The sequence below is a fragment of the Halichoerus grypus genome, chromosome 8, assembly GCF_964656455.1.
Source record: "Halichoerus grypus chromosome 8, mHalGry1.hap1.1, whole genome shotgun sequence".
In the NCBI taxonomy this organism is placed as follows: domain Eukaryota; kingdom Metazoa; phylum Chordata; class Mammalia; order Carnivora; family Phocidae; genus Halichoerus; species Halichoerus grypus.
Window position 1 is genome coordinate 6106054 of NC_135719.1, and position 138472 is coordinate 6244525.

The 138472-nt window shown below is 47.5% G+C and overlaps 3 protein-coding genes and 1 non-coding gene across 12 annotated transcripts; 3 read left to right on the forward strand and 1 right to left on the reverse strand.

The window, feature by feature from the left end:
* The first annotated feature begins 2115 nt into the window (after positions 1-2115).
* PLIN1 (perilipin 1) lies at positions 2116-14932 on the forward strand. 5 transcript variants are annotated; one of them, XM_036069905.2, is made up of 9 exons: positions 2116-2436; positions 2974-3032; positions 5762-5966; positions 7721-7803; positions 9135-9399; positions 9726-9898; positions 11669-11860; positions 12235-12480; positions 13382-14932. In XM_036069905.2, the coding sequence occupies exons 2-9, from the start codon at positions 2985-2987 to the stop codon at positions 13727-13729; spliced, it is 1560 nt and encodes a 519-aa protein (XP_035925798.1). In that variant the 5' UTR covers positions 2116-2436; positions 2974-2984; the 3' UTR covers positions 13730-14932. The 5 variants fall into 5 exon arrangements, with proteins under 5 accessions (XP_035925798.1, XP_035925800.1, XP_035925799.1 ...); XM_036069907.2 differs by having other exon boundaries at positions 2116-2361; XM_036069906.2 differs by having other exon boundaries at positions 2116-2289.
* Positions 14933-21260: 6328 nt separating this feature from the next.
* Positions 21261-45183, forward strand: KIF7 (kinesin family member 7). 4 transcript variants are annotated; one of them, XM_036069898.2, is made up of 19 exons: positions 21261-21347; positions 22889-23243; positions 24510-24710; positions 25055-25448; positions 25644-26184; positions 26687-26803; positions 27322-27549; positions 28265-28386; positions 28772-28887; positions 29058-29210; positions 30465-30667; positions 41030-41227; positions 41476-41601; positions 41721-41897; positions 42030-42245; positions 42873-43079; positions 43713-43911; positions 44027-44173; positions 44351-45183. In XM_036069898.2, the coding sequence occupies exons 2-19, from the start codon at positions 22916-22918 to the stop codon at positions 44722-44724; spliced, it is 4047 nt and encodes a 1348-aa protein (XP_035925791.2). In that variant the 5' UTR covers positions 21261-21347; positions 22889-22915; the 3' UTR covers positions 44725-45183. The 4 variants fall into 4 exon arrangements, with proteins under 4 accessions (XP_035925791.2, XP_077935013.1, XP_077935014.1 ...); XM_078078887.1 differs by lacking the exon at positions 44027-44173; XM_078078888.1 differs by lacking the exons at positions 44027-44173; positions 44351-45183 and having other exon boundaries at positions 43335-43766.
* Positions 45184-45435: 252 nt separating this feature from the next.
* On the reverse strand, positions 45436-90464 carry TICRR (TOPBP1 interacting checkpoint and replication regulator). Of its 2 annotated transcripts, none has more exons than XM_078078886.1 (22): positions 89760-90464; positions 84915-85191; positions 83744-83982; positions 82391-82625; positions 81320-81449; positions 77159-77298; positions 75941-76159; positions 73016-73167; positions 71760-71857; positions 71320-71413; positions 71147-71226; positions 70744-70983; positions 70158-70254; positions 67799-67856; positions 66283-66426; positions 54162-54252; positions 53039-53100; positions 51697-51831; positions 50953-51110; positions 47121-49224; positions 46910-47035; positions 45436-46152 (listed from the first exon to the last, which is right to left on the reverse strand). In XM_078078886.1, the coding sequence occupies exons 1-22, from the start codon at positions 90420-90422 to the stop codon at positions 46040-46042; spliced, it is 5655 nt and encodes a 1884-aa protein (XP_077935012.1). In that variant the 5' UTR covers positions 90423-90464; the 3' UTR covers positions 45436-46039. The 2 variants fall into 2 exon arrangements, with proteins under 2 accessions (XP_077935012.1, XP_035925790.1); XM_036069897.2 differs by having other exon boundaries at positions 66283-66429.
* An 8755-nt stretch (positions 90465-99219) lies between these two features.
* Positions 99220-99325, forward strand: LOC118521414 (U6 spliceosomal RNA). The gene has a single exon (XR_004910132.1). It is a non-coding gene; the product is annotated as a U6 spliceosomal RNA (small nuclear RNA).
* The last annotated feature ends 39147 nt before the right edge of the window (positions 99326-138472 follow it).

Here is a 138472-nt window from a genome sequence, read left to right on the forward strand (position 1 = left end):
ACAGGGTCTTCTGTATCAGCTCTGTCAGGTGGAGCTTTGGCTTCTGCCTGGAGAAGTTGGCCTTGAATCTGTGGCGGCATGTCATGGTGGCATCCATCTTGGTACTTTTGTCCTCTGCGATTTAGGGTGGGTGATGGGGAATTTGGGGAACACTACTTCTTCTAGAGTTTGTGAAAACCTTAATGGTACCCTGGTACCTCCCTCCCTGTACATCTTTCTCGTTTCCAACGAACCCTCCCCACCTCCGAGCCTCCACATTTCATGAGGGATTTTAAAAACCAAAGACGTTCCTAAGAGATGTACAGCCCAGCACATTCACAACTGAACATTGTTCCCGGAGAATTTATTCAGCAACAAATGTTTGAATGCCATGCTTAGCGGTGGGATCCACTTGTGCGCAGGAGGACCAAGGTCCCTATGCTCATGTGGGAAGGGAGGGGGCGGGGGGGGTGGTGAGGGGAGGAAAGAAGATAACTCTGTGTCCTTCAAGCTGTGGCTAGAAGACAGACTGCTCCCAGGGGACTGCCCTAGGCCCTTTCACTGCTTCTCACCCCTCACCCACATTCCAGACTCCCAGCCGAAGCTGCCAAAGGACCGGCTTTGTCAGCAGAACTTTCAGGCACAGAGCCCTATACACTCTCTGGCCCAGAGCCGTTACTCCAAAGGCTTGGAACAGGCCTTTGGCCCAGTTTGCTCTCCAGCCTCATGGATAATTTGTCCTGAACCTTGAAGTGAGGGCAGAGGCTCCTTTTTTAGATGCTTCCTTTCCTTTCCATTACTGTCTTGTATTTTAAAAGTCCGGGTTGGATCAATAAGTATTAAATGTATCACATACTTATAACTCCTTTTGGAGGCTCCCTGTTTGACTCTCCCTTTTCTGACCCCTCATTCCCTGCCTTATTATATCACAAATACAGGATTACCAAGAATCCATCAGAAATCTCCCCATCTCTTGCCTCTTTCTCCTATTGCCCACAGCATACAACTTAGCAGAGAGTCAACAATAGAGGTAATTCTACCAACAACAAGAAAAATAAGTTTTGTCCCCTCATTATCCATTTTATCATGAATAAACCCCAACACGGGGCTTGAACTCCCAACCCTGAGATCAGGAGTTGCATGCTCTACCGACTGAGCCAGGCTGGTGCCCCCTCATACCCATTATCCATTTTAAAAGACCCTTCTTAGATATCTGAAAACTATGGCTTACACTACAGTCCTCCATCATCTTTGAAGCCAGGAACTAGAACTTGGGCTCCTGCCTGATTTGTTGCTAAGGAAGGGATGTGAGCTGATAGTTCTTGGTTGTCTGGATGCTGTTGATCAGTAAGAGGATCCTGGTCAACACAAACACTTTTCCAGACTCAGCAAAACCCAGTTGGCTCTCCCACAGCATGTTCTGGTGGCACCTTAGACCAGGTAGAGTTCAATAAACTTCCTTGAAATCTAGGAATTTACAGAGGTTGAAATTGCTCCCTCAAAGGCTAGAATGTCAGGAAGTCAACCCCTAGCTCTGGTCCTCTTCTTCATTGAGAGTAATTTATCTTTTTTTTTTTTTTTTTTAAGATTTTATTTATTTGAGAGAGTGCACACAAGTGGGGGGCGGAGGGCAGAGGGAGAGGGAGAAGCAGTCTCCCCACTGAGCAGGGAGCCCAACGCAGGGGTCGATCCCAGGACCCTGAGATCATGATCCGAGCTGAAGGCAGACGCTTAACTAACTGAACCACCCAGGTGCCCCAAGAGCAATTTATCTTAATAATCGAAGAGTAGCACATTCAGGTGAACTCTGTTCCTGTGTGGGTTCAAATCTTACTGTTCAAAATTCGCTCTTAACAGTAAATAATAAGGGATGAGGGAAATGGGTTAAAAACAGTCCACAGGACACTCTGTGAAAAAGGAGCCAAAGATTATAGAACTTGAGAATTTTTTGAGTTTTATGACCTATATTCCCACACCTTCCTTCTGGAAGACAGTTTTTTGGAGAACTAGGGGCCAGAAACATGTTACAGAACTGATATTTCATGGCTCTGGAATAATAACTCCTCTGGGGCTGGATCTCTGTCAGCTCTGCAGTCCTCCTCCTAGTTGCTCAAATCTCCTTGCCAAAGCTAGGATATGTTCAGGGGACCCCGGCTCAAATAACCCAACGTTCTCTTCCTCTCTGCCCTCCTCCAACTGGGAGGTGTTAGTAGTATTGCCCAAGGCTTCCCTGGAGCGGCTGGAATTGTTTCTGCTGGGGGAGACACTCAGCAGCCTGGGCTCTGGGGGACTGAGGCAGCGTCAGCTAGCGTGAGTGCGGGGGGCCCGGGAACATCTGCCTTACCTGGTTTGTTTTCGAGAGTTAAAGGAAAGAAGCTGAGGGTAAGGGTCTCCTGAGAATTTCACTGAAGAGGAAGAGGCCACAGGGAAACCACTGAGGGGGAGAGATTATTCAAGGTGAATAACCAAGACTGTAGGGTAGATATTCTGGGGCACTAGCTTTTCCAGAACACAGCCGAAATAGCTGGTTTTAAGTGATGACTTTCTTCCTAGTTGAACATTCAGGGAAGGACTGGCAGGTACGCTTGCCTAAAAAGAGAGGAATTGTTGCAGAACTTTTGCATCAAAAAAAAAAAAAAAAAGACTAAAGCTGAAATTTATTCTTTTAGTCTCTTTTGGATCCTCATCTGGGAGCCCCTTAACTTCATCTAAAACCTCTTATCTCTTAAAGCTACCCTTATTTGTCATTTCTTACCCTGAACCCTTGTCAGAAACATCAGTCTTGACAAGTAGGCTGTGGGGCACCTCCTCCCAATGGGGCTCTAGGGAGTGACCGCTTGTCTGTGACATTCATGCTCCAGCCTAATGCCTTCTGTTGAGGGAGCTGGAGCTCCCCGGCAGCCTGGGCCTCATCGGGGCCATGAGAGGTTGGGAACTGACCCTGCGGGCCTCAAGCTGAGGGCTTTCTGATGGACCTGTGACTCTGCTTTGCAGCTTGAAGAGCTATGACGGCGGTCAACAAGGACCCAACCTTGGTGGATGGAGACCTCCCTGTAAGTAACTTGAGAAGTGGGGGGACCACTGAGCGGGGGAGGAAGGAGCAGGGAGGAGAGGTTCAGGGGACTCAGAACAAGTTATGTCTAGATTATATTCCTCTTTCATTGGCCATTATGTCTTTCATTATTCTTGCCCTCAGTACCTTTTGCAGGGTGCTCTTGGGGTGGGGGGGTGCCTACTGAAAACTGAGCACCTCGGAAGAAAAGAACAGAAATATTGGCTGAGTTGGTAAGGAGAGGAAGGGAACTACTGTGTTCTAAACCCTGATGCAAACGCCCACGCTTTGTCCGCCCAGGCGGGATGTAGATTCAAATGCCAAGCCACTGCATTCTGTAACTCCGGGGTGTCGTGCATGTTCTAGAGTATGAGAATGGCACCTCTCGGGGTTACACGACATACAGCCTGTGCTGCATATGGGAAAGGGTTAGAGGAACATTATTTCCGGGGTTCTGTGTCTAGCCTGGTTTTCACTGTGACTTGGAGCAGTGTGATACCTTTAGGGGTACTTGACCCTTCCAGGCAAGGCCTCTCTGATTTAGGCACAGTTCAGATAGTGGGTGAAACTTAAAAACTGTGAGCCCATATAATGCCCATCTTGTCCCAAGTTAGGCTTTAGCTAACTTTTGCACTTGGAATCACCACCAAGTTTTATATTAAATCATAGAACACAGAGGCATAAAATGAACCAGTGCATAGTTAACCCATCCAAACGGTTGGTGGTTTATTCCCTTCCCAGGACCTCTCTGTCCCTCTTTGGCTTTGCTTACAACAACCCCCGAAGGCTCTGTCCAAATGTTAAAGAAAATATTCTCTTGTTTACAGTCAGATTCTTTTTCTAGTTCAAATTTCAAACTCACCTGCAAAATGAAAGCTAAAAAATTGTAGCCTGCTGTTACAAGTCTCCTTGATGGGTCTCCTAACTCAGCCTACAAATGGAAGAGGCTAGGTCCTCACCTCCAGAGCAGAGCCCTGTAACAGGGACATAGTCAAACTGCAGAGAGCTCCAGCGTCTGAGTCAGGACCTGGGGAGCTTTCTCTCTTTACTTTTCACGTGGAGAATTCTTAGCCTTCCTAAGAGTGGACAGAAGAATATTAATACCCTTCACTAGCCGCAACAGCCATTAATCAATCCTGTGGCCAATCCTGCCTCACCTGTGCTCTCCTTTATCCCCAGACCTTGCGATATTTTGAAGTGAATCTTGCAGATAGGCCATTTCAGGCCTGAGTCGGAATCTTGACTCTGTCATTTACTAGCTGTGTGATCTTGGATAAGTCACCTCACATCTCTGGGTCTTTGTGTCCTCACCGGCAAAGTGCTAGTGCTGACCGTCAGAGGGTCACTGTTAGAATTCAGTGAGGTCTTGTCACCCAAGCCCCCCAGTCAGTGCCTGGAGTAAATATTTCCTCGTGCAGGACTAGAACCCACATTCTTTACTCAAAGACCAGTGTGTGTTCACTGAAATTCCTGGGTGACCTTAAGTTTCATTGTATGGCTGCATTAATAAGAGCACAGCACCCCAAAAATGAGAAGCAACAAGTTCACTGTACCCCACATGCTTAGACCACACCTGGAATGCTGTCTTCAAGTTGGAGTGCTATACGTTTAAGAAAGACAACACTAAACTGTAGCCTAGCCAGAGGGGCCACCAGACCAGGGCGGTAAGCTGAGCCAGGATCTGGAGCTATTTAGCACGGAGGAAGGACCACTAAAGGCAGGCATATTGCCTTCAAGTATGTGAAGGGCCAGCCCATGAATGATGAAATAAATGTGCTCAGTGTTGTTCCAGAGGGCAGAGGGTGGAGCAGCGGGTGAAGGCACATTGCAGCTCAGCAGCGCTGTCCAACGAGGGCCACAGGCCACTCTATGAGGGCCAAGGTCCATCCAAGGAGGCGTGTCAATACAAGCCTGCCGTGGAGGGGAGGAACGTGGGGGGATGGGGTCACTAGGTGATGGACATTAAGGGGACACGTGATGTAATGAGCCCTGGGTATTATGTAAGATTGATGAATCACTGACCTCTACCTCTGAAACTAATATTATATATTAATTAATTGAATTTAAATTAAAGAAAATGAAGAACTTGAGAAAAATTTTTAATTAAAAAAATTAAAAAAAAAAAATACAAGCCCGCCAGAAAGACTATGGGAAGCTCTTTTGCTGCAAAGGCTCCTGGAGGCCTAAACTTCTGTGATTCTGTGCAGTTGGGCAGATCTCAACTTACCCCTCCTAGGTGCAGCCCCGACCCATTCGTTTATTCAGCCAGCATTGCTGCCCTGGAGCTAGGCACTGGGAGAGGGACGAGTACACACACGATCACAGCACCCTGTGATGGAGGCGAGCCAGGGAAGAAGTGGTGGCTGCTGTTGTGAGGAGAAGGGTCAGGAAGCTTCCCAGAAGCAGTGATGCTCAAGCTGTGTCTTGAGGAAGCAGCATTCTGCCAGATAGATGGGTATGGGAGGCAAGGGGGAGCATGCACAGGCAGGGGACCAGCCTACGCAGGCAGGGAGGCCGTGTCCCAGTATCTCAGCAGAGCCCGGACTGAGCCAGGAGAGCATAGCAGGCTGGCTCTGGTTTTTCCTGTGAGCCATCCAGAGACCTCTGTGGCCTGGGTTCCTCCTAGGTGACAGCCTCCCCAGTGGGCTCCATGACCCGGGGCTGCCTTCCCGTGAGGCAGGAGCGTGCAGGGAACACCTTGATTGCCTGCCTTCCTTCCTTCCGCTCCAGGAGCAGGAGAACGTGTTGCAGAGGGTCCTGCAGCTGCCGGTGGTGAGCGGCACCTGTGAGTGTTTCCAGAAGACCTACACCAGCACCAAGGAAGCCCACCCGCTGGTGGCCTCTGTATGCAATGCCTACGAGAAGGGTGTGCAGGGCGCCAGCAGCCTGGCGGCCTGGAGCATGGAGCCGGTGGTCCGCAGGCTGTCCACCCAGTGTGAGTCCTCCGGGCACTGGCAGGCCACCACCTGTCTGTCTGTCTGTCTGTCTGGTAGCTTGCTTGTCTGTCTGCCGATATGTCTGTGTGCCTTTTTGGCTGTCCGACGGCCTTTCTAACCACCTACATCCCGTTACGTGATCTTCTCCTCTACAGCTGTAGATGATACAGTGAGAGACGGCTGTAGATCCAGGTACAGATAGGGAGGTACATCTCTCCTCCTCTGTAGATGTCCCATCTACAGCCCAGTTGGCATTTTCCTGGGATGACAATGATGGGCCAAAGAATTGGCAGGGCAAGGGATGGGCAGAGCTGTGTGGGCAGTGGTGGGAGTGAGGCTCGTGGTAGACCAGATGCCCACTTTGGCCCCAAATCCAGCAGCAACAGTAGGAGCTAGCAGAGTCTGATACAGAAGCAGGGGCAGGAGACTCTAGGTCTGGCCCAGCAGAGCCTGGGGGGGCAGGGGGGGACGGGAAGGTGTCCAGGCCCAGCAGCAGAGAGCTAGCAGCCTGGGCCATGGAGGTGGAGAGCAACTGTCCATACGGGCCCTACTACCTGACCCAGCCCTACTCAAATTGTTCTGCCCCATTTGAAAATATGGTCTCCAAGGAAAGGCTCTCTCTCTCTCTCTTTTTTTAAATCCCAGTATAGTTAACATACAGTGTTATGTTAGTTTCAGCCATACAACATAGTGATTCAACACTTCCACACATCACCCAGTGCTCATCACGACAAGTGCATCTAAGGCAAGGCTCTTGACAGGGCTGAGGGAAATTCCAGCAGCACCAAGAAGTCTAGGACCTTCTACCATCCTGATTAGAGAATTATGGGTGTGTGAGGATTCTGCCTTGGGCCAGCCTCCTTGCCTCCAAACTCCTTCAAAAACTTCCCTGGGTCTCATTTTGCCCAGTCAGAAGATGGCCCAAGTCATCTGGGCTCTCTGCTGCTTGAGAATTTTGTGAAGAAATGTAAGCTATCTAGAGAGAGAATATATGAAAGCATAGAGAACTGATCTCCATGATCATGACTGCAGAGCTCTGTCTTCAGCAGCCCGTACCTCCCAGAAGCATCTACATACTCTGGCACTTGCCCCCCTCTCTGGGGGCAACTCCTTTCTCTTCCCTGCCACCCTCTTCTCACCGTTGATCATCTTACTCCTAGAAGGTAGAAGGAAGGACATGGACAGTCCGGGGCCTGGGCCAGCTGCGGCTTGGACTTGGTCACCTCTAGGATGAAGCAGTACCGGCCCTACCCCCAACAGGGCCCACCCAAGGGCCCTGTTGCCCCTCCTCTCACACCTTGTCTTCATGCCCACCCAAACCTCACCCAGACAGGGGAGGGAGGACAGGGAAGGAGACACCAGTATTTGTTGGTGATTCACAGAGTTCCTGTCACTCCCTCCTCACCACAACCCCGCACGTTAGGCACCATTAGTCCACATCTGACAAACGGGGAACCTGAGGCTCAGGCACGCTGTGACTTACCCAAAGCCACACTCTGCAGACGCACGCACTGGGCTCTGCGTGCAGATCTGCCTGACTCCAGAGTTCCTACACAGAGGGAAGACACCGGCCTGGCCTCCCGGAATGGGGAGCTAAGAGGGGCTGGGGAACGGGGTGGGGGGGGGACTCAGGTTCCAAGATGCTTCCGATGCAGCAGGGCTGGGGGGCTTTGAGGGCTCTGAGGTGCCTTCCTTGACACAGAGGCCACTGCTAGGTCTTTGTGGCTCACCCCACTGTGGCCTTTGCTTCTAGTCATAGCTGCCAACGAGCTGGCCTGCCGTGGCCTGGACCACCTGGAGGAAAAGATCCCAGCCCTCCAGTACCCTCCTGAAAAGGTGAGCCCCTTTCCTCTTCTCTAATGTGCCCCGTACTCTGTTGTCCCACCTCTCAGGAGGAGAGGGCACAGGCTGACGATGCAATGACTGTCAGCCTTTCATTTCTATGGCAAGTGCCCTCCAAGCTTGGGGGTGGCCGCCTGCCCCTAAGGCCACAAGTGGGCTTAGTACTCTCCCTGTGGTGCCAAATGGAGGCAGGCTTTCTGGAAAGCAGGCACAGCCCAGGGGCTAACTCAAACAGGGGCTTGGGGTGGGTCCCACTGCTTCTAATCCCATGATCCCCCTTCCCCACCCCAGGATACCTAGTGGGCCGGCACTGGGCCACTTGGTAACTATAGTCACCTAAGGTCATGGGCCACACTCATCGGAGCTCAGGATTGCAGTCCCATGTCCTCAAGATCCAGCCCTTTATGGACCAGGAGACTGAAAAAGTCCCTTTACCTAGCTGTATATTCATTGGGTATTTGCTAGATAAGGGCCATGTCAGGTGCTTTTGGGGAATAAGCTTCATCTCACTGACTATCTACTCATCCCACAAACATTTACTGAGCCCTACCCTATGCCAGGGGCCACAATGCGATTTATGGAGCCCTCCCATTTAATCCTCTTGTCAACCCTCTGGTACGGGGTGGGTATCCCCATTTTACAGATGAGAAAACTAGTGACTTCGCCCTGGGCACACAGCCTTCAGTGGAGGCCACATGCGAGCAGGTCTGTTTGGCTCCGAGGCCTGTGCTCTTCACATTTTTCCAGATGAAGGGCATCTTTGTCACAAAAGAGCTCCCAGACTACTAGGAGAGAAAGATAAATTATTCCAATACAGAACTGGTAGGAAGATCAGCCACATCTCTGACTCAGTCTAGATGCAGATGGGAATGGGACCATGTTCTGAGGGAAGGACAGACAAGACATTCGAGGAATTTGGGAGTGGAGATGCCTTGTGAGCATGAGAATATCGAGACAGGTGTCATCAAGGAGGTGGCCTTTGGGGGGTAAAGTTGGTTAGGATGTTGCCAGGCAGAAGTGGGGTGCAAATAGGCCAGGAGATCCATGCACAGGGAGGACTGGAGCCCTTTCCCTTTAAAGCTCAGCTTAATCAAGGGGTCCAGATATTGGTGCCCCTCCCCTGGGCCTTTATTTTATTTTATTTTTAAGTAAGCTCTATGCCCAGTGTAGGGCTGGAACTCATGACCCTGAGATCAAGAGTCACACGCTCTACAGACTGAGACAGCCACATGCCTCTCTCCTGAGCCTTTAAATGAGGCCTTCCTGGAAGCTGGGCTCAGGGCTACCAGACCCACAGGCCTGACTCCCCTCCCCATCTCCCCCAGATCGCCTCTGAGCTGAAGGACACCATCTCTACCCGCCTTCGCAGTGCCCGCAATAGCATCAGCGTGCCCATCACCAGCACTTCGGACAAGGTCCTGGGGGCCGCTCTGGCCAGCTATGAGCTCGCCTGGGGGGTAGCCAAAGACACTGCCGAGTATGCCGCGAACACCCGAGCCGGCCGGCTGGCCTCCGGAGGGGCTGACTTGGCCCTGGGTAGTGTTGAGAAGATGGTAGAGTTCCTCCTCCCTTCAGCCAAGGAAGAGTCAGGTATCTACCATTATGGGGGGCTGGCAGACCCTTCTTGGGAAGTGAGTTGGCTGCCCATGCTGCCTGGGAATTAGTAAGAGGCAGCCAGGGCTCAGCCGGCCACGGCTCTGGGACAGGGAAGGCCCAGCAAGATTTCCAGAGGGATCTATCCTAATTTAGCCTCCTCTCCCCATTTGTGAGTGGGGAAAGTGAGTGACCCAAGTCACCGGCTCCACTTGTGGTGGAGCTCGGGTAACCACTTTCCAACCCTAGACACAACCTCAGCTTCCCCAGCACCCCTCTCTCTCTGATCAGCTTTCCTTGCTTTCCCCCCAAATCCCATCCAGCCCCTGCTCCAGGACAGCAGCAGGCCCAGAAGCCCTCCAAAGCCAAGCCGAGCCTCATGCACAGGGTTGGGGCCCTGGCCAGCACCCTCTCTCAGCACACCTTCCAGACCACAGCCCGGGCACTGAAGCAGGGCCACGCCCTGGCCATGTGGATCCCAGGTGTGGCACCCCTGGTGAGTGTCTGCCCTGAGCTCTGGCTGACCCCTAGCCTGGGTCCCTCCCATCCCACCCAACTCCACCTCTGGTCCTAGGAACATTCTCTCCTCCAGCTTGGGCTGGGACTTTTGGTTTAAGGACAGGAGGCCTTAAGGGGGTGGAGGGCCAGTCCTCTGGGCTTCAAGGAGAGGGGAAAGGACAGGCTGTGAGCCGAGGGCACTTCTGTCTCTCTCCCTCTCCCTCGGAGTCCTACCCTCCGGCATTCATCCTCACAAGGGAGCTTCTTGCGGTGGGCCCTCCCACCTATGAGGGAGCAGAGACCCCTAGCTGCTATCCAGGGACCAGGAAGTGTCACCTGTAAGTAAGCAAGGTCCCAAACCCCTTCTGCTGGGGAGAGAATGCTGGCTGGGCTGCATCCCTGACTCTGACTGCCCCCAGGTTGTAAAATTTCCCCTTTAGAGGCTTCTAATTTGCATCTTACTTGCACCTAAGGTAAAGCTGACTTTTCTAGGCCCAAGCAGGGCTAACTGCCCGCCATACCCCACCCCCACTGTGTATTTTAGCAGATAGAAACTGGAATTTTTTCATAAGAACCTTTATAAGAAACAAAGGCCAAATAAAGGAAAACAAAGGAAATAAAAATTAAAGCATAAAGGTCAGCAAACAAAACAACCACTTCTCAGCCATCATTTGAATAACACTTTTGAAAGCATCATCAGGCCTGACTCATTCATTCAAACAAATGTTTGCTGAGAACCTACTATGCGCCAGGTTCTGTGGCTCCAGTAGGGATACGGGAGTAGTGGTTCTCTTCTGTCCCCTGCCCTGGGGGATCATTTACCCGTGGGGGCTGCGACTGACCCATGTCCCAGCCTTACGTGTAGTAGGAGGGCCTGCTGTACTGTGCGACCTGTTCACACAGAACATAATGGTGTCCCCTGAAGCTGTATGAGAAAGAGGCCCTGTTCGGGGAGTTCCCTAGGGCTAGGAATGAGCCAGGCTGTGCCTCAAGGGGGCACCAGCCCACCTGCCCAGGTCTGTTTCCACCCATGGGACACTGGGGTCCTCTGGATTTTTTCACTCTTTAAAGATCTCCAAGTCTCCAAGGAGAATCTACTAAAGCTAAACACGCCTCCCCCCCGCCCCAAGACCCAGCAATTCAACCCAACAGAAATGAGAGCTTACGTCCCCCCATAAGACACGTCAAAATGTTCCTATCAGGCTTTATCCTTAGCCAAGAACTGGAGACAGCACAGATGTCCACCAACAGCAGGGTGTGTAAATTGTGGTGGATCTACATGGACTATGACACAGAAGTGACAAGGAAGGAGCTACCTTGACGTGCAATAGCACGGATGAGTCTCACAACACCATGTTGAACAGAAGAAGCTATTTGTGAAAGAAGACCCATTGCATGAGTCCATTTATATGAAGTTTAAAAATGGGCAAAACCACCCCTCTGTTGGCAGAGGTCAACATGTGGTCCCTCGGCGGGGGGGGGTACTGGCAGGGTGGGGGCACCCCCACGGGAGACTTCTGCGGGGTTGAAAGCGGCCTCTATCTTGATCTGTGGTAGTTACATGCGTGTGTGCTTACAAAACGTCACAGAGCTGCACGCTTCCGATGTGCGCGCCCCAGGTGTGTGAGTGATCACTCGGGGACAAGTCTGGGGGACAGTCCGCTGGGGCCCGGCCCCTGGTGAGGGCTTTTGCGCGCTGGGGCTGCCCGGCCCTCTGCAGGCGTGGGAGGCCAGCAGCTCACGGGCCACCCCCCCACCCCCCCTGCAGAGCAGTCTGGCCCAGTGGGGCGCGGAGGCCGCCATGCAGGTGGTGTCCCGGCGACAGAGTGAGGTGCGAGTGCCCTGGCTGCACAACCTCGCCGCCGCCCAGGACGAGGACCACGACGACCGGACGGACACGGAGGGGGAGGAGACGGAGGAGGAGGAGGAATCTGACACCGAGGAGAACAAGCTCAGCGAGGTAAGGCGGCGAGCAGAGGCCGAGTGGGGACGTGGACGCCTCACGGTCCCACAGCCCACTGAGGCAGGGGGTGGGCCTCGGCCCCCAGACCCAGAGCCGCACCCCCAGACGGCCGGCTAACAAAGTCCGTCCGTGCCCTTCTCTCGGCTGACCCTCCCAACAGCCCCAGCCCCAGAAAGTAGGCAGGGCGGAGACTGTCATCCCCGTGGTGCAGGTGAGGAAGCAGGTCCAGAGAGGGGAAGTGACCTGCCCAAGGCCACACAGCTCGGAAGAAACCGGCGGCCGCGTCCTTTCCCTCCAGCTCTGCGGGCGGTGGGGAGGACAAGGGCGGGGGGCGCGCCGCCGCAGGTGCTGACCTAGCTCTGGCCCCCCAGGTGGCAGCCCTGCCCAGCCCGCAAGGCGTCCTGGGCAGCGTGGCGCACGTGCTGCAGAAGGCCGCGTGGAGCACCGTCTCAGCCGTCACGTGGGCGCCGATGGCTGTGCTGGGCTCGGCGGCGAGGATGCTGGGCCTCAGCCCGGCCCGCGCCGCCTCCCCCACCAAGGGGAGGGCCATGTCCCTGTCAGACGCCCTGAAGGGCGTCACTGACAACGTGGTAGACACGGTGGTCCACTACGTGCCGGTGAGTCCCACCCACCCCAGGGGCCCGGGAAGGACGGGTAAAGCAGATTGGACCCAAGGGGCTGCAGTGGGCCTCCTTTCCCCAATCTCCTGGGCGCCCCAGAAACATTTTGACGAACTACGGCCTTGATGGGGGGCCCTTGCCAGCCCCAAGAGTGTAGAGACGCTGGCGGTGGCCTGGGACCCTTTCCCACAGCCCCCCCTTCCGACCATCAGTCTGGGGGTCCCCAGTTGGGCCAGCCCTCACCTCAGGGGGGAGGCTTCCAGGGCGCAGCCGCTGCCCCATCCCGGTCCTATCACCTGTTAGCAACAGGAAAAACCCAAGAGACACCAATACTGTCCCTCTGGCAGTCCCCGGGCCCCTGCCCAGAGCGAGGCACGGGTTGCGCAGGCTCCGAAGGCGCAGTCAGGCGCCCACCCTTTAGAGTGAGCAAGGGTTGGGGGCGGGGGTTACTCAGTCCCTCGCTTCCAAGAGGCACGCAGGGGTCTTGGCTGCCAGCCTGCTCACCTCGGGCTCCACACGGGGCCAGGCAGGGGTCCCCTGCCCCTGGCTGGGACCGCGGGTGGGCTGAGCTGCTGAGCGCACAGCTCAGGCCCAAGGGCCGGTGGGAAAGCCGCTGACTTTCCACGGAGCGACCCCTGAGGGAGACCCGAGGGGTCCAGGCACTTTGGGAGGGGGGCTGCCTGCCTTGCCTTGGGGGTCTGGGCCGAGGAGACCATCGGAGAGGGCAAGGCGTCAGCGGTCTCCCCTGCTCCCCCGCGCGCGTCCCACACCCCAGGCTGTGCGCTCCGGAAGGCCGCTCCCGGGAGGGGTGCATGCGAGGGGCCCGGAGAAGCGGTGGGTGGGAGGCGCAGGGACGAGGGGCCAGGCCGGGGCCCTAACACGGCTGCCGGGCCCTCAGCTCCCCAGGCTGTCGCTGATGGAGCCCGAGAGCGAATTCCGGGACATCGAAGAGGCCGAGCGCCGGGAGGCGGAGCGCAGGGCGTCTGGGGCGCCGCCCGCCGGCCCCGAGCCCGCGCCGCGCCCCCCGCAGCCCCGCGGCAGCCTGCGGCCCGCGCGCAGCCCCGCGGCGCCCCCCGGCCCGGGGCCGGAGGACAGGGTGGACGCGCCCGCCGCAACGCGCCCGGCCTTCCCGGCGGTGGCCCGCGAGAAGCCGAGGCGCAGGGTCAGCGACAGCTTCTTCCGGCCCAGCGTCATGGAGCCCATCCTGGGCCGCGCGCAGTACAGCCAGCTGCGCAAGAAGAGCTGAGCCCCGCGCCTCCGCCCGGCCGCCCGGCCGCCGTCCCGCCCGCCGCCCCGACGGCGAGGCCGGGCCCGGCTCTCCGCACAGAAGCAGAACCTGCACTTCCGAGGGAGCGGTGCCTTCTTCCAAGTAGTCCCCTGGGAACCCGAGCCTCATTCCCGCGGCGCTGCCCAGGCACGCATTATCTTTTTAGCACCGTTTTGGGGCTTCGCTGTCCGAACCTATTTTTAAGAAGCGTCGGAGCAGCAGCTTGCTTTGATTCTATGCCTTGTTGTTTTGTTTTGTTTCTTAGCCAAAGGATTAAGCGCCTGACTTGAGCTCTCACTTCTTTAACCAACGTGTGGCCAAATGACATTTGACTTGTTTCCAAAACTTAGATCCATCCTCTGTAGACAAAGATTAAGCAGGAGTCTCTGACATATGTTTAAGGCCTGAGCTCAGAGATTCCTCTGAGTATCCAGGCTCTCGACAGACTACTTTGAAGAGAGCGACAATTAGGTGCAGAAGCTGTTGGATGTTTATAGAAATATTAGCCTCCCTTTCCGAGTACCCAGTACTCCTCGCAGGGTGATTCGCGGCCTGTGCTCTGTAGCGCCACCTCCTGGCTCACAGCCACACTTCCATTTGCTTCCTTCCTGACTTCATCTGTACGTTCACTCTTCCACCATTGCTGGCGCCCCCAGGGCCGGGGGACGACAATGGTGACCCGTACACCTTATAAAGAACTACATAGACCATATGTATGGACTCTGTAGTAGCCACAATTCATTCCAAGTCCTATTTCTGAAAATGTCAATATTTGGTAAATCTAGGGAATGCATACATATAATTGAAAAATTCAAATATTGCAAAAGGGTGTGTGTCTTCCTCACTGAGTTCCCCAGTTCCCCTTTGAAGAGAGCGACAAAAACCACCGTGCCGTCAGTCTCTCGGGTATCCTTCCAGGTACAGGTTGTCCATGTGCAAGCCCACTTTGTGCACACAGCTGTGGGATGTGATCCTCTTTCTTCATGTAACAATAAATCTTAGAGATCTTTTTGTATCAGCACCATAAATCCTCCTTGCTCTTTTTAATGGCCATGTAGTAAGTGCTTCATAATGTAGATATGCTCTTTGATTTAACTGGTTCCCTAGTGATGGACTTTCAGGTTGTTTCCTTTTTTTTTTTGGTCCTGCAAACAGTCCTACAATAAATGTCTGTATACAAAATGTTTTGTGCAGATGTGTAAGTATATCTACAGGAGAAATTTATAACTTGGAATCGTGACATGTGCATTTTATTTATTTATTTTTAAGATTTTATTTATTAGAGAGAGAGCACAAGCGGGGGGAGGGGTAGAGGGAGAAACAGACTTCCCGCTGAGTGGGGAGCCTGATGTGGGGCTCGATCCCAACACCTGGGATCATGACCTAGGCTGAAGGCAGACCCTTAACTGACTGAGCCACCCAGGCACCCCAAGAGTATGTGCATTTTAAATACTGTTAGATAAGGCCAAGTAGCCTTCCAAAACAAACTCAGTTTTTCTTGTTATTGTCATCTGCAGCTGCACAGGAAATTACTACATCTCTGTCAGTCCTTTTAGATGTCCATATATACAACCCCCATAGGCCCCTCTCAGACCTGTGAGCTCCCTCTTGGCCCCCACTCTGTTGCATACCTGAAAGCCCAGCTTTCTGAAACTGACTCTGGATCCTGGCAGATCTTTGGTATAATGAGTCCTTGGCCTTGATGCTTGGGTTTGGAATCTGAGGATGGACATGCACAGGTGGACACGGCCAGGACTCAGAGCTAGCCTTGGCACCCCACCCCACCTCTACAATCCACACCACCCCCAGCAGTTTCCTGGGGAGGGAGTGTGATCTGACAAGAGGGGCCCTTATAAACTGATATGACAGGGGCTACAAAGATAGAGTCCAGCCTAGCCCTGGCAGGGCTCCTGTGGGCAGCTGCTGGTGCAGTGACGTCAGGCAGAAACAGCCAGCTGTCTGGACTCACCTGCCCACACTGCTTTCTTCCTGGAGCTTGCGAAACCACACTCCTGACAATCCACTCCTCCATTGTCCTGTGGCTCTTCCTTCTAGACCATACCCCAGTTGGCACAAAAACTGCCCTCTCGGCAACCCAGAAGAGCTGGGGCCTCGACAGGGCTGTAGCAGTCAACACACTTGCTGGCCAGGCCCATACCCCTCACCTCTCAGGGCGCTGGGGGCCAGCGTATGGAATAGCACAGCGCAGGAAATAAACAGCTGAAGTTGTAAAAGATTCTATCATTAAAAATCTCTTGATTATGTAGCACAGTGCTCTGAGCCTGGCCCTTGGGGCTTCTGAACACTTTTTGGAGAGAAATGAGAGCAAAGTATCTCCTCTAAATGACAGAAATGTGCCTCGTTGTCTGGTGTGGGACTTTTCACTGTTCCGAGAGACATCACTTTGGCAAGTCTCCTTGCTCACGTGGATGCGAAGGCTCATCTACACTCATCTTTGGACGCTCACGACCTCGTGAAACCCTCCATGTCACACTGGGATGTCGGGGCCCCTCTCCAGAGAAACACCTTACCCCCTCTCTTCTAGTCCAGCTCAGAAAATGCACCTCCAACTCAATCACAACTTTTGGAGATGGAAAAAGAACCATTACCAACCACGAAATACATTTATCCATGCAGTTATTTACCACCTTTTTCTTCCATAATTATTTAGGATCTTAATATCTGAAGGACTTCTGTGTCTAGAGACAGCCCTGTGACTTGGGCTTTCTTGCTCATTGTATGAAGCAGAATTTTCCTAAACATTTAAACACTTCATGCTTAATCAAAACTTGTAAGATGCATAAATCAAATTATTTTAAATCTTGAAATGTTGGTTACAAACAGAAGTCAAATTCTCTTACATATTCCTATAAACCCTGAGTCGGTGGAAACTTCTACATGTCTCATCGGATCTCACTATAGTTAGCAGGCATCCAAGGGTCCCCTGTCTGCAAAGAGGGGACTAAGCCTGCATGTCCTGCTGGGTGGACCCTTCTTCTACCCACCACTCAACGTAAGAGACAGAATGTGAGCGGTACCGTTAGAACGTCCTGTCTGGCTTCTCCATTCCCACCCTGGCCCTGCCCCCAGGAACCATAATCTGGAATTTTGTATTTACTGTACCTTTGCTTTGCCTTATAGATTCCTTTCCTATCCATATACCTCATTCCAATACTATTTCGTTTTGCAGGCTTTGAACTTTAAGCGGAATTATATGTATTCTTCTGAGACTTACTTTTTTTCACTCAAAATGAAGTTCCTGAGAGTCACTCATTTTCACTAGAGATTTTTTTTATTATACAAATATTGCTGTGATCTGATTGTATCCCCCCAAATTCATATGTTGAAATCCTATCCCCAAAGATGATAGGATAAGGAGGTAGGGCTTTGGGGAGGTGATGAGGTCATGGGATTAGTGTCTTTATAAAAGAGGCCCCAGAGAGCTCCCTTGCCCCTTCCACCATGTGAGGACCCAGCAAGAGGCACCAGCTATGAACCAAGAAGAGGGCCATCACTGGAACATGACCATGCTGGCGCTATGATCTTGGACTTCCCAGCCTTCAGAACTGTAAGAAATAAATTCCATTGTGTATAAGCTACCCAGTCTGTGGTATTTGGTGATAGCAGCCCAAATGGACTAAGACAAATATGTTTTATATTTAATACGTATGTAAAATTAGTATATTAATATCAAATATATTAACTTAGTCATTTGTATTAGAATTGATTCTGTTTTGAGAGATAGAAAGCCCTAAATAACAATGTGTATTAGTCAGCCTTTGCCATAATATTGCTGCATAACAAATATCCTACAGATTGTGGCTACGACAACATACATTTATTCTTACGTTTGTGGGTCAGCAGGTCGATTGCGGTTCAGCTCACCCCTGTGGCACTCCAAGTGGCTCTGCTCTGGCCTGTGGATCATCTGAACTTGGCTTCAGGCTGTGCATGAGTTCAGATCTGCTCCAGGTGTACTATTTCAGGGATCCAGGGTAAGTAAGGGTCAGTGGCTCTCTGGGGCATGCTCTCCCACAACAAATCACAGCCCCCTGCTTGCATCCTGTCTCCTCAGATTCCATTGGCCAAAGCGTGTCAAGTTCCCACCAATGGGGAGAGTGATCTGCTTTACTCAAAGTTCACCAATTTATACGTTAATCTCACCCTAAAAACGCCCTCACAGAGACATCTAAAGTAATGTTTGACCAAATATCTGGGCAGTCCCTGGCCCAGTCAAGTGGATACATAAAATGAACCATCACATTTGCCAACACCATGCAGACCTGTCTCATGTTCATATTCTAAGCCGTCATAGTCATTCTGGAAGTCAAACATTACAGTGGTTACTTCCCGGGCAGCAGCCCTAAGCCATGCGGTACAAGAGATGTGAGGGAAAGCCGCTCTTAGGGCTCCCAGGAAAAGTTCCTTCGATCTGAAGAGTGCAGCATGATACGGTGCTCTCTTCCTCCTCCGGATGTTTTATGGTGGAAGGTGATGGCTGGGGAGAGAGACAAGCCAGGTCCTCTGTCACACTGCCACTGACCCAACCTGCCCCAGAGCCTCCTCCCTCTTGTCTTTCAGCTGAGATAACACACAGCCTTATTGTTCAAGCCACATCGAGTTATGGTTGTGTTCCTTGAAGCTGAGGGCTTCCTAATATAGATCTATCCAGAGAGACTTGGTAACTTCTACAGCCTTTAATTGCATTGCCTGTCTATGACAGGCAATCTTCTGTATACATAATAAATTTCTCTACTACAGTGGAGTTCAATTTTTCTTTTTCTTTTCTTTTTTTTTAAGATTTTATTTATTTGCCAGAGAGAGACACAGCAAGAGAGGGAACACAAGCAAGGGGAGTGGGAGAGGGAGAAGCAGGCTTCCCGCTGAGCAGGAAGCCCGATGTGGGGCTCGATCCTAGGACCCTGGGACCATGACCTGCTTAATGACTGAGCCACCCAGGCGCCCCCGGAGTTCAATTTTTCTAATGACATTTAACGTGACAAATATGTTTTTAGATTTTAATTAAAATTCAACCACACGTGGTGCTCCCAGTGCAACCAGTCCATCAGAGGTCACGGAGGTGAAGACACCATCTCCTTGAGGTGGCCGGTGGACGTCCCCATCACCTCTCCTGGTGCCACGTTTCCCCGGGGAATAACTACAAGATGCAACTCCATTTCACAAATGTGACAATGTGAGAAAATGGGAGTCTTAGAAATGAGGAAGCATTTTTTTTGATGTGGGGAGATAGACATTTCTACTGTTTTTTTTGCGGGGGGGGGGTTCAGGACTGAGAGTACAAAACAGAGGTGACTGAAGACGGGACTCTGAGCTGAGGACAGGATGGCCTCCAGATGTGGGCCTTGACTTCTAAAGCATAAAATGCCATCAAGAGGATGCTTCTTTATTCTCCAGATGTGTCCTAAGTGCCCTTCTGTCACTTTGTGCCTACGATATGAAAACATGAGCCATAGTGATCCATATCCATATTTCTGCTAATGCAAAAAGGTTTTCCTTCCTTTCTTCAATAACTTTTACTGAAAACCTCTATGGAGTGACGGTGCCAGACCATGGGCCAAGGGAAAGAGACACAGGGGTAAATAAGGCACACTCCTTTCAAGGACCTCTCAGTAGGTCAATGGACCTACTAATGGCTTAGTAGGTACAATGGCTAAGTGACAATATGTGTATTATACGTGTGTAATATGTATGTATGTGATTGTATATCGTAGGGCCGTAGTCTGAATGTTTGTGTCCCCCTGCAGGTTCATATGTTGAAATCCTGACCCTCAAGGTGGGGCCTTTGGGAGGTGATTAGGTCATGAGAGTGGAGCCCTCATGGTTGGGGTCGATGTCCATATAGAAGAGGCCTCAGAGAGTTAGCTTGTCTCTTCTGCCACATGAGCACACTGTGACCTGGACCCTCTGGGACATCCAGGAAGTGCGCCCTCATCTGACACTGAATCTTCCAGTGCCATGATCTTGGACTTCCCAGCGCCCAAAACTTGAGAAATAAATGTCTGCTGTTTATAAGCTGTCCAGTCTGGGCATGTGACATTTTGTTATATCAGCCTGAATGGACTAAGACACAAAGAGAATAAGAGTTGGAAGACATTGACCTCCAAGACATTGATTGTTCTTACCTGCCTCCTTCATACGTTGTGCTCTTTATTAGTATTATTATTGTTTTAACTGGCATGTGTTACGGGACAGGGGGGAGACCAGTGAAGAGGCTCTCCAGTGGCCCAGATGGTGGCTTGGGTGGCCAGGGTGTAGAGGACAAAGAGCTTTGCCTGGACTGGAAGCTATGGGGGAGGGGCAGTCAGGATGAGAGGAGGAGACAAGGATGGCTGGAGTGCTGGGGTGGACGGTGGGGGACACACTGGAAGTGATGTGTGGGGCAGTCCCTTGGGCAGCACCTGCCCAGGTAAATGCAGGATGAATACCTCTGCAAGGCTCCCCTAGCTGTTCACCCAGAATAACCTCCCTAACTAGAGAGGTTGGCTGAGAACTCTACAACCTCACCTCCCGGTGGCCTCTTTCTGGGGCACTTGTCCCTCCAGGAACCCGAGGCTGGGTAGCCGTGCAGTCTACCAATAGACCAGTGGTTCCCCTGCTCATTTTAAACTGGGGGCTTCCAAGTCAGGGCTGTGGAGCCACGCCTTGTCAGGGCCTGCCCTGGTGAGGCTCCCCCAGGGGCAGCCTCCATCCTGCGCTGTCTGGCTTGCCGGCTTCCTGGTGGCATCCACCACCCCACCACCCCACCCGGGTCTTGGCGGAGAAGGGGCACGGCGACGACTCCGGTGTGAGTGCAGAGGGTGCATCCAGGGCCCATTCACACAGGGTGGGGTGGGCCTCCAGCCCAATCTCGAAAATCTCCTGGGGGATGGATCATTCTCAGCTTTAGAGCGAAAAGGAGGGTGGAGGCTTCCTGGGGATGGGGAAGGGAGAGCTTTGCTGAGCTTTGAAGGGGCGTAGGGAGTGCTGCGAAGAGATACAGGGGTAACAATGGCGGGAGGAGAGAAGGTGTGCACCTGAACGAATGAATTAATGAACAAACAGTAGCTTATCTTTCGTCCACTGTTACTCAGAGTCTAGGGTTGGAAAATCCAACCTCCCCTCGCGGAGCGAAGTCTCCTTGTTAGTTTTCGTCTTCTCACCTGTTGCAACTTGCATTGTAAGATATAGGTGCCCCGCTCCCTGGGCAGGTGGGCTTCTCCAGCTCGGAGCATCAGGCGGGCCTTGGTGGTCGCCGTGTCCCCAGAATTCCGCAAGTCTGCGCGGGAATCAGAGAGCAGCGTCTGCAGCCCCGGACCGCGCTGGGCCCCCCACCCCTTGGGACGTATGACCCCGCCCCTCTGACGAGGCCCCGTCCAAACCCCGCCCCTTCAGCCCTGGCCCCGCCCCGTCTGCGGACAGACTCTGCGGCGCCGCCCGGCTCGCGCCTCCGCCCCCGAGAGCCCAGGCAGGCGGAGTTGCGGGTGAGGGGCGGGATGTTTTGGGGGGCGGGGGTCCCGATGACGGCATCGGAGCGCGCCGCGCGGAGGCTCGGAGGCTGACTGCACCGCGGGGGGGGACTGTGCTCCCACCCAAGCAGGTGGGTGTGGGCCCGGGAGGGGTGGAGGTCGAAGACGCGGTGGGGGGGGAGGCGCGCGCTCGCCCCCTCCCCGCGCAGGCCTGGGCCGGGTGGCGGGGGGGGGGGGCGGCACCTGGGGAGCTCTGACCGAGCACGAGGAACCCCCATCCTTGCGTACCAGCCTCCTGGAGGCCCTTTCCTGGGCGGGCGGGAGCACCCCCTTCCCTAAGTCGGGGGCCTGAGGCCAGCATCCCGGGCCTGGGCGGGAGGAGCGAGCGCCGACGCTGCGAGGGTCGGGTCCGCATTTGTAATCACTTTTCCACACTCCGGGAGCTCCTGTCCGGTGCCCGCCTCCTCCAGCGCCCGACCGCACCGGTGGAGTCGTCCGGGCGCCCTCGGCGCGCGGCGCTGGAGGAGCTCAGGGTGCGGGGCGCGCGCTGTGTCCCCAGGGCCCGGCACCCGGGAGGGACTGGATGAGTGAGGGAACGAACGAACTGTTACATGTGTTGAGAGTTAGTGACAAATTGAGGGCTGTGGGCCCGGGGGTAGGGGGCGGTGTGGATGCGATAAGAGGAGAATGGGGACGGGGAAAGTTTTTTGGATGCAGTTTCATCATCACTGTTGGGCAGCTACTAAGCGACCGACCTTGTGCTGGGCGCTGATGATACAGCGCGAAACGGGACAGCAGGGTCCCTGCCTCCCAGGTCCGTCTGCAGCAGAGCAGCCAGTGCTGGTGGGAGCACCACTGGGAGCTGTGTGTGTGTGTGTGTAAGCCTGGGAGCGATGGGAGTGTGTTGCAAGCAGAGAAAGGTGGGCAAAGGTGGGGTGCAGGAGGTTAGTAGACAAGGTAGGCAGGGCTGTTAGACTTTTGAATATCAAGGGCAGTGGGGAGCCTCTTTTGGGAGAGTTTAAGCAGGAGAGTAACAGGATTGCTTTTGCAATTTTGAAAGATGCCCCTGGTTGTCCTGGCGGAGGGCACAGGGAGGCGGAGAGCAGTGAGGAAGCTGGTCAAGAGGTCAGTGGCCAGGACCCGGGCTTTGGCCATAGGATGCGGAGAAGCAGGTGAACCTGAGAGATATTTAGGAGACGGAATTGGCAGATCTGGTGGCGGGAACGTGGTCTCGAAGGATCTGACTGTTTTGAAGAAGGTGGGGCGGGGATGTGAGGTGACAAAGGCAGAGATTATGGAGACCCCAGTGGGTATTGGGGAAAGGAGTTCCCTGGTGTGGTGGTGGTGGTAGTGGGGGGGGGTGTGTGTCCTAGGAGATGGGGTTCCAGGGGAAGGGTACAGCTAGAACACGGGAGTCCATGGGACTCAGGTGGTGGAGTTAGGGCCTATTTTGCCAGTGATGGGAGCCATGAAGTGTTACCTGTAGGACTGAGTCGGCCCTTGCAGTATTTGGGCGCCAGGCTGGTGCAGAGGACGCTCTGAACTTTAATCACCCTCCCTCCCTGCTCTCCAAGGTCAGGAGCCCCAGGATCTGGCTCCAGGTCACCTGCGGGGTGGGTCCAGCCCCTGGAGTACAGGTGCTGATGGGAGGGGCCTCCTCCTCTCTCTCTAGGGCCAGGGGGAGCCCCCCCTCCCCAACATGGGGCTGGAGAGCCAGAGGCTGCCAGGGGCTGAGGAGGCCCCGGTGAGGGTGGCCCTGAGAGTCCGTCCGCTGCTGCCCAAGGAGCTGCTGCACGGCCACCAGAGCTGCGTGAGGGCGGAGCCTCAGCACAGCCGCGTCACCCTTGGGCGAGACCGCCACTTTGGCTTCCACGTGGTGCTGGATGAGGACACCGGGCAGGAGGCCGTGTACCAGGCCTGTGTGCAGCCCCTCCTCGAGGCCTTCTTTGAGGGCTTCAATGCCACGGTCTTTGCGTACGGTCAGACAGGCTCCGGGAAGACATACACCATGGGGGAGGCCAGTGTGGGTGAGTGACCCTGCTTGAGGCCCCGGGCCTCGTGCTGGGGGGCCTCGCTGTCGCCGAAACTTCTGCCTTTGCCATTCCCTGTCGAAGGTGGGAGCGCTGGGGGAAGGAGAGCAGGTTTCCTCCTCAGATCTGCAGCCCACTGGGGGGACCAGCCATGGCAGTAGGCTGACCAGCGGAGGAAGGGAGAGTCCTTGGAGGTGGGGGGCCTTTCAACTCCAGAAACGAGGTCACACTATGTGGTTCTGGTGATCTCAGCGGGAGGGAAGGGGAGAGAAGTCGGCTTGTCTCTGGAGGTTGTCGGGATGCCTGCCAAGGGTCAGGAATCCGTGTTCGAGTCAGAGTCAGAGTAGTTGGAATGGGGACGGTCCTGGGAGAGCCGTGCTTTGGCTGCCGCCTGGTGAGGCAGCAGGCAGTTCAGTGGGGCTCGGGAGCAGACTCTTGGGAGAGATGCTCTGGGCCAGTTGAAGGAACTGCCCCCATTTTCACTGCCCCCATTTCTCTTAGGTTATAAAAGTATCCATGTTTGTCATGCAAAATTAGGAAAATACAGAAGAACACAAGCACAAAAGAAAACTTACTTGATAATTGCTTTTCAGCCCTGTTAGCATTCCAATTTCTTTCTCTGAAGAAATTATTTTACCTTTAAAAACTGGGATTATATTATACCCATTCTTTTATATCCTGTTTATTTTTCTTAACAATCTATCATAAACATTTCTCTATATCATTATTCTTCAAGCTAATTTTTTATTTATTTATTTTTCAAGCTAATTTTTTAATGGTGGCTTGGCATTCTATGGTATATATGAGATAATTTATTTAACCAGATCCCCTATTGGATCTTAGGACTTTTGAATTTTTTTGAAGTTATGAAGAGTGCTGCTCTGAATAGCCTCTTACTACTCCCTTGGGATAAATTTAGGAGGTCCTTTAGATAACTGAGCCTAGACTATAGTAATGAGCTCCCTGTCCTGGGGAGTAATCAACTCAGGGGTATCTGCTGATCTAGCAGGGATGTAGTGGAAGGGATGCTTACATCATGAAAGGGGTTGGTGGGACCTTGAGAGGTTGCTTCCAACTCTGAAATTCTATAATTCTGCCTGACCACCCTGGAGCATGCGCTGGCTCAGGCTACCCAGCCATCCTGGCCTCTGCTGTTGCCTTCATGCTGGAGCCCCAGCGTCCAGTTGCTGGCAGGGGCCTTGCGGCCTTGAGCCCTGTCCAGCTGAAGGCATGGTGGCAGGAGGCTCTGTGGTGTGTCCCCAGCGTCCCTTCACGAGGACGAGCAGGGCATCATCCCACGGGCCATGGCTGAAGCCTTCAAGCTCATCGATGAGAATGACCTGCTGGACTGCCTGGTGCATGTGTCCTACCTGGAAGTGTATAAGGAGGAGTTCCGGGACCTGCTGGAGGTGGGCACGGCCGGCCGTGACATCCAGCTTCGGGAGGACGATCGGGGAAATGTTGGTGAGGAACTCCCAGGGCCTCCACTGGCTGGGAGTGGGGCTTCACCTGCTGAGGGGTGCTTCACCCGTCTGGGAGGGGTACCTCCTAACTGGGGAACCCAAGCTCTGGAAGGTTGTGCCTTCCTGTCTCCTGTCTCCCCTGAGTTCAGTATATACTTCTGTACCCAGAGTGCAAGGCATTGAGGTGGGCTTGGGACAAGCTGGAGCCCCGAGGCCCACGCCACCCCCTCCCCCCCGGGTGTCCCGGGCATGGGGAAGGGGCACCTGGGTCAGGAGGAGCCGTAGAGGGCCAGCCCTGCTCTGCCCGCCCCCCTGGCCCGGGCTCACCGCCTTCCGTGCCCGCAGTGCTGTGTGGCGTGAAGGAGGTGGACGTGGAAGGCCTGGACGAGGTGCTGAGCCTCCTGGAGATGGGCAACGCGGCGCGGCACACGGGGGCCACACACCTCAACCGCCTGTCCAGCCGCTCACACACCGTCTTCACCGTGACCCTGGAGCAGCGGGGGCGCGCCCCCAGCCGCCTGCCCCGACCCGCCGCGGGCCAGCTGCTGGTGTCCAAGTTCCACTTCGTGGACCTGGCGGGCTCGGAGAGGGTGCTCAAGACGGGCAGCACGGGCGAGCGGCTCAAGGAGAGCATCCAGATCAACAGCAGCCTCCTGGCGCTGGGCAACGTCATCAGCGCCCTGGGCGACCCCCAGCGCCGCGGCAGCCACATCCCCTACCGGGACTCCAAGATCACCCGGTGAGGGCCCTGCGGCCGGCGGCCCACGGGAGCAGGGGCCCCTCTCGGGCTGCCGAGCGGGAGGAGGCGAGTAAGGGATGGGTCCCCTCTGGCTTCGGGGCGCGCCGCCCACCAGTCCGAGGTGCCGGCCCGCGGGGTACGATTCGGGGTCCGGGCGCGCTGGGGCCCCTGACGCGCCCCACCTGGCGTCCTCAGGATCCTCAAAGACTCGCTGGGCGGGAACGCCAAGACGGTGATGATCGCCTGCGTCAGCCCCTCCTCCTCCGACTTCGACGAGACCCTCAACACCCTCAACTACGCCAGCCGCGCGCAGAACATCCGCAACCGCGCCACCGTCAACTGGCGGCCCGAAACGGAGCGCGCGCCCGAGGAGGCCGCGGCCGGCGCGCGGGGGCCCCCGCGCCACCGCTCGGAGACGCGCATCATCCACCGCGGCCGGCGCGCCCCCGGCCCCGCCAACGCCCCCGCGGCCGCCGCCGCCGCCGCCCGCCTGGGCGCCGAGTGCGCGCGCTACCGGGCCCGCACCGACGCCGCCTACAGCCTCCTGCGCGAGCTGCAGGCCGAGCCCGGGCTGCCCGGCGCCGCCGCCCGCAAGGTGCGCGACTGGCTGTGCGCCGTCGAGGGCGAGCGCAGCGCCCTGAGCTCCGCCTCCGGGCCCGACAGCGGCATCGAGAGCGCTTCCGCCGAGGAGCAGGCCACGCGGGGGCCCGGCGGGCCGACGGTGGCCAAGGGCCAGGTGTGGCCCCGCGGAGGGAGGGAACGGGGAAGGAAGAGGCCTTCATGTAGCCGGCCGTGCCCCTGCCCCTTGTCCATCGGCAGAGCGCATTGCCGATTCAGCGGCAGCACTGCTGAACCTCGATCACATTCCTTACCCTCCCCGAGCCTCAGGGTCTCTATCTGTGAAATGGGGCTAACATTGGTATCTACCTCTGCGCATGTTCTAAGGGCCCAAGGGGTACCAAGTGCCCAGCCCAGCGTGCTGTGGAGCCTCAGTAGGTGGTTCCTAATAATAGTGGTGAGTTATTATTAATAAAAGTATGATTAATAATGACAAGAGATGGCGCAAATAGCTTGCAGAGGGGACCACTGGCAGGGTGGGCTCTGGAGCCCCGATTGCTGCCAGGGCTTGCAGCAGAGTAGCCAGCTGGGCTAGGGGAACCCCTGGCAGGGCACAGGGAGGGCTGGGGTGTCCCAGAGACAGGCGGGCTTGTCCTGAAGTCTCTCTCGTTGCCCCTTAGGACGAGGAAGGGGCAGTGCAGCTGCTTGCCCTGCAGAGCCAGGTGGCCCGGCTGGAGGAGGAGAACCGAGACTTTCTGGCTGCCCTGGAGGACGCCATGGAGCAGTACAAACTGCAGGTGGGGGGCAGGCTTCCTTGAGGTGAAATTCAGAGAAGAGGGAGTTAGCCAGGGCGGGCTTCTGACAGGGTGGAAAGAGATGGGGGAGGAACAAGTGAGCAGGTGTGGAGGTGAGGAACAGAATGGTGCGGGTGGGTGTGCGGGATGGCGATGAGCGGGATGAGAGGTGGGACTGGAGGGGCAGCGGGTCTGGTCCCTGGAGTCAGGCCCTTTTGTCCCAAGGTAACTGGGTCAGCATTGATCCTGGCGCCCTCTGGCGGCTGTGATTGGCATGGAAGTGGCGGACTGACGGAGGGAGGGATAGGACCTAACTGGGTGGGGTGAGCTTGACCCTGAACTAGTGCGGGGGGGGGGGGGGCGGGTGCGAGGGCCCAAGAGGTGGTCAGAGGTATTTGGCCCTTCTCAGTTTTAGCCCAGAGAGGGTGGGGTGGCCTCAGACCCGTTCTTCAGTTTTCTGTCTGCACCCCTGCGCCCTCCCCACCCGCGCCCCGCATCAGCACCAGGCACCTGTCTTCCAGAGCGACCGGCTGCGGGAGCAGCAGGAGGAGATGGCAGAGCTGCGGCTGCGCCTAGAACTGGTGCGGCCCGGCTGGGGGGCCCCAGGGCTCCTGCAGGGCCTGCCTCCCGGGTCCTTCGTGCCCCGGCCTCACACAGCCCCCCTGGGGGGTGCCCACAGCCACGCGCTGGGCATGGTGCCCCCTGCCTGCCTTCCTGGAGATGAAGTTGGCCCCGAGAACTGGGGAGAGGTGAGGAGGTGCTGAGGCTGGGTGTCTGTTGAACTGGACAGCCTTGGGCAGAGGAATGTGCCCCTCACCCCAGGCTTTCCTGGGACCAGCTGGGAGACGCCCCTTTCCAGTGCCCCTAGAGGAAGGGCCAAAATTTGGGTGACCCTGTAGGGCCGCTCAGAAGGATCTGCTGACATTGGGCATCCCTGGGCTGGCTGCAGATTGTGGAGGTTACAGAGGGGATTCTGGCTTCCGGCACTGGATGGGAAGCTTGCATACCTCCAGAGATGGGGAGCTTATCACCTCTGAGGTTACCCCTTCTGTCTTTGCAAGTTTACTTTCCCATGAGCCCTAATCGCCCTGAGCTTGGCCTCCTACTTGGGACCTTTTGGACAAAGCCTGCTCCTGCATCTTCCTGAAAGCTCGGGGTCATCTCAGCTGTAAAAGCACAGAGGAGAGGGAGGGCGTGAGTTTGGCAGGAGTCTGTTATACACCCACCACTCGGGCAGAGTGTTGTTGGTGAGATAAAGACTTGGGTGCAGATGGCCTGTATACAAAGATAGGGCAGACTGTCACCTGAGGAGTCCCAGGTGCTGGGTGGGGGAGGGAGGGAGCTCCTGCTCCAACTTGGGATGGGCAGGGCGGGGCATGGGGGGCACCAAGACTGGTGATGGGAAATGCCTGGTGGAGGGCGCCCTGGAGCCTTCCTGTCCTGAAGCCCTTGGCACTCCCCTAGGAGGTGACAGATGGCAGAGAGGCTAGAGCCACGGCGGAGGCAGACAGGCCCGGAAGCGGCTCTTCAGCTGCCTCGGACGAGGAGGAGGAGGAGCCCCCCCAGCGGACCCTGCACCTGCGCAGGTGAGTGGGACCAGCTGCCACCCGACAGAAACCACCTCAGGGCCCGGGCTGGGCAGGGGGAGGACCCCGCTGTGGTCTCAGGGTGCCCTCACCTCCATTCCCCCGTGCGGTTGGGAAGAACAGATGGGGGCGGGGGGCTTGGGACCCAGAGTTCTCACTGGGGTGAATGTGCTGCAGGGTGGGCCGAGGCTTCCCGGTTCTCAGCCTTCAAGGCGGCCCTCCGTGCCCGGAACAGCCCAGCGCCCCCTAAGCTCAGCCCCCCTGGCCTCAGTTCTTCCAGACTAACACCCTGGGGTTCCATTGGCCCTGAGGGGATAGAAGGCCCAATGGCTTCTCTTCCTTCCTCTGGCTGGGAAGGGTGCAGACTCCTGCTTCTGTCTTCCAGAAACGGGATCAGCAAGTGGAGCCAGAGGGTGGGGGCCTGCCCAGGGAGTCCACTCGACAGGAAGGGCCCAGAGCTTCACCTGGAGGAACTGGGTGCAGCCATCCCGGGGCCCAGAGGTGAGCTGGGTCTGGGGCGGAGAGGGCTCTGAACCTCCCCTCCGTGGTCCTGCACTAGCCATCCTGGACAGTCCACACCTCATCCCTGGCTGCCCCTGCCCAGGGCGTGCTTCTTCCCTCCCCCGCCACCCCCTGTTGGGGCAGCGGCCTTGACCGTGGGCTTGTTACAGTCGTTGGTGGGAGCAAGGCCCTGGCTCGACCCCGTCAGACCCCCGCTGCCATGGCCTCTGAGTGGCGGCTGGCCCAAGCCCAACAGAAGATCCGAGAACTGGCCATCAACATCCGCATGAAGGAGGAGCTCATTGGCGAGCTGGTCCGCACAGGTGAGGTGGTGGGCTTTCGGGTGGGCCTCCCACCTGAGGGTGGTTAGGAGCAGGGGCCAGATGGTTTAAGTTTGGTAACCAGCTAGCCTCTTCCAGCTGTAGGACCTTGAGCAAGTAGGATAGCGCCTCTGTGACTCAGTTTTCTCATCTCTAAAGTGGGGATAGTAATTGTCCCTGTTTTACGGGTTGTTGAAGTGAGTTAATTCAGCTGACGTAATTAGGCTGGTTCTCAGGAAGCATTACCTATGAGGAGGAGTTGTATTTACTAGTTGTCTGCTGTGTGAGGCAGTGTGGTGCACTCAGACCTCTTGGTCTTAGGGAGCAAACAGTGTCCCCAAATCATGCTCTGTCTACCACTGGTGATGTGTGTAAAGGGACTGGGAACGGTTTGAGGTAGTGACCAGCTGAGACTTTTTATTTTAATAGTTACATGTTTGTTACAAAATGCCTGATGAAGAATTTCAAACACATGAGGAGAGACTGGACCAGTGGGGCCCTCACCCCATCACCCAGATTTAGTGTTACGAGGTTTTCCCCACATTGATCTCTCCCTTTTCTCTTTGCTGAGTGTTTTGAAGCAAATCCCCAGCATCTTGTCATTTGGCCCCCACACATTTCGGTATGCTTCTTTTTGGACATTTTAACCAAAATGCCGTGAGCACATCTAACAAAACTTCCTGTCACCTGGATGCCCAGGGCACGGCCATCCCCGAAGTTCCTCGGCAGGGTCTGTGGACCGCTGGTTTGCTGGAACCCAGCTCCACACGTGTCCCACATGCTGTGTGTGCTTGTTAGGCATCTGAAGTCTCCCTTCTAGCTCCTTCTCAGAGTCCTGCAGAATGTCTCAACCCCCACCCCCTCAACCCCATGTTCTCGGTTTGCCTATTTGCTTCTTTATGGTGTTATTTAACTTGTTCCTCTGTCCTCAGATTTCCTGCAAATGGAAGTTAGTTCTAGAGGCTTAGTAATATGCAGGCCCAAGCTCTATATTTGTTAGTATGTATTAGGTAAAACTAAAGCCAATTTAACCCATTAATATCCCTGGATTGCTGTTACTGATAAGGCCCATTTAAAAAGCGAGTGATTTAAAAGACAGTAGATTAAGTAACTCATGGTAGCGGTGGTACCACGGCCTGGCAAAGCCCGTGCAGGTGCCCCTGGCTGGCGGGTGACTGGAACCCCTCCCAGGGGTGTGAAGGGATGGTCCTCCTGGGGGAGAGGGGCGGCCTGTGATGAGCCCCCCCCTTCTTCCAGGGAAGGCGGCCCAGGCCCTGAACCGCCAACACAGCCGGCATATTCGGGAGCTGGAGCGGGATGCAGAACAGGTGCGGGCGGAGCTGAGTGAGAGCCAGAGACAGCTGCGGGAGCTCGAGGGCAAGGAGCCTCAGGACGCCGGAGAGCGGTCCCAGCTCCAGGAGTTCCGCAAGAGGGTCGCTGCCGCCCAGAGCCAAGTGCAGGTCAGTGTTGGGACCTCGGGGTGGTGGCTGGAGTCCTGGGATCGAGACACCTGGGTCCCAGGGCCCACGTTCACTGGAACCTGTGGATGTTCAGGCCCTTGTGCCCCCAGCTTCGAGCTGGTTTGGCCTCCCGGGGTGAGGCTGGTGTTACACAGAAGTTGGCAGCCTGGGGGCGGCTCAGCTTTAAACACGGCAGAGGCAGGGAGGCCAGTCCTGCCTGGAGACCAGTAAGAGGGGAAGGGTGGGCATTGAAAGCAAGGTACCCATTCCTCATGCGACCCTCGCCTCCCAGTTCCCCAGGCACTTACCTCTCCATTCCATCTTCCGTCTGTCTTTCTACCCATCCATCCATATGTCTGTCTCATCCATACACCTGTTTATCATTTTGTTGGTTCGTAACCCCCTCTGGAGCTTCCCAGGTATAACCTGAAATGGGTCCCCACACTCGGAGGGAGAAATGGAAGAAAGAGACAGCCACTCCAAGTGGGAAGGTGGCGGGTTTACTGAGCAAGGGAACTTGTCTTGGGTGCCCCTCTTTCTGCAGTGGGCTCTGAGCCATCGGCAGGGGGTCTGATTCACTTGGAAGTGGCCCCTTTGGTGGCTCTCTGGCTACACTGGAGGCAGATGCCCCAGCAACAGCATAGGCACGTGTAAGAGAGAATGCAGAATAAGACACTGATTCCAAAATCAGTGACAGCTTTTTCTAAGAGCCCCATGATTCGAACCACTGATTTAATAAGTTCCCGAGGCTGGGGGTTGGATCACTCAGGGCGTTCACTTATGTCCTTATGTGATTTAATAAAGATCATACATTAGCAGACTCATCAGCTGTGAACACACCACATTCTGTTTGGATAATGGCACCCAGGTGCCTCCTTGTGGAGTAATAATGTCTCAGGCCATCCTCTTTTGGAGAATGGCTATTCTCATCAGAGACATTTCAGTGTTCAGTAACAACAGACTTTGTTGGCTATCATCTAAGGCTTGCTGGATGAATTCAGTAAGGGCTTCTATGTGTGCTGTAACCTCCAGGCCAGTGAAGGGAACCAAGATGGCAGCCACATCTTGGGTGGCTCAATTAAGCATCTACCTCAGCTCAGGTCATGGTCATGGGTTCTGGAATCGAGCCCTGCGTCAGGCTCTCTGTTCAGCGGGGAGTTTGCTTCTCCCTCTCCCTCTCCCCTCTGCTTGTGCTCTTTCTTGCTCACTGTCTCTCAAATAAATAAAGTCTTTGAGAAAAATAATAATACTGCAATAAACATAGGGGTGCTTGTATCCTTTCGAATTAGTGTTTCCATTTTCTTTGGGTAAATACCGATTACTGGATCATCATACGGTATTTCTATTTTTAATTTTTTGTGGACCCTCCATACTGTGTTCCATAGTGGCTGCACTGATTTGCATTCCCAGCAACAGTTCATGAGGTTTCCTTCCCCAACCCCCCATCCTCACCAACACTTGTTATTTCTTGTCTTTTTAATTCTAGCCAGTCTAACAAGCATGAGGTGATATCTCATTGTGGTTTTGATTTGCATTTCCCTGATGATGAGTGACGTTGAGTATCTTTTCGTGTGTGTTGGCCATCTGGAAGTCTTCTCTGAAGGAATGTCTGTTCATGTCTTCTGCCCATTTTTAATTGGATTATCTTTTTGGGGTTGAGTTGTGTAAGTTCTTCATATATTTTGGATACTCACCCCTTATTGGATATGTCATTTGCAAATATCTTCTCCCATTCCGTAGGTTACCTTTTAGTGTTGTTGATTGTTTCATTTGCTGGGCTTTTTTTATTTTTGATGTAGTCCCAACAGTTTATTTCTCTTTCTAGTTCCCTTGCCTCAGGAGACCTATCTAGAAAAAAGTTGCTCCCGCCGATGTCAGAGAAGTAACTGCCTGTGCTCCCTTCTAGGATTTTTATGGTTTCAGGCCTCACATTTAGGTCCTTAACCCATTTATTTCTGTGTATGGTATAAGTGAGTGGTCCAGTTTCATTCTTTTGCATGTAGCTGTCCAGTTCTCCCAACACCAATTGTTGAAGAGACTATCTTTTTCCCATTGGATATTCTTCCCTCCTTTGTCAAAAATTAACCCTATAAGCATAGTTTATTTCTGGGCTTTCTATTCTGTTTTGTTGATCTATGTGTCTTTTTTTTTTTTTTTTAAGATTTATTTATTTGAGAGAGAGAGAGTGCATGCCCAAGTGGAAGGGGCAGAGGGAGAGGGAGAGAAATCCTCAAGCAGACTCCTCACTGAGTGCAGAGCCTGTCACGGGGCTTGATCCCAGGACCCTGAGATCATGACCTGAGCCAAAATCAAGAGTAGGACACTCAACCCACCGAGCCACCCAGACGCCCTATGTGTCTATGTTTCTGCCAGCACCGTGCTGTTTTGATTACTACAGCTTCGTAACATAACATGGAATCTGGGATTGTGATACCGCCAGCTTTTTCATTTTCAAGATTGTTTTGGCTATTTGGGGTCTTTTGGGGTTCCATACACATTTTAGGATTGTTTGTTCTAGCTCTGTGAAAAATTCGGTTGGTATTTTGATAGGGATTGCATTAAATCTATAGATTGCTTTGGGTGGTATGGACATTTTAACAATATTTGTTCCTCCAATCCATGAGCATGGACTGTCTTTCCATTTGTGTCATCTTCAATGTCTTTCATCAGTGTTTTATAGTTTTCAGAGTACAAGCCTTTTACCTCTTTTGTTAGGTTTATCCCTAGATATTTTATTATTTTTGGTGCAATTGTAAATGGAATTGTTTTCTTAATTTCTCTTTCTGCTGCTTCATTATGAGGGTGAAGAACTGCAACAGATTTCTGTACACTGATTTTGGATCCCACAACTTTACTGAATTCATTTATCAGTTCTAGCAAGGTTTTTTTGGTGGCATCTTTAGGGTTTTCTATATATAGTATGGGTATGTCATCTGCATACAGTGACAGTTTTACTTCTTTCTTGCCAATCTGGATATCTTTTATTTCTTTATGTTGTCAGATTGCTGCGGTTAGGACTTCCAGTACTATGTTGAATAAAAGTGGTGACAGTGGACATCCTTGTCTCGTTCCTGACTGTAGGGGGAAAAGCTCTCAGTTTTTCACCGTTGAGTATGACGTTAGCTGTGGGTTTATCATATATGGCCTTGACTATGTTGAGGTTTGTTCCCTCTGAACCTACTTTGTTGAGGGTTTTTATCATGAATGGATGTTGTTAGTCACATGCTTTTTCTGCATCTATTGAAATGATCATATAGTTTTTATCCTTTCTCTTATTGATGTGATGTAGCACATTGACTGATATGCAAATATGGAACCACCCCTGCATCCTGGGAATAGATTCCACTTGATCGTGGTGAATGATTTTTTCAATGTTATTGTTGGATTTGGTTTGCTAGTATTTTGTTGAGGATTTTTGCGTCTGTGTTCATCAGAGATACTGGCCTGTAGTTCTCTTTTTTGGTAGTGTCTTTATCTGGTTTTAGTATCATGGTAGTGCCGGCTTCATAGAATGGATTTTCCTTCTATTTTTTGGAATAGTTTGAGAACAATGGGTATTAACTCTTCTTTAAATGTTTGGTAGAGGGGTGCCTGGGTGGCTCAGTCAGTTAAGTGTCTGACTTTTGATTTTTGGCTCAGGTCATGATCTCGGGGTTCTGGGATCAGGCCCTGTGTTGGGCTCCCCACTCGGTGGGGCTTCTGCTTGACTCCCTCTCCCTCTGCCCCTCACCCTGCTCGTGCTCTCTCTCTCTAAAATAAAATCTTTAGGGGCGCCTGGGTGGCTCAGTTGGTTAAGCGACTGCCTTCGGCTCAGGTCATGATCCTGGAGTCCCGGGATCGAGTCTCTCATCGGGCTCCCTGCTCGGCAGGGAGTCTGCTTCTCCCTCTGACCCTCCCCCTTCTCATGTGCTCTCTCTCTCTCTCTCTCTCATTCTCGCTCTCTCAAATTAATAAATAAAATCTTTAAAAAAAATGTTAAAAAAAATAAAATCTTTAAAAATAAATAAATAAACATCTGGTCCTGGACTTTTGTTGGTTGGGAGTTTTTTTTGTTACCAATGCAATTTCATTGCTGATAATCGGTCTGTTCAAATTTTCTATTCCCAGTTCAGTTTTGGGAGGTTATGTTTCTAGGAATTTATCCATTTCTTCTAGGTTGTTCGATCTGTTGGCATATTATTTTTCATAATATTCTCTTACAATCCTTTGTATTTCTGTGCTGTTGGTTATTTCACTTTCATTTCTGATGTTGAGTCCCCCCCCCCTTTTTTTTTAATAGGTTTGGCTAAAGGTTTATCAATTTTGTTGATATTTTCAAGGAACCAGCTCCTGGTTTCATTGATCTGTTCTACTGTTTATTTAGTTTCTATATCACTTATTTCTGCTCTAATCTTTATTATTTCCTCCCTTCTGCTAGATTTGGGTTTTGTTTGTTCTTTTTCTAGCTCCTTTAGGTGTAAGGTTAGGTTGTTTGAGATTTTCCTTGCTTCTTGAGGTAGGCTTGTATTGCTACAAATTTCCCTCTTAGAACTGCTTTTGCTGCATCCCGGAGATTTTGGACCACTGTGTTTTCATTTTCATTTGTCTCTGTGTATGTTTTGATTTCCTCTTTGATTTCTTGGTTGACCCATTCATTGTCTAGTAGCATATTTAACCTTCATGTATTTGTGCTCTTTCCAGATTTTTTCTTGTGGTTGATTTCTAGTTTCATAGCGTTGTGGTCAGAAACGGTACACGGTGTATGACTTTTATCTTTTTGAATTTGTTGAGATTTGTGTCCTAATATGTGGTCTGTCCTGGAGAATGTTCCATGTGCACTTGAATGTGTATCCTGCTGTTTTAGGATGGAATGTTCTGAATGCATCTGTTGAGCCCATTCTGGTCCAGTGTGCCATTCAGAGCCACTGTTTATCTTCTGTTTGATCTGTCCATTGATGTAAATGGAGGGGGGGGGTAAAGTCCCCTACTATTATTGTATTACTATCGATGACTTCCTTTATGTTGGTTATTATGTGCTTTATGGATTTGGGTGCTCCCATATTGGGTGCATAAATATTTACAATTGTTATATCTACTTGTTGGATTGTCCCCTTAATGATTATATAGTGTCCTTCCTTGTTCTTGTTACCGTCTTTGTTTTAAAGTCTATTTTGTCCCATTATCAGTATTGCTACCCTGGCTGTCTTTTCACATCCATTTGCGTGATAAATGGTCTCCATCCCCTCACTTTGGATCTGTAGTTGTCTTTTCGTCTGAAATGAGTCTCTTGTAGGCAGCATATAGATGGGTCTTATTTTTTTATCCTGTCACCCTATGTCTTTTGATTGGAGCAGTTAGTCCATTTACGTTCAAAGTAATTATTGATAGGTATGTACTTATTGCCATTTTGTTACTTGTTTGATGGTTGTTTTTTGTAGTTCCTCTTGGTTCCTTTATTCTCTTGCTTCTTCTCTCATGGTTTGCTGGCTTTCTTTAATGATATATTTGGATTCCTTCCTCTTTATTTTTAGCGTATCTATTACTGGTTTTTGATTTGCGGTTACCAATACATTTGTGTATAATATTTTCTGCATGTAGCGGGCTATCTTCAGTTGTTGGTGGGTTGAGTTTGAACCCATTCTTTACTCCTCTTCCCTCCACGTTTTAGGTATATGGTTTCATACTTTACATCCTTTTGAGAGTCCCTTCACTGATTTTTACAGATAAAGTTATTTTTACTGCTTTTGTGTTTGTTACTTTTCTTACTCTTACTTATGGTCTTTCGTTTCCACTCAGAGTCACCTTCAGCATTTCTTGCAAGGCTGGTTTAGTGGTCATGAACTCCTTTAGCTTTTGTTTGAGAAATTCTTTATGTCTCCTATTTTAGGAGGCCACTTTCTTCTGATCTGCAAAGTTTCTGCTGAAAAATCTGTTGATGGCCTTATGGGGTTTCCCTTGTATGTAACTATTTTAACTGCTTTTATTTTTGTTTTATTTTATTTTTTTAAGATTTTATTTATTTGAGAGAGAGAGCGAGCAAGTGAGAGCGAGAGAGAACACGAGTGCGGGGAGAGGCAGAGGGAGAAGCAGGCTCTCCACTGAGCAGGGAGCCAGATGCGGGGCTTGATCCTAGGACTCAGGGACCACGACCTGAGCTGAAGGCGGACGCTTAACTGACTGAGCCACCTAGGTGCTCCTCTTAACTGCTTTTAAAATTCTCTCTTTATCACTACTTTTTGCCATTTTAATTACTAGGTGTCTTGGTGTGGGCCTCCTTGGGTTGATTTTGTTGGGGGGGGTCTCTATGCCTCCTGGATCTGGATATCTGTTTCCTCACCCAGAACAAGGATGTTTTCAGCTGTTATTTCTTGAAATAAAATTTTTGCCCTCTCTTCTCCATCTTATTCTAGGATCCTTATAAGGCAAATGTTACTACACTGGATGGAGTTGCTGAGTTCCCTGAGCCTATTCTCATTTTGCATTTTTTTTTTCTCTCACCCGCTCACCTTGATTACTTTCCATTACTCTGTCCTCATCCATTCTTCTTCTTCTAGTTTATTTATTCCCTCTAGTGTCTTTTCAATTTCATTTAATCTGTTCTTCTCTGACTGGTTCTTTTTTAATCTCTTTGTTAAGGGTCTCACTGATGTCCTTCAGTCTTTTCTCAAGTCCAGTGAGTATCTTTATGACCATTATTTTAAATTCTCTATCAGGCAGATTACTTATCTCTGTTTCACTTTGGTCTTTTGCTGTGATTTTGTCCTGTTCTTACATTTGGGACATATTCCTCTGTCTCCTCATTTTGTCTAACTCTGTGTCCGTTCCTGTGTCTTCAGAAAGTCAGCTACAGCTCCCACTCTTGAAAGTAGTGGTCTTACGAGGAAGAGGTCCTATAGTGCCCTGCAGCGCAGGGTCCCCTTTTCCCCAGAACCTGGCGTTTCCAAAATCTCTCGTGTGTGTGTTGCAGGCACCCTAGTGTTGTGGCTGAGCCACTTCTGCCACCAGGCCAGTCGTCTGCAGTGGCTCTCTTTGCCCGTCATGGGCAGGGTTTGGTGCTGGTGCTGTAGGGGGCCATTCTGGGACTGCCCTGGGCTTGAGCTGAGTCAGACCAGGCATTTGCCAGAGCTGTGGCAGCACCAAACTGCAGGGCCCTTTCCCTTTGTTTTCCTCCGAGAAGCTTTCGTTGGTGCGTGCAGCTTGTAGTCAAACCAGATGTCTGCCCGCAGCCCACCGCTGGGTCCGCAGTCTGACTGGTGTGTGTGGTTATATGTCCCTCTCCCTGGGGCAAGAGTCACTTTGGAGCAGTGCTGGCTCCTCTCAGGGCTGTTTGCACACCGCCATGCCCGTGGCCCGCGTTTGGATGGGCTCCCGCCAAGAGTGGATTGGAGGGGGCCGAGATGCAACACGCACAGGGGCCGGGCATCCAGTTTTAGCAAGGCTTGTGGGCTGGTCCTCTTGTGAGAGGGAACCTGCCGCCACGTCTGGGACTGACCACGGGGTGGGAGGAGGCAGATCTGTAACGCATGGGGCACAGAGTGTTTGCAAGGGTTGCGCCCTTCTCCCGGGGGAGGAATCCTGTCTCGCCGGGACTCAGGCAGGCCTGACTGCAGGGCGCAGATCCGCTTGAGCACGGTGGGATGGGACGGGGCTCAGTGTACGGAAGTTAAGTAGTGAGTGTTGGTGCGGCCTGGTTCCCGCAAGTGGCCGAGGATTGATGCTCGGGGACAGAAGAGGGAGAGGGTGCCTTCCAGCTCCTTTGTTCCTGGAGGAGTCTCCCAGTGACATCTGTTCCTCCAGAACGCCTGAGGTTAGTGACTTACTCTCCCTCCCGTATGCGCCAGGCATTTTTCAAACTCTGGCTTCTGTGCTGTATCTCCTTGGCTCATGTGTCGTGCCATCTCCTTAAGGGTGGGGACTCGGCTTCCTGTCGTCCTCAGGGCTCTCCCGGAGCTGAGCCTCCTGAATTTTATAGTTCCAGGCTTTAAATCCCCCTAGTTGCTGGTTGTAAGAACTCTGGAAATTTGGCCCCTCTGGTTTTTAAAGCCAAATGCTATGGTGATCGTCTCCCGTGCAGGCTCCCTGGTGTGAGAGTCTGTTTCTCTCCCTTCTCCACTTCCTTGGCATCCGTCCTCCTGCGGACAGACCTGTGGTCCAGTTAGCTCCCCACGGCTCTGCCCTCCCCACCCTCTTCAATGCGCCTCTTCTCTACGTTTCGTTGTAGAGTTTGTTCTGCCATTCTTGGACCGTTTTCTGGGTTGTTTGCACCGATGTGAGTGTTATCTCCTTGTACCCTGGGATGAGGTGAACCTGGCGTCCTCCTACTCCCCCGTCTTCCCCCATCCCTCCTGCAACTTTCTGTATCCATTCAGCTTTCGTTGTAGCGCTCTCGCCACGAATCACTGCCCACTCACATGGCTGAAGCTTCCCCTGATACTCTTCATCTTCTGGAGTTTGTGGCCTGGACTTGGGGCAAGGAAACTGCGACAGCAATTTGCAAAAGGACTCCCCCCACTTTTTTCTTTAGTCTCTGTGGGCAGCGCTTTGGTTATCTCCCTGGGTGTTTGTATTTGGAAGACATGATGAGATTTACAAACTTAAGGGACAGAGAAAGCATGCAAGTTTTCTTCTTGAAGTTTTGGGGTAGCTGCTCTTTAAATTTTTCCTTTGTGGGGGCGCCTGGGTGGCTCAGTCAGTGAAGCTCTGCCTTCAGCTCTGGTCACGATCCTGGGGTCCTGGGATCGAGCCCCGTAGGGAGCCTGCTTCTCCCTCTCCCTCTGCCTGCCGCTCCCCCTGCTTGTACGCTTTCTCTGTCAAATAGATAAATAAAATCTTTAAAAAAAAAATAAATTTTTCCTTTGTGTCAGGGGTCAGAGTCATGGGCCACTTTATCTGCTTCCTCATCAATTACCACAACACCCTCCTCTTCGTTCTGATCGCCTTCTTAGAGATTCCATCTCTTAGCGTCTGAACCAGGCTTCGTTGATCGGAGGTGTCTTGTGCCCTCATCCTCATACCTTGCTTCTTACTCTGCCTTCCCACCTTGTCCGCCAGCCCGGAAGGCAGCAGACTGGGGGACATTCCCACGTCCATCTCTAATCTCAGCTCTTTAACTCAAGCCACGGCCTCTAGCTGGGCCTCGGTGGCCACATGAACTGCCCACAGTCGAGGCCAGCCCAGCGCGTACCCTTGCCTTCCGCTTCTTTGCCGCAGCCCACAGTCCCCTAAATGAGTCAGCATTTTCAGGGCGCCCCCATACTCACGCGGCCATCCATAAGCATCTGAGCTAGGGACCGCCCCTCTACACACAGAGGTCGGTGGCCTGCTCAGGATTTCCCCTGATGCCTTTTGCCCCGAGGCCCATTTCTTCAGTGGTCATCTCCTTGGGAGCTTCCCGGATGTGATCTTAAATCGGTCCCCGCACGTGGAGGGTGGGGAGAGACCAAAGAGGCAGCCACTCCAGGTTGGAAGGTGGCAGGTTTAATAAGCAAAGGGAATTTATTGACAAAGCTTGTCTTGGGCAGAGCCCTGTGCCCACCTGCTACATCTTAAAAGTTTACCAAGAGGCCTTAACTGGGTTCAGTCTTAGGAACCATGCACTGTTCTCAGCTCCATATCACTGTCTCAAGGTCGTGTCCTTGGAGCCCCTTCTGGGAGTGGGAAAGGCAAGCGGAACCCACATTCCGAGGACGGGGGAGGGGGGCAGGCGCCTCTGATTATCCGGGTCCAGCTCATGGGTCAACCAGTGATCACATCTTTCGATGACCTTCCCCAACACATTTGGTCACAGTTGATGTGACCCACTGTTCATCCATCCATCCATTTGTCTTTCTATTGCCTTTTATTGATCCATGCATTCATTATCTGTTCATCCTGTTTTTTTACCCTTCTATGATCCCATCCATCCGTCTGTCCACCCACCCTTCCGTCCATCCATCTTTACAGCTGTCCATCCCTCATTCCTTCCTTTTCTCCGTTCAGGTGTCCGAGAGACATTTCAGTAGAATGATCGAGACTGTGGGCTCTGCAACCCAACTGGGCGTGAATCCCAGCCCTGCCGTTTACTAGCTGTGTGTCCTTGGTCAAGTTTCCCGACCTGTCGGTGCCTCAGTTTCCTAATCTGTAAAGTGGGGATGACGATAACCCTGTTTTTCTGTAGGAAGGTCAGGATCACTTGATACCGAGCACTTGCTGGGTGCCTGGTACGTAGTAACTGTCAGACTGGCCTCCGCCACGAGTCTTCTGAGGTCATTGGTCCATGACCCCCTGGACTTCTGTGTCCCCCTCTGTCCGCCCCTCTGTCCACTCCCCGTCCTTTGGTCCTGCCCCCGCTGGTTGGCTGTCACGCATGCTGGCGGCGTCCCAGCGGAGGCTGTGTCGGTCCAGGTGCTGAAGGAGAAGAAGCAGGCGACCGAGCGGCTGGCGTCGCTGTCGGCCCAGAGCGAGAAGCGGCTGCGGGAGCTCGAGCGGCACGTGCAGCTCATGCGACAGCAGCAGGGGCAGCTGCAGAGGCGGCTTCGGGAGGAGACGGAGCAGAAGCGGCGCCTGGAGACGGAGATGAACAAGCGGCAGCACCGCGTCCAGGTCGGGCTTGGGGGGGGGCGGGGGGGAGGCGCGGGCGCCGGGGAGGGGGATGGCTTTGGGGGGGGGGCAGCAGGCTGCATCTCGGTCCCCCCCGCCCCGGGGCTGTGTGACCGCCTAGGCCGGTCACTTGGCCTGGAAGGGAGGAGGGCCGTGGGCACCGCGAGGCTCGGGGGGCGGCCCGGGCAGCTCCTGGACAGACCCGGCACCCCCCGCGGCCCCGCTGAGCCGCTCGCCTGCTGCGCCCCCAGGAGCTGGAGCGGAGGCACGAGCAGCAGCAGAAGATCCTGAAGATCAAGACGGAGGAGATCGCGGCGTTCCAGAGGAAGCGGCGCAGCGGCAGCAACGGCTCAGTGGTCAGCCTGGAGCAGCAGCAGGTGCGCCCCCCCCCACCGTTGGGCCGCCCTTCTCCCCCCCCCCACCGGCCCTGGGCGGCGGCCCCTTCGGCCCCGGGGGCGGGAGCTGAGTTCCCTCCCCGCCTCCCCCCCTCCGCTAGAAGATCGAGGAGCAGAAGAAGTGGCTGGATCAGGAGATGGAGAAGGTCCTGCAGCAGCGGCGGGCCCTGGAGGAGCTGGGGGAGGAGCTGCACAAGCGGGAGGCCATCCTGGCCAAGAAGGAGGCCCTGATGCAGGAGAAGACGGGGCTGGAGAGCAAGCGCCTGCGGTCCAGCCAGGTGAGCCCCCCGCACGCGGGAGGGGGACCCCGCCAGGTGGCCTCTTGAGGGACGGGCCCGCAGCCTCCTCAGCGCCAGCCCTGTGCGGCCGGGGCCTGCTCCCTCCCCGACCCCTGGCGCTGCCGCCCGCAGGCCCTCAGCGAGGACATCGTGCGAGTGTCCAGCCGGCTGGAGCACCTGGAGAAGGAGCTGTCGGAGAAGAGCGGGCAGCTGCGGCAGGGCAGCGCCCAGAGCCAGCAGCGGCTGCGCGGGGAGATCGACGCGCTGCGCCAGGAGAAGGACTCGCTGCTCAAGCAGCGCCTGGACATCGACGGCAAGCTGAGGCGGGGCAGCCTGCTGTCGCCCGAGGTAAGCCCTGCTGCTTCCCGAGTGTGACCCAGAGAAGGGGGTGGCGGCCAGGGACATGCTGGCCTGGCCCTGCCGCCGGCTCTGGCCCCCGTGGCTGGGACACCCGGGCTGGGGCCACGAGGTTCCTGCCCAGGGGGAGCCTGGGTGCCCCCCGCCGCGTCCTGCATGGTGTCAGCCCGCGTGTCCCACACCTGGGCCCCCCAGGTGGGAATGAGTGTCAGCAGCACATCCCCGCACCCCGTGGCCAGTCCCAAGCAGCAGGGAGAGCCTCGTTGCAGTCACCTCACCCCCGCAGACCCTCCGTGGCCTCCGTGGCAGTCCCGCTATGCCTTCCCCTTGGCATAGAGTGTTCTGTGCTCCCTGCCGTAGATCACGGGAGAGACGCTGCCGAAAGCAGCCTCTCAGAGGCCTGGCCTCCCCCTGGGATCGGGGCTGTAATGGAAACTGCCTGTCCCCTGTCACAGCGGGCAGGGACCCTGCTCCTGACGTGCTGACTGCCTGCTCAGGACGAGGGGACACGATGTCTCCCTCATGGCCGGGGGCTGGCCCTGTCTGCCCGGGGCTGTCGTTCCGGGAGTGGGCGCGGGAAGCCGGGCCTCCCCGTCCACATGTGCCCGTGGCCCGCAGGAGGAGCGGACGCTGTTCCAGCTGGACGAGGCCATCGAGGCCCTGGATGCGGCCATCGAGTACAAGAACGAGGCCATCACGTGCCGCCAGCGGGTGCTGCGGGCTTCGGCCTCCTTGCTGTCCCAGTGTGAGATGAACCTCATGGCCAAGCTCAGCTACCTCTCGTCCTCAGAGACCAGAGCCCTACTGTGCAAGTATTTTGACAAGGTGGGTCACTGGCTCCCAGGCCCCCCGCCGCCGCCTTCTGGCGCTTGCCGGGGGCGGGGGTCCTTTTGGCAGCTGCAGAGAAGGCCCTGTTTCCCCCCAGGTGCGGGGACGGAATCGGGGCTAACTCCAGTCTCCAGGGCTGCCCCAGACTCTCCTTTTTTAAAACCTGTCTTAGTGACAGTAAGCCCCAGTCCTCTCCCCGCCCCTTCGGTGTACCCGGGTCAGTGGTTCTCAACAGGAGGGTTTTGCCCCCAGGGGACATGGGGCCATGTCTGGAGCCGCTTCTGGTCCTCACCGCGGCGGGGGTGGAGGCCAGGGACGCCGCTAGGCCTCCTACAACACACCGGACAGGCCCCCCCCCCCCCCATTCTCTGCCTGCAATGTCCGTAGCGCCAGGGCTGAGAAGTCCTGCCCGCGGTGACACCCCGCCGCTCGAGGCAGGGACAGGACGGAAGCTTCGTCTTGAGAGCGTGCTCTGTCACTGGGAAATCACTGCCCAGCACGCCGTCGGGAGTCTGAGGCCCAGTCTCGGCTCAGCAGGGCCCCTGGTGATTTCCCAGTGACACGGGCCGCGGGGCAGCGGTGGCCCGGTCGGGGACGAGCGGGGGCGCTGAGCGTGTGGCTCCGGGACAGGCCGTGGCGCTCCGGGAGGAGCAGCACCAGCAGCAGGTCGCCTTCTCCGAGCTGGAGATGCAGCTGGAGGAGCAGCAGAGGTTGGTGTGCTGGCTGGAGGCGGCGCTGGAGCGGCAGCGCCTGGACACCGACCGCCAGCTCACGCTGCAGCAGAAGGAGCACGAGCAGAGCGTGCAGCTGCTGCTCCAGCAGAGCCGGGGTGAGCGCCGCGCCCCGCCCCGCCCCCGCCGCGCGCCCCGCCCCCGCCCCGCGCCCCGCCCCGCCGCGCCCCGCCCGCGGCCCCTCACCCCCGGCCCTGGGTCTGTCCCCTCCAGATCACCTCGGTGAGGGCTTAGCAGACAGCAAGAGGCAGTATGAGAGCCGGATCCAAGCTCTGGAGAAGGAGCTGGGCCGCCACATGTGGCTGAACCAGGAACTGAAGCAGAAGCTCAGTAGTTGGAGCGCTGCCGGCCCGGGCAGGGGTAATTCTCCCCCAGACCAGCGAGCCGGCCCCGGGTTCCCCGCTTTGCAGTGTCAGGCTTCGGCCGTGGGGGAGGCTTAGGAACCACGCTAACCAGCTCTTCCCGGGGCGGCTCACACGCGGCCCACGGTGCGGGGGCGCTGGGAAGCCTCCGTGTCTGACCACAGGGCCCTTTCAGTGCCAGGTGCGGAGAAGAGGACCCTGTGCCTGGAGAACAGGCCGCCCTCGGGAAACGAAGAGGAGCCCCCCGCCGCACCCGAGCTTCTCTGGCAGCAGGCCCTCCCGGACGGCGCCCCCCGCGCCCGGGACGAGGTGCGGGACTTGGTCCGGGCCCCGCTCCCGCTGACGTGGAAACGCTCAAGCCTGTGCGGTGAGGAGCAGGGCCCGGCCGAGGAGGCGCGGCTGCGGGAGGCCGCGGAGCCCCTGGCAGGGCGGGTGCAACCCGGAGCTGAGGTGGGTCTGCCCTGGAACTTCGGGCCCCTGGCCAAGGCCCGGCGGGACCCGCGCAGAGCCAGCCCGGGGATGATTGACGTCAGGAAAAACCCCCTGTAGGCTCGCGGGCAGAGCCTGTCCTGGGGGGACCCTCCGAGCCCGCTGCACGGTCCAGCCGCTGCCTTCGCTTCTGGGAAGGACAGTCTGTACTTTCCCACCGCAGATCCAGGTCCTGATCTTTACCCAATTGGAGTCAACAAATTCGGGCTACAGCCCAAATGAAGTGGGACTCAATTTTTTTTAAATATGCAGCCTCCCGCTCCTCATTTCTTTTGAGCCATGGTACCACCCGCCGTCTTTTGGCTTGAGGGTTTGCAAAAGGCAGTTCTGGTTTCAAGCCTGCGTGTGTGCCCGGCGTTCTGGGGTTCAGCCAGTGCTGGACCCAGAACACTCAGTGGCAACAGGGTTGGGTTTTAAATGGTCTTATGTTTATGGTGGGAACGGGGAAGTTTTGCCTATTTTTAGAATTTTGTAAAACCATTTTATAATAAATGAGACTCTCTGAAGGGAGAAATAGGAGTTCTGACTTGGTTTGATCTACAAGATAAGAGAATTCCATCTGAGAACAGGACAGGCTTGCAAGCTTTTCAGGCTCCCAGTAGGCCACTCTGCGTGCCCCCCCCCCCAAACAGCTGCATCTCCCCGAGCACAGTGAGGACAGGGCCGGGCCAGGTTTCAGGGCTGAGTCGGAGACGCAGAACCAGGAACCACTAGAGCTCGGCCAGAGTGAGTCAGCGTGAGGCCTCCAGGTTTAAACAGAAAGGCACCGAATGCTACGCAGCCCGAGAGGATTTTATTATGACGTGGGGAAGGTAAGAAATTCTGCTGTTGGCCGCAGCCTTCAGCTTTGTGAGGGGCCCCTGAGGAGCCCTTTCTCCCACTTGGACTGGCCTTGGTCTCTCAGAGGCGGGGGCCGAAGGGGAGCCTGCTCTTACAATTCCTTGTCTGCCTCCCCAGCTGAGTCAGAGCACCCGCCGCACCACCTCCCTAACAAGGGGCAGGGCCGGGAGGAAGGCACCCCGGAGGGGGACTAAACCCCCTAAGGGACTCTTGTGGGAATCGGAGCGCTGACACAGTAGAGGACTGGGACCAGGCCCCCAGTACCTGTAAGCCCACGGGGACCGGGCTGACTTATCTTTTGAGCCTCCTTGGTTTCCAGGCAGCCCTCCAGGGTGACGTAGGACAGCTTAGTCAGGCCCTGGCTCAGATGAGCTGAGTTTCTGGGGTCAGAAGTCCTCTGTGCCAGGAGCCTGGAATTCCTGACACATCCAGAGGAAACTGCTCTCCGAGCACTCGTCCGGCCTGGGAAGCCAGTGGCTCTGGCCAAGCTCAGTAGTGTGTGGAGGTTTAGGTCCCCCGACCAGGGCCAGCCTGACTAGCTCAGGAGTTTCTTCCGTGTGTACGTCCTGCTGATGGGGCGTCTCCTGGAGAATGCTCGGCTGAAAGGAGATTCTTCGGCCGTGGGGGGGACGACCTCCATCTCCTCATCTAGAAGAAGGCAGAGGGGGCATGCAGGAGGTGAGGACGGGACAGAAGAGCAGGGGCTTGAACGGGCCAGAGGTCCCCACGCAGGCAGTGCCTGCCAGTCCGCGTGCTGCCTTCCTTCCAGGCTCCCCACTCTGTCAGGAGCGCAGGGCTGGCGGCGGTCTGGAAAAGCCAAGTCCTGCGGGCTGAATTCCCTCAGCTGGACTGTGCATTCTGCTGTTCTGCCTGATTTATATCCTGGTCTCGGGGGAAGGGAATCACCAGAGGCTCCGGCCTCCTGGATTCCCCTTCAGTTCTAGATGTTTCTAACCCAGTGCACTGAGCACCCGCAAGCCGGTCCCTTTCCCGGGTGGGTCGAGGAAAGGGACTCCTCAAGTCTGAAGGCCGATCCCAGCAGCCAGTCCCTAATCCTAACGCGTGTATGGAAGCACAGGGGTGTAACCCCCCCCCCGGGGGAGGGGGGGCGGGCTGCCACCGTGCCGCCGGACACACGCTCCTCAGGTACCAGTGACTACACCACACGGTAGGTCCCCTCTGTCACTGCTTCCAGAAGCTGCTTCATGACACAGGGGAGTGCTAGTGTGGTTTCTCTGGGAAGAGCACAGGACACCGCAGGGACAAAGTCCACTGTCCCGAATCGGGCACGCCCTCCGACTCCACCATCCCACCGCCTGGCCACCCTGAGCGAGCTCTGGGGAGTCACCCAAAGGACCCAAGTTTGGTCCGCCTAAGTCTCCAGGACCTTCGCTCAACAAATTACCTCTGGCCTCGGGACACCGCGAGGAAGGCGTCTTCCCCTGGAACAGCAGCGGGGACTGGGTGAGAGCCTGCAGGCCGCTAGCCGACAGGCAGCTCCACGGCGCAGGGCCCGGCGGGGGCGTGGAACCTACGGGAGGGTCCAGGGTGAGCACGGCCCCGCGGCGCCCCCGCCAAACGAACCGCCGGCCGCCACCCCAGGGCCGCGGACTCACCCGGCACGAACACGTCGTCGGCCCCCGGGGAGGGGACGTGCCGCCCACTGGCACGTGGAGACCACCCCTCGCTCCTGCGCAGCTCTGCGTCTCCTCTCTGCTCCTCACACGCCCTCTTGGCTGGACACTCCGCTTCCTCCTTGGTGGGAAGGAGCCTCTTCCTGGAACCCCACCCGAACTGGCCCCAGGAGAAGGCTTCCTCAGCCTGGGGCGCACTGTCCCTGGGAGGCGACTGGTCTGGCAGCTGGCACACCCCCTCAAGCTCAAAATCCCCCAGGAGGGGAGTCCTGCTGCTGCCGAGGTCAAGGCCTCCTCGCTCCCTTCGCTCCGGCTCGAGCAGGAACACGCCTGCAGGGAGGTCCAGGCCGATGTCGCCCCTCCCGGCAGAGCTGCCGCCCCCCGCCCTCTTCCTCCGCGGCCAGTCCTGAATGGTGTCAGGGGTGGTCTTCCCACTGTGTTTGGGAGATGGGGTCCAGGGAACACCGTCTGTTTGAAACGGAGAGGGGGTGCTAGAGGGGCAGCGGGTGGGGGTACAGGACTGGCAGATGTAGGTCTGTCCCCCGCTCTTGCCGGGGGTGCTGTGCGAGGGACGAAGGCAGGGGGGTGACACGTAGGTGGCTTCAGGTTTCCCTGAGGACTTGCTGGCCCCGGGCATGCTGAGTCCAGGGAGGGAGCTCTCCTCCCTTCTCGGGGGCTCGGCTTCCGCCAGGCAGCTGGTGTCTACCTTTTTAATGCGAAGCTTGGGCAGGCCCGAAGCTTGCATCTCCAGCTCCACCTCGTAGGTCTGGGGGCTGGCCGAGGCTTTAGAGGGCCGAGTCGGAGCCTGCAGCTTCTCTGGCGGCGTGGCCGCCTGGCGCTGCCTTCTGTCGGCCGTGCGGCACAGGGCATAGGACGGGGCCCGGGGGGAGCGGGGCCCGCGGGCAGGAGAGGATGGTGGGCTCCCGGGGGCCGACGGAGAAGGCTTCTCCCGCGCCACCACCGGCCTTGACGCCTCACCTTCCGCTGCCGTGACGTGGCCTGGCGAGCCGTCGCTGCCGTGGTGCTCCGCTTCGTCCAGGAGAGCGAGGTGGCCCGGGACACTCGCCCTCAGCACAGGAGAGGACCTGCGCCGGTCACTCCCGCAGCCGGTCCCAGAGGGACTGTGTCTTTCCAGGGAAGGCTGGTCGTTTCCAGCGTCTGTGAGGGCGGCTGGGCTGCCAGCTGCAGCAGCCCTAGGAGCGGCCGAGGTGCTCGGCTGGCCCTCCAGGGAGCTGCTTTCCAGGTCCGAGGTCTCTCTGTGCCTTTTTCCAGTTTTAGCAGGGGCCCGAGGGGGCACGGGCTCAGACTGGGCGATCTGCGGGATTCGGGGGGGCGTGGAGGGACCAGGCCAGGAGAGAGACGAGGCTACGGGAGGTGCTTTCTGGGGCTCTTCCCAATCCAGTTCTTCGGGGGGAGGAGATTCTATCGAAAATTCCCGAAATGGACTCTTGGCAATTTCACCTAAGGGAGAGGCCAAAGGTTTTTTTGGAGAAAGAAGGCGGGGAGAAGTCAGATTGATGCTCCGAGGTGTCTTGGGGACTGAGGCAGCTTTATTCCTCCATTTCTGTGTGAGCTCCTCTGCCTGAGAAGCCCCGGGAACATGGGGAGGGGGGTGCATTGGATCCGGAGGGGTTTCTCTTCTCCCCCCTGAGGCTGCTGCTCTCGGAGGGGTTCTCAGCGCGGACCCGACGGGCATCAGACCCTCACTCCCGGTCAGGCCTGCTGGGCAGGAGGTGCTTTCGGGACTGGAAGTCACTGAGGGTGGCCAAGTAGAATTCAGAAATCCAGGTGGCTGGCCCCCTGGCCTTTTGGGAGTTCTTGGTATCTTCTTTTCAAGAGGAGAGGTTCCTCCTTTTGCCAGGAAGTGTCCTTTCCAAGGAGTGACTTTGGGTTGAGATGGTGAATCCCAGCTATGTGAGGAGTCTTTTAAGGACTCCTTAAAAATGACCTGTTTGGCAGGAGTCACTTCTGTAGGGGGTTTCCGCTGCCTTTCCGGGGTGCACAGTGGAGTTTGTGGTGTACGAGGGAACCTTCTTGGGGTAGCTTTAGAAGAACCTGGAGATTTCCGGTTACTCTTCTTAGGAGTCTGTAAAGAGATGCTTATTTCAGTGCCTAAATATCATAACCCCTATTCTCTATTGAGCATTTTAGTCCTCTCTAAGGCAATGAGAAAGGCAGGTGGGAGATTTCTGGGCGGCCAATGGGATGACCGTAAGCTGATTTCCAATAGCGACACGTTTCCACTTCCAACCATGACCCAGATTTCACTTGTCTATTTTTTCCTAGCACCAAACACTGAATCTAATCTTGGGTCTAAGACAAAAAATTTCCGTAATATGCATATGGCAGCTAAACCAGGCTTTGCCTTGAATGGTGTGTCACTCTACCACTCTTCTCTTCAAGGAGATAGCGCCTTCTGATCTCTGCCTAACGTGGCCTCTGGGTGTCACGTCCTCTGCTGTTCACCTGCATTCAGCACGCGCTTGCTACGCCCCCACTGTGTGCTGGGCCCTGTGTGAGTGTGCGTGCCGGTGACAGGGGACGTGCGGTATGGAGTACCCAGACAGCTAAGGTACAGCGGCACAGAGAACGTCTCCAGAAGGAGACTCCCCAGCCGCAAATCTCCCTCCCTTCCTGCAAAAGGCAGTTACGCACCCAGCGTATAAAGGAGATCAGACACCTTTCGTTTCTATCTGATTATCTCAAGGGAATCCTGGTCTAGTGGGCATTTCACGTTCAATGGGGCACAGCCAGATGACAACACAGCGTCACCAGTGCACTGACGGGGCCACGCACAGGACAATGTGGGAGCACAAGAGCAGCTGGCTGTCTAACCCAGCTAGCAGGAAAGGGGGACAGGAACAGGGAGTCAGGTCTTTAAGAAGGGGGTGTCAGCAGGTGAAGGCCAAAAGTGGGGAAGTAGGAACTCTTCCTTTGCCTAAAATAACAGCAGCAGCTGTGTGCAGGCCAGTGTGCAGCCTGATGTGGCCGGGAAAGTGGATTATGAAGCAGGGGGTGGTGAGAGGCAAGGGCCACAGCCAGCCCACAGCGGCCCATACCCATCTGGGAGGACTGATCCTGGTCCTGGAGATCGGTGGTCTTCAAACCCATCCCCAGAGCTTTGTGTCCTCCCCCAACCTCTAAGCCGTTTATTGGGTTTCCAAGCAAAGATTATTTTTTAACAAAAGGGTTCCATTTTAGGAAAACCTAGAAAACCCTGCTTAACAGAGTCATAGAGCTTTAAGCAAAGTGATGCAGTGTGAAAGATCACTCCGGCCTCTGGGGGCAGGATGGACATGAGAGGGAAAAGGCAGTTGAAATGTTCCAGGCAGAATTGAAGGCAGGCAGGAACTGCAGGGGATGGAGAAGAGGGAAGGGTATCAAATGCGGTCTATAAATAAAAGTGGTAGGATTGATTGCCTCTGTCTGGAAAGAGGGAGCAGTCGAGAGTGACTCTCAACTTTCTGAGGTGGGTGACTAGACTGGGTGGACAATGTAAGGGAAACAGAGGACTGATCCCTGCACATTTCAGAAAGATATATAGTGTTTGATAAAAATAGTGGATGAAACCAACAGACCAGAGGAGATCATTTCTATTTTCTCCCCACCACAATGGCCTCAGCCAGACTACTGCCTTACATCCCCACATACCCAATAATCATTCATCTGGATCAACCCAACCACCCCCAAATAGCTAGTAGTAGCTACAGATCACCTGCTTTCTCATCCCTAATGTACTCAGTGGGTTTTCTGGGCCATGTCTCTGTTTTCCCCTCAAGACCACACTGTTTTAAACATTACAGAAATGTTATACCTGGTAAGCTGTGGGTATCTCAGAGCCCAGTGGGTTTCTTGAAGGCCTCTGAATTCGAGCTGAACCCTTCTCTGAGGGACTGACCATCTCAGACAATGCCCCAAAAAACAGCCTCTTGGGAGAACGAATACTTGGGTTTGAAGAATTTTCTCTTTGGTCTGCAAGTCAAAAACAGTGAGTCTTTCTTAGCTCCTGCCCTCCCAATACTAATAGAACAGCCAGTCTATACAAGAGTACAATTTTTTAGAGCAAGTGGGAGTGGGGACGGATTCCACCTAATTATGCCAGCAACTACAATTATTGCTGCCATCTTGAATTTTAATAAGCCCGCATACTAACTTCAGCCCTTATATATGTTAGGCAAGTAAAACTATTTGTAAATACAAAAACATGTATCTGAGGATCCAGACTAATGATGGATAAAAGCATGAAGGACAAACAGATATCACCTTCTACCTAGGATGCTTGAGTGTAGAATATGAACACAAGGTAGAAATAATGGGTAATTCCTGTTGAATGGATAAATTACCTCTAAGGACAGTGTGGATGACCAGTTGTAGGAATCCAAAGGGAGGACACTGTTAATGAAGGTCATGGATTGTCCATCACTCTGGACCTCTAAAGGACATACCTATTCTACTGCTCCAGTGTCAAGAAAGAAAATGTCAAATTTTGTACTTTTCCCAAAAACACTTCCCACTGAGTAGACCCAGACTTCTGAAGGCAGGTGAGCAAGCATGTTACCTGACTGGTCTTGCTGGAATGAGTGAACTCTTTGTACACTTCGAGACTTTGGCTGAGACCCAGAATAGAAGGAACCAGAATTTGTCCTGCTGATTGACAACTGCTTGATTCGAGGACTTCGTCTCAAGCTTACTTCTGCAAAACCAGAATCCCAGTTAGTAACCAGGGAGAAATGCAAGCTTTTTACATTTTCCCACATATGAAATGGTAAAATTTACATAATACCACATACAAGATGGAAATTTGACAAATTACTAACTTGAGATTTCTGAAGTGTTGTAACAAAGCTACAAAGGGTATAATATATTGCCCCAGAGTACAAAAAAACCACTGACCCACTAGACTGTCACCCTCAGAAGTTTCAAACTGCCAGCCTTTTAACCACGGTGGGGAAAAAAAAAGGTTTGTATAGTGTGACTTTTGTAAAAAAAAATTTTTTTAAATTACAGTTTTGTTTATGTTACATACATTTGTATAGAAACGACACCGGTAAGAGTATTATTAAAACTAAAATCTTAACAGTATTTCCGAATTGTGGGATTACTGACTATTAAAATTTTGCTTCTATTTTCTGGATTTCTACAATAAATTACTTGAATCATTAAAAAAGAAGGTTTTTTGGGGTAACTCCTGAATCACAAGTACTTTTTTTTTAAGATTTTATTTCTAGGGACACCTGGGTGGCTCAGTTGGTTGAGCGTCTGCCTTCGGCTCAGGTTATGATCCCAGGGTCCTGGGATTGAGCCCTGCATCAGGCTCCCTGCTCAGGGGGAAGCCTGCTTCTCCCTCTCCCTCTGCCTCTTCTCCTTGCTCTTGCTTTCTCTCTAATAAATAAATAAAATTTAAAAAAGAAAAAAGATTTTATTTCTAAGTAATCTCTACACCCAACGTGGGGCTCAAATTCACAACCCCGAGATCAAGAGCCACATACTCTACCGACAGAGCCAGCCAGGTGACCCCACATGCACCTGTAAAATAAGCCCCAGCACTTTGTATTACACAGTGGTTAGCCTGTGCCCTGAATCCCATTTCTACTGTGTAAAAAGATTTCTCCAGAAATCCCTTTGGTAAATTCTGTGTAAGAGACCATTTACTAATAAATATTTACTGATCTATACTGTGGGCCCAGAGCTGTCACATCTCTAAAATATCTTAGGATATGCTGAGCGAGAACACAGGTACAGAAAGGTTTTCAGAGAAACTAGTTAAAATGCAACACAGAAGAGGGGCTCCTGGGTAGCTCAGTCGGTTAGGCATCTGACTCTTGCTCTCAGCTCGGGTCTTGATCTCAGAGTCGTGAGTTCAAGCCCTGCGTGCAACACAAAACAAATGTAGGCACTACCGTGTGCTCCTTTTTCTGGGGACTCTTCCACAATGTCGATATCAGGACCAGGATCAGAGGACCTTAAGGAACAACAAGCATAAGGATTATTCAGTGTCACTATTAGCTCCTACTTAATGCACAGGAGAGCTGCACCGCCTCTCGCCTCACAAAGCGACGCAGAGCCCGGGTCTGAGAACACCAGCGCGGGCACGCACGCTCATGCGCCTTACTGGCCGAAGGAGAATGGTCAGCACGCTTTTTTAGAAAGCAGTTTTACAACATAAAAATTAATTAGAAATATGTATGCCTTCTAACCTATCAATTTCACTTCTTGCAATTGTCCTGCAGATTCTTATACAAGTGTGTAAAATCTGTACACAAATAATGTCTAGAGGAAGCCCTGACAAGGCTCCCTTTTGTTCCTGTGAAGTGCAGCTAAAAACCCTGGACGTTGTATAGAAAATGAACTACAGACTAAAAGGTGGCAAAAGGAGGCAGATTGGCTGGGGACCTCAGGACCCCAGGAGAGACAGGAGAGTGAGCTCCCGGAGTTACCTTTTTGCTTCACAGATCCCAGACTGGGTGCTGGGGGGCACGGACAACCCAAATACATCAACAGGTACAAACCTGCTCTAAGGAAAGCGAGTTCTCTCCGGCTAAAGAACCAGGAAAGGGGCAAGCTAGCATGATAAACTCCCAGACACTAACTGCCATGGAAAACTTTGGCCCTACCCACCCACAGGCCAAGCTGAGATCCTAGACTTCCAGTCTTGCCCAGCAGCCATGACGACTCCCTCCATCCAATGATGAATGCTTTTTTAAAAAAATGCTGAATATTCATTTGATGGAATGCTTCTCAGCACGCGCACGTGCACGCACACACAGATGAACTATGGACACATGCAACACCATGGATAAATCTCAAAATAATTATGCCAAATGTAAGAAGTGAGACAAAAAAGTACATTTTGTATGGTTCTCTAGCCTTTGTAGAATTTATAGAATGCTGAACGCTTTTTGGTTATAAACCAGACAGTTAAGATGGGAGTCACAAGAGGCTTTTGGAGATGGACAGCAGCCCACAAGACCATTAGCAAGGCCGTGTGGGTGCAGGAAGCAGCTAGACAAGGATGTTACTCACCTGCCCTTGATTTGTCTATGAAGAAGCCTTCTGGACACCTGCTTATGTACTGGAGTCTCAGCCACACTCCTAGTCAGCAGTCTGTGATAACCTAAAATGTAAACGGCATAAATCTCATTTAACCTTATCAAGAAGTAGCAGCAAGCCAAAGAGGGCAGTTTAAACTTATACATGGCTTACTACTCATGCCGAGTGGTTTTTGTTTTCACTTAATGGTTTTTAGACTAACATCTAACCAACCATAGGATTCAATTTAACATGATACAACAGTTTATTAGCATTAGAGACTAAATAATAAGCCAATATAAAATACTGTAAAATTATTCTCTAATAAGCAATCCTGAAAAAAATAAAAAACTTATTAGAGCTTATACATTCACTCATCAGTGGTTCTTATATTTATAATTAAATGAAATAAAGTACGCAAAAATGCTGATATGTCATGCAGCTTTAAGGTATTTAATACGATCCAGCCAGCTGGCATAAATTTCCGCATATTATGTAACTCAGCTGCTCATGGGAGGACTCGTTTAAAGGGAGTTAAAAGTGACTAGGAAGTGGGACGCCTGGGTGGCTCAGGGTTGATCGTCTGCCTTCGGCTCAGGTCATGATCCCAGGGTCCTGGGACCAAGTCCCACATCAGGCTCCGTGCTCATCGGGGAGCCTGCTTCTCTCTCTCCCTCTGCCTGCCGCTCCCCCTGCTTGTGCTCTGTCAAATAAATAAAATCTTTAAAAAAAAAGTGACTAGGAAGAGAAGGGATATCAGCAGGAATGTGGCATAAGGACCTCTGAAATAACTCTCCTCCATAAAAGGAATGAGAACACTGGGCAAAAATAGGCAAAATCAGTTTTAGAACTCTGGAAATTAACCAGTTTATAACAATCCATGGAGTATTTATCCAAGAAAAACAGTGAATGTAGTAACAGCGAGCTTCATAGAACTTTATCCTGCCTGGGTCCTGACCCTTCTCCCCAGCCCTGTAGCCCTGGGAACCAAGAGTCTGCAAACACTGTGCAAACCAACAGCCCAGGGGCCTGTGAATGGGCCGAACCGGACTGAGGCTTCTCCAAAGCGCCACTCCCAGCTGTCATTATCTGACCTGTCTGGCAGCTTCCTGCAAAACCCCATGCACCAGGGTGGTCTCTGTTTGACCTCAGAACTCACCCAGGGCAAACCACCTCTTTCCAGGGAGCACTTTCTGAAACCAATCGGCAGCAATTGTAAACATCACAGCTGCCAGAGGGAGTGGTAACAGCTGGGGCAAACAATATGCTAACCAAAAGTTTAAAAGGGAACACTGGGGAAGGAGACGTCTACAGGAGCCTCTGCAAACCTCCAACATACTCTTAGGAATCTGAAACTCCGGGGCACCTGGGTGGCTCAGATGGTTAAGCATCTGCCTTCAGCTCAGGTCATGATCCCAGGGTCCTGGGATCGAGCCCCGCATCAGGCCCCCTGCTCCTCGGGAAGCCTGCTTCTCCCCCTCCCTCTGCCACTCCCCTTGCTTGTGTTCCCTCTCTCGCTGTGCCTCTGTCAGATAAATAAATAAAATCTTTAAAAAAAAAAAAAAAAAAGGAATCTGAAACTCCATGCAATGTAGGGGTGTGTGCATGCCTGGGAGAAACCACTAAGGCCTGGGCGCCTGGGTGGCTCAGTTGTTAGGCGTCTGCCTTTGGCTCAGGTCATGATCCCAGGGTCCTGGGATCGAGCCCCACATCGGGCTCCCTGCTCAGTGGGAAGCCTGATTCTCCCTCCCCCACTCCCCCTGTTTGTGTTCCCTCTCTTACTGTGTCTCTCTCTGTCAAATAAATAAAATCTTAAAAAAAAAAAAAAAAGAAACCTCTAAGGCCTAAGCTGTCACCCATGGCTAACCTGAGGCCTTCAGTACTCAGCCAGGCAGCTTACATTTCTAAGAAAATGAGCTAACGCACCTAGGACCCTCACAGCAAAGGCTGAGAAACTTACTGGTTCCAGGCATTTAAGGAAATCTGCCCGATCATTAGCGGGATCACTAAGCTAACTGAGTAGATGTCAGTGGCCACTCGTGACAGAAAGAGGCTTTAAAGAATTAAATTCAGGAAAGTCACCAAGCAAACAGTGGCACTAATAATGACAACAAACCCTGGCTGGAAGGGGACAGGTCTGTCAGAACTGCCTTATTATGTCTAATTGTCAATAAAACATGAGACATGCAAAGAAGCAAGAGAGTTTGGCCCAGGTGCAGGAAAAGAGAAAAAAAAAACCAACAACAAAACAGTCATTAGAAGCAGTCCCTGAGGAATTCCAAACATTGGATTTGTTAGACCAAGACTCTAAATTAGCTGTTTGAAATATGTCCAAAGACCTAAAAACTTCCATCCAAAGAACCAAAGGGAAGTAGGAAACTGAGGACTTGCCCCAAAGGGACAGAAATCCCAAAAAAGAACCAAACAGAAATTCTAAAGCTGAAAAATGAAAAAATTAGTAGCCAAACTATGGAAAGAGCCAAGATGTCCATCAACAGATGAATGGATAAAGAAGATGTGGTATATATACAATGGACTATTATGCAGCCATCAAAAAAACGAAATCTTGCCATTGGCAATGACGTGGATGGAACTAGAGGGTACTGTGCTAAGTGAAATAAGTCAATCCGAAAGATAATTATCATATGATCTCACTGATATGAGGAATTTGAGAAACAAGACAGAGGATCATAAGGGAAGGGAGGGAAAAATGAAACAAGATGAAACCAGAGAGGGAGACAAACCATAAAAGACTCTTAATCTCAGGAAATAAATTGAGGGTTGCTGGAGTGGTGGGGGGGTGGGAGGGATGGGGGGGCTGTGTGATGGACACTGGGGAGGGTATGTGCTATGGCGAGCGCTGCGAATTGTGAAACAAATAATACATTATATGTTAATAAAAAAAAATTTTATTAGAATGGTTTAGCCACAGATATGAGGTAGGAGAAGAATCAACAAATTTGAAGATGGATTAATTTATATTATCCAGACTGAGGGTTTCTCATCAGAAACCGTCTCAGATATCTGTGAGACACTGTCAAGCGCAACATCCACATATGGGGCGCCCCAGGAGGAGAGGAAAGAGAAGCATGAAGAACATCTGAAGAAATATGGGCTGAAAACTTCCCAACTTTGATGAAAGACATTACACATCCAAGAACCTCAATAACCCCAGAAGGATAAAGTCAAAGAGATCCACACTTACACAAATCATAAACTGTAAGAAGTCAAAGAGAGAATCTTGAAAGGAGCCAAAGATCAGGGAATTCATCAAGTACAAAGGATCCTCTAGAAGAATAACAGCTGATTTCTCATCAGAAAGGAAGGCCAAAAGACACTGTGATGGTGTATTCAAAGGGCTGAAAGAGAAAAAGACTCAACCAAGAATTCTATATCCAGCAAAATTACTGTTCAAAACAAAGGAAATCAGCATGTTCCCAGATTAAAAACAAACTCCTCCCAAAAAAACAAAACAGAGAATTCTTAAGTAGCAGACCCGTCCCACTAGAGGGAGTCTTTCAGGCTGAACGGGCACTCAAAGGTGAGATGAATCCATGGGAAGAATTAATGAGCACCAGTGAAGGAACTACATAAATAAATATAATGTACGGCACAAAAGCATTTTGTGTAACTCTTCCTCTCCTAGGAGTTAAAAGATAAAGTGATAATTATAAATTGGTGTCAATGGGGGCACCTGGGTGGCTCGGTAGGTTAGGTGTCCGACTCCTGATCCCGGCTCAAGTCTCAATCTCAGGGTCCTGAGTTTGAGCCCCGTGTTGCGGCTCCACATTAGGTCATGGAGCCTACTTTTAAAAAAATAATTAATTAAATAAAAATAAAAATTGGTGTTGATGGGCATACGATGTACAAAGATGTAATGTGTATGACAATATAGCACAAAGGAAGGAGTGGGAAAGAGAACTGAATTTACAGGAGCAAAGTCAGAATACTACTGAAATTAAACTGGTATTAATCTGAATAAGGCTGTTATAAGATATTAATCATAATCCGGGACACACACACACACACATAGTGCCATAAGAAGCTCTCAAGGTTGGTCTCTCCACCAAAAACAACTAGTAAGCTAGGGGGAAAAATGATCAGAATCTAGTATTTTGGAACTATGGAACCCAACTGGACACTTGCAACAATAAGGGAAATGCTTTACAGGAAAGGGAGATGCTGATTTTTGGTAAGGGAACGCCATGCACGAACAGGTATGATCTCCTTTCCTCAGCCCTGCTGCAGCTGTGGGGAGAGGCCCACCTTCTGGGAGCGGCTGGCTGATGGGGAGCAGACAGACAGTGGGGACTCGGTCCTCCAAACCTGGGGTTGTGTGCTTTGCTCAATCTGGTGGACTCCTGTGGGGCTGGGGCAGACACTTGCCTTGGTTTTGGACCTCTCAGGATGCAGTGGATGCAGCGGCTTTCCCTCAATGCACCCCCGGCAAGATTTTTAAGATTTTTATTTATTTTGAGAGAGAGAGAGAATGCGTGCAAGCGGGGGGAGGGGCAGAGGGAGAGAGAGACACTCAAGTGGACTTCACACAGAGCACAGAGGCCAACTCAGGGCTCGATCTCACAACGCTGAGATCATGACCTGAGCTGAAATCAAGAGTCAGGTGTTTAACCAACTGAGCCACCCAGGCACCCCATCCCTGGGAAGATTTAAAGGGACAAGAATACCTTCTTGCTTTTCCCTTTTTGGAGTCAGACATTTAAGGAAATCTTTGTCAGGTCACTGGTTAACAGAGCTAACAGAACAGAAACTTCACTGACCACACAACATGGAATACAATGCTTTACAAAAAGTTTGGAAAACAGAGTTGATGCCCTCAAAATGCCAAAAAAAAAAAAAGAAGTCACTGGTCAAGGACATCAAAATCAAGTTTTCTAAATATGCTCAATGAGCTCAAGAAAATCATGAAGAACTGAAGGAAATCAGGAAAACAATGTATGAACAAAATGAGAATATCAATAAAGTGATAAAAATTATTAAAAGAGGGACGCCCGGGTGGCTCAGGTCACGATCCCAACATCCTGGGATCAAGTTCCACATCGGCCTCCTTGCTCAGCAGGGAGTCTGCTTCTCCCCCTGCTTATGCTCGCTTGCGTGCTCTCTCTGACAAATAAATAAAATCTTTTAAAAAAATTATTAAAAGAAACCAAATTCTCAAACTATTCCAAAAAATAAAAGAGGAAGAAAACTTGTAAATTCATTCAACAAGGCTAGTACTACCCTCATACCAAATTCAAAGACACTACAGAAAACTATAGGCCAGTATCTCTGATGAGCACACATGCAATAATCCTCAACAAAATATTAGCAAACTGAATCCAACAATACATTAAAAAAATCATTCACCACAATCAAGTAGGATTTATTCCAAAGAAGCAAGGGTGATTGAATATTTGCAAATCAAGGTGATACTTCACACAAACAAGAGAAAATACAAACCATTACGATCATCCCAATAGATACAGAAAAAGCATTTGACAAACTACAACATCCACTCATGATAAAAACGCTCAACAAAATAGGTTTAGAGGGAACATACCTTAACGTAATAAGGCCATAGATGAAAAAACCCCACAGCTAACATCATACTCAATGCTGAAAATCAGAGCTTTTCCTCAAGATCAAGAACAAGAGTGTCTACTCTCAACCACTTTTATTCAACACAGTGCTGAAAGGCCTAGCTGCAGCAATCAGACAAGACATAAAAGGCATCCAAATTGGTAAGGAATAAGTAAAAGTACTTGGAGATAAAACAATACCAAATATAGAAAACCCTAAAGATTCCATCAAAAAGCTACCAGAACTGATAAATGAATTCAGTAAAGTTGCACAATATGAAATTAATATACAGAAATCTGTTACATTTCTACACACTAGTAATGAAGTAGCAGAAAGAAAAAGAAAACAAGGACGCCTGGGTGGCTCAGTTGGTTAAGCATCTGCCTTTGGCTCAGGTCATGATCCCAGGGTCCTGGGATCAAGACCCACACTGGGCTCCCTGCCCAGCGGGGAGTATGCTTTTCCCTCTCCCTCTGCCCCTGCTCGTGGGCTCTCTCTCATGCTCACTCTCTCAAATAAATAAAATCTTTAAAAAAAAGTTTGAAAAGAATAAAAAAAAGAAAAACAATCCCATTTACAATTACACCAAGAAGAATAAAATACCTAGGAAAAAACTTAATCAAGGAGATGAAAGACCTGTATTATGAGTATAAAACACTGATGAAAAAAATAGAAGATGGCACAAATAAATGGAAAGATATACCATGCTCATGTATTGGAAGATTTAATATTGTTAAAATGCCCATATCACCCAAAGCAATCTACAGATTCAATACAATCTCTATCAAAATACCAAAAGCATTTTTCACAGAACTAGAATAATACTAAAATTTGTATGAAACCACAAAAGACCCCAATTAGCCAGAGCAATCTTCTCAATCCCAGATTTCAAGATCTACTACAAAGCTGTAGTAATCAAAACCTTATGGTACTGGCATAAAAACAGACTCACAGATTGACGGAACAGAATATACAGCCCAGAAATAAGCCACACTTATATGGTCAATCTACAGCAAAGGTGGCAAGAATATGCAATGGCACAAAGACAGTCTTCTCTTCAATAAATGGTGTTGGGAAAACTGGACAGCTACATGCAAAAGAATGAAACTGGACCACTTTCTTACACCATACACAAAAATAAAATAGATTAAAGACCTAAATGTGAGACCTGAAACCATAAAATCCTAGAAGAGAACACAGGCTGTAACTTCTTTGACATCAGCCTTAGCAACTTCTTTCTAAATATATCTCCTCAGGCAAGGGAAACAAAAGCAAACTATTGGGACTACACCAAAATATAAAAAGCTTCTGCACAGCAAGGGAAACCAACAAAACAACAAGGCAACCTACTGAGTGGGAGAAGATATTTGCAAATGACATATCCAATCAGGGGTTACTATCCAAAATAAGAACTCAGGCAAGTCAACACCAAAAACTAATCCAATTAAAAATGGGCAGAAGACCTAAAACAGACATTGCTCCAAAGACATCCAGATGGCCAACAGACACATGAAAAGATGCTCAACATCACTCATCATCAGGGAAATTCAAATCAAAACAACCAATGAGGTATCACATCTGTCAGAATGGCTAAAATCAGCAACACAAGAAACAACAAGTGTTGGCGACGATGTGGAAAAAAGGGTATCCTTGTGCACTGTTGGTGGAATACAAGCTGATGCAACCACTGGGGAAAACAGTATGAAGGTTCCTTAAAATTTTTTTAAATAGAATTACCATAGGATCCAGTAATTCCACTACTGGGTATTTATCCAAAGAAAATGAAACTGCTAGGGGCGCCTGGGTGGCTCAGTCATTAAGCGTCTGCCTTAGGCTCAGGTCATGATCCCAGGGTCCTGGGATCGAGCCCCGCATCGGGCTCCCTGCTCGGTGGGAAGCCTGCTTCTCCCTCTCCCACTCCCCCTGCTTGTGTTCCCTCTCTCACTGTGTCTCTCTCTGTCAAATAGATAAATAAAATCTTAAAAAAAAAAAAAAAGAAAATGAAACTGCTAATTCTAAAAGATACAAGTACCCCTATGTTTACTGCAGCTTTACAATAGCCAAGATATGGAAGCAACCCAAGTGTCCACTGATAGATGGATGGATAAAGATGTGGTATATATACAATGGAATATTACTCGGTCATAAAAAAGAATGAGATCTTGATATCTGTGACAACATGAATGGTCCTAGAGGGTATTTTGCTAAGTGAAGTAAGTCAGAGAAAGACAAATACCATATGGTTTCACTTACATATGGAATCTAAAAAACAAAACAAACAAAAAAAACCCTCAGACTCTTAAATACATAGAACTGGTGGTTGCCTGAGGGGAGGTGGGTGAGGGATGGGTAAAATAAAGGGAATTTTCAATTATAAAATAAATAGGTCAAAAGATGAATAGTAATGCACTCCACCCAGCAAGAGAATGCACATTATTCTCGAGCATACATAGAACATTCTCCACTAACAGGACAAATGGTAGAGCATAAAATAAGTCTCAAAAAATAAGACTAAAATACAAGGTTTGTTCTCCAACCACAATGAAATGAAATTAGAAATTAACAACAGCTGGAAATCTGGGAAACTCACAAATACACGGAGGTCAACATACTCTTAAATAACCAATGGGTCAAAGAAGAAATCACAAGGGAAATTAGAAAATATTTTGAGATAATGAAAACACAACATACCCAGACTTAGAGGATACAGTTAAAGCAGTATTAGAACGGAATGTGTACCTGTAATGCCTGTATTAAAAAAGAAAGATCTCAAATCAATAACTTAAAGTTAACCTTAAAAGCTCAAAAAGATCAAACTAACACCAAAGCCAAGTAGAAGGAAGGAAATGGTAAAGACTGCATAGGAAACAGAGAAAGACATGTATCATATGACCTCACTGATATGAGGAATTCTTAATCTCAGGAAACAAACTGAGGGTTGCTGGAGTGGGGGGTGGGGTGGGAGGGATGGGGTGACTGGGTGATGGACACTGGGGAGGGTATGTGTTCTGGTAAGCGCTGTGAATTGTGCAAGACTGTTGAATCTCAGATCTGTACCTCTGAAACAAATAATGCAAAGAAAGAAAAAAAGAAGAAGAAGAATGTAGCAGGAGGGGAAGAATGAAGGGGGGGAAATCGGAGGGGGAGAAGAACCATGAGAGACGATGGACTCTGAAAAACAAACTGAGGGTTCTAGAGGGGAGGGGGGTGGGAGGATGGGTTAGCCTGGTGATGGGTATTGAGGAGGGCACGTTCTGCATGGAGCACTGGGTGTTATGCACAAACAATGAATCATGGAACACTATATCTAAAACTAATGATGTAATGTATGGGGATTAACATAACAATAAAAAAATTAAAAAAAAAAAAAAGACTGCATAGGAAATCAATGAAATCAAGAATTAAAAACAAAACAAAAATCAATGAAACCAAAAGTTGGTTCTTTGAAAAGATCATTAAACTGACAAACTTTTAACTAGACTGACCAAGAGGGAAAACCCAAACTACTATGAAAGAGGGATCATAGATACCAACCTCACAGAAATTCAAAGGACTATTAGGGAATGCTATGAACTACTGTATAACAGCAAAGTAGAAACAGACAAATTCCTAGAAAGACACAAACACTGAAAACAGACTCAAGAAGAAACAGAAAATCTAAATAAATCTATAACAAGTAAAGGATGGAATTAGTTATCAAAAAACTTCCCACAAAGAAATACTCAGGACTAGATAGCTTTAATGTTGAATTCTACCTAACATTTAAAAAATAATTAACACCTTAAAATATATGGTCATTTTACTTTTGACCAAGATGCCACAACAACTCAATGAGGAAAGAAGTCTTTTCAACAAATGGGATTGGGACAACAGGATAGCCACATACAACAGAATGACATTGGGCTCCTATCTCACACAAAATGATGCACAAAAGTTAACTCAAAATGGATCAAAGACTGAAATGGAACAGCTTAAACTCTAAAATTGGATTAAGTAGTAGTTTTTTTTTTTAAGATTTTATTTATTTATTTGACAGAGAGAGACACAGCTAGAGAGGGAACACAAGCAGGGGGAGTGGGAGAGGGAGAAGCAGGCTTCCCGCGGAGCAGGGAGCCCAATGCAGGGCTCGATCCCAGGACCCTGGGATCATGACCTGAGCCGAAGGCAGACGCTTAACGACTGAGCCACCCAGGCGCCCCTAACTAGTAGTTTTTTAGCTATGACACCAAAAGCATAAGCAATGACAAAAATTCATAAATTGCTTTAAAATGGACTTCATCAAAATTAAAAACTTTTTGTGTATTGAAGGGCACTATCAAAGTGAAACGACAACCCACAGACTGGATAAAATATCTACAAATCATATATCTGATGAGGGACTAATATCTATAATATATAAAGAATTCTTGCAATTCAACAATTACAAGACAATTTTTATCTGACATTTCAATTAAAAAATGGGCAAAAATTTGCATAGACATTCTCTAAAGTAGACATACAGAGAGCCAGCAGGCACACGAAAAGATGCTCAAAATTAGTCATCAGTGAAATACAACTGAGAACCACAATGAGATCCCACTACACATACACCCAAGAGGACAGTTTGAATCAAAAAGAGGGACAACAGGGGCCCCTGGGTGGCTCAGTCAGTTAAGCGACCGACTGTTGATCTCAACTCAGGTCTTGATCTCAGGGTTATGAGTTCAAGCCCCAGTTGGGCTCCACGCTAGGTGTGGAGCCTACTTTAATAATTTATTTAATTTATTTATTTTTAAAGATTTCTTTATTTATTTGAGAGAGAGAGGGAAAGAGAAGGGGGGAAGGGCAAAGAGAGAGGGTGAGAGAAACTCAAGCAGACTCCATGCTGAGCGCAAAGCCTGACCCAGGGCTCGATCTCACGACCCTGAGATCATCACCTGAGCTAAAACCAAGAGTCAGAGGCTCAACCAATTGCACCACCCAAGCACCCCTTATTTATTTTAGAGAGAGAGATAAAAAGAACACACAAGCGGGGAGGGCGGGAGGGAGATGGACAGGCAGGAAGGAGAGCGAGCCTATCAAGCAGACTCCATGCTGAGTGCAGAGCCTGACTCGGGGCTCAATCTCCTGACCCTGAGATCATGACCTGAGCCAAAATCAAGAGTCAGATGTGCAATCAAATGAGCCATTCAGGGGTCCCCAGCCTACTTTAAAAAAAAAAAGGGGGGGTTCAACAGAAGGTAAGTGTGGAGAAACGAACCCTCATACATTGCTAGTGGGAATGTAAAATGGTATAGCCACTTTGGAAAACGATTCAGTAGTTCCTCACAGTTAAACAGAGTTACCATATGGCCCTGCAATTTCATTCCAAGGCATGTGCCTGAGAATGAAAAACATGTCTACACAAAATCTTGTACATGAATGTTTATAGAAACATTATTCACAATAGCCGAAAAGTGGAAACAACTCAAATGTCTAACTGATAAAGGGATAAATAAAAGGCAGTTTATCCATACAATGGTATATTATGGGCAATAAACAGAAATGAGGTGCTAAGACATGCTACAACACATATATAAGGCTTGAAAACATGCTACGTGAAAAAAGCTGGTGTATAGTGTATGATTCCACTTATAAGAAATACCCACAAGAGGGCGCCTGGGTGGCTCAGTCGGTTAAGCATCTGCCTTTAGCTCAGGTCATGATCCCAGGGTCCTAGGATTGGGCGCCACATCGAGCTCCTTGCTCAGCGGGGAGTCGGCTTCTCCCTCTCCCCTCTGCTTATGCTCTCTCTCTCAAAATAAATAAAATCTTAAAAAACAAAACAAAACAAACCCAGAAATACCCACAAGAGGAGAATCCACAGAAAGAGCAAGTAGATTGATTGGTGGTTGCCTCCAGCTAGGAAAGTCAGGGGAAAAGGAGTTTCTTTCTAGCGTGATAAAAACGACCTGGGGGGTGCCTGGGCAGTTCAGTCGGTTAAGCAGCTGCCTTCGGCTCGGGTCATGATCCCAGGGTCCTGGGATTAAGTCCCATGTCGGGCCCCCCGCTGAGCGGGGAGCCTGCTTCTCCCTCTCCCTCTGCCCCTGCTTGTGTTCCCTCTCTGTCTCTGTCAAGTAAGTAAATAAAATCTTAAAACAAAAAACAAAAACAAAAAAACTCAATGATCCGGAATTTATGATGATGGTTGCGTAACTTTGTGAATATAACAAAGACCGGTGAATCATACTTTACTCAATTACTAAAAGAACAAAAAAGAAAAAAGAAAACAAAAAAAACCCTCAAAAGACTTGAAAACAACTGGTCACTATTCTTTCTTTCTTTTTCATTGGTTTTGTAAAATAGATGTTTGTCTGTGGGGGCGACTAGGAAGGGAAAGACTGAGCAGATACCAGGATCAAGTCTTCATCCAAGCTTGGAGGGAGAGAGACCCCAAGGGGAAAACTGATGGTAACCACAGAGAGGAAAACAGATCAATGAGCTTTTGCAACAAAGAGTCTGGAGGCTGCTTTGGATCCAAGAGCCCCCCCCTTCTCTTGGCTACCCTAAAAGATAGTACCTTTGGTCCTCTTGAAGTTGTCAAGTTTACACTCCAGACCTTCCACTGCGGACACAGAGTGGCTTCTAGGCAACCCCCGCTTTGCTGATCTCTTTGAAGGAGAAATCATTTCCTTGTTGAAGAGATTTCTTCGAACTTTAGTCACTTCTGAAAGCATTAAAAAAAGAAAAAGCAACATTTACTAATATTCACATTTACTAATAGGATTTCCTTAAATATTATACTCACATGATGCATTCAAACTATTTACTCTTACAAATTCAGTTTAAATCCAACTTTTCAGGAACACGAGGAAGGCCCACATCACTTAAATTAGAGGCTGTCCTCATTGTAAAATGGACACAATCCTTAAGAGGCTGGCTAATGGAGATCAGAGTCCTCTTACTATACGCCACTGTTATGATGATTTTCTTCACTTTAGACCTTTTGACTGCTTTGTATTCTGCTCAACTCCAAGGAGAGGAACTGCTCCTTTCAATTCCACAAATCTCATTCTTCTTATGATATTTTACGGATTTGCTAGGTTATTTTAAATGCTCTTCCTGACTCCAGGACATGAGAATTGTGTGACCACTTAGACTCAAAGTTAGGAGAAACAGCTCCCAAGTCAAAAACTACTTGACAAAGCTAGCAGGATGGCATCTTAGTCCAAAGCAAGATGGCCCAGAGGCGGCTACCCAAACACTAAGGATAAACTCCTCTAAGAGCAGGTCATTTAAATACAAACCAAATTAACCCTGATCCACGAGCTGGGAGCAGCCCTGATATTTACCCACTAGTGACCGACATTACTGTTGAGGACCCCAATAACACCCAAGTTTCAAAACAAATGCCTGAAATGGATTTAGGACCTGACAGCCAAGTTTGATTTGTTCCTTGGTTTTCCCAAGTTTTTCAAAGTTTAATATTGACAGAAAGCTTCAAAGAGTAACACATTACACATAGAATCAACACTAAAATTCACCAGCCATCAACATGTTTTCTCCCTGCACCTCTATGTTTACAGAATTTTCCCCCACCGAAGTTGCACAGTAAGGTGCGGACATCCCAACCCTTCAGTTCCCTGCACGTCAGTGCACATCTCCCAAGAACAGGGGCAGGGCACCCGGCATACTATCCATCTTCCCACTTCTCTCATGGTCAGCAATATCCCTTACCGCTCCCCCACCCCGACCCATGAAAGTTAAGATGCAAGCAGATCATGTGGTGCGTTCAGTGGTCACACTTTAAATGCTTTCACCTAAACCAGTTTATCATCATTTCTTTTCCTTTTTGTGGTTTTCATAATAATAGTGTTTTTAAAAAAGATTTCCAGCCAGTGATTTTGCAGAATGCAGTATTTTGAGACCATGTGAATACCTCATTCTCCTAGCACGTGGTATTTGGACAGATTTCATTAACCAACGATTATACAAAATTCTAATTTATAACTGTATGCAGCTGCTAAAATACGTGCAATTAAACTAAGTTTGTCATGCTAGTCAATAAATGTGTGCACTGCTAGAGCACAGTATACCTTGTACTGGATCTTTCACCGGAAGTAGAGGCTGCTGAAGAGGAGGACGAGAGCTCTCCTGGAAGAGGAGGAAATCGGCATTCATTTACAAGAATAAAAATTCCACATGAAATCCTCTGACCCCTGCAGTTCCACTTGTAGGAATCCCTAACAGTAATACTTGTAAAATGCACAAAAACAGATATATGTTCTAAGGACACTGAAGTCTGCATTGTAATACAAAATAAGAAACACCCTCAACATCCATAGAGTGAAGCCAATTTTGATACATCCATCCAACGCAGACATTAAAACCTCAGGAAGACCTCTAGAAATAGAGAAGGAAGGAAGACCTATCTGTACGTACACAGAAGTCCATGATGGGAAAAAGGGAAAAAAGAAAAAAAAAAAAACAGAACAAGTACAGCAGGTTTGTACAGCTTGTAATGTGTATGTATGTGTGTAACAGGTATGAAGACACCTTTGATGTGTGCTATTGGTATATATAGAAAAGGGCCTGGAACAGACACAATAGTCATCAAGGATTACTTCTGAAGAATGAATGGAGGAGGGGCGACTGAGTGGCTCAGTCAGTTGAGCATCAGACTCTGATTTCGGCTCAGGTCACAATCTCAAGGTTGTGAGATTCTCAGGGCTGTGAGATCGGACTCCTGTGGCGGGCTCTGCGGGGAGTCTGCTTGAGATTCTCTCCCTCTCCCCCGCTCCTCTCTCTCAAATAAAATCTTAAAAAAAAAAAAGAATGAATGGAGAAGGGACACGCTTATTAAATTTTAACTTTATAGGATTTTTAATTTTTTTAACGATTATCATATATACTTTTTATAACTAAAAAGTAAGGGAAAACCCATATAAATTAGAGGATGACTATACTCTTAAGGACTTCTCTGCATTAATCTATTTACTATTCAATAGTCTAAAAATCTAGATGCGGGCACCTGGGTGGCTCAGTTGGTTAAGCGACTGCCTTCGGCTCAGGTCATGATCCTGGAGTCCGGGGATCGAGTCCCACATCAGGCTCCCTGCTCAGCAGGGAGTCTGCTTCTCCCTCTGACCCTCCTCCCTCTCATGCTCTCTGTCTGTCATTCTCTCTCTCGCAAATAAATAAAATCTTAAAAAAAAAATTTAAATAAATAAATAAAAATCTAGATGCCATCTAAACAACGGAATTGTTTTTAAAGCTTTTGTTTCTTTCCAGTTATGCCAATATATTTCTTGAAGAATGAACTACCATATAGAGGCTGACGTAAGGAGTGCTAGAAAGGACTGCAAATCATTGTAACATCTAGAGAGAAAGGAGGTCTGACACCTTTGTGGTCACCCACTTCTGGATTTCCCGCTCTCCAATCAGGATTCCAAGATACACAAGATTTGCATTTTTTCACTTATACTTATTAAGGCATACTAAGGAAGTGAATACCACTAACTCTTAAAACAACAATCCCACCTCCAATTCCAAAGGACAGCTATACATCTCTAGAAACAGAAGCACTACTGTGATGATTAATGCTAGTAAAGCTAGTTCTTACAGAATTTTAACTCTTCTCAGATAGTTCACGCAGTTCAAAAAGTTTCAATGCACTGTCTCCCTTCTTTCCTTAACAAGATATCAATTCTACTTAATAAATAGACTCCAGCTGGGTTTCTTTCTTTTTTGCAACCAACAAAGCCTCAAGTTCTCACACCTGCCACCAAAAAAAAAACAAACCAGCAATCACCTGGCTTTACGACAGCTGCCCCCACCCCACCTTACTGAAGTAAAATGTACTGAAAAGTACCTTCTGGTCTGCAAGTCCTGAAAGTCCTATTATGATGCACATTATTTTTCAGTGTCTCTTTGCTTTGTTATTATTTTGAGTTTGCTTATCTAAAGATTTTTTTTTAAAGATTTTATTTATTTATTTGACAGAGAGAGACACAGCGAGAGAGGGAACATAAGCAGGGGGAGAGGGAGAGGGAGAAGCAGGCTTCCTGCTGAGCAGGGGCCCGATGCGGGGCTCGATCCCACGACCCTAGAACCATGACCTGAGCCGAAGGCAGACGCTTAATGACTGAGCCACACAGGTGCCCCTCTAAAGATTTTTTAATTAACTTATTCATTCCTTTCTGTTTTTCTTTGTATCACCTCTAACTGTTATACTTTTGAGTAAACTGGTTTATCTTTAGCAAATTTATAGTTCTTTAGTTGTTGGATTCCAGTTGAATACTCATTCATAAAAACATCTTGTTTTATTTCTGTAACCTCCAGTGTCCACTTCCTCAAAGTAGAGACACTGCCCTTCAAGCTTATTTATTGTGTCAACTCATGCTGGAAGAAACAGATCCTGTAGCACTATTTCCTGTCCATTGGGAAAAAACTTACGTTTTTTGTAGCTCTCTTGGACACTTTGGGGATCTCAATTTGTCGAAGATTCTGCGAAACCTCTGCAATGCTTTTATGTCTTATTAATGCATTTTTCCTTTTAAAAATAGAAACAGCCATTATACATTCAACAGAGGTTACGAGTAAATTAGAAAAGAATCAGAGTTGAAAATAATACACTAATAAAAGCCAGTTATGTTGGCATTGGTCTGAATTTGTAGCAAAACACGCCAACTTCACAATTTCCAAAAGTTAACTACTATCAATTCAACTAGTTATGAAGAACGAAGAGCATCAAGGAAAAGAAAAAGTACACTGAAGTCCGAAGCTTATCTCATAAAAGGCTCCTAGCTCCTGGAGACCCCACGTGGATAGGCAAGGGCACTGGGGACTACATTATCAATTCTGTATATTCCTTGGATAATAAAAAGGATGCCAGATGCTGCATGTTAGGAATGCCAATAGATGGCTTCTGGGATTCAGACAGAAGGGCAACTAGTAATTCAACAAGTTATATACCAAGACAACTGCCCTCTGTCAGAACTACAACAGAGCAAGTAATTCCTTCAATTCCTTGAGCTCCCACCTTCTCTTCTTAGCTGATCGGGTTCGAAGCTCCTCCAGCTGGTCAGATTCAGTGCCACCCGACACTGATCTATGAGCACTTGACAGAAGAGGCACAGAAAGAAGGGGGGATATGTTCTCTTGTGTCACGGAGTCATCACTGAAAAAATCTAGAGGAAGGACACCAGCCAGCTTCTGAGGAATCATAAACCCTAGGCTGTCATAAAGATTTCCAAGTGTCTTCGGGATCGAGTCAATATACCTGTGGAATAGATTGGTTAAATATGCAATGGCCACCATTCCACCCTCTCTGTTCCATCCCTCATCCAGCAGGACAAATAGTCCTGAGAATTCCACAATTCTCACATAATACCACATGCAGTTCCTGGTAAAATAGTTCTAAAGTTAGTAGTCATCGAACTCACAATCCCAAAATTTCTTCCAGAAACTTTGTTAGGTATGCCAAATCCTCAGTCAAACACACCATGCGCAGCAAGTCTGTCACCTGAAGAAGATATTTGAAAATTACCATATGCCTTCTGCAGGGAAGCTAAGAGCCTTCAGGCTTATTTCCAGCAGCACTGAGCTATATACTTGCCTCCTTCACCACCTGCTCCATCTCAACGATGCTTTCGTGGACGGAAGGGCACTGCAGACACAGCTCCAAACGAAGAAATACCTGAAGCTGGCACCTTGACAGAATAAAACACCTGGGTCATATCTATCTTGAGTGCCGTTTAACTGAAAGCAAAGATCTGTTTACAAAAGAACCGACAACCAAAAAGGAGAAGAGCCACTGCCTTCTCCAAATAACGACATGCTTATCAGGTAAATAGGTAACTCAAACTGCACATCAGAACATCACCAAGAATCAACCACAAAAAGCCTCTATGAGCAACTGGCAATCGAGTTGGTATTTATTTATTTACTTACTTATTTATCTATCAATCAAGCAATTTTAAATGGATCCAAGCAAATCTTGGAGCTGTTTTGGAGTGATGGTAAAAAATAAGTAAATAAATCAAGGTAGTTACTTACTCTCTGACTTTATCTTCATCCAGTTTTTCCCCTAGATTCTGTCGAAGACTTTTGCTAGTTTTTAAGAGGCTATTTTTTACTTGATTCACGCAGTTCATCTGAAAATAAAAAATTATTACATAGAATTCTGAGTTACTAATTATTTCTAATTCATTTCACAGCTGATTAATGTCCTAAGAAGGGAAGTACATTCCCTTACGAATTGCTCCCTTATTTCATTTGAATGAAAAATAGTTGAAATGAATGTGCAGGGTGTCTGGGTGGCTCAGTCGGTTGAGTGTCAGACTCTTGGTTTCAGCTCAAGTCATGACATCAGGGTTCCTGGGATCAAGCCCCCCATTGGGCTCTGTGCCTGATGCAGTCTGCTTGAGATTCTCTCTCTCCCTCTCCCCCACCCCACCCCCTGCTCACACACTCTAACAAAACCTTAAAAAAAAAAAAATGAATATTTTTCCTTCATATTTTCAAAAGGAGCATGGTAAAAAGTATTTGAGAGCAAGGGGCATGGCTACAACAAGCCTGCATATCTGACCTTCCTTAAAAAAAAAAAAAAAGATTCCATTAAGTTAGTGACTGAGAAATCTAAGGACCATGGGAGTGCCTGGGTGGCTCAGTCAGTAGAGCATCTGACTCTTGATCTCAGGTCTTGATCTCAGGGTTGTGAGTTCAAGCCCTGAGTTGGGCATGGAGCTTACTTAAATAAGAAAGAAAAGAAAAAAAAAAAAGAGGAAGAAAGGAAAAGAAAAAAGACTGTAAACAACTCCTGTCCACTTTAGAGGTGCCTGGCTTGTACCGCTAACCATGAATAAAGACAACGATAGCATGGTCTAAACCAATGATTGGCAATACTCCCTGTGCATAAGAATCATCTAGCAAGCTTTTTATAAGTACATATGCCCGGGACCCAAGCCCCAAAGATCTGTTTCAGTTGGTCTTGAGGAAGCTAGGCATCAGCATTTAAAAAAAAAAAGTGTTCTAGGTGACTCTGGGTAAGAAACACCAGCTTAATTCATGCAGCTAACATGCAGCTGAAGACAGAGATTTCATTAGAAAAGAAGTATATGTAATTACCACTACCTTCACTTGGCCTATTTCCTGGGTTTCTGCCAGTTCACCATGTCCACCTTCCAAGGTCTGGAATTATGTTCACCCCCTTGCTTATCTTACTTGTGAATCACACACCACATAATAGTCATTTCCCAAGACATATGAACCAAACCCACCAACAAGCAACCAACCACCCCATACTCTCTTACTTCTAATTCCTTGGTGCCTTTGGATTTTAGGAATGCTTTAATGGTTGATATCATATTCCGAGCACATGAATGCAACGTGATTTCTCCTGCGGCCACAGTCTTTTGGTAATTTTCATGTATGTAAGATAGGAGCTCCTCTTCGGTTTTAAAATCTATGAAAAAAAAAACAAAATTGATCATCACATCTAGTCATTGTATTGTTTAAGCCAGTGGTTGTCAACTGGGAATTTTTGCCTCCCAGGGGACATTTGACTGTGTTTGGGTTGCCAGACTGGTGGGGATGAGGAGGATGCTCCTGGCATCTAGTGGGCAGAGGCCAGGGATGCTGCTAAACATCCTACAGCACAAAGGACAGCCCCCACAACATTATCCCACCGAAAATGTCAATAGTGTGGAGGCTGAGAAATTGCAGAGATGATAATTTTAAGGCTTTGCAAATCAAGTGTGCATGTTATAAATTTAAGGATAATCATTAATGGAAAATAAACTATAGGGGTGCCTGGCTGGCTCAGTTGATGGAGCATATAACTCTTGATCTCAGGGCTGTGAGTTCAAGCCCCATGTTGGGTATAGAGACTACTTAAAAATAAAATCTTAAAAAAGCAAAACAAAACTATATAACCTCCAAACCTAGCAGAAAGGAAAAAGAGAAATAAACAAAACTTGATTAATCCCATAGTCTGCTAGAAAGGAAAAAATAAAAACTATAGAAAGCACAAAATAAGACACTAAAAAACATCCAAGCTTATCAGTAATTATAAACATTTATTTTACAAATATACTTGATGGGTAAAAGAAACTATCAGATTGGATTAAAAAATTCCCTTACATTATGGATGTCAGAAATTATTTAGAAATAAGTATCAATGAAAACAGAATATGGCAAACTTGTTTAATGCAGTTAAACTTAAAGGAAAATTCATAGACTTAAATAATCTTTTAAAGAAAAAAAAATAGGGGCACCTGGGTGGCTCAGTTGGTTAAGCATCTGCCTTTGGCTCAGGTCATAATCCTGGGGTCCTGGGATTGAGCCCCCCATCGGGCTCCCTGCTCAGTGGGGAGCCTGCTTCTCCCTCTGCCCCTCTCCCTGCTCATGCTCTCGCTCTCTCCCTCTCTAATAAAATCTTTAAAAAAATAAAAAATAAAAAATAAAAAAAAAACAATCAGCTAAGGGCCCAACACAAGAAATAACATGAGAGTAAACCCCAAAAGAAAGGAATAAAGATAGGAACAAAAATGAATAGGAAAAAAAAAAAGGAAACAAGAGAGATCAACAGAAACAAAACAATGATTCTCTGAGAACCCAAATACAGAAACCTATAGTAAAACTGAGCCGTTTAAAATGGGAGAAAGCATAAATAAGCAACATTAGAATGAAAAAATAGAGCAGAGATTTGAAATACTAGTAAGAGGTAAGGTTGAAGTTCATTTTCTCCATACAAACACCCATTCATTCCAGCACCATTTGTTGAAAAGATTATCCTTTGGCCACTGAATTACTGGGGCACCTTTGTCAAAAAGCTGCGTGCCCCTGTCGGGCAGGTCTATTTCTGCTCAGAATCTAGTCCAGAAACTGTTAATAGCACACAGTCTTGGGTGCTGTTAATTTTGCTCTCCCTTGAATGAACCATCCACATTCTCGAATACTTTTATTAGCTCATTAAAGATGTTCTGTCTCATTCAGACTGATGATTATCTATGACTCTAACATGCCACAGGCAAAAAAAAAAAAAAGCCTTCAAGGAGAATTTATTTATTTATTCCAGAATTCTCAAAAGAAATCAAAGGTGACATCATGCAGTTACTGCCCGAAGTCCATAAGCTATCTTTACAGTCCTCCCACAGGACTGGCTCTGAACGTGCCCTGAGAAATGAGAAACCTACTGCAATTTTATCCCTTTTTTAGAAAACAAAGAATGGTAAAAATTAGGGGCACCTGGGTGGCTCAGCCAGTTAAGCATCTGCCTTCGGCTCAGGCCATGATCCCGGAGTCCTGGGATCGAGCCCCGCGTCAGGCTCCCTGCTCAGCAGGGAGTCTGCTTCTCCCTCTACCCCTCACCCTGCTCTCGTGCTCTCTCTCACTCTAATAAATAAATAAAATCTTAAAAAAAGAAAAAATAGTAAAATTAATGTTACTGGACAAAATTCTTCTGCCCAACTCTGAAAGACCTTAATACCCTAGATCACTCCCAAAGCTTTCTCCTCTCCCTTAATTCCTCAATGTATAAAGCTTCTTTAACCACCTCTCATATGGCCATGCCATGGCCAGTCTTGTGACTTTGCTTATGCCAATCCCCTATCTAGCATGCTCTCTCTTACCTTGCTGCCATCTCAACTCTGCTCGCTCCTCAGCATCTAGCCTGGGCTCCCCTGACTCCTGAGAAGCCTCCTCAGCCTGTTCTGGCCCAAGACTTGCCCTTCCCGTTCTCCAGTCCTAGTATGTCTTTACTTCCCCAACAGGCAAGTCCTTCCTGTTGTAGATTCCTGGCTCTCTCGTGTATTAGGTTGCATTAGTTCATTATGTATTTTGTGAGTGTGTGTGTGTGTGTGTATCTGCATATATCTTGTGTATTAGGTTGCATTAGTTCATTATTTATTTTGTGAGTGTGTGTGTGTGTGTGTGTGTATCTGCATATATCTTGTGTATTAGGTTGCATTAGTTCATTATGTATTGTGTGTGTGCATGTGTGTGTGTGTATCTGCATATATGAATTCATTATTATCATCTTTGCTGCTGGATCATAAATCTGAGAATAGGACATGATCTTATTTTTATTGTATTCCCCATAACATACTTTGAGGAATGCAGCAGATGTTTGATAAATATTCATTAATTCATGGATAGGATTAAAACTTACAAGAATCTGAGGGTATGAAAGAGTAAACCTGGCCTTAGACACCAAAAGCTGTGGAACTGAGGAATACCTTTAGGTTTAGAGCTTCTTAGTGTCCTTCCTCTGTTTTCCCATTTATCTGCTGTCCTCCCACCGGCCGGCCTTTGGACCCCCTTCTCCCCAGCCGCCTCTGGACTGCCGTCTGGACACAGCTTCTGCGCCTTCACGTTCAGCCTCGCCACGTTCAACATCTTCAGGGAGCGGCACATGGTGTTCATCTTCTGCCGCACTGGAGTCCGAGGGACCCCTCCTTCCAAAACAGCGTGGAGAGAAAAGGAAAATAGCTTTCACTTCTGCCAATTTAGGAACCACTTTAATTCAGATGAAATAGTCTGTGAAAGAATACTAAAATAAAGTATATCCCTTCAGGAGGATCTCAATTTGGTGGTTCATGCATCTCCTTGTACCTACAACCTGGAGTAGAAAGAGAGCTCTTCTTTAAACTGAGGTTTAGGAACGGAACATCGCAACAGGATCAGATGATTTTTAGCAAGGCAGATGCCAAACAGACCCGTTTTGGTGTTCCCCAATGGTCAGAGTTATGACGAAACTCTCCTAAAAGGCAGTTGAGCAGGCTGCATCAGAAGCTACTTTCTCCCACTTTTTGGCACAGTAACTTGTTCCTGACAACTTATTCTAAGGAAGGCACTCAAAAAATAAATCGCACGCGGGGCGCCTGGGTGGCTCAGTAGTTAAGCGTCTGCCTTCGGCTCAGGTCATGATCCCAGGGTTCTGGGATCGAGCCCCACATCGGGCTCCCTGCTCAGCGGGAAGCCTGCTTCTCTGTCTCCCACTCCCCCTGCTTGTGTCCCTGCTCTCACTCTCTCTGTCAAATAAATCTAAAAAAAAAAAAGAAAAAAGAAAAAAAAAATCACATGCATGATGTACACTCTAATATTATTTATAATGATAAAAACTGAAAATCTGTTCGACAACGCAAGAATTTTGTAAATTTTGTGAAGCAATGAGGTAGAATAGTAACCAAAAAGGCAAGGTAGCAGATGAATAAGTATTTATAAGCAGCACATAAAGTTGGATTTATATTTCTGTCATATCTAAAAATGGAAATGGCCTATTAAGAAAGGATTGTGAGCGATTTTTTAACATCACTTTCGTAACTAATGTAATCATTTTCAAATTTGAAATATAAGAACTTGTCCTTCTCTTATTCAGTTACCATTTCAACCACATTTTAGGGAATGCCAATCTTTTAAAACATACACGCTCAAAAAACAGTCTATGCGCATACGTTTCTTTTTGCTGTCTTCCTGATTGGACACAACGGATTCTTCCCGAGACTTTCTCTGGTAGAGCTCGGACAGGCAACATGTTAATTCATTTTCAGTTTTGGAAGACTCTTCCTTATTAGACGAGGCAGCCTGTAGTAACCTGTGAACAAGGCAAGATGTCTAGTATAAAGCTGAAATTCTGGTTTTTCCAAAATGCTATAACAACAAAATTCATTATCCTTTTAAAAGTTAATCAAAAGATGTCCACACAAGAAGCCTTCAAAAATATTTTTTTCTCAGGAGGGAAAATGTCCCTGTCTTCTCACGATTTAAACACTTACACTAGAAGACAGGAGAGAAATATGCAGTAGACTCCCCCCTCAGAGCTCTCAGAAGAAACCAACCCATGCAACACCTTAATAATCAGACTTGTAGACTCCATAATTGTGACACAATAAATGTTTGTTGTTTAAGCCCCTCAAAAAAAAAAACCACTCAGGAATGGAAGCAACCTGTTCACAAAACCATTAATCATGACATATAGTATTGACTTATCCATAGTTATTTTTTACTCAGTGTATTTTTTACTCACTTAATATACTGATGTAACAGTATATTAAGTGTCACAGTGACTTCTGAATAATTCTTTCACATTGTAGTAAACTAATTTGGGATTGATGAGAAGGGGATGAAGTGGGGCTGAGGGGGTGATTAGTTATCAAATGCTTTTCTGCCTAGGACTACAGATCAGTCACTAAGCAAACTAAGAAAATGGCACAACTTTCGGGGCGCCTGGGTGGCTCAGTCATTGAGCGTCTGCCTTCGGCTCGGGTCGTGGTCCCGGGGTCCTGGGATTGAGGCCTGCATCAGGCTCCCTGCTTGGCAGGAGGCCTGCTTCTCCCTCTCCCACTCCCCCTGCTTGTGTTCCCTCTCTAGCTGTCTCTCTCTCTCTCTGTCAAATAAATAAAATTAAAAAAAAAAAAAAGAAAGAAAATGGCACAACTTTCAAAATGCATTACTTGTATTTCACTGTCCTCCATTATGTGATATTATTTGATTTAAAGTAGGAGGAAGTTATGGCGACATGAGTTGAATCTGCTGGGGCTCTCAGTTTCACACATGTAGCAGGTCTGAAGCAGACTAATTCTCCCTAAGTGTGCTGGGATTGCCTTTCACTGAGGGGAGGGTTTGTTTAGAACTTATGAACCTTTCAAATACACAGTAGAGAAAGCATTATTAGATATATACCTCCCAGCAAGATTAAATACTTGCTAATGGTTTACCCTATCTACTTCAGATTTTTTAATGAAATTAAGCATTATAGACACACAAAAAAGCCCACTCTTATCTTTTCCCATCGCTTCCTTCCAGAGATATTCCTAGACCTGTGTTTATTTATAGAGACATACATATGTATGGAAACCAATATAAATTGCTATTATATGCATTCTAAGTTTTTAAAAGTATCATACATCATCCTTTTGCACTTTTTTGTCTGTACTCAACATATTTTTCATGAGCATATAGATAGCTCTAGTTTATTCAGTTTTACTAATCTGTAATATTCCCTTGTATAACTATATCACAGTTCGTTTCTCCATTTCCCCACTGAGAGACAGCTGGTTCTTTCCACTTTTTCACTTTTAAGGACTGGCAGTGAACAATCAAGAGTAGCTCTCCTCACGTTTGTGCAAAAACTTCTCTAATGTAGACACTTGTAAATGGAATTGCTGGTTGTCAGTATGCGAAGTTTCTGCTTTACTAGGAATACAACCTGCTCTCTGAAATGGTTGTAATCATTTATAATTCTATTGTCCAAAGTGTCATTTCCCCTTGTTCTAGATCAGATTTACTGACCTGGGACAATCTAATGGTATAAAATAGAATCTTGTGGGGGTTTTCTTATTATGGTTTTCATTTCCATTTATCTAAACTGACCATCTTTTTTTTTTTTTTTTTTTAAGTTCTATGTCCAATGTGGAGCTTGAACTCAGGTCCCTGAGATCAAGAGTCACATACTCTCCAGACTGAGCCAGCCAGGTGCCCCAACTGAGTATCTTAGCTTTTCAAATTACTGCTCTATTGGATTTCATTGCATGAACCACTTGTTCGCATTCTTTGCCCAATTGCTTGTCTTTTCCTTGTTGATTTTTAGGAACTCTGTACTAATTTAGATACTAATCCTTTCTTAGTTATATGGATACAGCCACCTAGGCCTATGACTAGTCCTTTTCATCATACAGAAAATTTTAAATTATAGTCATCTATTTTCCTTTATGGTTTGAACGCTTTAGGTTTTATATAAGAAATCCATTCCCAGCCTAAACTACTCATCTTCCCTTCTTACGATTTTAAAGCTTTACTTTTCATGCTTGTTTTTAAAATTTTATTAGGACTTTATCATTGTGTATGTTGTGAAGTAGAAATCTAATTTTTATCCTTTTTCTTCTAGAGAGCGAACTGTCACACCACCATTTATTGCACAGTCTATTCTTTCCCACATTTATAATTCTGCCTCTGTCATATGCTGAGCTCCCATACAGGTGTGGGTCATTTTGGGGGCACTCTACTGTTGCATGGGTCTCTCTGTTGATCATCTCACCCATGCCACGCTGCCCTACTCATTAGAGCTTTACAGTAAACACTGCTTTCTTATAGGGGAAAGTGCACCTGTTCTGTCTTAGCCCTTTTGATCTGTACCATGTTCATGAATCAGAAGACTCGTTATTAAGTCAGTTCTTCTCAAAATGGCCTATAGACTCAATGCACTCTTGGTCAAAAATCCCAGCAGGCTTTTCTGGTGGAAATTAACAGATTGATTCTATAATTTACATGGAAACACAAAGGATCTAAAATAGTCAAAGCAATTCTGAAAATAAAACAAAGTTGAGAGGACTACCTGATTTCAGTACTCAAGACAATGTGATATTAACACACTGTCTGGACTAGGTTCTTTTCATAAATAGACCTACATGATGGTGGTGAACTGATTTCGACAAAGGTGCCACAGTGAACTCAATGAGAAAAAGACTATCTTTTAACAAATGGTGTTGGAACAACTGGTTATCTCTATGGCAAAAAATAAATCTTAACTTTACATCTTAATACTATTTTGAATTTCTTCTATATCTCTTACATTTCTTTTTTTTTTTTTTTAAAGATTTCTTTACTTGAGAGAGAGTGGGGGGAGGGGAGCAGGCAGAGGCAGAGACAGGATCTCAAGCAGACTCCCTGCTGAGCACAGAGCCTGACGCAGGGCTCAATCCCATGACCCTGAGGTCATGACATGAGCCGACACCAAGAATCGGATGCTATACTGACTGAGCCCTGGGCGCCCCTCTTTTACATTTCTAATATGGTTGTGTCTGGGTGGCTCAGTCGGTTAGACGTCTGCCTTTGGCTCAGGTCATGATCCCAGGATCCTGGGATCCAGCCCCACATTGGGTTCCCTGCTCAGCAGGGAGCCTGCTTCTCCCTCTCCCTCTGCCTGCCATTCCCCCTGCTTGTGCTCTATCTCATATAAATAAAATCTTTAAAAAACAAAAGCACTGCTTGATTTTGCTATAGATAATTCTATTTTATTCGGCTTCTCAAAGAATCACTTTATCTTTGTTCATTTTTTTTTTTTTCCTGTGATTCATATTTGTTCTTATCTTTATTACTATCTTATTTTTGGGATTTACTCCCTTGTGTTATTTCCTGTACTGGACCCTTAGTTAATTGGTTTTTAACTTTTCTTCCTTAAAAGATAAGTTCTATAAATCTTCCTTGAAGTATAAACTTAGCTGCATTACACAAATGTTATTTTTCATTATTACTGAGATTTAATACCCAGTATTTTCTGACTTCCATAATGAGTGCATTTTACTTCCGTAATTAATTTTTTCCAATTTTTTTTTAATCGTGGTAAAACATACATACCATGAATGTAACATCTTAACCATTTTTAAGTACACAGTTCAGGGGTATTAAGTAGATTCATAATTAGGCTACCATCACCTCCACCCATCTCCAGAACTCTCTTCATCTTGTAAAACTGAAACTCTATAACCATTAAACAATGCTCTCCATTTTTAATTAGTTTTTAATATTATTGGACTATACTACACAAACCAACCCATGTGCAGATAAGTGAGAGCTGATTTCATCCACCAATATCCAGAGAAATAAAAAAGTTTTACCAAAATGACTCCATCAAACTTGAACTGGCACCACTAAGGTTAGAGCAAGGAAACCACTTCTCCACAACAGCCGCACTCCAGGGACCAGTGCGGCCGAGCTCCTGCTGGGCCCACTCTGGAACAGCGGCAGCTACAGGGACAGGAGCAGAGATGGGAGAGGAAGGAAAGAAAAAGAGGCATTAGGCCCAAAGCGGAGAACGCAAGCACTTGCTCCGCCCTTAGACAGGCGGCATTCTCACAAAGGACACACAAGGCCACATCATTAACAACCTTCCTTCATCCACACCACCAATTCCAAATGGTACCCCAACAATGTACAAACGTAGGCTAGCTCACGGCTCCTCAAACACACCAGACACACACCCTTCCAGAGCCTTGGTGCTTGGGGTTGCCTCTATCAGCAACATTCTTCCCATTTCACCTTCCTTCAAGCCTTTGCTCCAATATTACTCTCTCAGCAAAGCCTGTTCAAACCCACCCCTTACACTCCCCATTCCTTTTTTCCTGCTTTATTACGATGGCACTTATCTCTTTCAAACATACTATGCAACCTCCTTACTTATTGTTTCCCCCGACTAGATGGTACACTAAGAACAGAGACTTTTGTCTATTTTGTTCTCTGATACATTCCCATGAGAACAGTGCCTGCCACAGCAGCCACTCAATAAATCTGTTGAATAAATGAATGGAATAAGTATCAAATTGATTACATTTCTATCTACCTAGCATAAATAAGGTTTGTTTTGTATTAGTAACAATGCAACAAATTGGAAGGTAGACAGAATCACAACAGTTTTATATGCAGTCTTCATTAAATATATTAGTACAAGTTTCATCTTATACCTTTGATTTCAACCCAGTTTCACAGAGCCTTTGGACCCCTCAGAAGTGCTTTAGGATTTCTATAAATAATAATGACTTAAGTTGCCTGAAGCATTGTAGCTTACTTTTATCCGTTTTATAATAGATATTGGGGTTCTACTAAGAGCACAGTGAAAAAAAAATTCTGATAGTGGAAAAAACTATAAACCACTGCCCTGGAGTATGTTAGTTATTGGTTCAGAAGCTTACCACAGGTAGCAGGATCTTCGAGTGAATTGTGAATCTGATTCAATACAATATCTACAACATCAGAGAAAAGGGAAGCTGTATCCTGGGGGCTCTCTGCCACAACTGTTTGGAGAAAAGGTCTTTGAAATTCAGCCTCCTCAGTGCGGAACACGGTGAGGACTGTAGCACTGGTAGAGAGGGGGGAAATAACTCCCGTGATGGGGGGCCAGCCTTCACCAGGGTCCACACTGGCAACCTACATCAGAAGTTCTAATTAGTTGAGAAGATGGTTGTCCTATGGCTAAAGAAGAATGTAGCTTAGTAAAAGATAGAATGATAGTTTCCCCCGATGACCGTTATTATAAAAGATAAAACTGTAGAAAAGACAAGCTGGATGGGTATTAGTGCTAGAATTGAATTTAGTGACCATATAATCCTAATCTCTCAATTTATAAATAAGAAAAACCTAAGGTTACCAGGAATATTTACTAAGCACTTATTATGTGCTTATTATAACTCCCCGAGTCCTCAAAACTGAGGACCTCACAACCTCACTCTGAGGTAAAAATGATTATTATCCCTTTTACAGAGGAGGAATTAAGGCTGAGAAATAACCTGTTTAAGGTCACCCAGTTAGATGCAGAAGCCAAGCACATATGAATTCGAAACCCACGCTCTTAACCATGAGGCAGTACTACCACTTAAGGGATTTACTCAGATCACACAGTTGGGCAGCAGAGCTGAGACCCAATCCAGACCGCCTGACTCCCGACCCAGTGCTCTATCAGAACACACAACTCTTAGAACAACATCGGTTCAGAGACTATACAGCTTTTCTCTAAGTGTCTCACAATGGGATCCAGAAGATAGAAGCCTTCTGAGGTAACAAAGGCAAAAGACAAAGTAAGGTAAGAAATTTGCTCCTTGTTTAAAAATAACCATCACCTTTCAATCAAATCTGGGTATATATGTATTTCTCAGAAGACATTTCTAAGTTTGTGTAACTACTGAACCCTATTACACCTAATTTTACAGTGTAGGGCTTTTAAAAAATATTATATAAAGTTAATATATAGTAGAACACTTACAAAATAACTAGAAACCAGGCATTACTTCACCACCCTAAACTAATACTTGCATTCCATTCGGCCCACTGCCTTTTGTTCCCATATAAGAATATAATTTAACTTCGTTGGAATTAAGGTACATGCAGTTTTATGAACTGTTTCTTCACTAAGGAGCACTGTCATGATGCTACATGTGTAACTGAAACTACGTCATGTAGAACAATCGTTGGCATTTGATAATCACATTAATTTCACCTCACCAGTGTGTTTTTAGACAAGAAAAATTTAGCATGCACCAGGTACCTACCAGGTGTAACTCCTCAGCAGTCAGCCTGCTTACCAGCTGCTGAAATAACATCCTCTGAGTTGATTTGTTCTCCTCTGGACTTTGTAACATCCAGCTCTCAGTGCCCAACGTGCTACTCGCTGGGAGAGACCACTGGCTTGCCGTGCCTTTTAGAAAAATTCTGACTGGTTTTTGAAAATGTCTCTGATGCATGGCCAAGGGCTCTAGGGTGACTGTCCATGTTTCTTGAGTCTCTTTGCCTGTTGGAAATAAGGAATATTAAGATTCTAATGTAATCATTACTAAAAACAGATTTAATAGTAAGAAGAAAAAAATGAGACTGTCCGTGTGGTACGAGTATCGTCACTTCGCGCTTCATCCCTCATCCCACGGCCCACAGAGCAGCAGAGCAGGCACATTTTGTTCTACAGGAACAGCTACATATGAATGGAATCACAAGGGTCCAACTAAGTGTCAGAACTTCCCAATAATTATGCCTTAGAAATAAGTGTTCAAGCAATACTCATGAGTTATAAAAAAGACAACACTGCTTAAATCTGTAAAATACAGTGTATCACATCTTAGAAGAATGTTGAATTCTAAAGATTATGTATGACAAAACTGCTTAAACAAAACTACTCTTGAAATTTCCTTAAACTGCACGCAATGTATGTAACATAGTTTTACGTATACATCTCTACAGAGTAGGACTTTGTGTGGATATGGGATTCAGAAGTGAGATTCACTCTACAGATCATAGAGTAAACTTATGAAGGGTCTAACATGCGGGCTCTTCCTGGTAACAGGCACCAATTTCAGAGGCTGTTCACTAATTTGTTATTTCTTCTCTTAATCAATCATTGCTTCTCTATGGTCTTCCATTTATCAGTCTCTTCTATGAGGCAGGAAATCTTACCACCCCTTTGCTTGGGCACCTGAACACTATTATCCTTCAACAGCTGGGAAATTCTTTAAAAATCACTCACTAGTTCTTTTTAAAGGTGGGCTGGCAGATACACTGAGCCCATGTTCAATGCTTTCCTGTGGTACCTGATTCTGCACAGACACCTTTTAATTACAAGCATTAATGGAGTGCCTAGGCTGTTGGAAACTCTAAAGAAAAGCATGGGCTTGCCTTGAAGAAATCAATGTACCTGAGACCATAAAACCCCCCCAAAGAGTATTTGCTTACCTTCAACAGGGAGAAATAATGTTCCTTCCATCCGTGGAAATGAGGCTTCATAGGCAGATTTATAGAGCAAACAGTTCAAAGTAGCATCAAGTGGCAGAGTTGAAATCCATGAAGAGAGGGGAGATTCACTTGCCAGCTTTTTTTCACTACCAAGCAGTCTTTTCCCAGCTTTAGTACAATCCTGGCTGAAAGTCTCGGATGGTAAGATAGTGCCTCCGACAAGGTGGAGCAGTTCGCACACTGTCCAGTACCCACGGTGGTCCGGGGATTCCCACAACTGAAATAAAAATTACAAAGAAACTCAGGTGGTTATAAATGAGGCATCCATAAATAAAGCTTGGGGAGAGCAGGAGAAAGTAGACGTCTACATTAAAGGATCGAATTACTCAATTATTGTATTTATTAAGCCACACACAAACGGTCGGTACCCTATTACCGTGCAGCCTGCTCTCACTACAGCCCTTGTCATCTCTTGCCTAGACTTACTGTACAGCCTCTCCAGCGTGTGTCCTGCCTCTCATCTGTCCTCTCTGTTGCTCCAAGTATTCTTGCAAATCATGAATGTGATCGTGCTACTTCTCTAAAAACTTTCAAGGGCTTCCCACTGCCTCCACGATAAAGTAACTCTTGGGGATAGCCCAGCCCTAAACAACCTTTCCAAACACATTATCTTTCCCTCACCCACTGCTACCTTCCAGGACACTGAACCATTTACTGTTTCCTGAACATGCCATACTTTATCTTCCATGCTTTGGTTCATGCTGTTTCCCATGCTTTCCCCTTCTTCTCCAACTTGGGTAATCTAGCTCAAATCCTGCTTTCTCTGTAAAAGCCAGTCTTTACTTCCTCACACACAGACAACTGTTCATTCAACTTTTTTTTTTTTTTTTTAAATTTGAGAGACAGAATGAGAGAGAGAGCACAAGCAGGGGGAAGGAGCAGAGGGAGAAACAGACTCCCTGCTGAGCAGGGAGCCTGATGCGGGACTCGATCCTGGGACTCCAGGATCATGACCTGAGCCAAAGGCAGTCACTTAACCAACTGAGCCACCCAGGCGCCCCATTTAACCTTCTTTTAACAAACTTTTTTTTTATTTATTTTTTTATAAGAATTGTCCTTTTATTTAAGATTTTACTTATTTTTTTGACTGGGAAAGACATAGAGAGAGAGGGAACACAAGCAGGGGGAGTGGGAGAGGGAGAACAGGCTTCCCGCGGAGCAGGGAGCCCAAAGCAGGCTTGATCCTAGGACCCTGGGATCATGACCAAAGCCAAAGGCAGCCGCTTAATGACTGAGCCATCCAGGCACCCCTTAACAAACTTTTACTGAGCAACCTTTATATGCCATGAATTAGCAAGACCTAGTCTCAGTCTTCTAGAATCTTAAAGTTGGGGGTAGAGTAAAACCGCAATAATGTGAAATGTTTAACTCAGCATCACAATATAACATGACAATATTCAAGTAGTATAGGAACATGATGGAAGAGCGTCTACCCCGAAATACAATTATTATGCTGGTTTGCCTACTCCACAGGAGTTAACAATTATAGATCATAAATTGGTATGGAATGTGAGGTCTTCAAAGTCATCTCCAAACTTTTCATATATTCAAGTTCAAAAAGGGGCATAAGAGTACCCAAGGTCACAGCAAGGCAAGAACAGACTAGTCCAAGAACCAAGAACTATCTTGGATAGTGCTTTTAAAATGAGGGTCATGACCCTTTGGTGGACTCAGATGGATCCTTTGATGGATCAACTGACTGGCTCATGATCAGCATCAAAAAAAACAGAATAGAAAATATCAGAGCACAACAGAAAATATCAAATGTAGTGAAGATAAACAAAATATTGTAAAACTTTTGTTCCAGTTATGCATGCCAGTTTGGAAATTAATCAATTAAAATTTGCTGTTACCATCCATATGTCCACGCCTATGTTCACCGCTATGGGAGAAAACAGTAAGCTAGTTCATATACCATAGATCCTGATTAGGATTTTTTGCCAAAGGGAAACAAAAAATTTGTTGAAATAGTCAGATATTCTGGCTAGAGGACAGCTAGGGAAAAAAAAATCTGCTTATCAGTTGAAAGGTAAAGCTTCAATAAGAGTTGAAAAAGACATCAACTTTTGATGAGAATATATGCACATGATTAAAAAACAATAACACAATCACTATATAGAGTATGGTCACATTTTTCATTTTTATGCATATTACAGATTAAATGAAAGACAAGTCTTAGTGATAAGTTTCAAATCTGGAGATTTATAAATGTCCACAAAACTATAAATTCAGGGGCACCTGGTTGGCTCGGTCAGTAGAACATGGGACTCTTGATGTCAGGGTTAAGTTCGAGCCCCATGTTGGGTGTAGAGATTACTTAAAAAATAAATAAAATCTTAAAAAAAAAAAAAAAAAGACTATAATCTCCAAGACAGCAGGAACTACATGTCTGATTCACTAATGATACATCCAGCACCCAGCAGATATGTAATAAATGTGGCTGAATAAATCAGGTATAAAGTCGAAAGCATGCCAGTGGTCTTCTATGCTCCCTTCTATCCTGCAAGAGTTCTGTGCTTGGATCCCTCCTCTCCCAGTCTGTGAGTCCAGGTTCTGTTTCTTCCAGTTCTGTTTCCCAGACTGTGAGCTCCACAAGATAGGACCTGGATTTTTTCTCCTTCCCTTCTCTCTACCCCTGTAGTGAGAGCTCTCCAAGGACTAACCTAAAGCTCCCTTTTATCTCCTCCGTGTGGCTGGGCAGAGGCTTTTTGAATAGGAAAAGATGAATCTTCACCAGAAAAAAAAAAGAAACAAAACAGAAAAGCGTGTTTGATGGGCATTTTCTTAGGGTAAACAACATAGCAGATGTGAGAAGGGAAGCCTCAGAGAAGACCCATCCCCTCAGATGGTAGAATGTCAGAACTGGAAGAGATCTTTAAGAAGATACTGTCAATCTACTTATTGTAATGCTATTCCAAAAAAAGAAAAGGTAGAAGAATCTGCAAGGCCCATGTGCCAAGATTTCTTTCTAGCCAGTATTTGATATAATTCCAGAATAAAGTCTTTGGTGTGATTTGGTATCAATTACCCCAAATCAAGCAGTTACGTGTTGTGTACTATGTCCAATACTTATTTGCTGCCTTAACAAATTTTAAGTTCTAGGATTCCATTTTCTCCATCAAATGTTCACAATCCCCTTAAACACCTTTGTTCTTTCCCTTTCTTTGACAAGCCACTGCTGCCTTATTTTACATTTACCATTTCTGGGCTTTGAATGCGAAAGCATGGTGGAAATTTTAACACTATATATCATTTTTTAAGTACCTGCTCATTTTCCATATGTAATCTTGCAATTTAACCCACTCCTAGTTTAGCCACATGTGTTTCCAAGAAGTGGAATCACATCTTTTACCTGGTTAAGCCATTGCTCATCAATTAGAAGAAAATCCGCACTTTTACTGCCTAGGTCCTACAGACATGTGCTTTCTGAAACAAACTAAGCTCCTTTCCAGTTCAAGTATTTATACCTGCTCTTTTCTGGAATGTTCCTTCCCAACCTTCCTGTTCCTCCTCCTTCACCTCCTCTGCTCATAAAGCTCGCCCACCCCACCCTTCTACCTCCTCTTGCTCACCTGTTTATTCGTATCTGTTTAATGTAGCTTCCTCATTAGAAGGTAAACCACCTCAGCTGACCACCACGCCCTCCGCAACTTTAACAGAGTAGGCAGTTGGTGCAATGGCTTCTCAATGACTATTTGTTAATTAAATGAAGGTGAGAGGAGGAAAATGGTGAGGGTAAAAATACAGACTTATTGGGCGCCTGGGCGGCTCAGTCTCTGCCTTTGGCTCAGGTCATGATCTCAGGGTCCTGGGATCGAGCCCCGCATTGGGCTCCCTGCTCAGCGGGGAGTCTGCTTCTCCCTCCGCTCCTTCCCCCACCCGTTCTCTCTCTCTCTCAAATAAATAAAATCTTAAAAAAAAAATACACACTTATCTCGGAGTACTTAACAGGAGCAGGGGCCCCAATGCCTCAACAAAAATCCAAATGAGCCACTTACAACTGTAAGCTTTAGTCAACGACTATTTACTGAACTCGTACAATGCTCAATACCCATCTGCAGGGGATACAAAGGTGCTGTGTGCCTGCCTCTGAGGTATTTTTAGACTAGATGGAAGGTAAGAGGCTTGCATATAGGAAAATATAGTGGGGAAAGGGTAAGCGCCACAAAAGTACGTGGAAATTCACAAGTTGAGACTAAGTAGTTGCCACGGGGCAACGCGTTAGAAGTTTGGACTGGCACAGAAGAGTGAGCACTGGCATTCGGGGTGACGGATGAGACAGAACACGCAGTCAAGATTTGTTGACCGAGGGGCGCCTGGGTGGCTCAGTCGTTGAGCGTCTGCCTTCGGCTCAGGTCATGATCCCGGGGTCCTGGGATCGAGACCCACATCAGGCTCCCTGCTCGGCGGGAAGCCTGCCTCTCCCTCTCCCGCTCCCCCTGCTTGTGTTCCTTCTCTCGCTGTCTCTCTGTCAAATAAATAAATAAAATCTTTAAAAAAAAAAGATTTGCTGACCGACTAGACGATGCTTCAGCATGCTGGAGTATTCGTCGTGTGTAGGAAAAACAGAACCTGGGAAGGCAGGTAAGGGCCCTAAATGCTTACCTTAGTGTGTAAGGACCTACCCATCGTCCCGGTTTATGACCACAGGACTTCCCTTCTGAAGGGACACATGCTGGTCGTGCTAGTCTCGTTCTGAGTCTCCCGGCGGCTCTGCAGACGCTTCCAGGTTCCGGTCGACCAGCAGGACACCGTGCGCCACGTCTGAGTTTGCCACGCACTTACCTTCGGCCACTCGGTGGTATCCAGCCAGTACAAGGTGATTTTTCGGGCGGTCATAACGTCCTGCACTCTCTTGGGCAGCAGCTTCTCCATCACCTGCTTGGGGGGAGGCGGCAGGCGCTGAGCCTGGGCCTCGCTGCCGGACACGAACTGCAGCAGCTCCCTCTGCGAATGCGGACAGGGGGCCAGCAGGAAGACGGCGTTCACGAAGCCCCCGAGCGCACTCTCGGCCTCCTTGGCCTCGCCCTCCACGTCCAGCAGCCTCCTCCCGCTGCTGCGCAGGACCGGCTTCGTGGGCGACGTGATCTCGGGCCGGTCCCACTGGTAGTCCAGCAGCGTCTCCATCAGGGCGCTGTGCGTGTGGCTGGCCCTGGGCGCCGGGCCCGGCAGGTGGGCGCCGTGCGCGACGTCCCCGAGCCTGGCGTCCAGCTCCTCCTCGAAGTCCTCCCAGGAGCGGGCCCCCAGTTCGCGGAAGTCAGACGCGCGGGACGGCCGGCTCCGCGCCCCCTCAGAGTCAAAGAACTTGAAGGCCCAGCGGACCCTGGCCAGGCCGAAACGGCAACTCAGGTAGGTGAGGAGGCGCAGGGCGGCCCGCCGGACCGGACTCCGGCCAGTGGCACCGCCCGCGGTGTCCAGCAGCAGCATAACGTTGTGACAGCAGGCCATGTCGGCCGCGCCGCCGCCCCGGGGCTCCGGCCGGGGCCCGCGCGGCTCTCTTCTCGGCCCGAGCTTCAGAGAACCAGCGCCATTCACCGCTTCCCTCAGGAGCCCTGGTGGAAAAGCTCCCGCGCTCTCCAAGTGCTCCTGCCATTGGCGGAGTCAGCCCCCAAAGTCAGCTCCTATTGGTCAGTTGCCTTACGTAACTTACGTGAGGAACTTCCATCCTTGGCGCTGATTGGAAGGGCGACGGAAAAGCTTTCTGCCTGATTGGTGGAGGGCGTGGTTGTGAGCGGGGCACCGTGTTCCGGGAGAAACTTAACATTCATTGGCTTGGGCCTTCGTTTTAAAATTTAAAGAGGTGGCGCTTCGGGGGCGTGTCCTTAAGTTTCCCTTTTGGGCTGGAGGGCTGCGTTTGGGCGATTGTGCGCAGGCGTAGGTGCGGGCTGCTGGGAGGTGTTTACTAAGACTTTGCAAACTTGATACTGGGAGGGATTTGGAGATGGTGTGACTCAAACTGGGATGAAGCCACCCTCGAATCGGATGATGAAGACTTTAGTTTTCTGTAATTTAAGAAAAAATTATTAACAATTTAGAGTTCACTTCCTTTGCCCCAATAATTTCAAGGAGTTTCTCTGAAGAAGGTAATTAGATTCAAATAAAAGACGTACATCATAGAGTTACCTGACTTGAGAAAAATTGGGAAACAGCTCAAGTGCGAATGACTAAAGTATAGTACACCCTAAGGGGAAGGAACATCATGTCGCTTATTATACGTAACAATGGTTGAAAAAAGGACTGCGAAAGAGAGAGAACCCCCGATTTTCTATGTGTATATTTTTAAACTGTTAAAACTGTACTGAAAGTTGTCTGTGATGGTGATGACATGATGATTTTTTTTAAAAAAGGATATATATTACACTTTTCTAAATTTTCTATAATTCTGTATTTCCTTGTTTCATAGTCGGGGGGAAATATACTTAATGAATAAAAAGTATTTCCTGTTGCAAATAGAAGAGGCCAGGTTTCCAAAAGGGCAAGAAGGTAAAGGGAATATTCACGGTAGAGGCTGACGACAAAGGGGGAGTTTGTTTATGGTATACTGTAGGAAGGTCAAGGAAAGGGGGAATCATAGGTCAAGGTCTCCTTAGGGGTTGGATATACAGAGCTGTCAGGGGTTAAAATCCAGATGATGAGGATGACATTGGGAGGCTTAGTAAAAGCTGCGGGTTCAGTTCAGGACTCCGTCTGTCTGCAGGGTCTGCAGTGAAACCTCTGTTTCATTCATGATGTTGGTAATTTGTATTCTCTCTTTCTTAATATCAGTCTTACTAGAGGTTTATCAGTTTTATTGATCTTTTCAAAGAATGAGCTCATTTCATTGATTTTTTTTTTCTGTTTTCAATTTCATTGATTTCTGCTCTTTATTTTCCTCTTCCTTCGTTTTGCTTTAGGTTCATTTTGCTCTTCTTTTTCTAGATTCCTTAAGTGAGAACGTAGATTATTTAGGTGAGAGTTTTCCTCTTTCCTAAGGTATGCATTTAGTGCCATGAATTTTCTTCTCAGCACAGCTGTGTCCCATAAATTTGGACACCTTGTATTTTTTTTCCACTTACATCCATGTATTTTTTAATTTCTCTTGACAATTTCTCTTTGACCCATGGATTAATTAGAAGTGTGTTGTTTAGGGCGCCTGGGTGGCTCAGTTGGTTAAGCAACTGCCTTCGGCTCAGGTCATGATCCTGGAGTCCCTGGATTGAGTCCCGCATCGGGCTCCCTGCTCAGCGAGGAGCCTGCTTCTCCCTCTGACCCTCCCCCCTCTCATGTACTCTCTCTCATTCTCGCTCTCTCAAATAAATAAATAAATCTAAAAAAAAAAAAAAAAAAAAGAAGTGTGTTGTTTAGTGGCCAATTGTTTGCAGATTCCCTGTTATCTTTCTATTTTTGATTTCTAGTTTGATTTCATTGATTGGTGGACACATTCTGTATGATTTCAATTCTTTTAAATTTATTGAGGTTATTTTATGGCCCAGGATATGGTCTATCTTCATATATGCTCCTTGAGTATTTGAAAACAATGTATATTCTGCCATTGTTGAGTGGAGTGTTCTATAAATACCAATTAGATACTGTTGGTTAGTGATGTTTTTGAGTTCTTCTGTATCTGTGCTTTCTGTCTAGTTCTATCAGTTGTTGAGAGAGAGATGTTGAAGTCTTCAACTCTAATTGTGTATAAGTCTATTTCTTTCAGTTCTATCATTATTTTGCTTTATATATTTTGCATCTCTGTTGTTTGATGCATACACATTTAGAATTGCTATGTCTTCTTAGTAGATTGGCCCTTCTATCATTATGTAATATCCCTCTCTGTAACTGGTGATTTTCTTTGCTCTGAAACACTTTGTCTGCTATTAATATAGCTCTCTTGCTTTCTTTGATTAGTGTTTGCACAGTATATCTGGTTTCATTCTTTTTCTGTCAACCTACCTATATCATTGTTTGAAGTGAGTTTCTTTTTTTTAAAGATTTTATTTATTTATTTGACAGAGAGAGACACAGCGAGAGAGGGAACACAAGCAGGGGGAGTGGGAGAGGGAGAAGCAGGCTTCCCCCTGAGCAGGGAGCCCGATGCGGGGCTCGATCCCAGGACCCTGGGATCATGACCTGAGCGGAAGGCAGACGCTTAACGACTGAGCCACCTAGGCACCCCTGAAGTGAGTTTCTTTACGTGACATAAAATTGAGTCATTTTAAAAAATCTGTTCTGCCAGTCTCTATCTCTTAATTGATGTATTTAGACTATGTGTAATATATTATTATTAGGGCTTACGTCTGCCATTTTATTTTTTTGTTTTTGGTTTTGGTTTTGGTTTTGGTTTTCTGTTTTCCCCCTGCTTCCCTCAGGGAACTTTTTTTTTTTTTAAAGATTTTATTTATTTATTTGAGAGAGAATGAGAGCAAGAGAGATCACAGAGGGAGAGGGAGAAACAGACTTGCCTCTGAGCAAGGAACCTGACACGGGGCTCAATTCCAGGACCCTGAGATCATGACCTGAGCAGAAGGCAGAAGCTTAACTGAGTGAGTCACGCACGTGCCCCAATTGAACATTTTTTAAATTTAATTTTGATTTATCAATTTTGCTTGTTAGTGTATTTCTTTGTCTAGATTTTTTAGTGTTTTGTCTGAGTATTACAATATGTACATATAACTTACCACAGTTTGGTGAAGTGTAGTTGTAGTAAAGTATGGAAATATTACCTCCTTTTGAGTCCCTTACCCTCCCTCACTTAAAACTGTCTTAACTATTTCCTTTACAAATATTGATAACCTATTAGTTATCATTTTTGCCTTAACCATCAAACTTACAAAACTTGAGAAGGAAAGCTTATTGTATTTACCCATACTTTTCCTCTTTCCATTCTTTCTTCCTTCCTGATGCTCTCAGATTCCTTCTTTTATCATTTTTTTCTGTTTTACAACTTCCATTAGCCATTCTTTTAGGGTAAGTCTGCTTGCAGTAAATACCTTAGTTTTCCTTCATCTGAGAATGTCTTAATTTTCCCTTTATTCCTGAAGGACATTCACCGGATATAGAATCCTGGGTTGACAGTTCTTTTTGTTTGTTTGTTTTTTCCCATCACTTGAAAAATGTGGGGCTGCTTCCCCCTGGCACTCTGTGGCTTCCTCCGCTGATGCTGCAGGTAGGGGAGCCGTGTTATTGGGGGGCAGTCCTTTGGGAGTCGAGGTTCCCTAAGGGACCTCTGCTGACATGCGGGAGTTGGGCCTCATTACCATCAGGTGGGGATAAATGTCCCAGCTCCCCACTTCACCTCTGATACCACCTGGCAGGAGAAGGCTCTGCCTCATTATGCCGGGCACGGGGTGTGGGGTGGGGGGCAAGTGTAGGCTCCCACTCAGTCTTTGCTGATGGGGCTGGGATATCGTTTTTTGGAGTTTGACTGGACTGGAGTGATTATTGGCTACAAGTTTGCTGTCTTGCTTGTCTGCCCCTGTCCTGGTCTTTTGACTAAAGAAAGCAGACTTCTCTTGGGGCTTCTTGCGGTCTGCAGCCATTGAGGTATAGGACACCAGCTTCTCCAGTATCCCGTCAGCTATAAAAGGGCAAAAGAAAACCCAAAGAACTCATTGCCATGTCGTTCTTTGCATCTCAAGGTCGCTAGCAAGTCGGCCTCTTCTCTCAACCTCAAAGAGTCTTCTCATGTCTGTTTACATACAATGTCCAGGGGTTTTAGCTTTACTTAGTGGGAAAAATAGGAGTAAATATGTCTAGCCCATTTTGTCTGGAACCAGAAGTCAGGAGTCTTTTTTATTATAACTTACCCCATTACACTCTATTCCAGCTCTTTAAGAGTTCGCTTTACTTTCTTTTTTTTTTTAAGATTTTATTTATGTATTTGAGAGAGAGAGAGAGAGAGCATGAGCAGGGGGAGGGGCAGAGAGAGAAGCAGACTCCCTGCTGAGCAGGGAGCGCAACTGGGGGCTGGATCCCCGGACTCTGAGATCATGACCTAAGCCGAAGGCAGACCCTTAACAGACTGAGCCACCCAGGCGCCCCAAGATTTCGCTTTACTTGATAAACTGTGACTTGTTAGAGGGGAAGAACTGTGTTTTATTTGTCTGTGTCCCTAGTGCCTAGCAGAGTAGCAATACATTATTTTTGTAATTGAAATGTAGTATGTTATCGAGCATTTCCCAGGTTAAGAATTTGTGCAGATACAGCTATATTACCACCAGAGGGCAGTAGCAGCAACCCCTCATTAGGGCCTCCCGAGCCTGTATGCCCCACAGCAGAATGAACGCTTTCCCCAGAACTGCTTGTCCTTCTTTTGGGTGAGAAAAGCTGAAGTCTGGGAACTTACTGTAATTGGGCCTCTCAGGGATAAAAAAGGACCTTGGGGTGGCTGACAAGGCTGCACCTGGATCACGTGGGTTCCATTCTTTTGGGTTACGATGTGTTCTGTGTTCCCATGAAGGGAGGGGAAGTCACTCACATATATCTAGCATCTAGAGGCACAGTCATGATTCTGGGCACTCCTCACAGTAATCCTACAAGGCAGGCATTATTTCCTCCCTTTTACTGAGGAAACTGAGGCTCAGAGGGTCCTCACAGCTAGTAAGAGGGAGCACTGAAACTCTTACACTGCTTCCCCCCGGGGGATCCAAGGACAGCCTCCTCCTCTGACAGAGTGGTGGGGGGAAGGGACCTCACTGGCAATGGAGGGCCAGGTCAGCCCCACATCCAGCAAGCCTCTCAGCCCCGTGTTCTTCATCCTTCTTTAATGGGATGATAGTCAACTTCGCTTTTAAGAGCTGTGTGATCTAGGGACAGGACCAGCAGGGCCCAGTACAAAGTGAAAATGTGGGACCCCTTATTTAAAAAATTAAAAATTTCAAAACAGGGGTGCCTGGGTGGCTCAGATGGTTAAGCATCTGCCATCGGCTCGGGTCATGATCTCCAGGTCCTGGGATCGAGCCCCATATCGGGCTCTCTGCTCAGCGGAGAGCGTGCTTCTCTCTCTCCCTCTGCCTCTCCCCCTGCTCATGCTCTTTCTATCCCTCTGTCTCAAATGAATAAATAAAATCTTTAAACAAAACAAAACAAAAATTTCAAAACAGCAACAGCAGAGCATTAAACCAAGCACGGGGCCCTTCTAAACGTGAGGGGCCTGTGTGACCATACAAGGCACATGTCCATGAAGCCAGCTTTGTCTAGAGCAATAATAGAAATAATGAAATCATAATACCTTCCCTCTTTAGCACAACTAATCTGCACTATATTCTTTCACTATAAATCTTTTATTTCTTTCAATCTTTCTGGGGTTTTCTCCCCCTGTGCGTGGGTTTTGTTTGTTTGTTTTTTCAGAGAGAGAGAGAGAATCTTAAGCAGGCTCCACGCCCAGTGTGTGAACCTGACGCAGGGCCTGATCCCACAACTCTAAGATGAGGACCTGAGCTGAAATTAGGACAACTGAGCCACCCAGGCACCCCTCCCCCGGTGTGTTTTTATCTCTACAATGAGGAGGTTGGACTAAACCAGAAGTTCTTAACCCTGGTTACACATTAGAAGCACCTGAGGACTTGAAAAAACTATCCAAAGCTGGCCCTACCCCCGCAAAGATTCTAGCTGAACTGGGTGGCGGTGGGGCCGGGACATGTCACTAAACTCCCTCCCCAGTTCTGAGACTCTGATTCCTACTTGAGGGTGATGATGACAAAAATGTCCTTCCCCTCCTTTGAAAAAGCAGCAGAGGTATCTGGACCGCTCTAGCTCCCGTTGGGCAGGGAGCCTTGAGGTCTCAGGTCTGGGAATTTTTACTGGCAATGACACGAAGAGTATGTGTCCTTGGTGGGTCTGGATAAGGGGCGGGTCTTCTGAGGAGCTTGTTTCTAGCCACAGCAGTCGTTTGTTCAACTCTCCATTCTGCTCAGGGTCCCGGTGCTCCAGTGTTCCCTGGGGGTCTCGGGGGACGCCGTCAATTTGTGGCAGGATTCCTGGGCACGAAGGAAAAACAGTGGCTTTCCCGAGCCTTCTGGGAACTGCCAGCTTGCCTAACTTCCTCGACAGAGCCACAGCAATGTGCGTAAAGCTGTGAGGGAGAAGAAAGCAGAAAGGAAAATGTTTATCACACACTTTCTGAGTGCCTGGCATTGCACTAGGAACACTCACATTTAATCTTCCCAAACCCTTCTGGGTAAGTATTTTTTTAAATCTCCATTTTAACAGTCCAGAAAAGCTAAGTAAGTTGCTGGATGTCACACAGCTCACTGAGTGGTCCCTCTACTTACTGGAGGGGGAGGGCTGTGGTTCAGAGATACGGTGGAGTGGGGTGAAGGCTGGGTGGTGCTTGCTTCACCCCTGCCCTCTCATCTCTCTGACCCCTGCTGGCCAAAGGCCTGGGACCCCAATCTCTTGGTCAAACCCCACCTCTACTCTCACCCCAGCAGTGCTCCCTGGGAAACCGGGTCTGAGGGCCAGTATGCTCCCAGAGTCTGTGGGACTGGCCCTCTTTTCTGGCTGAGAAAGCCAAGCTGTGGCCGAAGCCAGTGAGGCATGGCCTAGGCCTGCCTTATCAGGCCTGCACAGAGCTCAGAAACCCTTCACCCTGGGTCCTGTGGAAATGGTTTGGAACACTGGGTCCATTCACTGATGTGAGAACCCAAGGATGAAAGGAAGGTCCCCTGGGAAGGCAGCCCAGGCTCCTCACAGAAGCCCATCGGGAGATAGGGCTAATGCAGTGATCCTGGGGCCACTGAGCAGGCTGAAACTCCTTCTAGAATGAAACTCCTTCTCTGAAGTCAGTTATACTGCCCAGAACGTGAATCTGCCACACAGATTGGGGTAGTTCTGTGAGAATGATCATCAGCCTCAGGCTCTGCTCAAGGGGGCTTAGCCTCACCTTTGAGGAAGGGTCTCAAATTCCCCTCCCTACACTTGGAGGGGCTTGTAGAGGGTCAGGAAAGTTGTGGGGTCCTGGTGGAAGGGTGGTAAGGGAGGAAACCTTAGACAATTAGGGGGGTGGGCAGGACTGCAATCTCCCTAATGGATTCACGGCCAGACCAGAGGGGAAGGCTGAAGCTGATCTGAAGGCCCCACCCCCTAGGAATCCACCCACCCCCCTTCAGGAGGGGGACTTGCAGTTTCAGAGCCCTCGGTTGGGCTGAGCCAGTGAGGCCTGGACCCGCTAATAAGTGCCATGATGAAAGATTTCTATCACATTGTGACTCCCAGGACTGCCAAGTGGCTCAGGAGTGGAGGGCTGGGGAATATTCTTTTAGTTCATTCTTCAAAAGCAAAGGTCAGATGAAAAATATTTTGTAAGATGAACTGTGATATGGGATGAGAGACAGTCCAGGAGATGGATGGGGGTGATACTTGCACAACAGTGTGAATATACTTACTTAATGCTGCCAAACTGTTCACTTTAAAATTATTAAAACAGGGGGCGCCTGGGTGGCTCAGTCGTTAAGCGCCTGCCTTCAGCTCAGGTCATGATCCCAGGGTCCTGGGATCGAGCCCCGCTTCGGGCTCCCTGCTCCACGGGAAGCCTGCTTCTTCCTCTCCCGCTCTCCCTGCTCGCCCTGCTTGTGTTCCCTCTCTCGCTGTGTCTCTGTCAAATAAATAAAGAAAATCTTTTTTAAAAATTATTAAAACAGTAAATTTTATGATATGTGTATTTCACTACAACTAAAAAAAGAGGAATGTGAAACTGTGGTTAGCTTAGGAAGCATGTCAGGTGAGTCTCCTCTGAGGCTGAAGAGAGGATTCATGCACTCCAAGAGCGCGTGCAGGCTGTGGCCGCCCAACTTCTGAGGAAGGCGTTGTCTTCTCCTCAAGGCTCACGGTGACCCACCCAAGGGGTTAGAAATAGATTTTGAAGAACCTGACAGATGTGCCTCTCTTCTCACTCTTTCTGGCTATCCTTGGGTCAATGAGACAGGATTTTCTTTCTCCAGTAATATTTGGGGATGAATGTGAGGAATGAGCCAATAGATCAGGTCCTGGCTCAGGAAGCATTTTTTGCTACCATGTTTTAGGACTGATAAACCATTTTACAAATCACAGCTGGCGTGATTGTGTGGAGTTTGTAGTGGAGAATGTAGGCATCCAACCTCAGAGAGCCAGATAATGACCCAGAGGAGAAGACACTCTGGGCAGAGATCCCAAAATGCTCCCTGTAGGGGTCCATAGAGGTATGCTAGGAGCACAAGGAGCCCCAGGAAAGAAGGGACTTCCTTGCCTGGAGTGTATCTTAAAACTCCTGTATCACAGGAGTGGATCATATTATGTTTTTAGACTTCGGCAACCCATATACTGAAACAGGAGTGATAAAGAAGATTAACTTGGTCCCTGCACAAGGATGACATCAAATTTGTGAAGCATTCCATATTTTTTAGTAGTAGATAGTTGAAAAGTAAAATTTAAAAAACCATCCAACTTGGGGGTGCCTGGGTGGCTCAGGCAGTTAAGCATCTAACTCTTGATTTTGGCTCAGGTCATGGTCTCAGGGTTTTGAGATTGAGCTCTGCATCAGGCTCCACGCCCAGTGTGCTTAAGATTCTCTCTCTCTACCTCTCCCCTCCCTTAAAAAAAAAATCCAATTTACAATAAAAACAAAAAACAGAAAATACTTAAGAATAAATTTAACAAAAGATGTGCAAAATTTACACACTAAAAACTATAAAACATTCCTGAGGGAAATTTTTCAAGGATCTAAACACATGGAGAGATATACCATGTTCATGGATTAGAAGACTCAATTCTGTTAATTCTCCTCAATTGATTTACAGATCTCATAAATCATAATCTCCATAGGCTTATAGAATTATAAAAATTGACATGCTGACTCTAAAATTTATGCAGAAATGCAGAGGACCTAGAATATCCAAAGCAATCTTTTTTTTTTTAAGATTTTATTTATTTATTTATTTGACAGAGAGACACAGCGAGAGAGGGAACACAAGCAGGGGGGATGGGAGAGGGAGAAGCAGGCTTCCCGCCGAGCAAGGAGCGCGATGCGGGACTCGATCCCAGGACCCTGAGATCATGACCTGAGCCGAAGGCAGACGCTTAACGAATGAGCCACCCAGGTGTCCCCAAAGCAATCTTGAAAAGAAGTTAGAAGACTTACATTACCTTACTTCAAGACTAAATATAAAACTATACTAATCAACATAGCGTGGTACCATTATAAGGATCAACCAGTAAATCAAGGGGCAGAACAGAGAACCGAAAATAGACTCACACTTATTTAGTTATTTGGTGTTTGACAACGGTGCCAAAGCAATCCAAGGGAGAGAGAAAAATCTTTTCAATAAATGGGGGCTGGAATAACTGGATACCCAAATTTAAAAAAAAAAGAGCCTTAACTCCTATTTCACACCATACACAAAAAGTAACTCAAGACAGAGCACAGATGCAAAATAAAAGCTAAAACCATAAAGCTCTTAAAAGAAAACCAAGAATACCTTTGTGGCTTGAGAGTAGCAAATGTTTCTTAGGAAAGTAATAGCCATGAGTTAAAAAACTGATAAATAAGACTTTAACAATAACATAAGCTCATCAAAGACATTGTTTAAAAATCAAATAGGCAAGGCGTGCCTGACTGGCTCAGTCGGTAGAGCATGTAACTCTTGATCTCGGGGTTGTGAGTTTGAGCCCAACGATGTGTGTAGAGATTACTTAAAAAAAAAAAAAAGAAAACAGGTTAGCTATACACTGGGGTCAAATTTTGCAAAATATATCTGAAAAGAACTGATATCCAAGATATATAAATAATGTCTACAACTCAATAATAAAAAGACAACCCCAGTGAAAAATTGGCAAAAGATTTGAACAGATGTGGGGTGCCTGGGTGGCTCAAATTAAAAAAAAAAACAAAACTTTTTTTTAAAAGATTTTATTTATTTATTTGTTTGTCAGAGAGAGAGAGAGAGAGAATGAGAACAAGCAGGGGGAGTGGCAGGCAGAGGGAGAAGCAGGCTCACTACTGAGCAAGGAGCCTGATGCAGGGCTCGATCCCAGGGCCCCGGGACCATGACCTGAGTCGAAGGCAGACACTTAACGACTGAGCCATCCAGGCGCCCCTAAATAAATAAAATTTTTTTTATTAAAGATTTTATTTATTTATTTGACAGAGATGAGAGCACAAGTAGGCAGAGAGGCAGGCAGAGGGAGAGGGAGAAGCAGACTCCACTGAGCAGGGAGCCCGACGTGGGGCTCGATCCCAGGACTCTGGGATCATGACCTGAGCTGAAGGCAGCCGCTTAACCAACTGAGCCACCCAGGCACCCCTAAATAAATAAAATCTTTTAAAAAAAATTGAACAGATGCTTCACAAAAGATGATATACGAATGGATGACAAGCACACAAAAAAGACAATATTATTAATAATCAGGGCAATGCAAATTAAAACAATAAGATACTACTACATACACAACAAAATGGTTAAAATTTAAATGACTGACCCCTACCAAAGGCTCATGAGAATAAGGAGCAACCAGAACTCTCATATATTGTTAGTGGGAATGTACCTAATACGACCACTTTGGAAAAAGCCAGTTCTTTTAAAACTAATTATACACCAACCCTATGACCCAGGAATTCCACATCTAGGTATTGACCTGAGAGAAATGAAATTATGTCCCCAAAAAGACTTATACAGGAATGTTCATAGCAACTTCTTCGTAATAGCCAAAAAGCTGGAAAAAACCCGACATCCATCAATAGGAAAATGGGTAAAATGCTATATTCATAAAATGGAATATTACTCCAAATAAAAAAAGAACAAATTACTGGTGACACAAAACCATTATGTTGAGTGAAATAAGCCTTACACAAAAGAGTATATTCTATATGATTCAATATATATAAAGTTCTAGAACAGGTAAAACTAATCTATGGTGGAAACAATCCAAACAGTGGTGTCCTCTGAGAGGTTGGGGGCAGGTATTGATTGGGAAGGGGCATAAGGAAGCATTCTGGGGTGATGGTAGGGTTCTCTATCTTGACAGAGGTTAGGGTGCACAGGTTTATGTATTTGTGAAAATTGGGCAAATGCACACTTAAGATTCTGTGTTTCATTGCCTGTAGGTTTCACTTCAAAAAACTATAAACAGGGGCTCCTGGCTGGCTCAGTTGGTAGAACATGCAACTTTTGATCTCAGGGTCATGAGTTCAAGCCCTACATTGGGTATAGAACCTACTTAAAAAAATTTTTTTAACTATAAACAAATAATACCAAGCTCTAGTTAAAGATAAACATACTGAAGTAACTAGGGGGATGTTATTGATGTCTGCAATTTACTTTGAGATGCATAAAAACGTAAAATGTATTGATGGATGGATGGAGAGGTAGAGAGAGATATGATAAAGCAAATATAATAAAGTATTAAATTGGGTGATGGGTATAGGAATATTTTCACTGTGAAAATCATTATGTTTGAAAATTTTCATTAAAAATATTGAAAAAAGACATACAGCTATATCATGGATAGCATATAAAATTTATGTGAATTTTATATGATAGAACAGGAATGTTCCAGACAATTCTTGAACATATTCCCTTTATTGGCCTGAAGTGCCCCCTTCTTCCCAACATTTGACCATAGTGATTTTTTTCCCCCGTTCCTTTCTCTTGGGAAACAAAAATTCTAGCAAATTGTGTCTGATGGCTCTTGTTCTCTCTGTAACCAGAGATTCGGCTTCTGGCAGTTTTAATTTGCTACTAGAGACTCAAGAGGACTGCCCACTGTGCTTGTCTAAAAGAGATAATCAAGTTATAGTTGACCAATTCGATGATATCAAGGCCTCTGGAGGACAAATCCTTCAGCATTCGCCAAGTGGAGACACAGCAGGGACCCAAGGCCAGAAGCCCAGCACCCTGCAATAGGCACTGTGCAGAAGCTAACTTTGGTTTGGAGCTGGAGGTCGTTGGAAAGAGGAAGCCTTTTATCCCAGCCCCTGGGGGGAGTAAAAGGAGGAGTTGGAGTGGGGTCTGCTGAGCCAGTGCTGGGGAGCTGAGCATCAGGGCATCAGGCCAAGAGGACGCTCCCAGGTCACTATGGCCCCTCCCTGCCTCCTGGCTTGGTGACTTTTACTCCTGGGTTGGGTGATTGCTCAGTTAACCTGAGAGCCCAGTGACCAGCCTGAGCTGCTCCTGCCAGAACTGGCAGGGCTTGGAGTGGGGATCGGGCTGGCTGGGAAAAGGTGGTCTTCACGGGCAGGGCCAGAGGAGGGAAAAGACGAAGGCGACTTGACTTCTTTCAGCTGAGGGCCAGTGGCAGCCTGCCTGGTCAGCCCGTCCTGCCCACCCCACCCCGCGATGAGTGTGGTAACCGTGCGTCGTGAAGATAATGGAGAAGGAGAGTGGATGAATAGGGGTGCAGTGTCCCCACAGTCGCCTACGGGCCTAGAGTCCTTGCATCTGAGCATCTCTGACCTTGTGGGCGTGGTCATGGATCACCCCCATTCTTGTATCTTTCCTTGTTATGTCTATTTTTTGAGTGTCTTTGTGTGTTTATCCTGATTTCTTTTCTAAAAAAAAAAAATTATCTCTTGTTAAAAAGTAATATGTACTTATCATAGAAAATTCAGATAAACAAATTAAATAAATTGAAATAATCACCCAAAGGTAACCTCTATTAAGCCTGCGATGTGTTTCCTGACAATGTTTATTTCCCAGTGGGTATATACGCAATTTAAAAAATGAGATTATAATATGTGTGCTGCCTTGTAGCCTGCCTTTTCCACTTAACAGTGCATCATGGAGGTCTTTCCTGGTCATGAAATACAAGGAAATAATGATCATTTTCACCAGTTGCTTAGCATCCCAATAACACGGATGTGCACTAAGTTGTTTAATCTCCTCTTAGTGGACATTTAGCTTGTTAAAGCATTTTGCTATTATAAACAGTACTGTGATTATAAACATCCTCGGATTCAAATCTGCCCTTGTCTGTGATTTTTTTTTTCATGAATTCTTTGGTGTGGAATTATTCTCTTAGATGGAAGGTAGACTGCTTTAAAGTCTTTGTTGACTTTTCTTTTGCTAAATATAAGGGACATCTGATGTGCTTCCCTGCTCAGAATTCTTTATCCCCCTCCTTCTAATAACAACAGCCTTTGTTTTTCCTTTAGGGAGCCACACCTCCCCTACTCTCTCTGGCCCTTGTGGGCTGTCAGTCACTCTGAGCCTCTCCTCTAACTGGTCTGAACATGTCACTTGAGGCAGCCAGAGTACTCTCTTCCCTAGGCTGCGTGTTCAGTTCAGAGATGGGCATAAGATCCAGAGAGAGTTAATCAGAGTATTCCCTGAGACTTTATACGAAGCTTCTGTGAGTGGTGGTGGTGGGGGGGTCTTTCTCTCCCTTTTTGATCAGAAGCCACAAAGATACGGGCTTGAGACTCTAGGAGGCCATCCTCCCTGCCATGTAGATTGAGTCTCATCAGAATTAAGCCAACACAGTCAGAGAAACAGTCAAGAAATAGGGAGACAGAGCCCTGATGACCTTGGTCAAGCCCCTGAATCCAGCTATGCCTAAAGCCATCCCTCCGTAGGTCTTCCCACTTAACTGAGTCAATGAATATCCTTTGTTTGTTTGTTTGTTTGTTTAAGCTAGTTTTGTATGGATTGCTGCCATTTGTAAGTGAAGGAGTCCTGAATAATATTCTATGTTGTCCTCCTGAAAAGTGGTACAAATGTATACTCCAATAGGGACCAAATTTGGGAGCTGACAAGGCAAACCTAGATTATTAGAAAATTATTCCTTAGAATTCTGCATGAAATGAGAATATTCACAGGCTACAGTGAGCGTAGTAGTTAATGGATAGGTGGGTCCTGCACAGGTGTTTATTATGTTTAAGAATAAGTAAGGATGCATGGGTGGCTCAGTCTGTTAAGCGTCTGCCTTCGGCTCAGGTCATGATCCCAGGGTCCTGGGATCAAGTCCCGCATCGGTCTCTTTGCTCAGAGAGGAGCCTGCTTCTCCCTCTGCCTTTGCCGCTCCCTCTGCTTGTGCTCTGTCTCTCTCTCTCTCAAATAAATAAATTTTTAAAAATCTTTAAAGAACAAGTAATCAACAAATAAGAACAACAAAACAACAACAAAACAATGCAAAGACATTCGATTGCCTGTATCGTGTAGCATAAAACCAGAGAAACTTAAAAGCTGAGGTGGCAAACTAGCCCGCCATGGGCTATATCGACCCGAGGAACATGGTTTATTTAACTTGTCCACTGCCTTTAGAATATTTGAAAATGGAACCTGGAACTCTTGCAGAAATGGCTAATGTCAGGGCTGGAGCAGGAACAGTTCCCTTGGGAATGTGAGACATCAAATTGTGCCTGAAAGGAGAAAAGTGACCAAATGCAGCAGAGAGATGTAAAAAAAAAAAAAAAAAACACCCACCGGGGGCGCCTGGGTGGCTCAGTTGGTTAAGCGACTGCCTTCGGCTCTGGTCATGATCCTGGAGTCCCGGGATCGAGTCCCACATCAGGCTCCCTGCTCGGCGGGGAGTCTGCTTCTCCCTCTGACCTTCCCTCCCTCATGCTCTCTCTCTCTCTCTCTCATTCTCTCTCTCAAATAAATAAATAAAATCTTTAAAAAAAATAATAACCCACAGAACCTACCTCGAAGGGCTCCACTAGCCAACAACAGTCCAATTTGAGCATCAGAAAAGAATAAAGACTGTAATTGATTATACAACATTGAGTACAGAAAAATCCAGCAGTCCATAGTGATACTTAAAAAAGGAGAACACTTTGTCATGACAGTCGTCCCCCCTTACCTGTGGTTTCAGTCAACTGCAGCCTGGAAGCCGATGATCCTCCTTCTGAAGCATCATCAGAAGGCTAAGTCACTGAGCCTCCGTCATCTACTTCGCTTCGTCTCATCACACAGGCATTTTATCATCTCACACCATCACAAGAAGAATGAGTACTTAACAATAAGATATTCTGAGAGAGAGACTGCATTCACATAAGTCTTATTATAGTATATTACTTACACACAGTATATTACATACAGTATATTACTCTTACTATAATTGTTCTATTTTGCCATTAATCTCTTACTGTGCCTAATTTATAAATTAAACTTTATCATAGGTATGTATGTATAGGAAAAAACATAGTATATATGGTGTTCAGTATTGTCCACGGTCTTAGAACATACTCCCCAGGGATAAGGGGAACTACTGTATTGGCCAAAGTTGTTACACCAACTCCTTACTTTGAGAAATGTTAAAGCCAAAACATGATGCATTTTTTTCTGCCTTCCAGGAACCAGTAGTTCCGGTTTCAGGATAACCACGTAGCCACAGTTGATGATACGAGAAAGCTTTTCCTTACCGAACAATGCCAGCAAATAAATGTCGAAGGCATAGTATTCACAAACACCCTCTTGCGATAAATAAAATCTTTACTAAAATTATTTACTAATGAAGTAATTGATTCAGGCAAGGAGTATCAATGGATGCTAAACCCATTAGGTAAAATGTTTCTGGGGGCAGTGACAAATCTAAGGAAGAAAATACAAAGTTACAAGGTAGGGAATCATTTCCACCTAGTCTTTCATCTGACATCTGTACTAATAGGACGGCATCCTGGGCCTTCTGAGATCGTGGATTAAGCAGTCAACATCAACAGTTTGCAGGAAATGCAGAGGATAAAGGAACAAGGTAAGTAACATCACAGGAAACAATCAGACCTATCTAGATAAATAAGACAGTCAACAAGACACTGGTCTGAGTTCTTCAAATCCATGTCAGTAAAAACACACACACACAAAATAGCAAAACAAAACAGTGGAAGTCTCTTCTAGATTAAAGTTACTTAAGACACATAACATCAAATCTAATTCTTGGTCCTCAATTGGATTCTGGTTTGAACAATCCATCTTCAGCATTGTCTCTGGGGATAGTGAAAAAAATCTGAGAAAAGACAAGGTATTTGTTAATATTATTATTAAGTAGCTACTACTTGGGAAAATATCTATGTTTTGAAGAGATACCTATTGAAGTATTTAGGGATAAAATATTTTATTAGCTCCTCTGATTTTGTTACATTAAAATACTTCAGCAGGATGGGCCCCCCTGGCTGGCTCAGTTGGTGGAGCATGCAGCTCTTGATCTCGGGGTTGTGAGTTCAAGCCCCACATCGGATGTAGAGATTACTTAAAAACAAAACAAAAAAAAAAAAAACTTATAAAATACATAAGCAGAAAAAAAGTAGATGAAGCATGACGAATTGTTCAGTGTTAAATCTGAGTGAGGAGTGTATTTGGGTGTGAGTGTTCATTATACTACCCCTCTATTTTTCTGTATATTTGGAGTTTTTTTTTTTGTTTTTTTTTTTTAAGATTTATTTATTTATTTATTTGACAGAGAGAGAGACAGCAAGAGAGGGAACACAAGCAGGGGGAGTGGGAGAGGGAGAAGCAGGCCTCCCGCGGAGCAGGGAGCCCGATGCGGGGCTCGATCCCAGGACCCTAGGATCATGACCTGAGCCGAAGGCAGACGCTTAACGACTGAGCCACCCAGGCGCCCCTATTTGGAGTTTTTTATGATAAATTTTAACAGATCAAGAATATTTGAACAATTATTGTTAAATCTGGATATTTCATGTAGAGAAGTCCACGGAGCATCTGGTCACTGGGTCCATATTTCCAAATGGAAACCTCTCCCCTTCCGTCCTTCTGACCCCAACACACCCTTCTTCCATCCACTTCCTTCACTCATTTACCTGCCTGGCCCTTGAAAGTATTTGCCTTTGCCTACAAAGATCCACTCAAACATACAAGCAATAATTAAACCATTACTTCTGGGGTACACACAGGATGAAGGTTCCTGGTAAGGAGGCAGGACCAACTTTAGGAGCAGCAGAGTGAGGACCTCAGGACCCAGGCAGCGGGTCAGGGCTCAGGGGCCTTTCTCAGGGCAGTGTCATTGGCTCTGGGGCTGTCTGAGTTGTGTGATTTTAAGTCACTGATTATGTGTGAATATTTATCCTTCCTCTTGGCTGCCCACGAACAATTTTCTGATGTTTAGGATTGCCTCCACCTTTGGAGTCTGTCTCCCTAAAGTAGAAAACGGAAACGTACCTTCCCAGCTTCCTTTGCAGTTAGGGCATAGAGGTGAGACCGGGGTCCACCGATCAGATGCAGCCTCGGAGCCTACCAGTTGGGAAGTGAGTGCCAGTTTGGGGGTGGTGGTGGCAGAGCTGTGTGCCCAGCATCAGCCCTGGGAGGGGCCACGCCTGGCCACAGTCCACTGGGGTGCATGAGCTCTCCTTACAGCAGCTCTGCCTTGTCCCAGCTCTCACACCCAGCCTCGTCTCCTCACAGTGCTTCTCAGAGGCACCCGAAAGCTTTTTCTGCTTACACTCACCCCAGTGGGTTCTGTTCGCAGCCAAGAACTCGGAGTATTTGCCACCTAATCTCTCCAGGCCTGTAACTGAAGAGTGAAGGAGAAAACTTCAGTGGGATAAAGTCAGAGCCCTTTTCGCCCATATCCTCTACTTCCCCAAACCCCAGTCATTTGGGGAGTGAGCCCCCACTGAGATGTGAAGCTCCAGGGTGTGGGGGCAGCCTCAGAAAGACAGGTTCTGAGTGAGGGAGTCACTGTTCCACCGGTGAAGTCTGCCAAAAGAGCAGCTTTGTCTACCTTGGCCATTAACTTCATGTGTCTTGGCACAGAAGAGTTCGTCTCCTAAATCAGACCACACAAAGGAGAGCTGAATGCTTTCCAAGCCAGCCCAGCAGATTTTCCCTGGGGCTTGTTTGAAATTTAACAATCTCCTGTGATGAATACTTCCTTCCAGATGTTCCCAGAGCTCAATGGATAGTATCACCTTGGTCTTAGGACCCCATGAGCCTTTGATCCCCAAGATTCCCAGAGACCAAGTACAGTAGATATGGTGGGAGGGTGGAGAAGAAAAAGAAAACCACACCCATAAATTCAGAATATTGAGTTATCCAAATCAATTAGCCAAATGATACATAGCAGCCGTGTCTAAACAATGCACTCTGACTCAACTCTATTGATGCCATTGTGGGGATGAAGCCCATGCACGTCCTGGGCCCCAGCCACCTACCCAGAGGCCCCTCACAGCTCACAGTGGGCAAGAGGGGAAGACTTTCACTGCCCGTGACCCACTGCATTATCCACTCACCCAGCCCAAACTCCTCCCTACCCTCCTGGGTTTGCCCACCTTCCTGCCTTTCTCTGGGACTTGAACCAGATACATAACTCTCCAGGAGTTGGAGACAATCCAGCAGCCAGCCGTACTCAAACTCAGGAGTCATCCCCAGGTGACTTGGACCGCAGATAATAATAAATAATAGCCAGTATTTCGGTAGTCTTCCAGTGTGCCATGCACTGTTCTAAGAAGCACACATCAAGCTTTGGTTTAATGTTTTATTGATTGTCTAGACTTAAGAAAGTGATGGGAAAATGTTAATTCAGATTAAACTTAAAAGTGTGTTATGTCTGTGCCCATTACCCTGTGAATAGCACACACGCACACACACACACACACACAGAGCAAATATTCTCTCATCATTCGAAAATAATTCTCTGCTTTAGCAAAGCAGCAGCTCACGTTATTGACTAGTGAGTGAAGTTCCAACATGTCTTGGTTGTTTCATTTCCTCTTCCTCGTTCACATCAACCAGAAAAGTGTTCACCAACATTCACGTTAGGACTACAGTGAACGGCAACCGTAGGTTGGCTAGGGATGCAAGAGTTTGGCAAAAATCAACAAAAGCGTTTGTGTGAATCAGTTGTGTAGAATTTATAGCACAGAGTATGTTTTATTATTATTTATAAATGATGTGCCATAGAGTCTTTGTATCAGTAAAATGTAGGTACATATGCATGCATACATTTTTCCCTACATCCTCGGATGGACCCTAAGATTTATCTTCTCATCTCTTATGGGGTGGTGGGGACAGGGGAGGCAGCAAAATGCAAGCTCACGGTCTCCAGCATCCCGCAGAAAACCTCAGAGTACCAGCTGGCTCTGGGGCTCCTTAACTCCAGTTTTGGGGTCTGTGGATTGCTCATTTTTGTGTCAGTTCAGTGATTCATTTAAGAAAATATTGAGTTTCATCTTTTACTCAGCATGCAGTTTTTTAGTTTTTTCCCTGGGAGAATCTCTCAGGTATCCAATCTACCACACTCCCATTTTCCACTGACGTGCAGGCACAGGGGGCCCGGCTAACCTAGGAAGCAGGCTTTGTTTATTCGTTTTATCTGTCTGTCCCACAAGGACGCAGACTCAGTCATCTTGGAACAGGGAGAAAATTAGTGGATGGTACCTGATTACTGTGTCATTTCCTGTCTTCTCATGAAACATGCATGGATTTAGGGTGTCAGGTTTGGGATAGCTACATTGTTCTGAGCTTGTTTTGTTGTGTTTTCATTTTGTGAATGGTACGGGTGGTTTTGTCTTGGGTGTGAATTATTATTGTTACCATCACCATCATTATCACCATCATCATCACCACCGTCATCACCGTCATCACCATCATCACCGTCATCATTGTCATCACCGTCATCATTGTCATCACCATCGTCATGGTCACCATCACTGTCATCACCACCATCATAATGATTGTCGTCATCACCATTGTCATCATCACCATCATCATCATCACCATCATCATCAACATCGTCATCACCATCATCACTGTCATCACCATCATCACCATCACCAACATCATCATTGTCATCACCATCATCACCATCACCACCATAAACATCATCGTCATCACCATCATCACCATCGTCATCATCACCATCACCACCATCACCGTCACCATCATCACCATCGTCATTGTCATCCTCATCATTATTGTCACCACCATCATCACCATCATCATCACCATCACCATTGTCACCACCATCGTCATTGTCATCACCATCATTGTCATCATCATTGTCATTGTCACCATCATCACCATCATCATCACCATCATCACCATCACCACCATCGCCATCATCTTGGCTCTCCTCCAGTCCCGCTCAGTTTGAGAAGAGCAACATTCCATGCAAGGGGAGCCATTCATTTTAATCGGCATCCTTGGCTGATTGGTAGCAGCTGGGCCCGTCTCAGTGTGCTAGGGCTGCCAGGACAGAATACCACGGACACAGACCAGGGGGCTTAAACAACAGAAATTTATTTCTTACAGTTCTGGAGGCTAGAAGTCCAAGATCAAAGTGCTGGCCAGTTTGGTTCCTGGTACAACCTCTCTTTCTGGCTTATAGCTGGCCACCTTCTCACTGTGCCTTCGTCCTGTAACAGAGAGAGAAAGCGAGCTCTCTGATGTCTCCTCTTTTTTTTTTTTTTTTAAAGATTTTATTTATTTATGTATTAGAGAGCGAGAGAGAGAGAAACAGCATGAGAGGGGAAAAGGTCAGAGGGAGAAGCAGGCTCGCCGCTGAGCTGGGAGCCCGATGTGGGACTCGATCCCGGGACTCCAGGATCATGACCCGAGCCGAAGGCAGTCGCTTAACCAACTGAGCCACCCAGGCGCCCTCTGATGTCTCCTCTTATAAGGACACTAGTCCTATTGGATCAGGGTGCCACCCTTATGACCTCATTTAACCTTAATTACTTCCTTACTCCAAATGCAGCCCTGCTGGGAGGTAGGGCTTCACCATTTGAGTTTTTTGGGGGGAGGGCACAATTCAGTCCATAGCCATCCCTCTGAGCAGAAGGCCCAACATCAGCCATGGAGTTGAACAGACCCAAGGTCAAAGCCCAGCTCTGCTATTACTTTGTAAAATATTTCACCTTTCTGGCCCTCAGTTCCCTACTCTGAAAAGTATATATTAAGTCCCATTTCAGAGCATCGTTGTAATTAGTACATAGCACAAGTGTAGAAGGTAGCTTGCACAATGCCTGGCAGATCTCAGGGGCTCAGTATAGAGTTTCCTGGATGATGCCACTCAAAGTGTGGTCCTTGGACCAGCAGCATCGCCCGAGATCAGGACAGAAAGGCAGAATGTCAGGCCCCATCCCAGACCTGACAAGTCAGAATCTGTGTCTTAGCACCATTCCCAGTGATTTGAACACACGTTGAAGTTTGAGAAGCACTGAAGTAAATGGTGTGACTTGCCCCGGCTTGGTCATGAGCCATACTGAGAATGCGGTGGTAGAATGCAGGGGGGCTGGGGAAGGGAGCCGGTGCCAGGCTGCATTGTGAGTTCCCTTGGCCAGCGCAGCCCTGGGGAATGCTGGACTAGAGGAAAGGAAAGGAGCCAAGCCTGAGGAATTGGGACTGCTGAGAACTGACCCTGGGCAAAGCTCCCAGCCAGCCACTTGCACTGTCCAAAGGGCCCCAGTGGGCGAGGTCCCCACGGCTGTGCTTCTTTCCAAAGAGTCTGCCTGGGGCTTGGGCCAGTGGTCACTAGCCATTACAGAAGGCAAGTCCTCAGCCAGTTCCTCTCTGGTCTGAACCCTTAGTTGTTCACAGAACCTGCTATTTCTCTCTTATCTCTGGGTCTTCACACCTGATGCGCTCTCCGCCTCCTCCCCCTTTTCTGCTGGCTCCTTTCTACTCCTCCCCCAAAACTTGGCTTGAAGGACACCTTCCCCACGAAGTGGTCGCTACCCTTCCCTTACCTGCTCCCTTCCCAGCCCCCTACCCCGTGCTCATGCGCCCTTGCCACACACATACGCATGGCTCTAGGGATGTGGTGCACCTGCCCACCTTCCCCTTTGGTTTTTTGGAAAAGTCTAAACAGTTTTAAGTTTGGAGGCTGAGCTTGAGCTGGAATGCTGCCTTTGCCACTTCCCAGAACAAGTCTCTGAATTTCTAGCAGCTTCACTTTCCTCATCAGTGAAATGGAGACACAGTTCCCTTGAGAATTAAATAAGATATGGGGGTATGGCAAGCAGGCTTTGCAGTTACACCAAGGGTGCGAGAAATAGCACACCTGCTTATTCTCTTTAAATCAGCTTACATCCGACTCCCAGTGGGCTGGAGGGACATCCAATCTCAGTCCTTCCCGGGGCCTCCTTCCTCCCTCTCCCTCCACTACCCCTTCCGCTCACACAGGAATCTTGATAACTTTCATGACGTGTGGAGAATGGGAGAAGGGCCCTAGATCTTGAGTCCCACTGTGGACGTCAGAGATTGCATGTTTGAGTGTGTAGGATAGTGTAGTTGTTAAGAGGAAGTCTCTGGGGTGGGTCCTACCTCCACCACACACCAGCTGTGTGACTATTGGAAATTCGCTTGACCTCTCTGATCCTCAGTTTTCTCACTTTTTGAAGGAGGATGGTGATAGTACCAACCCTACAGAGTTGTTCTAAGGACTTAAGCTGATCCATAGAAAGCACTTAGCACAGAGTAAATGTAAAGCTCATGGCACCTGGAAAAAGTTAATCTAATAAAGGTTAATTATTATTATTATTACAGGGCACAATGTGAGATCAGTGAAAATAAAAATGATTGTCCAGGGGCGCCTGGGTGGCTCAGTCGGTTAAGCATCTGCCTTCGGCTCAGGTCAGGATCCCAGGGTCCTGGGATGGAGCCCCCGAATCCGGCTCCCTGCTCAGCCGGGAGCCTGTTTGTCCCTCTCCTCCCCACTTGTGCTCTCTCTTGCTATCTCTGTCTCTGTCTCTCTCTCTCAAATAAATAAATAAAATCTTTCTAAAAAATGATTGTCTATTACTGATCATGTAGTCAACTATCTTGCTAAATTCTATTATTTCTAATAATTTGTTTGTGGATTCATTTGGCCTCCCCTGCAGACAATCACATCATTTGCAAGGATGGTTTATCTCCTCCCCTCTTCTCCAAATCCTTTTTCCTTTCCTTTCATTTTATGACCTGACTCCGACCTCTGACGCAATGCTAAATAGAAAAGGTGGTAGCGAGCCTTGGTGTCCTCATCTGGATTTTAAAAGAGATATTTCCTACTTTCCCTGCTAAGAATGATGTTTCCTACAGGTTTTCATAAATTAAGGTCATCAGTGTGTTTACATTCTTTTTTTTTTTTAAAGCTTTTATTTATTTATTTGACAGAGAGAGACACAGCGAGAGCAGGAACACAAGCAGGGGGAGTGGGAGAGGGAGAAGCAGGCTCTCCGCGGAGCAGGGAGCCCCATGCGGGGCTCGATCCCAGGACCCCGGGATCATGACCTCAGCCTAAGGCAGACGCCTAATGACTGAGCCACCCAGGTGCCCCAATGTGTTTACATTCTTATCAGTTTGCCGACCTCCCCTCCCCACTGGCCTTCAGACCCTTGCCGACAGGGATGCACCTGCCATGATACACCTGTCATGAACTGGACTATTCCCCCAGGGGTTCATTTATTAGACGACTGGTGTTAGCCAAGGCTCCTGGCTTCCTTCCTCATTTTGAGGCTGCACTGAGTCCAGCCTTCAGCTGCACCCTCCACCCCCCATCTAACCCTCTTGCCACTCTTCTGGTTGATTATAAGAATTTCATGGTTGATTATAAGAATTTCACTACTTTTGAGTGGAGAAGACTTCCCGAGTCTCCGGTACTGTCACACACAACCATTCCCACAGTACTTCTGACCCCAGATGTGCGGGGTTCCCCCCACCAAGCAATTCTCTGTGACCCCAGTAGCATGTTGTACAATTTAACCCAATCCTGACACCATCTGCCTGGAGATAGCCTCAGACCCCACAGGTTAAGGGCTCAGCCCCACGAGACTGTCCCCACCTCAGGTGCCAATCGCAAGTAGTAGCCCCCAGGTTACCCATAACCTCTGTCTGACTTAGCTGCCAACCAGAGGTTCCCGTGACCTCCCCTCCCTGCCACCCTTGGATTCAATTCCTTGCTAGAGCGGACCATAGAACCCAGGGAAACATGTTTACCAGTTTATTAAGGGACGTGATAAAGGATGCAGATGAACAGCCAGATGAGAGAGACACACAAGGCGGAGACTAGGAGGGCCCCGAGCGCAGGAGCTTCTGTCCCCATGACGTTGGGATGCATGACCCTCCCTGTGTGGACATGTTCACCAACTTGGAAGCTCGCCAAACCCCTGACTCTCAGGATTTTGTGGCAGCCTCCTCACGTAGGCAGGATCATTTCCAGCCCCTCTCCCCTCTCTAGAGGACGGGGTGCTACTGAAAATTCCAAGCTTTTGATCCTGGCTTGGTCTCTCTGGTGAGCAGCACCCCCCCCCAAAAAAAGCCATCCAGGAGCCCACCCAGAGTCACCACCCCAGAACAAAAGACACTCCTATGACCCAGGAAATTCCAAGGGATTTAGGAACTCTGTGTCAAGAACTAGGGTCAAAGACAAAATATTAGAACAAAAGATGCTCCTAGTGCTCTTATCCCTTAGCGATCTACAAGGGTTTTCGGGAGCCCAGTGTCAGGAACTGGGGCAGAAACATACATACATATACATCTCTACCTTGCTTTCACACCCAGGAGTAGATGACCGAAGGGGTCACTGCCCAGACCCAGGGATCAGGTGCTGGCTGACTTCTTCCTTAGACTCTGGCTTTTTTTTTTTTTTTTAAGAGAGAAAGAGAGCATGCAGGTGGGGGGTGGGGAGCAGAGGGAGAGGGAGAGAGAAAATCTTAAGCAGGCTCCATGCTCAGCATGGAGTCCAACCTGGGGTTCAATCTCACAACCCTGAGATCACAACCTGAGCTGAAATCAGGTGGGGTGCCCCGGACTCTGGCTTCTAATCTCAAGCCAAACAAGGCCCCAAGTCAGATCCAGCCCAGAGGACTGGCCCAGAGGTCACTTGGCAGCTTCCCTAGAGGCAGGAAGGCTTTCTCTAGACTCTTCTTTTTTTTCTTTTTTTTTTTTAAGCAGCACAGGGCTCAAATTCACGACCCAGAGATCAAGACCTGAGCTGAGATCAAGAGTCCAACACTCAACCAACTGAGCCACCCAGGTGCCCCCCAGATTCTTATTTAGGACCTTTCCCCTTTCTGGGGAGCTCCAACAAGCCAGGGCCCTGGGTGGTGCCCAGTGATCCTCTGGGGAGTCTGGCTTCCTCATACTGCCGGTAATAAACAACCCCCTTTCTCCCTGTCTTTCTGAGACTCTTCCCCACCCCCACACACACTGTTCCCCTCTCTGTCTCCCTGCCCAGCAAGGCCCCCCTTGAAACCTCACTGCTCACTCTTACCCATGTGCCTTATCAGCATCTCTTTATAATCAGCAAGCCTCAGGCAGCCACTTCCAGTCCCCAGAGATGAAGGAGGCAGCCTTCAGGCCATTAAGCTGAGCCAGCACCTTGTCACACAGGGCAGGACCTCCTCTAGCCCTGGTTTTGGGAGCAGCCGCCATGTCTGCTCAGACCTCCGTTTCTACTCCATTCCTAATTTTCTGGAACTGTCTGGCTTTCTCACAACTCCATGTACCTACACCATGTAGCTACATCTCCCTACTTAGGACATAGGGAGAGAGAAACATATCCACTCCGAGACAGACATATGCTTCATAAAGAAAACAAACACCCACATGGTTCTGCAGGGCCCACGGTGGGCAGCTGATCATTCATCCCAGGTAAGGGCTCTGGGGCCTGGAGGAGCCCAGGGCTTTTGGAAGCTCTGCCTTACATTATATAAAACATTTTAAAGGACACCCCTCCACACATTTCACATTAAATATACATTTGCTGTAAAATTGTTTGAAATTGTGTGGGGACATTTCTTTCTCCTCTTTTTGCTACCAAAACATATATTATTTTATTATTTTTACTTATTTATTTGAGAGAGAGCATGAGCAGGGAGGAGGAGCAGAGGGAGAAGCAGGCTCCCAGCTGAGCAGGGAGCCTGACGTGGGGCTCAATCCCAGGACCCTGAGATCATGACCTGAGCCAAAGGCAGTTGCTTAACCAACTGAGCCACCCAGGCGGCCCCCCAAAACATATTTTAAACTTTTATTGCATTTTTCTTTTTTTTTTCTTTTTTTTTTTTTTTAAAGATTTTATTTATTTATTTGAGAGAGAGAGAATGAGAGACAGAGAGCATGAGAGGGAGGAGGGTCAGAGGGAGAAGCAGACTCCCTGCCGAGCAGGGAGCCCGATGTGGGACTCGATCCCGGGACTCCAGGATCATGACCCGAGCCGAAGGCAGTTGCTTAACCAACTGAGCCACCCAGGCGCCCCGCATTTTTCATATGTAAAAGAAGAGATAAAGAATAATCTTTATTATTGTAAATAATAATGTGGTATGGTGGTCACCACCGCCCTTAGAAATAAAAAGTTACCAAGATAGTTGAAACATCCTAGAAGTATACCCCTCTCCCCTCCCTGCAGAGGAAACTAACATCCTGAATTTGGAGTGTACGGTCTCCATTCGTTTCTTTAAACTTCTTATATATACATATTTATATATTTTTAAACAGATTTAATTTTTTTGCATTTTCAACTCTATCCCAGTGATCTACTAAAACGATTTTTACAGTTTTTGCCTTTCAGTTATTTGGCTACAAATTACTTAAATGATAATTGGTTCTGATTTCTTATCATCCCTGCAATTCTTGCAGGATGAGAAAACCTAGCCTATAAATGAATTTCAAATGTTATTAAATGTTTAGGAACACAGTTCATAATGTTAAGATAATAGTGCATTTAACAAAGCATTCACTAATTTTGACTTTACAGTTTTCCTTTGACAGTTTGAAGCCAATCATTGTTTTCTAGGTCTTTCTATAGAAAAACCTCTCAGGCACCAATCTGTGTCTAGGGTTTCTGGGGGCACCACAAAGCAGGAGCAACAAAATAAGGCTGCCACGTTGGGGCACCCACTGAGCCCGGCCCTGTCAGAAGCCTTCCGCATCTATGAGTTCACTTACTCCAATCAGGTGGGTGCTACTGCTCCCCAGCCCCACCCCCACTTTCCGGTAGAGGAAATACGCGCACTCCCGCGCCAGGTGGAACCGGAGTTGGGATTTGAACCTAGGCAGTCTGAACCCTTCTTCATGCTGCCTTCCATTTTCTGAGCCACACGTGTACATACATGGATGTGAATTTTCTCAAAATCCTCCCAGGGCCAGAAATCGATAGCCCCATTTCACAGGAAGGCAAACTGGCTTAGTGACGCCCAGGTCATACTGGCTGAAAGTGCGGGATTTGAATCCGCATCTGTGTGATTCCAAACACTGCCTGTGATTTTAAAGACACCAAGCCGCCGCCCCTCCCGAACTTGCCACTTTGTAGCCAGGCCGAGTCCCCTCCTTGCCCCTTGCAGGGGGGAGGGTCCTGCAGGTGTCGAAGAGAGGGTTAAGGCACCAGAGGCCAGACAAACGGACTGACCCTCACCGTGATGCCCTGCCCTTGCTAGCCCGAGACCCCTGCGGGGGCCGGGGGAGAGGGGAGTGCTATTTATTTGCAAGTCCTTGCCCTACGCTCCCTCCTCCGTCCGCCTTCTCCTCTTCCCCCATTCCCCCAACCCAGGGCCCCGCGTAGGGGGCTGGGAACAGGCTAGCTGTTCCGCAGGTAGGCGATAGTCTCAGCTCGCTGCCTCTCCTCCCCAGCAACTCTCGCTTATCTTGGGCCATCAGGCTCTCTCCTGCCTTGCCCCCCCCCCTCCAACCCAAGGTCACCTCCAGAGGGTTTGGCACTTGCTCGCTGCACAGGCCCCCTTCTGCCTGGACATGGGGGATGGTTTTAAAGAGCCAGCTCCCTTCCTGGAGTCCTCCGCTTGCCATGCCAGGGAACTGGGTCAGAGTGTGGAGGGGAAAGGACAGTGGGCTGCAAACTAGGATTTTGTCCCAGGCTCTGAGCTTCACTCATTGTATAACCTTGGACTAGTCACGTCCTCTTTCTGGGCCCCAGTTTTCTCAACTGGGAAGAATGTGGCTGGACCAGACGCTTCTCCAAGATCTTTTCCTTCTAGGAGTATGTGTGACTAAATCTATACCCTCCACTGTTTGTTGAGTTTGTGACAGACATATATATATATATATATATATATATATATATATATATATATATATATATATCCCCCCCTTTAATTAGGAATACTGGCAAACCTGTCCCCTACCATCCCAGGATGAATTCTCACTGACTGTTCAGCCCAGAGAGGGGAAGAGAAGACCAAGAAGAAACCCATACCCCAGGGGTGGGAAAGAGCAGAGGCTGAAGCAGGAACGGGAAGGGAATCCCAGGGTTCAACTTTGGCAAGGCACCAGAATCAGAGATGGAGCTTTTGAAAGCGGGGTGCCTGAGCCCCCCTCCAGACCAATTAATTCAGAGCTTCAGAGGGGCCGAGAGGGCTTGGGTGTTCATGTTTTTTAGAAACTCCCCTGCTGAGTCTGCTGCACAGTGAAAGTCAAGCACCACTGTTTGGGAGCACTGGTTCCCAAACTTCAGCTCATCTCTGTACCCCTGGAAAGGCTTGTAACACACAGGGAGGGTGCCGCCCCCCACCCCCCACCCCGTGGTTTCTGACTCAGCAGGTCCGGGATGGAGCCTATGTCCTTTTCCTACTGCTGCATTTTTTTTAATTGAAGTATAGTTGACGCACAGTGTTACATTAGTTTCAGGTGTAGGACACAGTGATTCACTCTGTACGTGATGCCGTGCTCACTGCAAGTATACCTCCCATCTGTCACCACACAGCCATTACAGCATCATTGACTATATTCCCTATGCTGTACCTATTATTCCTGTGACTTACTCATCCCATAACTGGAAGCCTGCATCTCCCACTCCCCTTCACCCATTTCGCCCATCCCTCCTCCCCACCCTCCCCTCTGGCAACCATCAGTTTGTTCTCTGTATTTATGGGTCTGTTTCTGATTTTTCGTTTGTTTTGCTTTGTTTTTTAGATTCCACCTATAAGCAAAATCATATGGTATTTCTCTTTCTCTGTCTGACCTCTTTCTCTTAGCATAATACCCTCTAGGTCCATCCTATTCATGCTTTAACAAATCACCACAAACTTAACCGCTTAAACAACGCAAATCTATTATCTTACAGTGCTGGAGGTCCGAAGTCCGAAGTGAGTCTCAGTGGGCTGAAATCAAGGTGCTGGCAGGTCTGTGTTCCCTCTGGAGGCTCTGGACGAGGCTGGTTCCCACTCCTGTCCCAGCTTCTGGAGCCCCTCAGCCTTGCTTGGCTTGTGGCCCCTCCCTCCATTTTCAGAGCCAATAATGGCATCTTCCTGCCTCCCCTTGTCCACATCTCCTTCTCGGCCCCTAACACACCTGCCTCTCTTTCACTTATAAGGAACCTCTTGATTATACTGGGCGCACTCAGAAAATCCAGGATAATCTCCCCAGGTCAAGATCCTTAATTTAATCAATCGGAGAGTCCTTTTGCCAAGCAACATTTTCACAGGTTCTGGGAATTAAGAATGGGGGGCCAGGGGCACCTGGGTGGCTCAGTCAGTTAAGTGGCTGCCTTTGGCTCAGGTCATGATCCCAGGGTCCTGGGATCGAGCCCCGCATCGGGCTCCCAGCTCTGCGGGAAGCCTGCTTCTCCTTCTCCCACTCCCCCTGCTTGTGTTCCCTCTCTCGCTGTCTCTCTCTCTGTCAAATAAATAAAATCTTAAAAAAAAAAAAAAAAGAATGGGGGGCCAGTATTCTGCATACCACAGGTCCCAAGAATTGACCTTTCTAACAAGCTTCCAGGGGAGGTTGCTGCTGCTGGTCTGGGGACCATGCTTTGAGAACCACCGCTTTAGAGTTTACAGAGAATAGGATCCAAATGAGTCGAAACCATGCTGAGAAGTGGTTGTCTAGAGGTAGAGATGGGTAAGGAGGATTTTGGCTGACATTGGGGGAGATGATTTCTCTTTGCTGCTCTGATCCCAAGTCCAGGAAAGCCTCCAGGAAATGCATAAACAAGACATGCGAAGTAAAATTGGTGTTTTCTTTGGATGTGACCACGGGAGACCCACCCCAGAGTGGGAGCAAGTAGGCTCGGCCAATTTAAGACCTAGGCGGGAGAGACGATTATGAAATCTTTCTTCCCGTGCCTGGGATGCTGCAGATGGGCCCCACAGGACGGAGCCACGTAAGATGAAATTCCAGAGGTCCAGGTGGTGCTGAGAAGGTTCATCTCTCTATGGACTGATCCCTTTTGGACCTACGGCCTGGAGCCTTCCCATCCCCTCTCCCGACTCTATGGCACTGTAACCTCCTCCTTCCTAAATCTCTTCCTCTTTCCCTTCCCTTCCCCTCCTACCAGGTCTTGGCCAACCTCCAGGAAACGCTTCCTTCTGGAGTGCTTCACAGGTTTCCCTTCAGTGTTTCACCATGTCCCCCAGTTGCTCAACGTTTTCCCTGACAACTGAGAAGAGCACTCATTTCATTACTGTTTGTCTGTTTTGTACTTATTTGTATTAGGTCTGGGTTCAGAAAGGTCTTAAAACAAATCCCCCAATGACTCTCATCTCACATTAACCCCCCAGCTAGAAGGGGCCTGTCTGATCCAACCTCTTCGATTCAGCCAGAGAAAACGTGCCAAGGTCCCCCGTTTGTCGGCAGCGGGGTAAGACAAGCGTTTGTAGCCCTAACTCCTGGACCAGTGCTCTTTTAGGGAATCATCTTCCTGGGGCACCCGGCTGGCTCAGTCGGTTAAGCGTCTGACTCTTGATTTTGGCTCAGGTCATGATCTCAAGGTTGTAAGATCGAGCCCCAAGTCGGGCTCCGAACTGGGCGTGGAGCCTGCTTAAGATTCTCCTTCTCTCTCTCTCTCCTCTGCCCCCTCCCAGCTCCCTCTCTTAAAAAAAAAAAAAAAAAAAAAAAAGGATCTTCTTCCTTTGGTTCTGGGGATTAAACCTGAACCATAACTAGGGTGACCCTAGTTATCACCAAAACCAGAGTGAGGGGGGCATTATTAATAATTACACCAGGACAGCAGGTGTAAACAGGCCTGCCCTGGGCACATGGGACACATGATCACTCTAGCATGACAGCTGAACGCCCCCTACTTGCCCACCAGGAAAGCTTCTTTGTAGCCTTATGATTAAAGGGACCTGAGAACTTGTTATCACCCTCGGCACCCAGTGAGGGGCTGGAGGACCAAGCAGCCTCGCGGGTCTGGTCTTCCTTCCCAGAGATTTTCAGGATGCCCCAGCACTGGCTGCTCTGTGGGTGGCCTCCCTACCCCACCCAGTGCTGTGTATGCATAAACAGAGGCCCCATTTTACTGCCCCTGCCTAGGAGAGGGCAAGCGCCCTGCCATGTGCAGCGGAACTCCAGTTTCGGGTGCTTCCCTCTGGGTGATACCCACTGAACCAAAGCTCTATGTTGTGGAGTTTGAATCTGCTAGAGCCGCCCCCCACCTTTATTTTTACTTGCACAGCTGGTGCAGATTGGAAATACATGCAGGGGTCTGAGATTTTTCTAACAGAAGGACCTCTAGGCAGGCTAGCCCGGGCTTCTTCACTAGACAGCAGTGTTCCAAGAGGGCAAGCCCCGTGCACAGGTGCTTTTCACGCCCGTGACTACATCAGATTGCTAGCCGTTGGCGCGTGCTGGTCACGTGGTCGGACCCCTGTCATTATGAGAAGAGGCTTCACAAAAGTGTGTGTCTGGAGAGACACAATGAATTGCGGGCAGACTGTAACAATCTCTCACAGTCAGTAACAAACGCATAGACCAATGGCAAGTTATGATGACGACTCTGAAGGAAGTGAGCAGGTGCTGAGAGAGGGTCAGAGGAGGGACGTCCCTAGGTACATGAGGACATTGCCCCTTCTCTAGTGTTGTTGACCTCGTGGCCTGCTGGGAACCCCACATTCTGCTAGTACTTCCTCCAGGCCCTGCTCTCTGTGCCCACAGCTCATGGGGGCCGTAGGCTTGTGTCTCTGCCCAGGGCTCTGTGGTGGCAGGGCTCCAGGGCACCATCAGCTGCCTTCTGCGTCCCTACACTCCACCCCGGTGGGACCCTTCTCTGGCCTGCACTTCCTCATTGTGTGATGTTGGGGACAAATAATTTAATCAGCTGCAACTGTGTCTCCCTCCATAGGGAATAATGACGTCAATATGAAGACATTAGGGATGGGATAATATTCATGAGGTGCCCTGTTCATGGTAGGAACTCACCCAGGGATTACTAAGCCTATTTCCCATCTTAATGTTAATACATTCTATTTCTTCATCTTCAAGTTAACTACCTGCTGGGGGGCTCAGCCCAGGTCTTAACAGACTTACCTGAGAACTAACGGAGGTGATTTACAAGCATGAAAGCACCAGAAGTTTCTGCAGAAGTTCTCCCCCCACCCTCACCAGGCTCACCTCATGGACAACATGTTCTGCCACTCATCTGACTAATGGGAGGGCCAGGCAACATGGGCACGTTAATTCCTTTACAACGATCACATAGCTGTAGTCATCTTTATTCTTGCAACATCATGTGGTTAAATTGAACTTTCTTCCCAGACTTGCTCCTTTACTCTTGCTTTTGGGTGCTTTGTTCCACCAGGAAGAACGCCAGCTCTGAGTCTGACACTTAACCAGCTGCAGCCTTGTCTCTTCCTCATTTCAACCGGGGAAGAATTATCTCCAGCTCACAGAATAGTGAGAGTTATATGAGGTAGTGTATGAAAAGGATCTGTACTGAGGCAGGACCCAATAAATGTAGGTTTTATTGCTTTTATCCCATTATCTTTCTTTTGGCTGAGAATATACAATTTTTTATGGGGCAAAATAAGCAACCAAGTAAGCCAGAGTTTCTAGTTTCTATTGCTGCATAGCAAATCATCCCCAAACACAGCAGCCTAAAAAAATCTTTTTTGGGGGGCGCCTGAGTGTCTCAGTGGGTTAAGCATCTGACTCTTAATCTCAGCTTAGGTCTTGATCTCAGGGACGTGAGTTCAAGCTCTGCACTGGGCTCCATGCTGGGGGTGGAGCCTACTTTTTAAAAAATCTTTATTTTGGTCATAATTTTATAGGTCAGAAATTTGGGAAGACTCACCTGGAAAGTTCCCCCAGGCAGTTGTTGAATGGGGCTGTCATCATCTGAAGGCTCGACTGGGCTGGATGTCCAAGATGACGCACTCACTTGGCTGGCTGTTGATGATGGCTGTTGGTTGGGAGCTCCATCTGGGACTGTCCAGTATCTTGGTAGTTGGATTTCTTTTTTTCTTAAAGGTTTTATTTATTTATTTGTCAGAGAGAGAGAGAGCACAAGCAGGGGGAGCGGCAGGCAGAGGGAGAAGCAGACTCTTCACTGAGCAGGGAGCTTTATGCAGGACTCGATCCCAGGACTCTGGATCATGGCCTGAGCTGAAGGCAGATGCTTTAACCAACTGAGCCACCCAGGTGTCCCCTGGTAGTTGGATTTCTTATATTGGGGCTGACTTCCCCACCAGAGCAAGCCTCTTAAGAGGATAGGCCAAAAAAGACATGGCTTCTTATGACCTAGTTTTAGAAGTCACAGAGCATTCACTTCTGTCATACTTTACCTGTGGAAGCCTGCTCAGACTCAAGAGGAGGGGACATAGACTCCACCTCTCCATGGAAGGCGTGGTTATATTGTCAATCAGCATGTGGGATGGGAGAAATTGTTGGGGCCATCCTGGGAAAATGCAATCTGTCACATCCTCCAAATTCATATGTCAGTCGGGGCTTTTTATCAGACAGGATTCTTGCTCATAAACTAAAGAAGTTGGCTCTGGTTAACTTAAGCAAAAAATTTTTGTAAGGCCTTTAGGGCTCACAATTGATAGAGGCTGGAGGGCCAGGATTGGCAAATGGGCCAGAACCAAGGGGGTCTGGAGGCCTGGGCAGCAGGTACCCCCACAAAAGAGGAGCATAAGGACTGTCCAATCCAAATAGTCTAACCCATCACTGCTAGAATACATACGACCTTTAGGTGCCCAGCTTCCTTAAAGCACTCTGAAGAGCAAAGCCCAGGAAAAGTGAGTTCACGGGTTGAGTCACATGCTTTCCTTCTAATTGGGCCAGTGTAGACAGAGGGAGGACCCACTGCTACATTTTGCTTTCATATTGGGAAGTTGGGACATCATTTTCAGAGACTGTACATAGTAGGAGATTCTCCAAAGGAGAGGCAGGGTGCTATGGGGCAGGGGAAGTAGATGCTGAATATTCCCAAACCACAGATGTCCACCAGAGAGTCCACAGACTCAGACACCCCTCTGCAGTGATTGTTCCCCCGGTACTGAGAAGGAGGAACAAAATGCTGAAGAAGATGCCCAGAGTCAGCAGACTATTGTCTTAAGGACTTAAAGGGCTGTCACTTAGAGGAGGCGTATGTCTCGTTCAACATGGTTGTAGGACAGATCTTTGGCTCAATATCAGAAAGAACTTTCTTTTTTTAAAAAAAGTCATTTTATGTTTAATGTTAACAAGCAATAGGTTCATTGGAGAAGTATTAAAGGCACGTAGTGAAAGTCTACCTCCCTTCTCCACCTCACTCCAGTCCCCACCCCCACTCCAGACACTCATCTTAGTAGTGATTTGTACATGCTCCCATGAGGGTTTGTTTCCTTTTGAGTTTTTTTTCCCTGAAGTTTTATTTATTTAAGTAATCTCTACATCCTACATGGGACTCAAACTCCTCGCCCTCAGATCAAGAATCACATGCTCTTTCGACTGAGCCAGCCAGCTGCCCCTCCTTTTGAGTTTTTAAAATTTAACTTTTAGCGGTACCTGGACGGCTCAGTCGGTTAAACCTCCGACTCTGGGTTTCGGCTCAGGTCATGATCTCAGGGTTGTGAGATTGAACCCACGTGTGGCGCTCTGTGCTCAGCGTGGAGTTGGCTGAAGATTCTCTCTCTCCCTCTGCCCTCCCCCCTTCATGTGTGCCCATGCACTCCCTCTCTCTAAATACATACATAAATAAGATCTTTTAAAAATAAAATAAAATTTAACTTTTATTTGTGGTAAAATATACATAACATAAAGGTTACCATTTTACCTGTTTTTAAGTGTACAACTCTGTAACATGAAGTCCATTCACACTGTGCACACATTGCTAACTTTTTTCATCCTTTTTTTCATCTTCCCAAACTGAAATTCTGTCCCCCTTACACGTGAACTCCTAGTTCTCCCCTCCCGCCAGCCCCTGGCAACCACCATCCTTCTTTCTGTCTCTATGAATTTGCCTATTCTAGGTCCCTCATGAAAATACAATCATACAGTAGCTGTCTTCGTGACTGGCTTATTTCAGCTAGCAAAATGTCCTTATGGTTCATCTACGTTGTAGCATGTGTCAGAATTTTCTTTCTTTTAAAGGCTGATTAATATTCCATTATATGTATATACCACATTTTGTTTATCCCTTCATCCATCAGTGAATATTTGGGTTGCTTCCACCTTTTGACTATTGTGCACAATGTTGCTATGAACACGGGTATACAAATATCTTTGTATACCTGCCATCAATTCTTTTGGATGTATACCCAAAAGTGGAATTACTGACTAATCTGGTCATTTTATTTTTAATTTTTTGAGGCATTGTAATATTGAGTTTTGAGACTTCTTTTTGTATTCTCGATGCAAGTCCATTATCAGCTATTTAACTTGCAAATATTTTCTTCTAGTCTGTCATTTGTCTTTTCATTTTCCTAACAATATCGTTCAAAGATGCTTAAATTTGATGAAGTACAATTTATCAAAAAAATTATGGATCAGGCTTTTGGTGTCATATCTAAGAAATCTTTGTCTAGCCCAAGGCCACAAATATTTTCTCCTGATTTTTTGAGAAGTTTTATAGTCTTAGGTTTTACATTTAACTCTAGTACCCATTTGATTTAAATGTTAAGTAGTGTGAGGCATGGATTAAGGTTTTTGTTTTTTTTAAATAGGCCAGCACGGAGCCCAGTGTGGGGCTTGAACTCACGACCCTGAGATCAAGACCTGAGCCGAGATCTGGAGTTGGACGCTTAACTGACTAAGCTACCCAGGCACCCCTTTTTAAATATTTTTATGTGGATAGCCTATTGTTCTGTTCAAAGTTTACCCTTTCCTCATTGAAATGCCTTTGCAGCTTTGTCAAAATTCAATTGACCATATATGTGTGGGTTTATATCTGGACTCTATTTTGTTCCATTGATCTATACTATCTTTTTGCCTACACTGTCTTAATTATAATAGCTTTAGAGTAAGTCATGAAATTAGTGTGAATTCTGCAACTTTGTTGTTCTTATTTGTAATTCTTTTGCTATTCTAGTTCCACTGCCTTTCCAAATAAACTTTAAAATCAGCTTGTCAGGGGAACCTGGGTGGCTCAGTCGGCTGGGCGTCTGCCTTCAGCTCAGGTAATAATCCCAGGGTCCTGGGATCAAGCCCTGCATCAGGCTCCTTGATCAGTGGGGAGTCTGCTTCTCCCTCTCCCTCAGCTACTCTCTCCCTCTCTCTCTGTCAAATAAATAAATAAAATCTTTAAAAAATTAAAAATAAAAGAAAATAAAATCAGCTTGTCTATTTCTACCAAAAAAAAAAAAAATCTGATGGAATTGTTGATACAATTGCATTGAATTTATAGATTGATGTTGGTAGAATTTTAGTAAGCCTAGATTCCAATTCATGGACATGGTATATCACTCCATGTTTTCCATTTTCTTTGATTTCTTTCACCAATGTGTTGCAGTTTTCAGCATACAGATCTTGCACATACTTTGTTGGATTTCTACCTAAGTATTCCATGTTTTCTGGTGCTACTGTAAATGATGTTTTCAATTTTTTTTTCAATTTCCACTTGTTTATTGCTAACATACAGAAATAAGTTTGATTTTTGTATATTGACCTTGTGTCTCATGACCTTGCTAAACTCACTAATTAGTTAACACTTACTAGTTAGTATTAGTTAACACATAATAACGCTAATGTTTTGATATTAAAATTGCAATCCAATCCTTGCCATTCCTGATCTAGTCTAGCATACTTCCCCTCCTCTTTTTTGCTATAGCGTTTATTACTACCTAACATTTTATAATTTACCTATTTTGTTTAATGTTTGTTCCCCCCAACCCATGCCATTAGAAGCTAAACTTCACAAGAGCAGAGATTTTTGTCTGTTTTATTCACTGATTTATTTCTAAGTGTATAGTAAGCACTTAGTACATAGCACTGAATACATACCATTTGATTGAATGGATTAATAAATAGTCGTATCCAATAGAACAATTGGACCACGTTGAGAGATAAAATGCTTCTTGCCACCTAAGTTATCCCCTGAAGGGGGGCTGGGGAATCAGAGAGAAGATTCAATCCTCAGCAGACCAGGTCAGTTAGACAAGGTGACCTTTAAGCTCTTTGGCGGCCTCATGAAAACACATGTGAAACTGGCATGTGCTCCAGAATGGTAGTACAAACACCATGTGCCCGAATGGTCTGGGTGGCTGGTATCTACTGTGCAGTGTGGTAGAGCGAGGGACAGGTTACTTTGGAGCAGCTGCAAGGAGGAGGCAGGGGATTCCAACATCTCAGTCTGTTTGGGAGAAGCATCTTCCCATTCCCCGGGAGTGCGCAGCACAGAGCCAGTGCCCAAGAACTCCTTAATCACAGCAGCTGCTCAGACCACAGAAGGGGGGAGAAGGCTGGCTCTTAGAGACCCAGCATGCCCATCTTTACCGAAGGCGTGAGCACCTCCTTCGCTTCTCCACTAAGCCTGTCAGGAGGTAAGAAGATGGTGGGTCTTGTCCACCACTCTATCCCCAGAGCCTAGCACAGTGCCTGGAGCAGAAAGGGATCCCTAGTGAACACTTTCACCAGGGGTGCCCTGAGAGGGCCCAATAAAAAAAAAGAGAGAGAGAGATTGGTAGACGGAACGATTATGGGCATTGGTTTGTTCAAACCAAGATATGTGGAGAGGTCTATTTTTGGAAAGAAAGAAAGAAAGAAAGAAAGAAAGAAAGAAAGAAAGAAAGAAAGAAAGAAAGAAAGAAAGAAAGAAAGAAAGAAAGAAAGAAGAAAGAAAGAAAAAGAAGAAAGAAAGAAGAAAGAAAGAAAGAAGAAAGAAAGAAAAAGAAGAAAGAAAGAAGAAAGAAGAAAGAAAGAAAGAAAGAAAGAAAGAAAGAAAGAAAGAAAGAAAGAGAAAGAAGAAAGAAAAAGGAAAGAGAAAGAGAAAGAGAGAGAGAGAAAGGGAGAAAGAAAGGGAGATAGATCGATCGATAGATCGATCGATCGATCGATCGATCTCCCCAGTGTTCCTTTCAGGAGGAAACCTCTCCCTTTCTCATCTCACTCTCAGTCATCTCAATTTCAGATATTGCCCAATTCTTGGTTTTTACCACAATTTTTGACTTTAATGAATGATGCAGTCGCTCATTTACAAGCAAGTTATTTCTAGAACTTGTGATTCAAAACCCACCATCTCTGTAGTGCACATGTATCTGTGTGGTTTAAAAATGACACTGTGAGGGCTGCATCTTCCCCAAAGTTGTTTTTTAACAGTAAAAACTGGGGGGAAATCCTAAATGTTCAAAGATGTTAAGTAAATAAATGATGGGACCTTCATTCACTCAAAATATTGGCAGCCGTTTTCATGATGCGAAATTGTATTTGCTGACACGGAAGAGTGTTCACAGGGCATTAATGGATGGAAACCAGCAGGTTACAGAGCATATGTACAGCGTGATCCCAGTTGCGTTTGCTTTCAAAAATCCTTTCTGTATTTAAATATGTTAATGTACATACATGGATATATAAATTCTAGAATGATACACCAGAAAATGTTGACGACAGTTACCTCTGGGATTTCAGGTCATTCTTGTATTCTTTGTTTCTATTTGCTATAATGCGCTGTCTTTCCTTTATATTCAGGAAGAACAAGAATGCTATCGTCATTCTGTGAAAAACATTAAATGAAAAGCACATTTCCCTGTAAGAACACAGCTCGGAAATTATGCGAATCAAATAGAAATGAACAAGAAGCAGATATAATGGCAATCTGCCACGGAGCTCTCCCGTGGCCCCCAGAGCTGTCCGCCCTCGCCCACCAGCTTGTGCCCATCCCCTCCCCTGCAGCCCCCAGCTCGGATGCTCGGCGACCGCCAGCCTGGGCTGACACTCTCCCTGGGCTGGGCCCGCAGAGGGGGCCGTGGGGGTGGGACGCAGAGCAGCCCAAATCCCAGCCGCCAGAAAGCCTGGGATAGTGTTGCTATGGACGAGCCACTGTCTATGGAGTAGGGGTGAGCTTTGGGCATCTGTTCAGCTCTGGGCAAGGAGTCCCTGCCTCCTCCCCTCCTCCCTCCCTTCCTCCCTTTCCCCCTACCCCTTCCATCCTCCTGTCTCACTCCTTCCCTACCTCTCTCTTCCTTCCTCTCTCCCTCCTCCCTTTGTCTTCCCCTCCGTCCCTTCCTCTTTGCTTCCTTCATTGCCCTCTCATCTCCAAGCACCTGTCAAGCCCGAGGGACACAATGATGACCCCCGCCCCCGTCCCCCCCCCAAGGGATCTGCAAGCAACTGAGTCCAGAGTGCGCTGCTGTGTGCTCAGAGCCCTGGGTGTGGGCTTCCTGGAGGAGGTAATAACCTGTGCTGAATCCTGACAGACACGGAGGAGCTGATCAGGAAAGAAAATGGACAAGAGCCAACCCTCGTGGGCAAATCTGTTGTTCCTTCAAGTTCCTGATGGGCCTCTACAGAACCAGCCCCGTCCAGAAGCCCTCCTTGGCTGGGACAGACTCCCTGGTCATCTGGTGCCCCTGCCTCCCCGGCGACCTAGCCTGCCTGGCCCGGCAATGGTGGTAGGCCATGACTTCAGGGCTGGGCTCCGGCTCAGCCCATAAACTCAGCTGAATCAGGAATCGTTTTGTGTTCAGGGCTCCCCTGAAGGGGCCTGCCCCACTGCTCCTGACAGGTCACACCCAGGTTCCGTGTTCTCACCATCAATTTGGCCCTTCTTCCTGATTTGGAGCCCCAGTCCTTCCTGCTGCTTTTAATCCAGGGTCCTTTGCTTTATCCCCGAGGATTTAAAAACTGAAAACAAAAAACTGGTCTCCTCGCTCTGTTGGAGAACAGCTCTCCAATCCTAGGCAGGAGTGATTAGGTGTGTCTCTGGCACGGCTCGGCTCTTGGAGCCACTTCAAGCAAAGGTGTGAGGGACCAGGAATGTGTTTGGGGATCTTTCTCACTGCTGTCCCTTCTGCCAAGGGCCCCTCCTCGGCATCCTGATCCACCTGCCATGTTTGGATTGTAATTTGACAAAAGACCTAATGAGGGATTATTAGCCTTTGTGGTTAAAGCCACTGCCCTCTCCAAATTTTCTCTCGGTTTTAAAAGGCGTTCCATGTGAACATAGGCTTTGGGGAGGTCAGGTTCAGGATGAGTCATGCTGGAAGGTCCGACATGGGAGCTGGAGACCAGCATGAGAGGTTTGGAGCAAGGGAGAGGAGAGAGACCCACTGAACTCCTTTAAAGAAAGGAGAACAAATAAACATGCATGCCTGTGGATAAGAAATAACATTTTAATAAATTCTATTCAAAAAAGGAGAGAGAAAGCGAGGGATTGGCAGGGAAGCTGCTGGAGGCATTCAGAAGGGAGCATCCACCATGGAGAGGGATGGACGAGAATCTGGAAGAGCCGTGGGGCAGATCTCCCACCTGAGCCAGCAGCGACACAGGGACCCTGGGCTGAAGGAGTGGAGCCTACCGTATGGTCTAAGGTTGGGGAACGTGAAGGGCTTTGGGATCAGCGTGGCCACAGGGCCTTTATTTCTCTCCTTCCTTCATTCTATTCACACTGATGGTCCATCTCAAAGTCCTTGGAGTGCATCCTGAATGCTCTGCGTGGTTCCAGAGACCAGCCCATTGTAATTTCCCGTAAAGGGAGTTGGGGGGCAAAAATGTACCGAGGTCTTCAAACTGTCCTAATCCTGGGCACAGACCAGCCTCACTGCTCACTGCCCCTCCAACAGGTCCCTGATCCCCAAGGCCAGAAATCGACGGGGGAGACATAAACGTAACCTTGCAGGACTTACATGATAAGAGCAATGCTCACACATTGCTGAGAGCGATCTTAGGCTCATTCATTCATTCAGTGCTTTCGCGTGCTACAACGTGCAGGCCCTGCTCTAACCTTTAAGGATACAGAGTTGAGCCAAACTGACAAAAATCTCTGCCCTTTTGGAGCTTGCATTTTTTTTTCTTTTGCATTGAGGAATAATTTATATATAGTGAAATGTATCAATCCTAAGTGTAAAGCTTGATAAATTTTTATAAATGTATACATCTGAGTATCCACCACCCTCAATCAATAACTGCCCCCCACCCAGGTAACCACTCTCCCGATTTCTTTCACCATCGATTAAATTTGCCTGTCTTTGCACAGCAAAGCAAACAATCAACAAAATGAAACAAAAGGCAACCTACGGAATGGGAGAAGATATTTGCAGATGACATATCTGATAAAGGGTTAGTATCCAAAATGTATAAAGAGCTTATGAAAATTAACACCCAAAAAATGAATAATCCGATTAAAAATGTTCAGAAGACATGAATAGCCATTTTTCCAAAGAAGACATCCAGATGGCCAACAGACACATGAAAAGATGCTCAACATCACTCATCAGGGAAATGCAAATCAAAACTACAATGAGATATCACCCCACACCTGTCAGAATGGCTAAAATCAACAACATAAGAATCAGTATGTGGAGAAAGGGGAACCCTTGTGCACTGTTGGTGAGAATGCAAGCTGGTGCAGGCACTGTGGAAGACAGTATGGAGGGTCCTCAAAACGTTAAAAATAGAACTACCCTATGATCCAGTAATCACACTACTGGGTATTTACCCCCAAAATACAAAAACTAGTTCAAAGGGATAGATGCACCCTGATGTTTATTGCAGCATTATTTACAATAGTCAAATTATGGAAGCAGCCCAAGTGTCCATCAATAGAATAGACAAAGAAGATGTGAGATATACATATGGAATACGGAATATTATTCCATAAAATATTACGGAATATTATTCTGCCATAAAAAGAATGAAATCTTGCCATTTGCAATGACATGGATGGAGCTAGAGTGTATCATGCTAAGTGAAATGTCAGGCAGAGAAAGACAAATACCACTTGATTTCACTCCTACGTGAAATTTAAGAAACAAAACAAATGAGCAAAGGGAAGAAAGAGAGAGAGAGACAAACCAAGAAACAGATTCTTAACTATGGAGAACAAACTGGTGGTGACCAGATGGGCAGTGGGAGGGGGGAGGGGAAACAGGTGATGGGGATGAAGGAGGGCACTTGTCGTAATGAGCGCTGGGTGATGCATGGAAGTGTTGAATCACTATATTGTACACCTGAAACTATCATTACACTGTATGTTAACTAACTGGAATTTAAATAAAAACTTTAGAAAAATTTGCCTGTCTTTAAAATTTAGGTAAAATTGATGTAAATGGTGTCATCCAGTGCAAATTCTTTGGTGCCTGGCTTCCTTCATTTCTGTTTGTGAGAGCCATCTAGGTGGCAGCACGTATCAGTAGCTATTTCCTTTTTTTTTTTAATTTCTGTGTAATATTCCGTTGTATGAATAATCCACAATTTGTTTTTTTTTAAGATTTTATTTATTTATTTATTTATTTGAGAGAGAGAGAGAGAGAGCGCGCACAAGCAGGGGGAGTGGCAGAAGGAGAAACAGACTCCCCGCTGAGCAGGGAGCCCGATGCAGGGCTCCATCCCAGGATCCTGGGATCATGACCTGAGCCAAAGGCAGATGCTTAACCGACTGAGCCACCCAGGTACCCCAATCCACAATTTGTTTATCTGTTCCCTGAGTGATGGACGTTTGAGTTATTTACAGTTTGACATGTTTATGAACATTCTCATACATGTCTCCTGGAGGACATGTGCATTCATTTCTCTTGAGTATATCCAGAGGCATAGCTGGAATATCTGATGCTTAGAATGGATCATTTTTAATGCTCCCCGTCCTCTATATGACAAAATTAGTTTCAGCAATAATAATGAAATTAATAATAATCATAATGGCAAGAAAAGGGACATTTTTATTTTATTGTACCTCAGGTACATGTAATCACACCAGCAAAAAAATTAAAAATAAAATAAATATTACCATACCCAAAAAAGGATTAATACTTTTAAAGTATGTTAGCTTTAAAAAAAATTTTTTTTTAATTAACTAGGCTCCACTCCCAACGTGGGGCTTGAACTCACAACTCTGACATCAAATGTCATATGCTTCACCAACTGAGCAAGCCAGGTGCCCCTACTGTTCTCAGTTTAAACACAAAAATTCCAGTAATCCCATAAAATGATGGAACTAAAGTACCTTAGGTTCTGTTTCTCTATCTTTAAAATCATGGTGCTACCATTATTTCAAATACACAGTGAAGTTCAGAAACATGTCACACCATAGGGACTGGAGACAGCAACTGTAATCTGAAAAATTTGCATGGTTTTGAACCTTTAGGAAATTATTCTCAAAATAAATGCAGGTACGATGGAATATGATTCAGCCATAAAAAGGAATGAAGCAATCATGGGGCGCCTGGGTGGCTCAGTCGGTTAAGCTTCTGCCTTCGGCTCAGGTCATGATCTCGGGGTCCTGGGATCGAGCCCCATGTCGGGCTCCCTGCTCAGAGGGGAGCCTGCTTCTCCCTCTCCCTCTGCCTGCCGCTCCCCCTGCTTGTTCCCTCTCTCTCAAATAAATCTTTAAATAAAAAAAAAAGGAATGAAGTAATCATGTACATGTGTCAACATGGATGAACCTTGAAACCTTTAGACTAAGTGAAATAAGTCAGACATAAAAGGACAAATCCTGTAGGATTCCACTTACACCAGGTACCTAGAGTAGACAAATTCATAGAGACAGAAAGTATATTAGAGGTTACCAAGAGACAGGGGGAGAAGGGGTGAGGAGTGAGTGTTTAATGGGTAGAGCTTCCCTTTGGGAAGATGAGAAAGTCTAGAGATGGGTGGTGGTGATGGTTGCACAACAATGTGAATGTAATTAATGTTGCTGAATTGTACATTCAAACATGGGTAAAATGGCAAATTGTAGATTACATATATTTTTATCACAATTAAAAAAAACCCCTCACTAAATAGATAAATAAATGCACAGGACCCATGTCCATTGGAGGCCAAGTGTATACCTGGACATCCTCCACATTAACTTCCATGTAGAATGCAATGCTTATGAAAGGTTATGTACTGTAAAGATGCTCATTTGAAGCTTATAAATGTGTTTTTAAAACTCAATCGTCGGGGCGCCTGGGTGGCTCAGTCGGTTAAGCGGCTGCCTTCGGCTCAGGTCATGATCCCAGGGTCCTGGGATCGAGCCCCGCATCGGGCTCCCTGCTCAGCAGGAAGCCTGCTTCTCCCTCTCCCACTCCCCCTGCTTGTGTTCCCTCTCTCACTGTCTCTCTCTCTCTGTCAAATAAATAAATAAAATCTTTAAAAAAAAAAAAAAAACTCAATGGTCACTGCAGTAATTGTTTAGAACTTAGACCAAAAAAGATGTTCTGGGGTAGAGGATACTTTATCATTGTTTAGAATGGCTGATCCTGGTGCACAGTGATAATAAAAAGCAGATTGTCTTCTTTTTTTTTTAAAGTAAACTCTGCCCCCAGCGTGGGACTCAAACTCACGACCGCCGGAGATCAAGAGTCAAACACTCTACCAGCTGAGCCACCCAGGAGCCCCCAAAGCAGATTGACTTTTAGTTGTTTTTAGTACTATCCTAAATTCTCCACAAGTACCCCCTTATTGCCTGCATACTAATTGAACTGCAGCTACCACTTTGCTTTGGATATATGCCGAAGAGTGGAATTTCTGAGACCAGAGCAGGGGTGTGTCTGGTTTTTACTTATTTATTCTCCCACTTGCAGTGTAGGAGTGCTCCAGCCGCTCCATGTCCTTGACAACTTTTCTTATTGCTGATGGCTTCAATTTTAGTCATTCTGTTGAGTATCACAGAATCTCATTGAGGTTTTGTTTTGCATTTCCCTGATGACTAATAGTGTTGAGAGCCTTTTCATATGCTTACTAGCCCTTTAAATAGCCTCTTTTTCAAGGCTTTTGCCCAAATTTTGGTTGGGTTGGTTGTCCTCTGCTCATTGATTTGAAAGAGATCTTTATATATTCAGGATATGAGTCCTTTGTCTGATAGAGGTATTGTGAAAGTCTTCTCTTGCCCTTTCACTCTCTTAATGGCATCTTTTGATAAACAGAGGTTTTTACTTTAATGAAGTCCAATTTACCATTTAAAAAATTATAACCAGTATTGCACTGTATGTTAACTAAAACTTAAATTAAAAACAGTTATAGTGAGTGCCTTATTATGTCCTGCTCAAAAGATCTTTACCTGTTCGTGAAGATTCCCTCCCATGTTTTTTTCCAGAATGTTTATTGGTTTAGTTTTCATATTTAGGTCTACGACCCATCTTGAATTAATGTGTAAGGTGTGAGAAAGGGATGAAAGCTCATTTATTTTCCCTCATGAGTATGCATAGAAAAAAACACTGTGGCCCCCACAGAAGTGCATATGTGTCTTCGTTGTAAATCAAGTTACCATATATGTATCGATCTACCATGAACAATTTTAAAGATACCGATTTCCAGGTCCTCAATTTCTCTAGGTCCTTCTTTCCAAAATGAATCTGTTTGCCTCTGCAGTCAAACATCAAGCCAGTTTTCCCTTCTGATCTCACTTAGCTTTCCAAGTAAGGTTTTCTTTTCACTCAACCCCACTCCAACCATGGGGCATCATCTAGATGTGTGCCAACCACTGGGGACCCAAACAAAGGGGCAATTAGAGTGTGTACACTCCTGAGGGAGAGACCCCCTTCAAAAAAACACACTGAGCATCAGCTATAAATATTGATGAGGCGGCATCTTATTACATCAAAGGGACCAATTCTAGGTGACAAGACTGCGCACTATTTAGCTTAGAAGTAGAATATGGAAGTGAGATGGTTGTCACAGGGCTATGTATTAATATATTTATTTGAATTGAAAAATGTGTCCAGGCTTTCTTTTGACAGAGAGTCTAATTGGGCTGACTGGTTTGGCAATGAATTCCGGTGTTGCTAATTAGCTTCTATGGCAGACCTTTTCCATAAATTAAATAAACCAAATTTGCAACTCTGAGGTTCTGGAGAAGATATATATAACACACAGGAAATTATATATTTGCAGCTATTAAAATTATGATTAGGGGCCCCTGGGTAGTGCAGTCAGTTGAGCATCGGACTCTTGGTTTCAGCTCAAGTTGTGATCTCAGGGTCATGAGATGGAGCCCCGAGTCGGGCTCCGTGCTGAGCAGTCTGCTTGAGATTCTCTCTCCTTCTCCCTGCCCCTCCGCTTGTGCTCTCTCCCTCTCTCTCTCTCTCGAATAAATAAATAAATCTTCAAAAAAAATAAAATAAAATTATGATTAAAAATTTAGACATCAACTTAAAAACACGAAAGGGAGTGTGTTGTTTTCCAAAATCCTTTTAGGGGGCACACAAGCACGAAAGTCTGAAGAAACCTGATCTAAGACAGTGGTTGTCAACTCTGGTTACAATTGAAATTACTTGGGGAGTTTAAAAGAAGATGGTGTCCGGGCTTCACTCCAGGCCAATTAAATCAAAGGAGCTAGGAGTGAGTACTTTTTAAAACCTCCTTAGGTGATTCAAAGGGCAGCCAGGCTGAGAACCTCTTCATTCACTTGCTTCCTCCTCCACCCTGCTCTGTTCCACTCCATCTAAGCCCTTCTCCCTTCCTCCCCGCCCAGCATCCAAGACTGTCTCCCCGACCCACACCTATGTCTAGCTCCAAGCCTAGACATTGCCTCTTGGGCATTTACATGCCCTTCAAATATAGCACGTCCTAAACCAGGCTCGGCAACAATTTGGATTATGCATCAGTAAAAATGTGGGGGTGTGCACTCAAAATACATATATTAAAAATAAACCATACATATAGATGTTATATATTTTTATATATACATATAAATCACATATTACATGCATATAAACATATAAATTACATTTATATATTTATATAGACATATTAAGTATTTATATTTCTATATGTCTATATAAATTTATAAACATATTTACATATGCATATTATACATATATTCATATTATACATATATACATATATATTTATATATACATATATCGATGTTATATATGTATATATGTTATATATAACTATGTTAATATGTCATATGCATCATTAAGTGTTTATAAAATAGAAAATATTTAAGTATGAGACTAAAAATGAGTATAAATACAAGCTCTAATATTTTCTCTCCGCATCCTATGGATGACCTCTGTGGTTTTTGCACATGCTGGTCCCTTTTCCTGGAATTCCCTTCCCTTGTCTTTCACTATGACCTTCCACTTATTCTTAAGACCCAGTCTGCATACCTGAGACTCCACCACAGACGCTTCCTACCTCCGTGGTGCCCCCAGGGGACTCTCTACAGGCCACTGTCTTTGCACCTGCTGTGCTATGTTAAGGCATTCAGATGTCTCTCTCCCCTGGGGACTCCGGAACACATTGAGAGCAGGACCTAGCATAGGACCTGGCTCCTGGTAGGCTTGCAATAAATGTCTATTGGATGATAAAGATATGGTCAAAATATCGAACAACGGTAGGGCAGCATGGTGGGGGCGGGATAGGGGTAGGGGTGGGGAGGAGGTTCTGGACGGT

Bases quoted from the DNA above. Each gene is read 5' to 3' on its own strand.
- PLIN1 (XM_036069905.2), top strand. From the start codon at position 2,985: ATGACGGCGGTCAACAAGGACCCAACCTTGGTGGATGGAGACCTCCCT. The intron at 9,899-11,668 runs GTGAGTGTCTGC...CCCCCCCTGCAG, and splicing joins TCCCAGGTGTGGCACCCCTG to AGCAGTCTGGCCCAGTGGGG. The intron at 12,481-13,381 runs GTGAGTCCCACC...CCGGGCCCTCAG, and splicing joins CGGTGGTCCACTACGTGCCG to CTCCCCAGGCTGTCGCTGAT.
- KIF7 (XM_036069898.2), top strand. From the start codon at position 22,916: ATGGGGCTGGAGAGCCAGAGGCTGCCAGGGGCTGAGGAGGCCCCGGTG. The intron at 41,228-41,475 runs GTCGGGCTTGGG...CTGCGCCCCCAG, and splicing joins AGCGGCAGCACCGCGTCCAG to GAGCTGGAGCGGAGGCACGA. The intron at 42,246-42,872 runs GTAAGCCCTGCT...CGTGGCCCGCAG, and splicing joins GCAGCCTGCTGTCGCCCGAG to GAGGAGCGGACGCTGTTCCA.
- TICRR (XM_036069897.2), bottom strand. From the start codon at position 90,422: ATGGCCTGCTGTCACAACGTTATGCTGCTGCTGGACACCGCGGGCGGT. The intron at 51,111-51,696 runs GTAACATGCTTG...TTTGACTTGCAG, and splicing joins ATTCCAGCAAGACCAGTCAG to ACCAAAGAGAAAATTCTTCA. The intron at 47,036-47,120 runs GTGAGTCCGCGG...ACCCTCCCGTAG, and splicing joins CGACGACGTGTTCGTGCCGG to GTTCCACGCCCCCGCCGGGC.